At 44.1% G+C, this 120,989-nt stretch overlaps 1 protein-coding gene across 2 annotated transcripts; it reads right to left on the bottom strand.

Moving 5' to 3' along the window:
* Positions 1–2,739: 2,739 nt before the first annotated feature.
* LOC137307160 (arf-GAP with GTPase, ANK repeat and PH domain-containing protein 1-like) lies at positions 2,740–118,919 on the bottom strand. 2 transcript variants are annotated; one of them, XM_067976498.1, is made up of 18 exons: positions 118,496–118,919; positions 51,559–51,617; positions 49,802–49,889; positions 45,728–45,813; positions 43,886–44,027; positions 41,027–41,161; positions 38,729–38,853; positions 36,998–37,150; positions 33,037–33,123; positions 31,004–31,108; positions 28,601–28,748; positions 27,295–27,432; positions 22,923–23,063; positions 15,809–15,963; positions 15,122–15,212; positions 13,783–14,005; positions 12,151–12,406; positions 2,740–9,564 (listed from the first exon to the last, which is right to left on the bottom strand). In XM_067976498.1, the coding sequence occupies exons 1-18, from the start codon at positions 118,656–118,658 to the stop codon at positions 9,367–9,369; spliced, it is 2,493 nt and encodes an 830-aa protein (XP_067832599.1). In that variant the 5' UTR covers positions 118,659–118,919; the 3' UTR covers positions 2,740–9,366. The 2 variants fall into 2 exon arrangements, with proteins under 2 accessions (XP_067832599.1, XP_067832598.1); XM_067976497.1 differs by lacking the exon at positions 118,496–118,919 and adding an exon at positions 73,398–74,797.
* Between the last annotated feature and the right edge of the window lie 2,070 nt (positions 118,920–120,989).

The following is a 120,989-nucleotide window of genomic DNA, read 5'->3' as shown; positions in this document are numbered from 1 at the left end:
CCCTACAGCTCTTCCTGTAGAAGTGAAGGTTACCACAGCATGAAGCTTTCATGCAACCAGATCCTTCCAAACCACCCCAGGGCTTTATGCCTCAGCAGGCAGCCTGTAGAGCACGCTTGTACCACTATAGTAATTGCTATGTTTACACCTTCATCACTTTCCCTGTGGAAAGAAGGCCTCAGCTGGACACCGAATGGTGGGCTTCATTCCAATGCAAGGTTTCCAAGATTGCATTCATTTGGCCATTGGGGTTCCCTCATGTTAACCCCAGTGTCTACATGCAGGATTCGCACTCTGTTAATGGTTACAGAAAAATCATCATGTACGTGAATTGACATTCTGCAGGAAGTGGCCATGATGCCATCAGTGAGTGGCAGTCCACAGACGCCGCATTTTTGGAAGAAGAAACACTGGGGAATGGGGGAATGGCTTCTGAGAGGGGCATTCTCTGCATCCACAGCTGCTAACCCCACTGAGAAACCCCTAACAACAGAGGAGGGCTTTGGGCTGGAAATCAGAGGGTCTGATTGCTGTTCCACATCTGCTACCTCCACCTGCAAGAAAAGTGTACATCCAGCATAGGCACAATGAACTGTGTGCAAAAGGGCAATGGTTGCAGCAGTGGTTGAAATGGTGCCCCCCAGAGGGCGTGGGAGTTTCCAACTTGTGCCATGCTTATTGGGTCTCACAAGCAACGTATGTAAAAGTGAGCAGCACACTTACCTTTGCCTTCCTCCTGATACTAGCAACTCCTTCGTCAATTGCAACCAGGTGCAAGGGGCCTGGTGACTGCATGTACTTGGGTAACAGCCTCCCATGTAGCTGGCACCTGTGCTTTTACTGAAGCGGGGGGGGTCTTCAACCCCAAATAGGCCCACCTTCCCTTTGTGCCCCTTCTGCAGCAGGACCTCCAACTAATCATCAAAGGGAACGGGATTGCCCACATGCCTCCACTATGTCATTGTGAGAACTTAGTCCACTTTTCTGTCCCCACCACAACTTTCTCTTTAATGGCTAGCTGCAGCCCTTTAAAAGCTGCTGTCTAGCTGGATTTTCCAATCTCCAGCCATGTATGCTGCTCTCTGCAGCAAGCTTTTCCTGTGCCTGTAGCCTATTCAACTTCTGTGGGGATATTTGAAAAATTTGACCAGTCCTGCGCTCTCGTGCTGCAGGGGAGGGTGCTCCTGCATTGAGCCAGCTCAATCCCATTGTTCCCATTATTGGAAAATCAGGGCTTTATATTTAACCATCTGTATGTCCCTAAACAAACATTGCTGGACATTAAACACTGCAGGAGTTAGTGCGCCATTATGTGAGCAGGTAAGTCATTTAGATGAGGCTTGCTGCTGGAGTCAATGCATTAGCATTAAGTAGCGCAAATTGAGCTGACATTATTTTCAGTGACTTTTACTTTGGTTATTTGCAGTCAAATGCAATGAAAGGTTACAAAGGTTTCTTCTCAGTGATGGTCACTTGCAAATACAGTTAAGAATTATTTTCACAAAAGTGTGTGTGTGGGGGAGAGAAATGAATGCTCCTTTATATATAATAAATATTGTATCTGGCCAGATGTTAGTTATTTTAAGCATTGGGGGACAATGAGTAGAGGCACACTCTGTACTCTTGGTGAAAATAATTCTGAACTGTTGCTTCAAGTACAAGAGGGCATAGCCTCAAACTTTGAAGAGGGAGGACAAAAAGACAGTTTAGATCTAACTACTGTAGGTAGAGGGTGGTGACAGTATGGAACATACTGCCAAGGGAGGCAGTGGAGGCTGATTCTTGAATTTGCTGATACAGAGTGGTGAAAAATTGGAGTGTGGTATGAGAGGTATTGTGGGATGATATTTCCTAGATACTGAGTCCAACCAGATGAACCACTATGGCCTTTTCTAGTCTTGTATATTCCTGTGTAGGTAAATTGTGTTGTGGCAGCCTCAGTCGAACTCACACTGGATACAGTCAATTTCACAGAACATGGCAGTCTCAACTCTGGGAAGCAAGGGATTGGGAATCTGGAGTGTAAACTAGTGCCAATTCAAGAAGGATGTAATTAAAATGCATCTTGGACAGGAGGAGAATGCCAACATCATGGGCTACAAATGATGAAAATCACTGCATGTCTTTTGAAATATGACCCTTTGAAGAAGAAAAATACTTGCATTTATATAGCGCCTTGGCATTTATATAGCATCGTCACATTGTTGTTAGCGCTTCACACAATGAATTATGCCTGGAGTGCAGTGACAGTAATATAGGCAAAAACAGCAGCCATTCTGCGCCAGCACCATCTCACAAATCGCAATCGTTTTTTTGGTTGCTTAAAAACGTTGGCAAGGATACCAGGAGAAGGTCCTGCTCTTCTTCGAATAATGGCGTGGGATCTTTAATGTCCACTTGGCTAAGATAGACGGGATCTGATTTTAAGATTTCATTCAAAAGATGCCAGCCCAGATCATGAGCTAAAGTCGTGGTGCAGGATCAAATCCAAACCCAGAGGTGAGAGTGCTGTCAACTGAGCCAAATTGATTGAGGCATCTAAAAAATTGAATGACGGGTCCCAAAGCTTCAAATTGCGCAGAGATAATGCAAGTGAATAATCTTGGTGTGTGTCACTTAATATCCCTCAGAACACGATAGTTTCTAACTGGCGGTATTGTACTAAATTAGAATCGAACAGAAGCCTCACACTACAGCCCAGGCATTGGAATAAACCAGGATGTAAGTGGCTAGTGTGTTAAGTCAAATTTTAGTTTATACATACAGTTGAATTCACAACCCACTCTTCACAAGGGATAGAGATATTGTGGCATCGAACAATGTTTTACCAGAGCGGTGGTACATGTTTCATGGCGATGATTTCTCCCCATCTCCCATAATAGAGGGTTTAATGTTCCTCTTATTTCAAATGGCTTGATGACGGCATGAAAATAGCGCAGACAGAAATTTAATGCAAACTTGTTAACAAGTGTGCTGAAATTAGTCAGCAGTAGAACCTAAACCCTCAGGTCTCCATTTAAACGATGAACCAGATTTAACTGCAGTTTACCAGATTTAGACTCTGCCCCATAACTAGTCCAGATTAAAGAGAGAAAAATAATTAACTTCTCCTGTCCATCTATTGAACAATTTTGTACAAATACAGAAATACAACTTAAACTTTTGAAGTTAAATTCACTTCAATAGAATTGTAACACAATTCACAAGGGAAATCACATTTTAAGAAACAGTTTACAGACTCTGTATACAATCATTTTATGTAAAAACAAGTAAAATGGAAACTAGTTGCAAGCGTTATATCCAATAAAGAAGTCAAATGGATATAAAAGTGGCCAATACACAGAGAAAATGTTCACAAGAAGCATTTACATTCTAAACGTTGAAATTATTTAACACCTTTTAAAGTTTTTGTAAAAGTACTGAAACAGATACTTTCAATGAAATGTTTACCTCAGTTTTGCAAAGCCAGCTTGTGCCTACTATCCGAGACAGAAATATTCAAAAAAAACCTAGCTTTCTAAATGCTGAAAAAGAGGAAAATCTGACTTTCTAAAAACATATGTGCGGTGGGTGGGGAGGGACATTGGTGGAGGAACAAAAAAAGCCGAACTATTTACCTCATGAGTTGTAATGTGATGGTGGTGATGGAACAAGGTTTTCACCATTATTTGCACATTCACTTCTAAGCCAGTTATAGTACACATTCGGTGTCGTTGTGAAGCTGTTTTGATTCGTATCAACATAAAATATATGGTGTGAGACTGTGCAAAGTTGCCCAATTTGTCAGGCAAGTGGTGAAAACCACTTTGGCTTCTCACCATTTCCCGTCAGTTTAACATCAGTTGTGGGAAAGATATCTATCATCAGACACAGAGTGACTGAGCACTTGGACAAGTATGAGCTAATTAAAGAGAGTCAGGATGGATTTGTGAAGAGTAGGCCATGTGTGACGAATCTGGTTGAATTTTTTGAGGAGGTCACTAGCATGGTGGATAGTGGAATGTCTATGGATATTGTCTAGATGGACTTCCAGAAGGCATATGATAAGGTTCCGCACAACAGATTATTAGCAAAAATGAAAGTGCAAGGGAATGGAGGTAACCTTGTGACATGGGTTGATAATTGGTTGGAGGTCAGAGACAGAGAGTAGGGATAAATGGTTCATTCCTCGATTGGTGGGATGTTACAAGTGGTGTTCCCCAAGGATCTGTTCTGGGGCTTCAGCTTTTCACCATGTATTTTAATGACTTGGATGAAGGAATAGAGAGCTGTATATCCAAATTTGCAGATGACACTAAGTTAGGAGGCACAATAAGTTGTGTAGATGGGAGCAGGAAGTTACAAAGGGACATAGACAGACTAAGTGAGTGGGCAAAACTGTGGCAGATGGAGTTCAATGTGGGGAAGTGTGAAGTCATCCATTTTGGATCTGAGAAAGACAAATCAGAATATTTTCACCATAATGATACCAGGACTTAGAGTTAAATTATGAGGACAGGTTGCATAAACTTGGCTTGTATTCCCTCAGGTATAGAAGATTGAGGGGTGATCTAATCAAGGTCTTTAAAATGATAAAGTGATTCGATTGGGTGGATAGAGAGAAACTATTTCCTCTGGTGTGGGGGAATCCAGGACAAGGGGGCATAATCTTAAAATTAGAGCTCGGCCGTTCAGCAGTTAAATCAGGAAGCATTTTTTCACATAAAGGGTAGTGGAATTCTCTCCCCCAATAGGCTGTGGATGCTGGGGCTTAATTTTCAAGACTGAGATTGATAGATTTTTTTGGTTAAGGGTATTTTAAAGGATATGGAGCAAAGGCAGATAAGTGGAGTTAAAGTACTGATCAGCCATGTTCTCATTGAATTGTGGAACAGGCTCGAGGGGCTGAATGGCCCACTCCTGTTCCTATGTTCCAGTGGGGAAAGTGAGCCTTAAACAGCTAAATGGTCCAAATGACTGCCTGGGAACTTTTAAAATTCATTTTCAAACTTTGAGAGGTTAGTGGAGAGCTATCTGCCCTGTCAGCTCTTTTTTACCATTAAAATTTAAATCGGCAATTAGATGCACGCAGAGCTCAGTTTTCCGTGGCCAAATACCGCTGTGGAGCCAGCAGTATAACTCAGGTCTGCTGGCCCCATGTTATTCTAAGTGAGCAGTGGTCTCAAACAGGTGACTGTACTATAACAGTGTGCTCAGACTACAATATATTACCTGACGCAAATTTTATAATATGTGGATGTGCAGGGTGCATTCATAAGAACATAAGAAACAGGAGCAGGAGTAGGCCATAGGGCCCTCGAGCCTGCTCCGCCATTCAATAAGATCATGGTTGATCTTTGATCTCAACTCCACTTTCCTGCCCGATCCCCATATCCCTTGATTCCCTTAGATTCCAAAAGTCTATCAATCTCAGCCTTGAATATATTCAACGACTGAGCATCCACAGCCCTCTGGGGTAGAGAATTCAAATCATCAGTGTAATTGTGGCAGACAAAATGCACAAAATCCTTTTTGGGTCATTTTGGCTCTTATTGAACTGTAGAACAGTAATACTGGTTCGTTTTTGTATAGAGTGTTGCTGGTTTCCGATAAAATGCTTTTGTATATTTTAAATTGGTGACACGGAGCAGAAAATGCGATTAAAATTCTTGGGCACACAGTTTCATTTTAAATCAGTTATTCCATTTTTTAAGCGTCAAAAAAAGTCGTCTCTCCTAGGACCAATTCAATAATATGTGCTGTCTGCCAAAACCAGACATTTTTTAATAGAAGGAGAATTCATGTTTTAGAGGAAGAGGGACATATTTTAAATTGAACCCTAAAAGCAGCTTGCAAAACATTCTCAATTCGGGAGGGGGAGAAAGTTCTTCAATCACAAAGTTCTAACCTAATGTTTGAGATTCTCGTTTGGTTTGAGAACTCTCTGTGGGCCCGGGTCTGTGCTGCATTAGCTGATCTCAGTCAAGACAGGACTCAGCCTGTTACAATTGGCTTCAGTGCTCTTGGGCAAGGCAGGAGGAGAGAGGAAAGGAGTTAGGATTCCTGTTCCTGCTCGCTGTGCGGTGACCTCTGCTAGAAAGTGTGTGGGTGTGGGCATTGGGCGAGGACAGGAACGGGCTCAGCTTTGATGCCGTCACTGTCTAGACTAGGGCTGGTTGGGTGGGGTACTGGAGTATTGGAGCCTGTGGAACCTTCTCCTAGCAAAGGCCTTTGGGAAGGAAGGGAGAAAAATGGAAACTAAAAAGTGGTTCTGTGTTAATTGAAGTTGTGATGAGTTTTATTAGGCAGTAACTAGTTACAGATACAGACGGGACTGAAGGCTAAAAAGTTAAACTTGATTGAAACAGTGAGTGACTGAAACTGGTCAAAACAGTCGCCAAAGGCAATCTCCATCAAAAGATAGTCAAATTCTACACAATTTTCACACATATTGACAACTTGTACCATTAAGCCTAGAAGGAAATAGAACTTCTGTTTGGATTTCTTTTTCACTAAACTGTAAACAGCAGATTGTCTATTTATAATGAGCGATACAAGAGGTACTAAAAGCCAACAGGGGTGGGGGGGATTCCCCTCCGTATGTAGCAAAATTGTAAATGCGCTGTGTTTATGATTTTGCTAGACATGGCACATGGAGGAAATCATTCCCCAGAATGTTTTAAAGAAAAGTACTACCACAGTGTGTAGCGCTCTATATACATAGAATTCATTATCGTCGCACCCTGGCTTTTTGTGAAACTTTAAGGGTGTGAGTCAAGTGCTTACTGTCAGACAGCAAGGTACAGATTTGAAAAATTTGAAATCATAAGCATTAACCCGCTCCTTCTCCTCCCCCAAGCGTGCTGCCAACTGTGCATTAAAAAGAAAGACTTGCATTTATTTTGCGCCTTATCACATCTCTCAGAAACGTCCCAAAGCACTTCATATTCCAGGAACTGCTTTGAAATGCAGTGACTGTTGCTATGTAGGCAAATGCAGCAGCCATTTTGCGCACAGCACGATTGCAGAAGCAGCAATGAAATCAAAGGCCAGCTAATCTGTTTTTGGTGATGTTGGTTGAGGGAGGAATGTTGGCCAGGACACCGGGAGAATTCCCTACCCTTCTTCGAATAATGCCATGGGATCTTTTATGCCCACCTGAACCACCAGAACAGGTAGACTAGGCCTCAGTTTAAAGTCTCATCCGAAGATGGTACCTCTGACAATGCAGCACTCCCTCAGTACTGCACTGGGATGTTAGTCAGGAGTTGAGGTCTGAACCCACAACCTTCCTCTCAGAGGCAAGAGTGCTACCAAGTGAGCCAAGCTAACACACAGCTTACTTTTTACACACGTTTAAATTGTTTTTGGTTTCACCATATAAGCAGCCATTACAATGGTTTATTTTCAATTGTTGGGAACTAGGAGCTTGGATAGAATGGCTTGTCTCGTCTGTTTAAGTAGTCATTCACATAATCTATTGGAATATATTTTTTTCCATGAAAAACCCTGCAAGTGCTAATGCAGAAGATGTGATGGCCCAACTGTTGGATTGAGATACGAAAAGTATGGTGGGTGTCATGCTACCATGTAGCCACCACTGTAAATCGGATACTTGGCAGTGTATGTATTTCCTCCAACAATCTACAATTTTTAAAACCCAAGTTTGGAATCACCTTATCCTATCTCCTATCCTATTCTTTTCAATCCCGGTGGTGTCCCACACTGCGGGTCTTGGCTCTTCACCTAGGTTTCTGAATGAAAAACAAAACCTTGAGCTACACTGACTTAGGCCTCACAGATACGCTGACCTAAAGGATCTCCTGCCATTCGACCAGTGTATTACTTTTGAGTTACCATGGCCTGGCCTGGCTGCTAAAAGGTTCCTGCACTGACTGAGTGTAATGGAACTGAAGAGGCATTGCCATGATAATGAACAATAGCATATTGTGCTGAAGTTGCAGTACACTATACAGGCTAATTTTAAAAAATTTAAACCCTCCATTTTCTCTCCCCCTTCTAGTCTCACTTTGCCATGCCTACTAACTATGGCTAATGGGACATGCAGTCTACTCCGAGCCAATACCAGTCTGAATTTGGCCTTTAGGAGGTTTGAGAGAGTGCCTGGGAATGACTCTTGATATTGTTTTCCCTGTTGTGAAGTGTCTGGCCTTCACTCAGTGGCTGAAAGTGGCAACTTGGCAGAGCAAGGAGCATCCAACCCACGTCCTATGATTTTGTGGGACTCCATGTTCGTGTTCCAAAATCCTGTACCATTGTGACCAGTTCTTATAGACATTTTTTTTCCCCTTACGTTATATATTCGCCCCTTCCTTTTCTTTAATCTCCATTCACTGCCTTCCTGTCAGACAGTGCTCCTGCGACAGCAGGATAGTTTGAGCTGCGGACCTTTCTTTGGTTTGTATCAGTGCTGCTGATTTTTTTCTTTTTTGCCCAACAGCGCTTTGTACCAAAGTTAAAGGTGCAGCAACAAATACAACCTCAGACTGTCAGGTTCACACTGATACGACGGAATGCAGTGTGGGCATGTAGGGTTTAAGGGCTTTGTGCACAATACAGCACTAACGGTGCCTCATAGTGTTACAGTACTGCAACCTTTAAGATGGACAATTTAGACATCTGCCACTCAAATGACCCCTTTCATTTGCCCCAAAATAAGAATCATAGAAAACTACTTCTTGCTTGGAACTTCAGAGAATACCATGAAAGAACGTTCTGTAGGTCTTCACATTTCTCTAAATACTGTAATATCCAATATTACACACAAATGTCCTTTACAAATTTAAATACAAGTGCACATCTGAAAAAACTGCAATGGAACATTCGGTACTTATAGGACCACCGTTTAAACCATTAGAAAATAAAACTGACGACGTTAATTCTGTCAAATATAAAACATTTGGAAGAAAATTGGCCTCTATAACTTACTGCAGGCTCATGACTCCTACACGTCACCGTTTTGCTTTGTGTAGACAACTCTTTTTTTTAAAAAGAATTATAAAACTACTGGAGTAGCAGAAACCTTCATCAAACCCTCGCTCCCACAGCTAAACTGCTGTCCTACAACTCGTGACACTCTTGACATTGTGTTACCTTTAGGTATGACCTGGTAAGGACAGTCCAGGAAATAGGCCTTAAAACATAGAACAGCTCTTGCATTGAAGGACAGCAGTTTCAATCTCTCGGTCAGAAGGCTTTGGGACAATTGATATTGTTGCCTGATGTAAAATTAGCATCTTGTTTCCATGAATTGTGCCTCCTGTTCACCAAATTCTGCAACAAAATGAGGGTGGGGGATGGGGGAAAAGAGTCTGGAGGCTGCTGCAGCTGCCCTTTGAGAATGTAAAGGTGCTTCAAGGCTTCTCTTTAATGTGGAAGCCTGGACTCAGTCCTTCCCAGACTGGCGCTGATACTTTTCCTGCTGAGACTAGGCGTCATACTGCAGCCGTCACCGGGACACCCATGTTGCAACAGAACATCCATGCACTCCTGGCTACCTGCTCGCCTGGCGTGGTACAGGGCTGTGTTGCCATTCACATCTCTGGCCTTCACGTCAATGCCATACTGTAGAGCACATAAAACACGAGATTAGAGTGTTACTTTTACTCTAGAAAAGATTCCCCTTGTTCTCAAAATGTACCTTCTCGGTGGTTCATTACAAAAAAGCCAAGTTCCTGCAACAATCCCACACTTCCCCAAGGTGGCGGGCAGGCACGCCTCTACCAACAGTAACTATGCAACCAGCCGCATTATGCGCTTTTATGGGGTAAGGCAGCTGGGCTTGTTCGCACTTTGGCATATAGCTGATGGAGGAAGGCTGGACATCGTTCTACTAGCTGCACATAGTGTGAAAAGCACCTGGCGAGGTATTAGAGAAGGATAAGAGTTGTGTCTGTCTGTCTCTCTCTCTCTGGAAAAGGACCTTGCTTCCACTGGGCATTTCCCTCTTCTGTCTTAACTGAAATTAGAAACATGAGGGTAAATTTTTGTCTTCTGCTCTTGGTACACAGCGCTGTGCGCTGGGTGCACTTATTTGGGCACACGGCCCCCACAATATTCTGCCCGTTAAGATTAAATGACCTCTTGCTTGCCACGTGCAGAGTGGAAGATTCTAACCATTACTGTACATGTGGGGGTTTGTGGACGGAGAAGGGGTGGGAACAGTGAAAGTGGACGGGTTAAAAAAACTGCAAAACGTTTCTTTTTTAAATTTCCTCTACTGGAGCACTGTCCCTGAGGAGTTGCCCACATTTTAATCACTAAGAAAAATGATTCTAGAGTACTGTAGCTTTATCAGCAGAGTTCAATTTCCAATGTTGTCCACTCAAAATGTTTTGCTGGGTGTCCAATATAGTACAGGCATTTTAAAGTGCTCTTAAATTCCAGTTGAACAAAACGTAATTTGAAGTTATGCAGTTCATTCCAGCAAAGTGCACTGAGCAAATCACTCTGCAATCCTGTACTTTTGGCTGCAAGGAACTGAAGCGATTGTCAATTATACCCTGCAATAGCTTATCCCAGCAGCAAGTGTGGCGCAGTACAGATATCAGAAAGAAAATGAAAATGTTAAGATAGCTCATTAAATAGAACTAAAATTCTTCTGCCATAGATCTGATTACTGTCAGGTTAATCTATGATAACGTGGAGCACATGGGATGCAGCAAGCAAGAACGCAGGAGAAAATACCACAATCTGCTCCAAATGTCATAGGCCAAATCGCTTCTAATTTTACTTATTGTCTCCCTGTTACATTGTGGCTAATTCCCCACTGCTGTACCGAGGCAGTGCTATGCTGTCAAAGGTACCATTCTTCAGCTGAGATGTTAAACTGAGACCTCGTCAGTCAGTTCCAAGATGAACGTTGAAGATCCCATGACACTAGTTGGAGAAGAGCAAGGAGTTCTCCTCTTGAGCTGCCCAATATTCCTCTCTCCATTAAAACCACCAAAAACAGATTCAATGGCAGTTGTTCTCATTGCTGTTTGTGCGATCTGGCTGTGCGCAAAATGGCTGCTGCATTTGCCTACATAACAACAGTTGCTGCATTTCAAAGTAATTCATTGTATGAAGTGCTTTGGCTGTTTCTGCGATATGATGAGGCGCTATATAAATTCAGGTGACCAAAGAAGTATACAAAATCATTCATCATAAATGATTCATCAAAGCTATTAATATCCCTCTTCCAAAACCCATATGCAGCAGTAATGAATAGTGCAAGTTCTTACATTCTCTCTGTGAGGAAAATGTAACTGTTGCATAACTATGAGAAGTCTAGTGGTGAATGACAGAGTGTGTGTGTGGCGTGTGTTGAGAGGGATAAAAAGCAGGGCTGCGCAGTGGAAACAATGGAGGAGCCCCACGCCTAACATTGCCCAAAACCCTAAGGTCGGCACTGTGGAGTTCTGTGGTGACCAACATACCATCAACTAGTCACTGTTCTTTTAGTTTACACGACTGTGCAATGGCAAAGGATGGTTTAACAACTGCAATCAAGATGTGTAAATCTGAAAACCCAGTAAATGAGCTCGTCGTTAAAATAGACTGTTCTGTGTACAGTGTCCAACAAATCATAAAAACTGGAAATAGACACTAACCTAAATTCTCAAATTTTGTTCCTGGCAGATATCAATTAGAGTTTCTGTTCGTATGATGCTGACATCAAAAAATTCCAGGATTAGTTGATACACTAAGATTTCTCAGGTTTGAGTATATTCCATCTAATTGACTATATTAAGTTTGTGTCAGCATGATCTGCCGTCTTCCAGCTTTGCTCTTCTTATAGACTTTAAAGGCCATATATTCAGCAGCTTACTTGAGGTGTGGTTTTGGGGTGGGGGGGGTTTGGGGGTGACAGTCTGGTTGGAGACCTTTTCACAACCAATAGTTGGCCCACAGCAGCCTCATTTCAAGGAAGGACAAGAGAGTTACCATTTTTCCCATCTCCCCCCTTTCTTCAACTTGCAACCCAACTGAAAACTGTTAAAACTCAGCCGCTGAGGTAAATGAGCACAAGTGGCTAGCTTCTCAGTGACTTGAAAGTGTAATCTTCTAGTTGGGGAGGGGGAGGGAAGCACTGGTCGAGTTACCAGGCCATCCTAAAAAGAATAGAAAGCTAAGGAAAAAATCTGCGCCAGGCTGAATAAAACTTACCCAGACAAGGAGCTGCGTTATTACTACATCCTTCAGTTCACAGGCGAGATGCAGAGCTGTCCGCTTCTCTTTATCTTCAGTGCATTCATTGATGTGCTCCTTCTTGGCGTGAGCAAGTAGTAGCAAGATGCTGTGAAGGTCCTTCTCCATGACAGCTCGGAACAGCTGCTTTCCAATGGGAGCGTCACGGTATTTCAAGGGCGCGACAAAAAGCTTTTGCTCGTACTTTGCTCTGATCCAGTTCTCCCTTTCTTCCCTATAACAGGAAGGGGAGGGGGGGGGGAAAAGGGCAGGTCACAGTGGTGTCTTGATATTTATGACTAGAAGCAAGTTATTCTTTAAAACAGCAACAATTCAACAGTTCTTTGACAATTTTTTGGTTAAGCCTGGAAGAGCCTACTCATAATGTGACTGTAATGGAGACTGACAACAGCTATGTTATCTCATCCACATGGATGGAACTCTCTTAGATGAAAAGGAGGGTTGGGTGAACCTCTGTGGGGGTAACTTAAGGAGGATGAGCCGGAGAATCCCTACAGAAATTTGCCCCCCCCCCACCCAGTTGATAAAGTATTTTCTTAAAAATCATTTTAAGATTTAGTAATAGTTAGACATAATGATGACACCATGCGCTTTTATGAATTGCGAATGCTCTTCCCCTTTTCTCACTCCTGGAGGCGCTGACCAGCGCTGGAGTACAGTTCTACAGGTGCTGGCAGCCTTCTAGTACCCCACTCAGTGTTGGCCAACTATTCGACCATGGAGGTAAGGCATTGCAGCCAAAGTCGACACGACCAATTTCCCGAACGTAGGGACACTGAAGCCAATCGTAGGATCCTCACTACTGCCCTGGCTGAGGTCAGCTCATTCAGCACAGACCAGAGATCGAATCTGACCCCTTTGTGACCTGTATGGCACCAGCTGGAGCTTTTAATCAACTGAGCTATCAGAGAAATGGACGAAAAATTAAAATATTAAAGGTGGTGGTCACATGATATACTAGGCTGGGGGGTGTCCAAACACAGCCCACAGGCCAAATCTACCCATGCTACTTTTATCCAGCCTGCAAAGTCCCTGCTGGATTCTTTTATCTTTGTGTTCAAGGCTAATTTTGGCTCAGCATAAACTCTTTAAATGTTCCAGGCCTAGAGGATTGGAGAAGACTGCTCCCTGATCGATGGATTTAAATCAGACAGGAATCCACTAGTCCTCCAGTTCCAGGTAGTTTAAAGAGCTGAGATAGAAGCTTCCAAGTTTTCAAAATGAGGAAGAGAAGGAGCCTGGAATTTTTGTGTATTGGGGGGGTGGGGGGGTTCTCATATTTTTGTGTATCGAGGCTTGGTAAAGCACTAGACAATGTAGAATGATAGTGACGATTCCAAGCATCAAGGAGTGTATCTCAGTCTCTCTAGCTTTGAGCCAGACTGGAAGAGGTCTCCGAGAGATGCAAAGAATGAGGTGGTACATTTCTGTGCACATGTGCGCACACTTGCATGCACAAAGCAAATTTCCTAATGGGAATGAGAAGCAATCCATCAAATGTGCAGTACTTCGGAAGTATGACTCCTCTCCCCCATACCCAAACCTCTTACTGGTGACCGTAGCAATGGAGAACGCCATTCAGTCACTTGCCGTGTGGACTCTGGGGTGGGTTTGCTGCGCCCCTGAGTATTCCTCTCCCACACACTGTTTGCCATCTCATTTCCGATGGATGTCAATACGAGAGTTAGCTCCAAAGGCCAATCATCAAGGTCCAGAGATCGTACTCGCGAAAGATGGGTCCCAAGGTTACGGTGAATCCCTGAGCATTCAATACAGATGAGTGCTCCTAAGTTCAGACTTGCCCAGGTAGGATCTATAAAGGGGGGGCGGGGGAAGAAAATGTCACAGCTCAATTTTTTTTTAAAAAGAGGATAAAACATGAAAATACAGTGGTCACATATAAAAATTCATAAATGTGTGGGCAGATGTAGAAGATGTAGTGCAGTGTGTGATATCACACTGGTGACATGTGGTTCGAGCCTGCATCCCTCATTACCCACCTCAGCCATGCTACTGCAGGGAGGCATGGGTTGGAGGCCTGGAGGTTGAACTACCAGGCCCATCTTGTACACCACCTACCGGCCTGGGAGCAGGTTGCTCACGCTGTCACCACAGTTGGTGCATGGCCTGCGGAGGATCAGCGTGTAGAGCGACACCAGCAGAAATAAAAACCCTATTCCCACTGATTTGACATCATAACACATTTACCCAGCAGTTTTCTTGAGCCGTGGACACCTCGTTGTTTGGTTGTGCAGGAGGGTGCGAGTGATTGAGGCACGGGTGCCCATTTTTTCCTTTACATGTTGACTTATGGAATTGCCTCCTGGTACAAAGAGGGTGGTTTCATGAGCCGGCAAGAAAACTGCAGCAGATCTATCCGAATGCATCAGACGTGCAATGAAATGTGAAATAGGATAAAAGGCCTTGAAGTTGTTCCGAGCCTACTGTGGATTTTACAGTTAATTACTAATCAGAGTCCTCTTTTAGGCCTAATGTCTAAAGTACATTGGGGTAGAAATTGATATGCATTGCACCCGTTTTTCAGGAGTAAAACATACTCTATCTAGTTGTAAAAACACAGAGTTGCTCGGTTATAGTGCTGATGTGATACTGTAAGGAATCTTACAACACCAGGTTATAGTCCAACAGTTTTATTTGAAAATCACAAGCTTTCGGAGGCTTTCTCCTTCATCAGGTGAGTCACCTGGTGTTGTAAGATTCCTTACATTTGTCCACCCCAGTCCATCACCGGCATCTCCACATCGTGATACTGTAGACCAGTTAGAAGGAAGTTTGACAATTTAAAAATTCACACTAAGCCCAATTTACAAAAGACGATGAAATCTTGACAGGAAACAACAAGTTTAATTTGCCGACGGTGATCTTTGTTTTAAGGTTAAGGTTTCGTAAAGCAAATGTAGATTCTTACTTGCAGCAGCGCAATCAACACAGAATGAATTTCCTTTGGCGTTTCTTATCGCCTGAAGGGCAACAGCTTCACTCCGGCTGTCCATCCGAGCCTAAAGTATAAAGGTATTGCATTTAGGGAGCTCAACAGACATATAAAGGCAGTATGAAAAGGATTGCTCTCTCTCAATACACAGTAGACCTGAAATTCTGGTCTGGGCCAAAGTGCAACTGGGCCGGATGTCTGGTCAAGGAATCGGAAAATGGTCTGTGCCTGGAATCAGGCAACTGGTTTGATGCAGTTTGATCTAGCTATGACTGAAGGTAGATTTTGTTACTGAATAGAAAGTAGTTTCAAACCTGAATGAATTTATTTCTTTTTCATTCAATCTTGGATTACACAGAATCCCAAAACAAGTTTGAAACAAGAACGTTACTCTGGGGACAGTTGATACTGACAAAATTGGCACAAATGTGTGCCCCTACACTGCCATCCTTCACCTTGATGGGCACAAATTTTGTGAAAATCCACATCACAAATAGCGCATTAATTATTCACTTATATGCTTATAGAGCTTGTGTAAAAGTGCATCTTATCAACTGTATTTTGGCAATTAAGTTTGGAAGCAGGATTAACACCTGTTGGGGCACCTTTATGCTTACAGTACATTAACGGTAACCGTACTCTGGAGGTTGCTGACCGAGTTACCTTGTTCTTGCTACTTTCACAGGACTGTAGACTGGCCAGGATTTGACTCTCAATGGCTTGGACCCAGGCATCCCTCTCTTCAAAGTTCACTGCTTCAAAGTACCACATCTGGCCCGTGCTGGAGACAATGGTAAACTCAATGTTCTCCTCTTGCTCTGCGATAGGGGAAATTAGAAGGAAATTCAAAATGTAGTGTTCTCCAACAGAATCTGGAAACAGTCATTGCTGTAAAGGTCTGCGAATTTGGCTCTCCTACCCAGTGTTGGATATAGGTCAATAAGCAGTGAGTTCACAGTGTGCTGTGTATAGTCTAGCACTTGCTAAAAGGAACTACGTGTTCATGTGGAACAGATCAACTAGTCTCACAAAATATGATCAGGTTAAAGTTGCACATTAATAGAATATCCAAAAATCGTTTTTCATGAGACTGAAAAGGTATCCAATAAATCTGTTCAAGGGTTCTCCTCCCCCACTATTGGTTGAGTCAGTAAATTTGCTGCCCAGTGTGGGACTGAGCTGTACAAACCAGGATCCCTGGTCTGTGCTGAGTCAGGTGGGATATCAGTAGATGCACTACAATTGGTCTCAATGTCCCAGCCTAGGGAAGAGGGGGAGGAGGAGGAAGAGGGAGATTGGGGGGGGGTGAGGAGGAGGACGAGGAGGGGGGAGAGGGAGAAGGAGGAGGGAGATGGGGGCAGGGGGGAGATGGGGGGAGGGGGGAGATGGGGGGAGGGGAGGGAAGAATCAGCCAGGGTTACACCTACTAATTGCTATCCCTGATGGAAAGTGGGTGAGAGAGAGGCTAGGATTGGGCTCAGTTGTGACGCACCAAGCTTAACTGGCCTGTGGACACTCTATGTCCAAGCTCACATGTGAAGAGTGACCACAGTTCTTCACACTGTGCTTCCAATATTGCTGACACACAGAGACCAGAGGAAATCCTCCTCTTGATATTATGGGATAAAATAATCTATTTTAAAGGGTTCTATCACCTGGAGTCTTTCTTTTGCAAGAGCCACACTGTGCATCCACCAAAATGGATTTGCAGGCTAACATAGCCCCGTTTAATGTGCAGTTTAATTAAGGGGACAGATTTCTTTCAAATAAGCATAACAACGTTTGGCCTTTATTCAGTATATGCTACACATGAACATTAGCACAACTGTCCTTTCCATTTAGAGTCTCCTTTTGATATCCAGCAAATATACACTGGGCTCCCCTCTGTTTGCCCTCCCCCCCCCCTCCCATACACACACCCAAACCATAAGAACAATTAAACATGGGGTTCACAGTCCAGGCAGGCTCGGGAGTGAGGATTTAACATTCACGGACGCAAAGGGACAGGACAAACGCTTGTACACAGATATACTCCAGACAGAACACACACAACTAACAATGGTTCTAGCCACTGGATACAATTTAAAATGACGTTACCTGCTCTGTAAATATTTCTTAAACTACCAAAACGCTTTAATTTCCACACCCTGCGTTTGGCTGCACCCAGAATCCAGAAAAGCAAGAAGTAGAAGCAATTGGAGAAAGACATTGGAGAAAAGATTACTGCAGAGCACAGGAGCACATCAACAACAGCTGACCTAGACTACAGAGTTTGGGTAATGTCGATCCTGTGGGCAAGGGCCCACTGTACCAAACGCGTCTCATATTGGCCATGAATGGAACAATATAATTTAAAGACTCAAAACATGCATTTGATTTGTAAAGTGCGCCTCTCATGTCAAGTTCTTGATACCAATTCACGTTCATCATTTCACCTACACAGTGGGAACAAGCTCTAAAGTGGATGTTTGCCTTCACTGAGAGCAGCTATTAACTATGTTGAAGAGGGACTGAACAGCCTTTTGTCACAACACAATGTCAGGAGCCCATCTATTGTTATCTGAAAAACTAGTCTCTCTTCAAATTAGTTTACTCTCCCACCCACAGTGCAAGATGACTGTATATTATAATATATATACATCCACATACACTCTTTTCTGTTTAATCATTAGCAATTTTATTAATAATTATTAATAAAGCTTAATCAACTCTTTATTTCTAATTTTCCATATATTTTATCCAGCAAGAAGCAGCCTCTTGACAAATGGAGACAAAAGGCTTCTCCTAACAACATCTCCAACCCAGTTAATGGCTGCTCCTCTTCCAGGTTTAATTTCCCCATGTAGACGGAGTGAGCACTTGTCCCAGTTAGAGGAATGTGCAGTACATTAAATAGAATTATATAGAATGTACAGCATAGAAACAGGCCATTCAGCCCAACAGGTCTATGCTGGTCTTTATGCTCCACACGAGCCTTCTCCCTCCCAACTTCATCTAACCCTGATGTGGAGATGCCGGTGATGGACTGGGGTGGACAAATGTAAGGAATCTTACAACACCAGGTTATAGTCCAACAGTTTTATAAATAACTGTTGGACTATAACCTGGTGTTGTAAGATTCCTTACATTCATCTAACCCTATCAGCATTTCCTTCTATTCCTTTCTTCCTCATGTGTTTATCTAGCTTCCCCTTAAATGCATCTATGCTATTCGCCTCAACTACTCCTTGTGATAGCAAGTTCCACATTCTCACCACTCTGAGTGAAGAAGTTTCTCCTGAATTCCCTATTGGTTTTATTAGTGACTATCTTATATTTATGGCCCCGAGTTCTGGTCTCCCCCGCAAGTGGAAACATCTTCTCTACGTCTACCCTATCGAACCCCTTCATAATCTTAAAACAGAAATTGTTTGGAGCTTTCAGTTTTCAGCTTTCTGTGATGCTGTAGGGAGATACGAATACAGATGCCTGACTGGTGCAACAAGAGGTACTTTGCCGAGGGTAGGATCCCAGGTAGCAAATTTGGGAAAGCCAGGGATTTCTGCTTTGAATCTGACCGGAGTTGCACAATAACTGACCGGGAAAGGGGAGAGAATGAGTGAACAAAAGTTCCATTCCCCAGCACATGTCACAAGGATGGCTAAAAGAAAGACTTGCACACCACTGAGAAACGCCTCACAGACAATGAGCTACTTTGAAGTGCAGTGACTGTCATTATGTAGGCAAATGCAGAAGCCATTGCACGCACAGCAAGATCCCACAAACAGCACTGTTGAGTGATTGGTCGGTCTGTTTCTTTTTGGTGGTGTTGGTTGAGGGAGGAATGTTGGCCAGAAGGGGGAGAACTCCTCGCTGGTCTTCCAAGAGTGCCATGGATCTTTGATCTTAGACAGGCAGATGCAATGTCGTCTCATTTGAAGGATGGATGGGTTAAAGCCTCATTGGCACAGTGACAGACAGCACAATGCACAGCACAATATGCTGGCTGTGACAGCACAGGTGCTAATCCCAGTTGTTTGAGGCAGCCAGTTTAAAGTTGCACTTCCTAGTCAGATGGGTAGGAAGGGAATATGTTCAATAATAAATGAAAACAAAGAGCCTCTGGCAATGAATTACCTTTTGCTGTGCTATGGAAAGACACAGTAGTAAACCTTCCCTCTCCCCCACCCCATGTGTTTGTTAGGCTTAATTAAACAGAATTTAAGGACATCTGTTTGATGAACACAAATGAATGCATGTTTACATGGCACTGACATTTTTGCCAGTGATGTTACCAGTGTTTGTATGTTGTTCAGAAAAACTATTTCGTTACACAATAGGATAAGGTATATAGATATATAGGTATATAGATATATGAAATAAAAACTGGAAACGCACAGCAAGTCAATCAACAAATAAAAGAGAATGGCAGGTTGACATTTTGAGTAGGACGTTTCATTAGAACTCACGGCCAACAAACCATTAACCTTTCCTCCTCTTTCAGATGCTGACTGACGTACTGCACATTTCCCTGATAAGTAGGCCCTGCACTTTGAACTCGACTAACTTCATACAAAGACAGGCGGAAGGGAAAACCTATTTAATAGTTGCTATAGTAACAAACCAATTATTGCCAAAATGAGTATTAAGGAATCTAACAATCTGACAATAAAGGTCCAATCGTTTTCCAATGAGAGTCACTACTGACCTCTAACCTCCCGACCACCACAGAGTTGATTCCTGACAAACATATACTTAACTGTCACCAAGAAATGTTTTGCGGCTTCTCCGATTAGCTCAAGGAGTTTATCCAGTGAGGAGCTGCTCCTGATCATTTTTTGTTATTTGTTCTTTGGATGTGGGCAACTCTGGCAAGCCCAGGATTTATTGCCCATCCCCAGTTGCCCCGAGGGTATTTAGAGCCAATCACATAGTGTGGTACTGCAATCACACGTAGGCTACCAGGGACAAAGAGGAGACGAGGAAGAGGAGGAATGTTTGGCCCATGTCTGAATTTCTATAAACTGCAGATAAAATTGGGTAAATCTCTGTAACGCAGCCCATTTTTCTAATGTAGTTTTAGTTTAGTAATCAGCTTGACTTGAAGACTGGACTTGTGCTCAAGCTGAGCTTGTTTTCACCTATTGAAAAAGGTATACGATAAGTGGTTCACGTTGGTCAAGATTTCTACAAATGAAGACATACAGAAGGAAAAATCCAACTTCTTCCTGTGTTGTATTGCAGCATAAACCCCTCACATTAACCAGGGAACTCTGATCCCGAACAGAAACAAATTCTACAGCACTCTCTGGAGCAACATGGTTTTCAGGTCCACTTCACAAAACAGCTAGCACAATTCACTGTAATACACAAACTGTGTGGTTCCCAGTGTATTATAGGAAAGGTGCAATGTAATCTTTAGCAGTAAATTTCTCCTCTTCTTGTAGGCCCCACCGTGCCTCTCATAGTCCAGACTGAGAGGGTAGCCTGGTGAGCTGCTTTCAGCTCATTGCCGATGCTGGTGCGTGATCAGCTGCTGGAAGGTGCGTAAGGGCGTTTGTACCATGTTACCATTTCTTACCCCTCGGCTTCCCGCGTGGGCCCTGCTCCCGCTCCTTTGGCAAAAACATTCCCTTTGCTTGGCCCTTCCTAACTGTTCAGCTGAGATCAGGAGTTTATTACATAGGGACCAACTGTGCAGAACAAATGTTTTACTGTTACATTACATCACCAGGATCCATTATTTATGTATCCCAAATGCATATTCAAGATAAAGTTGCTTATGAGTGGATCACATGGCATTGCTCATGGTAAATTGGATAATAACATGTAATGTACAATATTATTCTGTCACTAAAGTTGTGTTTAATCTAATCACAAAATCTAATTGCTGTGAATAGGCACATCCAGATTAAATTAGAAGCTAATTGCTGTTAATCACACATCCTGAGGTCATTTGTAAGTTAGTTGCTATCTTTCTCTTTTGAACTTTTTTTTGTTAAGTTTACCTGTGCGATACCTGAATTTTGGCTTGACCTATATTGGATTTCCCGTTGCATTGCTCACAGGTAGTCTGGGGTCTGGGGCATGGTTGCGATGTTTAGTTAATAACCTGGCCTGTGCAGTTTTTTTTATTTGTTCATGGGGTGTGGGCGTCACTGGCAAGGCCAGCATTTATTGCCCATCCCTAATTGCCCTTGAGAAGGTGGTGGTGACAACTGAGTGGCTTGCTAGGCCATTTCAGAGGGCGATTAAGAATCAACCACATTGCTGTGGGTCTGCAGTCACATATAGGCCAGACCGGGTATGGACGGCAGGTTTCCTTCCCTAAAGGACATTAGCGAACCAGATGGACCTCTGCACTAAGTAGGTAAATCCAGGTATTTGTAGCTACTTATAAACTATTGAGTTCAATTCAGAGGGCCGTTGTAATTACTTATAATTTTCAGGCTCCTGGTTAATGACTGGCTTTCTTTTCTTTTTTGTATCTGTGACAAAGTGTTTAATATGAAGTGTGACAGACATGTGCTAGACATAAGCCTTTTTAAAAAAAATACTGGCAGATTGCCTGTGGCACTGCTCTTGGTAACTCTGGATGATACGTTGTTTAATAAGGACAGGAATTTTGTAGTGTACAATATATTATTCTGCTAAGGTGCAGCTGTCCCTTTAAGGCAACAAAATCTAATTGTTATTAAGTAGCAGAAGCTCAGGTCACTCAAAGTTGAATTGGTCCATGGTCAGGAAACTTTGTAAATATACACAATGTATTATTCTTCTAATGTGTGCCCCTTTAAGGCTACAAAGTCTAATTGCTGTTAAATAAACCCCAAGTGAGTTCATACAGGGGTCAACTGAGAGGATGCATTCTGGTGCTGGTATTCTGTACTCCTGGAGAGCTCCTTTGCTTATAGTTTTTTTTTTAAAAAGTGTGACACTGAAATTTGAGTGTGACACTTTAAGCGTGACAGAGGAATGTGTTGGTCAGGAAATGTGAGCTTGATGAACTATGTTTTCGATATTATTAAAAACAGTACATTGAGCTTACATTTCCTGTCCGTCACAATCCCCTGTCACATACTCCTGGGTAGTTTTAGGAACCTGCACTTTTAGACCCTCATAAGCCTAAAATTAGACATAAAGCTACTCATTACAGCAAAATTGAACTGAGATCCTACTGGCGGTTACAAGCTCTAGGACCACAAGAGCGCAGGATGGCTTTTACTGAATAATATGCATCAAATTAATTTACAGCTGCTGAAACACTGGGAGAATATGTACACCATTGGATGTGGGGATGGTGCAATAACATTGACCCATAGCTCAATGGTTGTTTCACGTAGCGAGAATGAAGAACAAAAGGGAGGTAATGAAATGGTCAAGGGCTCTGTCTCTTACTATCGGGAATGTCTGAGGTTCAAAACTGCTCATTGCTAAAAGTCCTCTGACTCCATCAGGTGAGTTTCACCAGTTTTCTGCTAGGTCACTTGACGAACTGCTGCAGGGAAATGAAGGAGGGAAAAAACAGCATTCTCCAGCCCAAAAGACCAGCACAATCATTTCACTACTGAATTTTTAAAAAGATAGAAGCCAGTTGGTGATCAGATTGTACTGACTTTAGGATTTATAGTGATGAAGAGCAAGATTCAGGCAGCAGAAAGACCCTGAAAAGTTAGCAGCCTTACTGGCTACCAAAGAAGTGACTTTTCTATTCCTCCAGGCAAGTACTCAAAATATCTCTCAATCAAAAGAGCAGTTAGACCTTCACAAACATACTCCATCCTGCCAACGAGCTCACCTTCTGCCAGTCCCATCATGCCATCTGCCTTGCTCACACTCTTCTTCCTGCGATGCTTCTTTCGGTTTAACTGGGGTGAGGGTGGGGAGTCCAGCTTGCTGCTCGAGGGACTGGAGATGCCTTCCCCTGTGACAGTTACTTCTTCAAAAAGAAAAACACACCTATTAAATAATTCAAGCTGCCATACATTTTTGTTCCTTTTTCAAAATACCGTGTGTGTTACTGGAAGCCGTTTTATCCTCCCCTCCAAATTTTTCTCCTCTTTTTGTGATTCATGTTGAGGTACAGTTCTGCAGGCACTGCCCTTTAGCATCACTAATAATGACCAGGATTGGAAACCCTGGCCGACCCTGGGATCATGGAGCCAACTGTGGTATCTCCACTGCTGTCTTGCTTAAGATGATCCAATTCTGCACAGGTTAGAAATCGAATCTGGGATCTTCTTACTCTTTATGGGTCAGTCTCACATCATGCATTATGTTTATTCCAGTTGCTGTCTTCTTTCAACATTATAAGAAATATTTTTTTTCTCTCTGTGGGATACTGAAATAAATTTTTTTTGAGGATAAGTTCTAAATCCTATAGGATTTTCTTCTTAGTTTATTAATAGTGAGGAGAATTGAGTCCCACAATCATTCTGTACCCACATTTATAACATTCACATTTCAATGTTTATAATTGACTTGTAACGGTGAAGTGCAGCCTTGTAAATGACAGTGTGGAAAGCAATTTCTCCATAGTGTCTCTTTATGGCAGTGTCTTCGGCTGCATTAACCTGTTGGATTAAACTCCTCGTAATTTGACACGTAGCATTTAGATTCTGGTAGCTTCAGATCAGAGGTAATCAAAATGAAAGCAGTTGCTCCAGACTGGTAAAACTGCAGGAGAGCTATAGTCAGTGCTGAAACTGGACCTGATTATCAAGACAAGCATCAACAGACTTTAAGAGATGATAAATTTGTACTTCAGGGTGGAAGGTTTCATTATTCAGGTTTTCTGAATCAGATTTTTACACTAAGTAAGAAGGTTGGTGGACGAGATCCTTTTGATAGATCCCAATGTGTTTTTTTCTTTTTCTTTTAGTCTGCATTATACAATGGTCAGCTTGACTCAGTTGGTAGCACTCTCACCTCCGAGTCAGAAGGCTGTGGGTTCTCATGAGCGTATGATTTGGACTGACACTCCAGTACTGAGGATGAGCTGCATTGTCAGAGGTGTCGTCCTTTAGACAAACCCATTAAGGTTCTATCCAGCAAAAGCCTGCTATATAATCCTCCTCTGTGGCTGTGGGTATTTTGAATCATTGTGACATTGCACTGCACTTCTGAGTGTTTTCCAGAAGGGGTCACTGTTAACAAATTTGTATCTCTAACCCAATACCTGCTCTCTTGACGGACTGGAAATAACAGACAGCACATAGCAAAATAGATTTTACACTGCAACTACCTGTGCACATAGTAAAAGGAACTTTGCTGCACATTGTGAGTCAATATTATATGGTTTAAAAGGTCAAACTAATGGTCAAAGACCTTGATATTGTTTCCCATAGTTATAATGAATGTGTGAATATAATGAATATTATTCAACCTGCAATCTGGGAACAGATTGCACACATGCATATTATTAGTATTTCACATTGACGGTCAGTGTTTTGAGTGTTTGGTCCATGTATCAGCATTTGTTGATGAAAATCAGCGCAGACTGGGCCCCTCCCCTCAGTGCAATTCCTGATGCTATATGAAGTGATTTTTAGCCACTGTATACGGTGGGTAGGTATTCTAGTGAGAACTTACAGTAAGTTTCTGCTTACTGAGTCCAGCAGCTGGAATCACTTCCATTAGCAACAGGACTCAGACAGGAGCTGCAATGAGGGGAGAGGGAAGTGGGGGGAATGGATGGCAATGAAGGAGGAAATCCATAAATTGTGAAGTATAAAACTGTTTAAAATTAAACAGAATGCATCAGTTTTAAAATAAAAGTTCTAAATTTTCTGGGGGAACATGGCCCTGGACCCCCCCTAAAAATGGACCATCAATTTAGTGCCTTTGACATTTGTATTTTCCCCCTTCAACCTGTTGTGTACTTTTGTGTTTCTCCCCCCCAATACTAGTGAGGGAATGTTGTGTATACTTAGAGCTTATGGTACAAGCCAGTGTAACTACTTGTTCTCACATGTCATGGGTTTACAGTCGAGGCTGTTCTTGAGTTGTCAGCTTTTTGAGGGCTTTGGCTGCTTTGCAGATGTTGATATACTATTGCAAGTTTTCTAGGTTGGCCTGTATGAGATTGAAATACAAGGTATAGCTGAGTGTTTTTAATGTCCTCTCGCTCTGCTATTCCAGCATTAAATCACTCTGGGTTTTCCTGTTAGTGGGCATGACCACTTCCAAATTACATTTTTTCAGGCTCCAGGTATTTGAATTCTGAATGTGATCCAAATGGGATTTTATGTGGTTCATTGTCATTGGGCAATGCAGTTGAATAGTACTAGATTTGATGGCACAATTACATGGATAGGATGAATGGCACGATATTTTATTTTATATTTTTACCCAGAGCACTGACCGACAGCAGCTGTTATCTTCACCTTCTCCTAGGATTCAGGATGATTTTTTAAAAATTGCATTTATATAGCAGATTTCAACTCACCAGGATATCCCAAAGTGCTTCACAGTCACTTTTGAAGTGTAGTCACTGTTGTAATGAAGACAAATGCTGCAGCCAATTTGCGCACAACATGATCCCACAAAAGACAATGACCAGATAATCTGTTTTAGTGGTGTTGGTTAATGGATAAATATTGGCCAGGATATCGGGAGAACTTTCTGCTCTTCTTCAAATAGTGCCATGGGATCTTTTACATACACCCGAGAGGGCAGACGGGACCTTAGTTTAACGTCTCTTCTGAAATACGGCACCTCCAACGACACAGCACCTCCTCTGTACTGCACTGAAGCGACAGATCAGATTATAAGCTCAAGTCTCTGGAGTGGGATTTGAACCCACAAACTTCTGACTCAGAGGTGAGTGTGCTACCCACTGAGCCAAACTGTGAAATCCATCATCCTGACTACCTCCAAAATCAAACCATATTTACCACTAGATCAGAATAGTCAGGTCCATCCTGATGACTCAGAAGTAAAGTCACCATCTCTGAGCCATAAACACCAGAAAGGTCCCACATTCAAACCCCAGTCTGTGCAGAGTCAGCTGATTTCAGAGGGGCAGTGTCCCTGGGTTAGGGAAGGTGAGGAATTCCACTGGTGATCTCTATCCAATGTGTAGATATCTGAGCAAAACACTCTCTCTGGGACATGGGAAACTGGGATGAAATACAGAAGCCAAAAATATCTAGAGTTGAAAAAAAGTAGAGTTTTTTAAAAATTCGTTCATGGGATGTGGGCATCGCTGGCGAGGCCGGCATTTATTGCCCATCCCTAATTGCCCTTGAGAAGGTGGGGTGAGCCGCCTTCTTGAACCTCTGCAGTCCGTGTGGTGAAGGTTCTCCCACAGTGCTGTTAGGAAGGGAGTTCCAGGATTTTGACCCAGTGACGATGAAGGAACGGCGATATATTTCCAAGTCGGGATGGTGTGTGATTTGGAGGGGAACGTGCAGGTGGTGTTGTTCCCATGTACCTACTGCTCTTGTCCTTCTAGGTGGTAGAGGTCACGGGTTTGGGAGGTGCTGTTGAAGAAGCCTTGGCGAGTTGCTGCAGTGCATCCTGTGGATGGTACACACTGCAGCCACAGTGCGCTGGTGGTGAAGGGAGTGAATGTTTGGGGTGGTGGATGGGGTGCCAATCAAGCGGGCTGCTTTGTCCTGGATGGCGTTGAGCTTCTTGAGTGTTGTTGGAGCTGCACTCATCCAGGCAAGTGGAGAGTATTCCATCACACTGCTGACTTGTGCCTTGTAGATGGTGGAAAGGCTTTGGGGAGTCAGGAGGTGAGTCACTATTGACACCACTGTGCCAGCCAATGAGTTTGTGTAGCAACGGGTAATCTCACTTTTAAGACATATACAATGAGTTATGGGAGTAGATATTACAAATTAGCACTTCCATGAGCACATAATCAGGGGCTGGGGCACAATTTTCTGTCTATTAGTTTTAATGTATGGAAAATGATGGTGGGCGCCCTGACCTTTGCCCCCAAATTTCCAATATGGGTTCCCATCACGCAAAGCTCCATGCTGGGAAGGCTCAATCAGAAAATCTACCTCATGGAGTCTTTCTTACTTAAAGAATAAATTGTCTCTGCTGTTCACCGTGTACCTTCTGTGTATTTGCCAGCCGTGCTATGCTGCTCCTCAGATGGTTAACCACTGCACTGCGCAGCTGCTCGCCACACAAATAAGCTGATGTGTTTTCCTTACCAGTGGTCCTTGAGCTATTTTCACTCCATTGGTCACTGCTGGAAATGGAGGAGCAGTTTGGGAGTTTTCCTTTGGTCTTGGTATCACTGCTGACTGCTTGTTCAACAACAGGGTCTAAACCACCAGAGTGCAGAGAATCTGTGGGAGAGATAACCCATGGGGTATTCAATCTTTCACTCCCTAAATGAAATTCTCATGCCAACTACAGTGAAGATCAGCACAGTTATTACCAGTGATTACTACAATTACTACGTGATTCTTCCTTTTGGTGACTTGTGAAATAAAATATTACATCTGTCTTCTTGACAAAATTAATCCCATTCTAGGTCTTGGGAATGAGAAGCAAAGTCTGAATCCTGAACTGCACTTTGTATGAGACCAGAACATTCCTCAATTACACAAAACACGACTGTAATTTAAATGCGCATTCTTCGTCCCTGCATCGTCACTGTGTTGAGAACAAGACCCGTCACACTGTCTCCTACTCGAACATATTCTTTCCCACTCCTTACCTCCATCACGTGTTCCCTTCCTCTGACAACCTTTTAAAAGCTTGACGTCACCTAACCATTATTTGTTAAGCTCTCTTTTTAATCTTGGTCTCCTGCACAAAGAGTCTCGGCCCTTCACTTGCGTTTCTCAATTTAAAAAAAAACCTGGCCTAGATATCACAAGACTGATGTTGAAAATAAGCTGACTCACAGTCTGATGCACACAGGTCCTGACTTATATCCTGCACAGCAGGGGGAGGGATCGTCTGCAGAAATTCACCCCCTATATCTTTTATGCTTCTTAATCATGTTGTATAAATCATTTACATAATTCATACTTATCAAACCTCACGCCCTGGTTTACCCAGTTACTGTGTTGCTGGCAATGATAAAATGATGGTGGTCTGGGTTAATTGCTCAAAATATATTGCAAAAAATGCAGATTACATACCGAAAAATGAAAGCTGTGATGAGGTATCTAACCTTTCAATTGTTTAGCCCTTGGGTGCAGATAATAACCAACGTGGAAGGAACATACAAGCAGTTTGAAGTTAAGTGGAAACCAAGGGCTAGATTCCATTCTATTCCAATGTCTTAAAGTAACATTATCTCCCTAAGGCCAAAGGAAGATTTACCAAATTTAAAGGGAAACTCCAGCTTCCCAATCACTTTTAATACACACAACACCCCTCCCGACTGTTCAGTACCTCAGCATTAATTCATTTCTAATATTTCATCTACCCAAAAAACAAGAAGTTTCACAGTGGAGGAGGTCCATTGGATGTTGTGCAGAGTTTGTGTCACATTGTACTTACCAACACTTTCTTGCCCGCTGCTCACAAGTCCATTCAGGCTGGTGGAGGCGCCACTGGCTGAAACAGCACGAGGTGGCCGCTTGCCAGGAACTTTAACTGTGGTCCTGAGAAGATCAATCTCTTTTCCATGGATGTTCTGCATATAATCCTGCAGCAAAAAAGATAGTAGAATTCACCAGGTCTTGAAAGTACCGTATTCCGAGATACTGAGGGTAATTTTCTAACTTCACCGTCTGGGTAGCAACCTGGCAGAGCGCATCACCCGCCCGTTGTAGAACCACCCCGATTTTCATCCCAGGTTACTGCCCAGGCGGCAAAGTTGAAAATGACCCCTGTTGAGTAACATGACAATTTAAAATATCTGCATTAAAAATAGATCCTTGAGGCCAATGAATCAGGGAAATCTCAATCCTATTCATGGTGGATATGAATTGAAAGCCTGGCAGCAATTTAACACTATTTTGGGAGTCTTGATTAGACAGGCAATAAGGATAAATGGTGTAGGATATAGAAACTTCATACTGCAGGAAAAGGAGGTGCTTTTACTAATGTTGGGGGCACATAGAGGGGGGTTTTATTGTCCTGCACTCCCTGTGGCTGGAAATAAAAAGGGCTTGGCATTCCACCAGTGTTGTCACCTCTTAGCTTTATCAGCCATAACAACAGCAACAACAGTAGTGTGGATTTATACAGAGCCCCTCATGTAGCACAAAGCCTCTCAGCAACACAAGTGTGGCTATCACAGTGACCCTGTGATACACAACGTCTGTCAGATTCAAAGATTCAAGACCAGAGGGCAGAGATCACAGCTGTACCCGAGGGCACGGTCTCTCACCTGATGATAACTTTTTAATAATACACACACTGGGACATGGGGCATCTTGGTAATCAACTGAAAATTATTTCTGGATAAACTAACATTAATGATAGAAACATTGCAAGTTCTGTCGTGTGGAGACCATCGCACTGAGAGTTGCCATCTGTTCTGACGGCCCTGTCGGCATAGAATCAGAACCAAATTGGATAAGTCTACATCATAAAAAGTAAGAGAACCCAGGGGAAGATCTCCTCTGTGAGCTATTTGTAGGGAAATAGTAAATTTGTTAATAAAGAACCTATTTACGATTTCACTACAAATTGCACACAGAGGAGATCTCCACCATCCCCTCTCCCAGTAATTTCAGAACTCATTTTTTTCTGCTGAAATGCTGATTACAAACTGCTCCACTTTCACTTTGGTGGATTACGACCATTACTAGAACCCATCTACTGGATTTCTACCTTGTAACTCTTCTCAGGCAGCCTTCATGCTCATTGTTAATGCCATTCCGACGTTTTCCAACAGGAAGGCTGTGTATGGCCTGTGTTATTACTGATCTGAGTGCTTAATGTCGACACTGAATGGCAAAAGCAGAAAAATAGTTCCTTTCACAGTGCCGAGATCCCTCACCTTGATTTGTTTGTTTGTCAGAAAATATAAGTTAACAAATGATTGGAATGCACGCTGGAGAATATTTTGATGGCAGAAAATTGTGCGTTTGACATGAGGATCCTACGTGTGGGGAAATCACAGGTGTGAACTGACATCCACTCTATGGGGCAACTTGTTGAATCACAAATGTAATAATCCACTGTGGCATCCTGGTAGAGCTGAATATCTCTCTATAAGCCCACACAAGGTGATTTGAGATGCAATTATCAAACTTGCACAATGCACTTGGTGTCACATTAACACACATCTAAAGTCCTGCATCATACATTGGAAAGAGAGGAGAAAGCAAACCAAATATTTCCAATGCATGGAAAAATCTCCTTAGCAACAGAGAATATGGGCTGCAATTCAACTGTAATTCTGGCGGGAGGCCGGCGGTAACGGAGGGAGGCCGGCGGTAACGGAGGGAGGCCGGCGGTAACGGAGGGAGGCCGGCGGTAACGGAGGGAGGCCGGCGGTAACGGAGGGAGGCCGGCGGTAACGGAGGGAGGCCATGAATCCCCCGTGGAATTTCAGCCCCGTTGTTTCTAATTCGGAAAGTTTGAAAGAAAAAGAGAAAGAAAGTCTGACTTCTAATTGAGGCGAGGATCTGCTCGGAGCCCCTAATTGACCCAGGAAGATGCAAACATTTCATCTTGGGCCCTTAAAAGGGACAGACCAAGTCGCACCCACCTGCACTTTAGCAGCAGAATAATACATTGTGCATTACAGAGTATCATGCTTCTGACCTCTCAAAAAACAGCAAATCCGCCAACCTACCATGAGTAGTGCTACGGGAGTTCCACTAGTTTAATAAAATCGCCATATTTCTCAAGCACAAGATAAAGTAGGTTTGACTTTTATCAGCATGTCTGTTTTGATGGCAAATCCAAAACCCCTTTGAGGAACCAAAACTTACTAAGTACACTTACGTGTAAACTGGGATGATAGGACAAGATACCATTGTTGCACAGCGTAACATACTTCTTCTTCCACTCTTTGTTTAGTGAGTTTCCACTTCTCTTCAACAACACCCCCTGCAATAAAACACACTTGTGAAATCCAGGAACAAAGGAGAAAGCAACACTCTCCCCGTGCACGGCTGCCATGCGAGAGCTAGTCAGCTCAACTCAGCCGCTCAGCTCAAGACAGACTTGAAAAGTTGGGTCTTTTCTCGTCAGAACGACGCAGTTTACGGGACGACATAATAAAAGTTTTTAAAATGATAAAAGGCTGGGACTGGGTAAACAGAATCAGAGTGTTTCCAGTAGTTGAGGGGTCAAGAATGAGGGAACAAAGATACAAGATTAAATGCAAGAGATTTAGCACAGAGGGCAAGAGAAACTTCTTCACACAAAGAATTGTGAGGCTGTGGAATTCATTTCCAGGGTTAGTAGTCGAGGCAGAAACTGTGTCAACATTCAAGATTAGATTGGAGAGGTGGATGAAGGGATATGGAAACAGGGCAGGTAAATGTGATTAGAACTAGTTGCTCGCATGGAGGGTAAACGCCAACATAAATTGTTTGGGCTGAATGGCCTGTTTCCTTGTTGTAACTTCTATGGATGTCTATGTTAATAAACACGGCCCCTTGTCTGAGCTACAGGAGGCTGCCTGGTCTTCATGGAACCACACTCAGGAGCTGTTAACACCTTTAGGGGAGGAGACAACTGGAAGTAGAATAGTTGGAACAATAAAAGGCCGATCAAGCCATTAAACCCACATTCAAAAGGCCACCCGACTTATTTGACCTCTTGATGGAAGGGAAATAAACTCCATGCAGTGTTTGAGAATATTGAAAGCAGTAGCGGGCGAGTCCACAGCCAGGGCGCCCTCCTTCCCCCCCCCTCGCTGGAGGAAGGCTTTAGTGATACCTGCCTAGTGTGGGAACAGAAAACAGGACATTGGCCAAAAAATAAAGAACCTGCATATAGAGATAATAAGCCTGCAGTAATTTTATTTTAAAAAACTTACAGTCATAAAATGCCTTTAATGTAACAAAGGTAATGGACACGGAGCAGGAAGTGGGAGAAGCAGGTATGGGGAGGTGGTTTTTTGAGGGTGGGGAGAGATGTAGCAAGAGCGAGGAGGCTAGGAAGAGAGTCCCAGAGTGTGGAGACACGGCCACTGATGGTGGAGCACAGAAATCCAAAGTCAGAACAGCGGAGGTTGGGAACCAGGAAGTTTGGCCGGAGGAGGCCGAGTCCCATGGAGGGGATTTGTAAATGAGGGCGAGGATTTTGAAATCAATGCATTCAATGGTGAGCCAGTGGAGGTCAGCGAGGCTTGGGGTGACAGATAAGCGGGACTTAATATGGAATAGGGCAGCAGAGATGGAATGTGTTTAACATTCAAGGTGTTCAGGATTTTAGCCGTATGAATTTATAAGTTTAATAATGAACATTTTTTTTAAAGTGTTTGCAACTAGTTCTTAATTATGATGGAGGTGGTATTATGAACGGTCTGACAGAACATTCAGGGGTGACAGCCACCCCTCCAAAGTATCACCCCAATTTCCTCCTCGCCCTTCCTGAAGGTCCTGACTATTGCTGAGTCACAACTGCACAGATGCCAACAGCATCTCTGGTACCTCACCCGAGTGGCCATTCTCCATGTGAGAGCCTGGATAGTGGATTTTGACCGGCTATTCAACTGTAACGGCATCACAGCTGGAGCATCAGGAGCAGGAAAACTGCCGGAATTTTATTTTCCTTTCCCAAACACAGGGGCACCTGTTTCAACTGTAGAACTCCTAACTACCACTCTCCACCAAGATCAGCTGACACAAATAAGGATGAATGGTCCAGTTCTCCACTTGGCCGTGCATTTACCAACACATCCAGAAGTTAAGAAGATTATAGTTCAGCAACTACGATGTGGGGACAGAGGCAAAGAGGAGCTCAATTTATATTTGTTACGCACCCTTCAGTCTTGTGTATTCGGCCACAGTATTGCTGAAACCTACCTGTTTAATCGGGATTGCACGGCCACTTCCGATGTTATCTGCTTTACTGTCCAAACTCCTCCTCTCTGTATCGCTTCCCCGCCGACCCTGTGGAGGGAACACGAGCACTGTGTCAAATCGAAGCTGGACAGCTAAGGGGCTGAAGGACCTACTCTTATTAAAAGTAGCACCTTACGCTCCCTCCGCCTAGAAATAAACACCTCTGAGTCGTTCACAATGTGGTGGAGGTTATTAGAATAAATGTACTGCTGTGGACTCACTATGAAGGCAGAGTGAGCAACTGGATCAGGGCCAGACCATAGTGAGGGCAAATATAAACAGACGACCACCGCTATCTGCCAGCAAGTCTGAAAAGCCACTGTGCTGCTGCATACAATGGTTCCACTATTGTAATATTGCACTACTGTGACCATTTCACTGACATCCTTCAAATGCACTGTGGTGTTCTGCCCTCCTGGTGAGATCTGACTTGTCTCTCAAAGCGGGTGAAGGTTTCACAATATATTCGGTTTTCCAGCTACCGGGTTGAAAGTTCGAGACCAATAGCTCATTTGCCAGTGTCCCACTAATACAACCACATCTGTCCCATTTTTCACAGGAGATTAAACTCATCAGTGGCCTCCCAGAACCTGAATGAATAAACTTCAGCACGGTGTGGGAAAGGTTGAAGGTTAACAGGGAGGAAGAGAAGCAGAGGGAAATAAAAAGCTTTATCCAAATTAAAAATGTACACGTGGCTTATTCTGAACCATGTATCAGTAGGTACAGGAGATCTTGTTTTGCCTTTCTGCCATCAAGGAGTAGTGAGAGGCTGGAATTCCAAACAGCACTGTCTTATTTACATCATCAGTGCTTGGGGCTCAGGCACTGATCCCTGCGCTTGTCCACGAGACCAGCCTCTTGCTCCCTCGATCCCCTCTCCACTCAACTCCCCTTTCTGGCCCCCATGCTAGCTGACATAGTCAATGGTTCCTTTTCCTCAGGCATCATCCCTCTCTCCTTCAAATCCACCATCACCCGCTCCCACCTCAAAATACCCGCCCCCACCCATCTGTTCTCTCCAACTAGCACTCCATCTCCAATTTCCCTTTCCTTTCTAAGGTCCTTGAATGTGTTGTGGCTTCCCAGTTCCGTACATATCTCTCCTAAAACTCTCTGTTCAATTCCCTGCAGTCCAGCCTCTGTTCATCTCAGCACTGGAACAGCTCTAGCCAAAGTCAGTAAAATAAAGCAGCTTAATGATTTTATCTGGCCCTGTCCCACTAAAGTGTTTTGAATCTGGCTACTGAAAGACTGGAGAAGTGCACATAAGGGCATGTGTGAAAGACACAACATCCACTTCATATCACACAAGGGTCCTACTGTTCTGCCCCCTGTCCGGGTTACATTATCACATGATTAGATTTTGAACAGTACTGGCGCACTCCTCAAAGTAAGATGTGGGGATCACTTATGGGAGTAACCTGCACTGCTGCACCCAGGAGAATAACCAGGGCAGACGCAAAATTTGTAACATTCTTTGTTAGCTCCAGACTCGACTATTCCAATGCTCTCCTTACTGGCCTCCCAATTCTTCATAAGCTCCAACTTGTTCAAAACTCTACCACATGTATCCTGTCCTGCACTAAGTCCCACTCATCTATCATCCCTGTCCTGGTTGATCAACATTAGCTCCCCATGCACCAACAAATTGAATTTAAAATCCTCATTCTGATCTTCACTTCACCATATCTCTCCTTCAGCCCTATATCCCCACCAGAATGATCCATATCGCTGACATCTTCTGTGCATCCCCCTCCCTTTGCCCATCATTGGTGGCAGAGATTTCACTTATCTTGGTCCCACTCTCTGGGGCTCCCTCCTTAAACTTCTCAATATCTTTTTAAAAAAAATTCCTAAAACCCGTTTCTTTGACCAAGTTTTCAGTCTCCTTCCTGGCTCAGTGTCCCTTTTCCTTACACCTATTTATGAAGCAACGGAAAGAGAGAGCACGACACACAACGGAAAGAGAGAGAGAGAGACAGAAACACAGACAGAAAGAAAGAGAGACACACACAAGAGAGAGGCAGACAGAGAGGGACGAACAGCCAGAAAGAGAGAGATAAAGAGAGGGATGGGAAGAGAGAGAAAGCAGCATATTCTAGAATTGTAAATACTCCTCTTTGACTGAGTGGACTGCAGTACAAAGATCTGAAAATTGGTTGTACTAATCCACAGGTTCTGGAAATTCTGATTCACACATGATCTGAACCGAAGCATAAAATCTCTTGGCTCCGTGGCTAAAGCACTTGTCAGGATTCAACTGGATTAGTTAATGCACTCTGATATTTTGGCATCATAATACAGTAAAATGCTTTTAATAGGGAGACTCCCCAAGGAGAGCAAAATGCTTGCATTAAACAAGCCATATAAAACCAGGTGTACTGATCCCTATTGGCAGTATGATGTCCTGTATAAGAGCCGAAGAAATAAGCAGATAAAGCATTCTTCCATTCATTGGTAATGGAAAGTACAACTGGTCCATTGAACTCCACAAGACAGGGTCAATTGAATGGCACCAACATGGAAATTATCCAAAATCTTAACCATATTGGGTACACTTTGTGTTTTTTTTTAAATATTAAAAAAATGACTTTGCCCAGGTAACTCATTAACTATGTATTAATCAAACTCCTTTCCTTTGATGGCCCACTAGATCAGGCTGTGAGACTAGTGGTATCCCACAAGGGTCTGTGCTGGGGCCTCAGCTATTCACTATATTTATTAATGATTTAGATGATACAATAGAGAGCCATATATCAAGTTGCTGATGACACAAAGATTAGTGGCATAGTAAGTAGTGTAGATGGGAGCATAACATTACAAAGAGACTTTGATAGATTAAATGAGTGGGCAAAACTGTGGCAGATGGATTTCAACGAAGGCAAGTGTGAAGTCATCCATTTTGGATCAAAAAAGAATCGATCCAAGTATTTTTTAAATGTCGAAAAGCTCAGAACAGGGGAGGTCCAAAGAGATTTAGGAGTCCATGTACACAGATCACTAAAATGTAGTAGTCAGGTACAAAAAATAATCAAAAAGGCTAATGGAGTGTTAGCCTTTATAAGTAGAGGGCCAGAATATAAAGGGGAGGAAGTTTGCTTCCCTGTGTTGGCTGGCATAGCTTGAGATTAATTTACCACATGGGGGATTCACGGCCCCAAACTGTAGCCTATCATGTGGATCATGGGCCAAGAACCAGTGAACTAATTAATAGATTAGCATAACGAGCTCCAGCTATTCTCCTCGCTCCCTATTCATTGTTCATCGAACACCGTTGCATCAACTAGCCTCAATGTCAAGAGAAAGCTGCACTCAACACATTCTAGAAACATCCAGAATGGTCAATCACTAAAGACCAGCATTATCCAGCAGGGGGTTATCAGAGAGCTGTCAGGAATGGGAACCCCGGTCGATCAGCTAACTCATGCTGGGGCAGTGACTTGAATCCTTGTAACAATGAGATCATAGTGTATACGACCTGCACTGTGTTACTTTGAACTGCTGTGCTGCATTTTGTGTCCTTTATTTGAACTGTGTGTATCTTTAAATTTTATGGAATAAAGTATATTTTGAAATAAAAAAGGGATTTGAATTCTTCCTAATCTGTAAAGCCCAACACCACATCACACGGTGCATTTAATCACCGAGCCCTCAAGCTGCAAGGATTTTCATTGGTCTCTACTCCATTGGGAGCACACTGAAACATTTCTCACAAATACAACACTTCACAGCATCAAATCCCAAGTGCAGGTAGCACCTCGAACCAACTGTCACTCAGGCACGTCACATCAAGTCAGCACTCAAAGAAGTACTAACACACACCTGTGGGAAATACCGGGAACGTTCTCCAACATATTGTGAGCTGCTTCCCAAACGTTCCTCGACAATGGTCACTGAATCCAACAGACAAAGTACTTACAGTGAACAGGCTTGAGCGTCTTTTCGAGTGTTTGCGGACAGAACCCGGGGTGCCGGAGACTTGGGAAACATCAGATCGCAGATCCCGGTGACTGATGTTTGGAGTGGACGGAAGAGAAGAGGAATAATCACTCATGTTGCCACCATTGCTTGCCTGCGAAAGATACGGGTGGGGAAGGGGAGGAAAAGATTTAAATGGAGTCAACTTCAAAATTTTAAGGATTAAACAGTAAAATTCTTCCAGAACGTTCTTCCAAATGACATTGAAGATACAGTAAAACCCTCGTTACAATGCAAATTCTATTAATGAGGTGGTTCTGTACTATAGGCCTGGTGGTGGTGCTGATGGATCGCCTCCTTTATATCTTCCACTTGCACAGTAGTTTGCTCCTTTATTCACCATTTGAACAGAATGATCTTTGTCTGTCTTCGATCTATTTTTAGAAATAATGGACAGCCCATTTGTGCCTGAAAGGAACTCAGTATGGGTCACACATTGGGACCAGAGTTTGTTTTGCTGTTTGTTAAATTGAGAGGTGTGTAACCCACTGACCCTTCTGGCAAGTCGGATACACTGCGCCGACATTTCAGAATTTTTGTATATCCTTCTACTAGTGGTTATTATTTGGCTGGTAGATTGAAGAAGACGGCAGGAAGAGGCAATGGTTTTCTTCATGTGAGGGGTGTGGCAGTGCTCTGTGCAGGTAAGCTGCACGGGTTTAGCTGGTTGAAGTCCACCAGTACCCCTGCACACACTTGAATGTTCCTAAGCCTGGACTCTGTCAATCTGTAAAAGCTCCTGGAATTCGGTAAGGGAGGTGTACCGACTGGGAGAGTCTGTGCGCTCCATATCGGGGAAAGAGAAACTCCACCTGTGTGGATTTCTCAGTAGTTTGGTTTGGAGACTCTTAAACATGACAATGGGCTTATATGTGTGTTAGACGTCCAACTAACCAAAGAAAAAACATTTTGCAAGCACTGCTTCAAATCAATCACAAGGCAATGACATGGACTGATTTGCCAGGGCTTACACTGATCATTACTTGATTGAAGTACATACTGTACAACATATTGATCCATAGCAGCAAACTGCTACACAGGCTATTATTAATGCTTAATGGCAGGTCTAGTTGCAGCTCTTGAGCACGTCAAACAGAACAGCTGCTCGGTTTGCTGGGAGTTGTGTTATACTTTAATTACACGCTTAAAGCAAAGGTGCTAATTGTGAATTTGCCCAAAGACTAAGAGACACAAAACACGTCCAATATCATGATCATTGAATCGAGCCTGTGGCTTTTCCTTAGCTAAATACAAAGCTGAGCCAACACAGCAGTAGGACTAAGAATTGTCTTTGGACAATAGGTTCCGACTTGACTTTGAAAAGGGTGGTGCCACACATTAGAGTACTATGGAGTGGTGGGACGTGGGTCCCTGACTCCTCTCCCACACACTGAATTGCCAGTCACCACTTTACTGTCGCCCAGTAGAGGCTAGGGGTTTCCCAACACAGAGAGAGAGAATCATCCCCAGGTACTTTTACACACCACCTAGCGGACAATTTCATGGGGGTACCGGCGGAGGCCTGGAAGTGAGCCACTTTCCCACCCTCTCAATCATGGGCTCAGCATTTTCTACACTGGATTTTTTCAATGTTTGGAAAGGAGGATGCAGTAGCCATTGCCTCTGCTCATTGTTCTCTGTTCTCTGTGCTCGCTCTCTCTCTCTCTCTCACCTGGCTGCTGTGAATGGTAGAGACCGGGGTAGAACCCGCAGAATGGCTCGGAGAGCTCGGCAGCGACTTGCACGAAGTGACAAAAAGGTGCTGCTGTTTCTTCAACGCTGAGATCTTCTGCGAGACTGCAGGAAAAATAAAAGTGAGGTCTCTTGTAAAATTGTTGGACGAGAGGCTGTATTTTGTAACCAGGTATCATGACACAGAGCGGGTCCCGATGGCTTCTGAAACTAAATGATAAAAATAAATTCGCCAAAAAGTGTTGAGAAACAACAGGAAGCCCGTTACCCCAAGAGTCGGATGCTAATTTCTGTTAACAAAAATAGAGAGGCCATTGTCACGGGCCACTTCACACTCAAGTATAAAGTCTTAGAGGATCCCAATGGCTGTCGCTGAGATGGAAGAGCAGTCAGAACAAGCGGCATGTATTTTTCACCAAAATTACCTCGGGCATGTGACACAATTTAAAAGAAATAAACTGTAAAGTGTATTGATGCAAATTGCATAGTAGTTGGTAATTTTTTTTTGTTTGCCAAACATTTTTCTATGACGACTGTGCCCCTTTAATAACTGACTTTGTTAATCCAGTTGTTCAAATCAGCAGAGTTGTGGGTCAATATCCCGTTCTTTTGCAGGTGCATTAGGTATACGCTGAAAGTTGCAACTTATTATGAATCACTTCCAGCTGACTGCAAGGCAAGAAAAGTTAAAATAAAATAAGTCTTTTGCAGCTTGTTCTGAAACGGTTTTTATAATTTGGGGGGAAAAAAAAGAAAATCTGCAGATAAAAATTGTACAATTTAAAGACATTTGTTTTTCAAAACTTCTATTTAAAGATTTTCAAGCAGCCAAAATAAAGTTGAGATCATGCAAAACAGAATAAGATGGGGGAAAATAGTTCCCAAATAGTGAGGACAGCGGTGGTTACAGAACACCCGGTATTGGCATGAGAAAATCCAGAGGGAGATAAGGCCATTCGGCCCATCAGTCCCATTCCATCCAGAGTCCACATCTGATTATTCTGTCATGGACTCCCTCCCACACCACTTGCAGATCCTTTATTTTAAGAAACACTTATGTCCTAAAGTTACCCCATGGGATACTAGTGATGAACAGTTAACACATTCCTCTGAAATTCCTACTTTAGTGGAGGCGTTAATCCATTTACTTTAAACAGGTTAACACGATATTGAGGAAGAAAATCCTCCAAACGGGGAGAGGAGTGAATTTTATGATTCTGCAATCCTGGTGCAAAGTTTCGCCCGATGGGAGCACATATTGGGATTTTGGGGGTGGCTGTTAGTGTGCCCGATTTGTGGCAATCTTCCATTGCACCCAACTCCCTGATACGCGCTCCTGTTACGCAAAGGGCAAAGATCTGCGTTGGCAGCACTAAATATAAAAATGTGCTCCAGGATTTCTAAGCAGATTGCTCATAACACAGATATATCTGGGAGGGGAAATAAAAGATGCCAATTGATGCTGAGCTGCGACCTCACGTTGTCCAGAGATTTGAAAGAGCTTACCAGCAATCACGCCTGATCTGGCTTAATATCCCAATATACTGACATTTCTGGATTAGCTACTTCGCACACTCAGCTGGTTGCACTGTTTCTGGAGCAGTCACAGCGCATGCTGTATTTAGCCTTCCTCTTCTAAGCCGTTCAGTTTCCTCCTTTCTCTCAGACTTAAGATTTCCTGTGACAGCCGCTCAACTACCCAAGATTCAGTTAATTATTATTAGCACTCATCCACATACTGCAGATCGTCAAGTACAAGAACCCCATATCGGAGCCCAGCAGTTGCTCAGCTCAAAAATGAATAGTAAAAGCTGAACTGTAGGCGTTCATTTACATTTCAGTTAACAAATGGTCATGTTCCACACCAGAACAATCGTGGCCAACTGCCTGTCTGAGCACTGAATCCACACACCCCTGAAATAAAGATTTATTGGGCAAATAGATATTCCACTGTCTCAGCTTTTCCTACATTACAACAGTGACTACACTTCAAAAGTTCTTCAATGGCTATAAAGTGCTTTGGGATGTCCTGAGGTCATGAAAGGCCAATTAGCTTGCAGACAGACGGTGTCATAAGCTCACGTGTGAAGAATGGCCACTTATAGAATCATTAGAATTTTACAGCACAGAAGACCATTCGGCCCATCGTGCCTGTGCCGGCTCTCTGAAAGAGCTACCCACTTAGTCCCATTCCTCTGCCCTTTCCCCATACCCTTTAGGTGAGGTTCCAGAGGGCGAACGCCGTATTCAATACTGGTGCCAGGCACAAAGCCGTTACCTTCATTAAACACTCGATCAATGTTGAGTCCGTATGTCGCGCATGTCTCATAATACATGCAGCGCTTCAGATCAGCGCAGAGTTTTCGTGCTCGAGCATCGTCAATGACTCGCGGATTGGAGGCACTGATTGCATCTGTAGGGGAGAGAAAGAAATCTTTTAGACTGCAAGTGCTGTATAGCGGACATGCACCTGTGAGAACTGCCCCATTATTAACCTCTGTTGATGCAATATACTGCATTATTTTCACATTCCTTACCACTGATGTTAACAGACAGACAAGAAGATTTCAACTCTGAATATTTCAAGTTTCGACAGGTCCAGCTAAATGACTAACTTTTCCTGGGCCAAATAGTTTTGCAGGTCACACAGACATGCTGAAACAATCACTAATATTACAGTAATAAAACTACTCCAGTGTCAGGAATAGAATGACTACTGGAATAGTAAATGAAGAAACAAATAATTAGAACATTTAAAAACATAAGAAACTGGTCTCCTTACAGCTTTAAGCAGTAACATATACATAATACAGAGCACTGTGCTGGTAGTGATGTGTCAATATGGAGTTGAAGTAAAGATCAGCCATGATCTAATTAAATGGCGGGACAGAATCAGGTGGCTGAGTGGCCTACTCCTGTTCCTATGATGGGCTGAATGGCCTCTCTCTCATCTGGACTTGTCTTTGTATCTTGCACTGTGGACTTTGGCCCTTTAGCTAGGTTTCTCAGTATAAGAAAAGGATAAAGCACACTATACTGACACTCCCTATGACTGCTGCTAATCACAGTTATGTTTTAGGGCTTTTGATATGCTGCCAACACACTGAAATACCACTTGACACTCAACATCCTTACAACATCAAGTAATTTGATGTTGATTAAAGATCATCTTTACAAGCTTCCAGCCTGCAGCTTCTCTCGAGACGATAATATCTTCCCTCATGAATTGTAAATTTAAAAAAAAATTATGAGCACAGGATATATTTAAAGCTTCAACGCCCCACGGCTTTCACGAGATTGTTTCTTCAGGGGTGCATAGAAAAATAGGGTATATAAAATAAATCCTAGTCTCAAGGGTTATGAAGATATTCACTGCTTTGTGACAGAGGTCGATTTTGGCAAAGTGAATTCATGCCTTATTTTACGCCCTGGGTCTTTGCCAATCACAGAGCCGGAATTAAAAGGCCTTTGGAGATGGGGGAAGGGAGAAAATTGGTGGAAGAAAAACAAAGAGAGAAGAATCCATTCGAGCCACGTGGCCAGCCTGTGCAGCCCGAGCGACAGACACAGTTTGCCGGTTTGGCCGTGTTTATGTTTATGGAGGGTGCAATGGCTCATCATTGTAAATCTCACACCTACCATTTGTCTGATGTTTACAGCTGAGTGTTCAAAGTACAACTCAGAAAAGGAGGGGGAAAAATATACAGGTTAACTAAAAAAAGTGTTGTTGGGGATTCACACTTCAGCTAGGACAGTACTTCATTGGCTGTAAAGCGCTTTGGGATGTCCTGAGGTCATAAAGGGCGCTATACAAATGCAAGCTCTTTACAGTGTTAGTCTGCTGTGCTGATTAATGTGGAGTGGAATTTCAGGGGGTGTTTTTATTCCAGGAACTGAACCTGGCTGGACTCTCTCTGAACAAGAGCTCCCACAAAAAGTGACACAAGCTTCCCCCCAGCGGCTCAGCGAGACTATCCAGTGAGTAACTGAAACATTTGGACCAGACAAGTTCGATTTCCAGGCTGCCCTCAAGGAGCTGATTTCAAGCAGAGTTGGACTCATCTTCCCCAGGTTGGAGAGCGGCAGACTGGCTAAAGATGTGTGTGTGTGTGTGTGTGTGTGTGTGTGTGTGTATGTGTGTGTGTGACTAATTATGCAGACTGGCATGTGACAAATGATCACTGTACAGCGTAGACCTGTGTCTGAAGGAGAGGGAGTGGCTGGCAGACAAAGGAGAGAAAAAAGGCTGAAACATTTGTTTCTTGTGTACGGCTCCATCTACAGACTTCTCTTGCTGGTGGGCTTGCATTACTGAACCACACAGGGGCATCTCAATTTAACAGGGAAGGGTCTGCACATTTGCTCAAAAAATAATTCTATTTATTGTCAGTTTGCCAGTATTTTTAGATTGCCTGAAAGTGATATAATAAATGAAAACCACAGGTGGGAAAAAACACTTAAGTCACGACACCTGGGCCCTGATTTTATCCCTGGACAGGTGGGTGTAGGGGTTAGTTAGAAATTCATTCACTGACTGCAGTGGAAAATAGGCCTGGGCTATTTGAAACTCATTAACATGTCACCGTTCCACCTCCTGCCCAGAATGGGTGGGAAGTCGTTGCCCACATGCGGATAATTGGGCAGCTCATGGCCGTCAGCCGGCCTGCAGGTAGGTGTGAGGAAGGGGGCTGTGGGAGGGAAGGGGAAGGGAGAATCCAGGGATGGAGAGGCCCAAGCCTTTCTTGTGGGGCCTGGAGGAGCATCTGAAATGGCCTCTTGTGGTCCTGGATCCTCCTCTCATTTGACTTTACCTGGTGGGAAAGCCTCAATGGCCTCCCCGCTCAGAACAACGTTAAAATAGCAGTCTGGGCCCAATGTCATCATCGGACTGCAATCTGCACGTCAGTGAGGACCCCACCAGCTTTGGGAGAGGGAGTGCAGGGCTTTAAAATGTACGACTGAGAGTGGGGGAAAAAGGCATTCTCTTGTTTCTCCCCCCCCCACATCAGAAGAGGAATTTCCCTTGCCACCCTAACTTCCTAGGCAGCGATAATCACCACAGAGACAGAGCAACCAGTCTTGTCAGTTTGAAGAGTTAAGTGGGGAGGTCCGGAGGAGCACTGATCATCACACTTACCCTGCGATCCTACCAGCATCACAGTAATCTCAGCCGTATTGCGGTAGCTCACGAGCCTGGTGTAGTAATTATAAATGGTCTGAAAGCTCTTTTCATTTTCCAGGCTAAAAACAAATATAACAGCATCCACCCACGTTGAAAACTGTAGGGGAAAAAATGGAACAATGTAAATATATCGGTGGATCTTCAAATCGAGGCAAATAGTTAACTCGACAACAGAGGATTCTTATAATGAGCACATTTCAATGGTTCTGTTAAAAAGGAAGAATATAAAAAGATACAAGAAAAGGGTGGGAAAATGGAGCTAGAGTTGTTTGCTCCAGTTGATGAGCTAGCACCAGCACAAGCACAATGGGCCGAATGTGCTGTCATTTCCAGCTCCTGATCACTAGCCAACGACAACTAATGGAAGTGTGTGTGTGTGTGTGTGTGTGTGCGCGCGCGCTTGGCCATGATGCCCTTCCTGGTCGAATGGCTGGTCTACTGACACATGAAAAATGTCCCTTTGGGTATCGAACTGCATCCCAGGAGGGAGGGGGGGGGGGAGGAGGGGAGGAAAAAAAGAAAAACATTTATGTCAAAATAGAGATGGCAGGGATGGGGGAACACAGGGACAAGAGGAATACTGACTCTGAACTTTAGTTGCTCTCCTGTTTGGTGCTCCAGATGAAGTAAGCACAGCAGTGTGTAAGTAGGCTGGATGCAGGAGGCAATTCCATTTACTATGCACATGAGGTCTCAGAACAGCCCATAATATAATAATTCAAATTGTCATACATAAATAATAACTTGAAATGACTGATTTTTAACTATTACACTGAGCTATGATTTTTTGTTGATCAATGTGTGAAAGACAGAGTGCTTTTATTGTAGAAAATATCGGATACTGGACACATTCTAAAAGTGGAGCAGAGCCCATCAATCAACACTATATTAATGTAACAGTTATTATGCCCGTGGGAATTCAAAGCCAGACAAGTTCAAATGTTCAATGGCATTTAACATTTTTAATACTTCCTCTATTCAAGCCGCTGGAGGAATAAAAGGTTTGAAATATTTTATAATAAAATCTTTTTTTCCCCCCAGAGATAAAGAAACAGAGTGGGAGGGAAATCCAGCATCGTACATCCGTTTATTCCACGTTAAATCATCATTGGGGTGGACGAAGTTTGGGCCTCGCCCGACAACCACAAAACCTGGAATTTCCAGCAGAGGTTATTGGATAACCCCCGCTGACCCAGAGGCCAATCGTGCCCAACTGCCTCCTGGTTGACCAGCAATAGATCAAGACTGTGTACCAGAACATTCTTTTTAGCTTTACATCTCAGAATTCATGACGCAAACTTAAAAGTCTGATAATCCACTTTGTTGGGGTTTTTTTTGCTGTTTGTCTCACGTTGTCATGGCAATGCAAATTAAGCTTTGCATCGAAGTGAAAATTGAAAAGAATTTCCTTTTGAGGTGGAATTCCTCAGACAGCCTCATAAGCTCTAGACAGCCCTAGTTATGTCAAGATTATGTATTTCTTCATGCAATGCTGATCATTATAATAGGGTTTGTCTGTGAACAAAGTAGCTGTCCTTAGCCATGGACACAGTCAACAGAGCAGTAAGTCCAGGTGACTGACCCACCAACTTCACAGATGCCATGGCCCAGTTATCCCTGGATGTGCTCCTACCTTGTATAATACAGGGCAGTATTTTTTTCATGAATTCTGTCCTCGTCAAGGTGAGGGATGTTAGCACTGGAAAATGGGCCACTTTCCAGTTTGAGCATCCGGTGTCAGCATCTGCCGCAGCCCCAAAACGTGCCTCAGCCCCAATAGTTTTGTAAAACATTTACCTGTGCGTCTGGAGGACCTCCTTCATCCCTGATCAGCAGCAAATGGCTCTGACCATTGACATTGATTTCCTTCTTATATCGACCACCTGGAAGAGACACAGTGGGGTACATTATAAATGCTCGAGACAAATGAACTGTTTTACTGTTTCAAGTTTTCTACTAATAAGCATGGAACAGTCACACTTGATCCAATGTTTTACAGTCTAAATCCGCTGATTATACTGCACAGAGGTTAGATGGCCCCTGAAACTGGCCACAGTGTAACCTCTGATGTGCTGTATAACCCCCTGACAAGTTTCACAGCCCTCTAATGGTGTCACAGCCTTGGCTCAGTGGGTAGCACTCTTGCCTCTGAGCCAGAAAGTGGTGGGTTCAACCCCCCCCTCCCCCCCCCCCGAGGGCTTGAGCACGTAATTTAGGCCGACACTCCAGTGCAGTACTGAGGGAGTGCTGCACTGTCGGGAGGCACTGTCTATCGGATGAGACTTTAAAGCGAGGCCCCGTCTGCCCTCTGAGTTGGACAAAAAATATCCCATTGTCACGATTCGAAAAAGAGCAGGGAATTCTCCTGGCCAACATTTATCCCTCAACTAACACTATTCGTTTATATCAATGCTGTTTGTGGGACCTTACTGTGAACAAATTGGCCGCAGTGTTTCTCTAGATTACAACAGTTATGAAGGACATTTACACTACTAAAATACTTCATTGGCTGTGAAGCACTTTGAGACATCCTGAGGTCATGAAAGGTGCTACGTAAAAGCAAGTTCTTCCTTTTTCTAATGTTCAACTGGTGAAATTCCAGCAGTACCCTTGACAGTCCCCAAGCCTTGACTCTGCCAACCTATGCCTAAACTCTCTGGAGTTAGGTAAGTGGAGTGCGCCCTTTTAGGGAGAGTGTGTGCACTCTATACTGGGCAGACAGAAACTCTGATTTCTCAGTAGTTTGGATTGCAGATTATTAAATACGGTGGTGGGTTTCCACATGTGTCAGACACCCAGCGGAGAAAAAAAACCCCATTCAGATCATGGACATGGAATTGGAATCTGTTTTTTTTAAAAAACGTTCTCCCCTCCTCTCTAAGGAGCTGACTCTTGCTCAGGTAGGGTTCCACAGGCCCCAACAACCCTCTGCTATTTTGCTTGAGTGGCCATCCTTCACATGTGAATGCAGACAGTGAGTATTGGGAAGCTATTTGACCATGGGGAGCATCACAGCCAAGCCCAATCCTGTCCTCATCTAATACGAGCATACGAACATTTTCCAGCTGTGGTCAGGGATCCCTGGCTAATTGTTTCCCTCTCCACTTCAGGGTGCTGACACTAATTGTACTGCACTATTAATGGCCCAGCTAACACAGCACAAACCAATGGACCCAGGTCCTTCCTGTTTGGTGTGGCTTAGTATCACACAAAATGGTGCATTTACCCACTGAGCCATGCCCTCGTCCCCACTCTGATTTACAATTTTATATGAATAGTTTCCATTCAATGGCTGTGAAAATAATCTGCGGTTTCAAAATGTTAATGAGGTCTATAAAAAGTTTGCTGAGTTTTACTTTTTGAAACGGTCACATTAATATTCTTTATCTCACAGCCAGAACCAATTAACAAACAATGTTCCCTTAAAATAGCAACTTGCCTTTACATGGCACCTTTACTGAAGGGAAACTTCCCCAAGTGCTTCACAGTGGCATAATCCAAAAAATGGACACCGAGCCAAAGAAGGAGGTGACGGGTCACAGAGGTGGGTTTTAGGGTCTTAAAGGATAAGAAAGAGGTGGAGGGGGTTCGGGAGGGAGTTCCAGAGTGTGGGACGTAGGCAGCTGAAGGCACAGCTGCCAAATATGGGGTTAAGTAATGGAGAGTTTGGGTGAGGGGATTGTATGGGCGGGAGGCAGTTACAGACATAGGGAGGGGGGAGGCCATGAAGGGATTTAAACATACAATGAGAATTTTTAAATTTGAGGCATTGGGGGACCAGGAGCCAATGTAGGTCATCAAGGACAAGGGTGATGGGTGAGCAGGACTTGGAGTGGGATAGGATACAACACAGTTTCAGATGTGCGGAAGTTTACGGAGGGTGGAGGATGGGAGGCCAGCCAGGAGAGAATTGGAATAGTCTGGAAGTGACAGAGGTATGGATGAGGGTTTCACTGGCAGATGGGCTGAGGTAGGGTTGGAGGCGGGTGATGTTATGGAGGTGGAAGTAGGTGGTCTATGTGATGGAGAGGATATGGGCTCAGAAGCTCAGCTTAGATTCGAATAGGTCGCAGACATTGCAAACAGTCTGGTTCAACCTGAGACAGTGACTGGGGAGGGGGATGGAGTTGTTGGCGAAGGTATGGAGTTTGTGGTGGGGGCCAAAGACAATGATTTCAGTCTTCCAAATGTTTAGCTGGAGGAAGTTGGAGCTCATGCAAGACTGGATGTCAGACAAGGAGTCTAACAACACAGAGGCAGTGGAGGGGTCGAGAGAAGTGGTGGGGAGGTACAGCTGGGTGTTGTCAGCGTACACGTGGAAGCTGACCCCATGTCTGCAGATGTCGCCAAGGGGCAGCATGTAGATGAGAAAGAAGAGGGGGCCAAAGATAGGTCCTTGGAGGACTCTGGAGGTAACGGTACAGAGGCGAGAAGAGAACCAACTGTAGCCAATGCAGAAAAGCTCATGAACAGGAGAACGGCGTATTGTGGCTAATTGATGGGAATCTAACAATTCAGTACCTTTTCCCTACTTGAAAAATTGAAATCCCCCATGAAAGAATGAAAATGATCAGAGATTCTTCTGATCCTTTCTTCAAAAAAGAAAATGGACTTCTTTGTCACACAACATGGTCACAGAGAGTCTCGAGTGTCTTATTTGCTTATTAAAACTCTTTTGTGGTAGTTACACAAGATGTTAAAACAGTCGCAGTTTGACGGAAAGGATCCGTGCAGGCCAAGCTAAAAATACAGCCCCAAAACAACTAGGTATGTATCAAAGAGCTGAGCTACAGACGACTGCTGCGATGGGACCACATCCTGTCAAGAGCACAGCACAGGCGTGAGTCTGTTTAACCGCATCCTGTGGAAGTGAAGCAGTCTTTCTGAAAAATCAATGTTCACTTTATAAGTGGGGAATATTTCACTCGGTCCTTCCAGGGAAAAAATTTTTTTTTTTAAAAGAAACACACTCACACATTATCTATGAACTCTCTACCTCCAACCCCATCTGGACTCCTTTGAAAATATCCTTTGATGGTCACATTTAATTGGGCCTTTATATTACTCCGAACCATGCAGTGTTTTTGTTAGCCCCGTTGAGTGTGGGACATAAGGTTGCCAATCCTCCAGGATTGTCCTGGAGTCTCCAGGAATTAAAGATTAATCCCCTGGACACTACTGTGAGCGACCCAGGGAGAAAAATCATGAGGGTACTGAAAGAAAAGTGTGTTTTTTTCCCATTTTCTTTGAACACTTTAGCTTATTAGTTATATGAAGATTGGAGATGCAAAAAACGGCTGTTTGGGTGGGGTGGTTGGAGGCGGGAGGTCGTATGATGAAAGCTCCAGGAATACATCCAACCAGAGTTGGCAACCCAAGAGGTGTTGAGCACACAGGCCAGGGAGGTTCCCAGGTTTCATTCATGGTCAGGAGGTGGTGTGTGATGCAGGGAGAACATTAATAAAAAAGGAGGTGCCTCAATTTTCTTTTCACTTCTTCTCTCCCTACAGGACAATCTCTAGTACCTCATCCAAAAATCCAATCTTCATGTACAAGTCTGGACAATGAGTGTTCGCAGGTTACTTAATCATGGAGACTATCATGGTGAGTCAGATTCTGTTCTCATATAACGGCCACACACACACACACTGAACAATCTGCTAATCACATTTTAAAATACAGATTTTTTTTCAAAATCAACCATTAAAACAATTACTTTTCATATCATTCACAATACAGACACACCTGCACACCTTAATATAGTAGAAGAGCCCAGTTATGGCCCGTATTGATAGTGTTGCCCAGAATCACACTGTTACCTCACATGAACACTAGAATTCATTAGGAACTCAGAGGAACTATGGTGCTCACCTTCCGGAGACTCATCCCGGACGTAGGTGCCAGTCAGATATCGATGTACGAGTGCGGACTTCCCACTACGCAAACTGCCGACCAATCCCTGCAAAGAAACCAAGACAATAGAGCTTCCAGTTCATCAAGGATGATACCAGAACTGAGAGGGTACAACTATCAGGAAAAACTGAACATGCTGGCACTCATTCCTCTAGAAAAGAGAAGACTGAGAGGTGACCTGACAGAGGTCTTTAAAATTATGAAAGGGTTTGATAGGGTAGATGTAGAGAAGATGTTTCCACTTGTGGGGCAGACCAAAACTAGGGACCATAAATCTAAGATAGTCACTAATAAATCCAGTAACAAATTCTGGAGAAACTTCTTTACTCAGAGAGTGGTGAGAATGTGGAACTCACTACCACATGGAGTGGTTGAAGCAAATAACACAGATACATTTAAGGGGAAGCTCGATAAACATGAGGGAGAAAGGATTAGAAGGATATGCTGATAGGGTGAGATGAAGTAGGGTGGGAGGAGGTCCGTGTGGAGCATAAACAGCGGCACGGACCAGATGGGCTGAAAGAATTTTACAGCACAGAAACAGGCCTATGTAACAACAGCATCTCATTTCTATCTTCCTTTTTAACCTCCTCCACCCACACTGCTTCTTCTACCCCCCAATGCAAATCTTGGTTTATAATGTTCACCGGTCATGAGGATGTGGTTAGGATCACAAATGTGCACCATAAACGCTGTATCTGACCACCAGAGGGGTCACGATTCAAGTGAGACCGATTCGGGATGTCAGCTTTCTCCCTCTTATCGCACACATCGCCATCTAGTGTTCTGACTGAGAATGAAGCAAACCCAGAGTGACCGTCCTATGGGATACATTGCTGGGCCACCTGAAGCTCCTTTTGGTGGTGCTTCCACCGGACAGAATTAACGCCATAAATGCTAATACAATACAGCAGCTCTACACTAGTTCAAGGTCGGCTAGCTCAGTCAGTTGAGCCCTGGATTCAAAAGCCAAAAGCTGTTGGGGTTCAAATTCTGGCAGGGTTCGTTCAGCCTTTCATTCTTCTGAGGTGGATACCATGCTTTAGGGCAGGGGGTGAAAACAGGAGACTGCAGGGAGCGTGCAGTGCTGGCAGTATCTCCTGATTGTTCCGCAACAGAGACAGGGATCAGCATCAGACCCAAAGAAATCCGTGAGTAATCTGTCTCTTTCTCAGGTCCTAGTGTGTACAACACAACAGTGCGTGAGTTCAGCAAAGAAACAGGATGTGACCGAGAGACAGCTATCTCTTTTTGTAACACTGGTGGGTAGATTTACTAGCATGTACATCTCCTTTCATCTACATACGAACATCCTGACTTACAGCCACATGGTCATATTGGCTGCAGTAAATGAACCATAGAGAGCAGTCACAGATGAGAAAAATCATGCACCACCAAAAAATACTGCTCGTTGGGGGAGTTAAGCAATGGACGTCTTGGGAGTATGTTCAAGGTTAGAATTCCTGGCAATTGGATGACTGTATAAACTGCCTTAGCTTTGCTCTCGTGCTTTATAGATGACGCATGAACTCAGAGCCATAAGGTGGTAATGCCCAATCAGCCATTGCTTACTCTGTATTTGTTACACTGTGTTTCACAACAGATATATTTCAGAAACAGGGGCACAAACCAGTTACCACAGTAACAGCCAAAATGGCGGCTGCCAGGCTTGTGAATGAAAAGCAACTATTCAGCATCAAATGAGGCAAACTTACCAATCGGAGCTCTGGGACTGAGCGGCTTAGCGTCCACTCCTGGCTGTTCACAAAGGCCTCTGAGAAGAAAAGAAAATAAAGGAGTATGTCAGCAGTGAAAATGGAGAAAGATTCTACATAAAATGCAGCCTGAAAAGTGAACCCAAGAGCTAGCTGCCCACACAGGCTGTTTCCCCAAGGTTAAAGGTCATTTACTTAGCAATGAAAATCAAGAATTATTCAAATAATGTTTTAAAAAAAACATATTTTGCATCAATGCTTTGTGCAGCAATAAGGAACCTGGTGTGCTGTGCACCTATGGTCTAAGTGGGGATATTAGCTGGAATTTGAATGTGGGCTCTTAGTCAATGGTACAGTGTGATAATGAGCTATGCCCCAAGGTTACACAAGGCATCTTGTTTAAACCAGTTAATTAGAAAATAAAGTTTGTTAATTAAACATTCATGTAAATTCACATTTTAACTCCTTCATTTTGATATTGCATCAGTTTTTTTTTTAAAAAGCCTAGAAAACCAATTTTGCTGAACTTTATAATATATCACAAGACACTAATGTATCGAGGGATTGAGACAATATCAAGAGCCATGAAAGTGAAACTCGTGGAGTTAGTCGCCATTCCAACTCTGAGACGCAGCACCTCTGGGTTAGGGAGGGGGACAAAATAAAACCAGGCAAGGTCTCCCCTCCTGTTTATTCTCTGACCAACAGCTGAGCCGTACAGAACAGGAAGAGCCCGAATTTGATCCCTGGTCTTTGCTGGGTTAGCTGATCTCAGCTGGGAGTGATGCTAAAATTGGCCTCAGTATCCCCTCGTTAAAGAGGAAGGGGAAGGGGGGGGGGGGTAAAATAAAATCAGCCAAGGCTCCTGCTCTTGTCGGGAGCTGCACTTAAAGGGATTAGCCCCATATCATGGAGTATGACTGCCTGCTCGGAGCATGGGATTGTTGGATTTATCCTTAAATCCTTCCCCGTTTATTTTTTTTAGAAATAGCCCGCTCTTTTCTTTCATTCTTCCCCTCGTCACTTTGCAACAAGGTCCTCTAAAAACATGAAAGCTTTATTCTGCAGATTAACTTCACAATCAGTTTGAAGATCAACTAACTCGCCAAAGACCAGGGATCAAATTCAGGCTCTTCCTGTTCTGTACGGCTAGAGAATAAACAGGAGGGGAGACCCTGCCTGGTTTTATTTTTCTCCCCTCCATCAGCATGAAAATCACATACTACATATTTTGGTCACATGCTCCCTGTGAGAGGTCAAGAGATATGCTGACCTGTTAAGATGTAAGGAGTCTTACAACACCAGGTTATAGTCCAACAGCTTTATTTGAAATCACAAGCTTTCGGAGGCTTCCTCCTTCGTCAGGTGACGAAGGAGGAAGCCTCCGAAAGCTTGTGATTTCAAATAAAGCTGTTGGACTATAACCTGGTGTTGTAAGACTCCTTACATTTGTCCACCCCAGTCCATCACCGGCATCCCCACATCATGACCTGTTAAGAATTCTAGAGCAGTTTCACCGACATGGGCAACCACCACTGCCACTTACAAGTGATGTTAGACTCCACACGCTTACTGATATGAGTCAGGTCGTAATAGTATTTGCTAGAGTGGTCATATCTGATGAGCTGGAGTGGGTTTCCTCTAAACTATTACTCAGGCAATAACTCAGCATCAAAAGCTGGATTTCAAGCAGCATCAGTGTAGAAGTCTGTACCCTGTTACATACGGGTGGAAAAAGGGATGAAGATGCCACTTAGAAGCTGAATTGTGCAGTGTTAGTAAGTTCAATCTCCAGTTGTGATATAAATGTCCCCTCCAGCCACCCAGCTGAAGCTCAGCACACACTGGGTACTGAGATCTTCAAACCATGCTATTGCCACAACTCAAACATGGTGAAGCAAATATTTTGACAGCAACCAGTATCCAGGCCATAAAACAAACCCCTTGGCAGAAGGTTTCCTCTGTGCTGTAGTAGCAAAATCCAACTTATTCATTATGATTTCTCTATACCAAGAGCGCAGAGGAAATTTCCCCCAGTCTGTGTTTACTTACAAGCAGAACAACATCATTGGGTGCTAACAGCAGCTGAAACCTATCTTCAGTGACTGGTATTAGAATGCTAGCTACTAGCACAGTCTGACCTCAATCTTTCTAAGTATTTTTTTAATATAAATATATATTATTGCTGTTCTCTGTTGGTTTATCTGTCGTTACAAATTGTAAAAGCTTTGGTCTGCTTGACCCACTCTGATGCAGTGCTAACAGCTTCTCTCTTGTGCCCATTAGAGAGTGAATTACCTCCTCCTTCACATTCATTATTTCAAACCGAAAAGGACAGTATCCATCTAGTGTCAATCCAAAGACCAACACTGAATTCTGACATGCTGAGCGGTATTAAGTCACTGGCAAGCCTTTTAGCTTATTTTTGCTCTCCCCCTCCGTATCTAGAGGAAATAGGCACTTAGAATGATTAGAACCTAAATGCAGCATGAGAGCATCTGCCCTGTGTGTTGCCAAAAACGGCCAGTAAACTCAGCCTTTGATGCTTGACTGCACACTTTGGAACAGGCTTTCTGAGACGTTCCACTACATTTGTCTTTTCATTTCAATGCACTCCTAGAGATTCCCCCTTCCCCCCACCAAAGAGTAATTGCCACAAATAAAAACAAAAAGTTCACTGTCCAGTTCCCTCCTCCTGATCCCTAGCCAGCGACTTCTGCCAGAATGTGCATCTGCGTGTTTATGTCAGGTAAGCACGGGATCAGGCTCAGGAAGTGGAGTCACTGTTGTAATGTAGGAAACGTGGCAGCCAATTTGCACACAGCAAGATCCCAAAACCAGCAATGTGATAAATAACCAGGTCATCTGTTTTTTTAGTGATGTTGGTTGAGGGATAAATATCGGCCAGGACCTCCTGCTCTTCTCGAAATAGTGCCATGGAATCTTTTACGTCCACCTGAGAGGGCAGAAGGGGCCTCGGTTTAACGTTGCATCCGAAAGACGGCATCTCCCAACAGTGCAGTGTTCCCTCAGCACCGCAATGAAATGTCAGCATGGATTGTGGGGCTCAAGTCTCTGGTGTGGGGCTTGAACCCATAACCTTCTGACTCAGGGGCAACGGTGCTACCACTGAGCCACGGCTAACACAAAGAATGGCGAGCCCTGTACCTGTGGAACTTTATTCCAGCAGGGAGTCCACATCTGCAAGATATTTCCCTCCCACCAATGTAAGCTTAACCTGAAATTGATTATACCTTGAGAAACAGGATCACAATCCCAAGAGTGGTTCCTGTGCTCGAATTAGAATGAAGGAGTTTATCCCCCCCCCAAAGAAGAGCATAATTGTGAGATTTAGTCAGTAGTAAAATAGATTTATGCTGTTTCTAACTGGTAGTACTCCACTGATCAGAGAGATACACCCTGTAAGCTCCTTGGGTATCAGACAATAGGATGCAAGTGCTTGTGTTTTCATTGTAAGTGGGGAGCAACTTCATTATGAACAGAAACGAGAATTTCTTTTCAGTTGCATTCAATCGACATCTAAAAGCTTCCACCATAACTCGGGCATGCGATAAGTGATCTCAGTTACTGTATTTCGTAATCTTTAGGGACTGGAGTGTAGCAGTGCAGTTGAATGCTATTCTTTTAACTGGTACCTGGAGTCCTAGACTAGCCAAGACAGATGGGAGGAACGAGTCACCACGGCTTAGAAATCATCCACAGCACACAAAAAAACTCCCCAGAGTTTGGCAGAAACTGGCACTAAATTGGCAATCAATCCCTAGAAGGTTGACTCTTGCAGGAAAATGGAAATACTGCCCTAGTGCAGTAGAGGACACCCATCTGAAGTTGGGACAGACTATGAGGAGCAGTACGCTGCATCCAACTTATGCTATATCTGACTTTGGAGCATTTGATGCTGACAGCTCCCTCAAAATGGACAATACCTTCAGAATCCACACATTAAAAACAAATATAAATACATTCAGTGCATACGGTGCCTGATATTAATCGCCTACCAAGATGCTTCACTCTTTGATGGCCTGGGTTTTGTTCAACATACAGGGTTTCAGTGTTCTGTGCAATTGTTTCAATTGCAGAAGTCGTCAATCAATTTGAATGGATTTGACCCAGAAACAAACATTTGCTTTCTTTACGAGGAAGCGGGAACGGCAACATCCTCCCGGTGAAGAGAGCTTTGCCAGAGTGAGTGTGTGTGCTGGTTTGGGATTGCAGTTGACCTCGCAGAGTGGCAGTACAGTATTTGAGGATTGTGTTGGAATGCAAGGAAAGTGCCCCTCCACCCCATTGCTCAGAGGTAAAGTCACCGTCTCCGAGCCACATATTGGGAGAGGACAGGGTCAAGCTCTGCTGTGATTTCCCCTCCACAATCAAATAGCAGCAGCTCACTGTCCAGGTTCACACGTGAATCTGATGGGGAAAAAAAATCAGCCAGTGTTGTTGTGTGAGTGTGTGTCCATTGTCCCCAGAACAAGGTAGGTTGGATAATTTACACTGGAGAGCACAGTCAACTCATTGAGACTTGTGCGTTGGAAATCAACAGTACCACAGTAATATAAAAGCATCTTTGATTTTATTCCAGTAGCTACTCTCATTCAAAGATTACACCTTGGATACACAAGGCAAGACAAAAAAAATGTTCACATCATCACATTTTATAAATTCAAATATATTCTCTTTTTTGATGAAACACAGAAACAGCTTCACTTTGAAATTCGAATGAAGGTTCCAATCACACGGGTAATTATGGAGAGGAGTGTGCACTAGGCCTGCTTGTCTGTAACGCCGGACCTGAACTCATGTTATCCACCTCAAAACCTATAAAGTTAATGGGATCGTCCCAACTAATGAGATCTCAACATTGACAAGTCTAGCTACCTTGTTAAAAGGGGAAACATCCAACTACATAGAGAAAGAATCAGCAGGAGCTTCAGACACTCCTGCAGAAGTCAGTGGGATTTATTCAAATTTACAAACTACAATCCTTTTTTGGATTTGTTTCAACCCAGACCCCTGCCACAACTTCCTGCAGCTCATTCCCGAGGCTGGCAGGCAGAGATCCGCTATTACAATGGGGTCAGATGTACGTTTCTGGGTTAATGATCCAGCACTGCTCTTCATAGAGAATTACTAGTTACAACTTCAAACTTCACTGGCTCAGACTCTGTAATTGCAGGGAATCACAGAATACAGAAGGAGGCCATTTGGCCCATCGTGTCTTTGTCAGCTCTTTGAAAGAACACAGATGTTCTCATGGCTCCCCACACTCCTAATTTTGCATTTAAGCCTTTCATTTTCACTTTTCCCATTTTCTTCTTTCTCCAGCTCTCTCCTCTTACACCCACAACGTTCTGCTTCTTTAGAGAACTACCTGGTATGAGGCACCGATGAAGCACTTGAAATGATTTCAAGAAATATCTCAACTCCCTCCCCATCTGAATTTCACTCTGTGGATCCTTCAATCCATCAAATTTCTTCCCCCTCCCCTTAGCAAGTTTACTTTGTCAGCAGCTCCCAGCCCTGTGACCTCTACCGTCGAGAAGGACAACAGCATCAATATTGTGAGAACAGCATCCTCTCCAAGTTCCCCTCCAAGTCACACCCCATCCTGGCTTGGGCATATATCAGCGTTCCTTCATTGTCGCTGGGTCAAAATCCTGAAACCACCTACGTAACACCGTTGTGGGAGAACCTTCACCACACGGACTGCAGCGGTTCAAGAAGAAGGCCCACCACCACCTTCTCAAGGGCAGTTAGGGATGGGCAATAAATGCCGGCCTCGCCAGCATTGCCCATATCCTGAGAGAAAAAATCCTTCTCTTTTCTGAAAGTGGCGGCTCATGTAGGCTTACAATACCACGGGCATGGGCACTGCCCTGTACCTCAACCAAGTGCCCTGTATGAATCCAGACACCAAGTCTCAGCAGGCTATTTGAACTTAGGGGGCATCACAGCCACACCCTGTCTTCACCTGACATCCACACTTGAGCACTTGCCAGCAGGGGTCACTGGATCGTGGTCAAGAACCCTGGCTAATTCCTCATGGCCAGGCCCAGGGTGGCCTGTAACACACTTGTTCCTGAAACTTCTCCATCCAACTTGGAATAAGTGGAATTCAGGTTCAAAGTATCAGAACTGGAAAAAAAATCATACATAATCCAAGTTTTGTAAATAATAAAGGGAATCAATAGCGAGCACATAGATAACTATTTTGTGCAAAACCAGGAAAGGAGAGGCAAGGACACAATAACAAGGCAGCGGTAACTCCCACTTATATCGCACCTTTAATACAGTGGCATCTCCCAAGGAGCTTCACAAATGGGGAAGGGAATGGACACCCAGCAGGAATTAGAAGAGCTCAGGAAGATGACAAGGTGTGGTCAGAAAGAGGCTTTGAGGAGACGTTCAAAGGTGGGTCAAGTTGTATGAAGGGGTTTAGGGAGAGACTTCCATTGTCCAGGGCAGTGATGACCTAAGGTTTGAGGAACCTGCTTTTCCTACATTACAACAGCGAGTACATTTCAAAAGTACCTCATTGGTTGTAAAGCGCTTTGGGACGTCCTGAGGTAGTGAATGGCGCTTTATAAATGCATCTTCTTTCTTTACTGATGGTAGAGCAGGGGGTGGGGAATGCACAGTAGTTTTCAACTGGGAGGTTTGGCTGGAAGAGGCTGAAGAGGTTGGGTGGGGTGAGACCCATGGATGGATTTGTAAATGAGAATGAGCATTCTGAATGTTTTTTTTTAATACGTTCATGGGATGTGGGCGTCGCTGGCGAGGCCAGCATTTATTGCCCATCCCTAATTGCCCTTGAGAAGGTGGTGGTAAGCCGCCTTCTTGAACCTCTGCAGTCCGTGTGGTGAAGGTTCTCCCACAGAGAGGGGGGAAAGGGAGTATTGGAGGTTGGTGAGGACAGGGCCGATAGGGGAGTGGGACTTAAGCCGCTTTGATATTGTTCTTCAGCTGCTGGCTCGGGTAGCACAGGGTCTCCCACAGTCAGTGGCCACATCAAGGTCAACCTGACGGAATCTATTAGACTGATGGTGAGGAAGACCCATTTTTCACTGGGTCTTCCTGGCTGCTACCAGCTTTTAATTCCAATAGGAACTGAATCGAGACTGCCCGGGGTCATTCCATATAGGGCACTTACAGCCTGCAGAGAGAGGAGGCTTTTCTCCCATCAGTTTGGGCTGAGTTCAAATGCAGACCCCAGAGATAAAAGGACAGCATCTACAGAACTAGCTGCCCCTCTAGCCAAGCTGTTCCAGTACAGCTACAACACTGGCATCTACCCGACAATGTGGAAAATTGCCCAGGTATATCCTGTCCACAAAAAGCAGGACAAATCCTATCCAACCAATTACCGTCCCATCAGTCTACTCTCAATCATCAGCAAAGTGACGGAAGGTGTCGTCGACAGTGCTATCAAGCGGCACTTACTCACCAATAACCTGCTCACCAATGCTCCGTTTGGGTTCCACCAGGACCACTCGGCTCCAGACCTCATTACAGCCTTGGTCCAAACATGGACATAAGAGCTGAATTCCAGAGGTGAGGTGAGAGTGACTGCCCTTTACATTAAGGCAGCATTTGACCGAGTGTGGCACCAAGGAGCCCTAGTAAAATTGAAGTCAATGGGAATCAGGGGGAACACTCTCCAGTGGCTGGAGTCATACCTAGCACAAAGGAAGATGGTAGTGGTTGTTGGAGGCCAATCATCTCAGCCCCAGGACATTGCTGCAGGAGTTCCTCAGGGCAGTGTCCTTGGCCCAATCATCTTCAGCTGCTTCATCAATGACCTTCCCTCCATCATGAGGTCAGAAATGGGGATGTTCTCTGATGATTGCAGAGTGTTCAGTTCCATTCGCAACCCCTCAGATAATGAAGCAGTCTGTGCTCGCATGCAGCAAGACCTGGACAACATCCAGGCTTGGGCTGATAAGTGGCAAGTAACATTCGCGCCAGAAAAGTGCCAGGCAACGACTATCTCCAACAAGAGAGATAGTAATCACCTCCCCTTGATATTCAACGGCATTACCATCGCTAAATCCCCCACCATCAGCATCCTGGGGGTCACCATTGACCAGAAACTTAACTGGACCAGCCATATAAATACTGTGGCTACAAGAGCAGGTCAGAGGCTGGGTATTCTGTGGCGAGTGACTCACCTCCTGACTCCCCAAAGCCTTTCCTCCATCTACAAGGCACAGGAGTGTGATGGAATACTCTCCACTTGCCTGGATGAGTGCAGCTCCAACAACACTCAAGAAGCTCGACACCATCCAGGACAAAGCAGCCCGCTTGATTGGCACCCCATCCATCACCCTAAACATTCACTCCCTTCACGACTGGCGCACAGTGGCTGCAGTGTGTACCATCCACAGGATGCACTGCAGCAACTCGCCAAGGCTTCTTCGACAGCACCTCCCAAACCCGCAACCTCTACCACCTAGAAGGACAAGGGCAGCAGGCACATGGGAACAACACCACCTGCACGTTCCCCTCCAAGTCACACACCATCCCGACTTGGAAATATATCGCTGTTCCTTCATTGTCGCTGGGTCAAAATCCTGGAACTCCCTTCCTACCAGCACTGTGGGAGAACCTTCACCACACGGACTGCAGCGGTTCCAGAAGGCGGCTCACCACCACCTTCTCAAGGGCAATTAGGGATGGGCAATAAATGCTGGCCTCGCCAGCGATGCCCACATCCCATGAACAAATAAAAAAAAACATTCACCGCACCATACAGTTGCCCTGAATATATAGAAATTAAATAAAGATATCTACATAACAAGACATAGGCATTACCCTATGATCCATTGGAAAATGAGCAAACAATGATTCAGGGGATCTAGATAGTTCCAGGAGCCATTTTCATTGTTTAGAATTGCACTCTCCCTCCACCAATAGAATATGCGTTGCCAGCGGCAACTGCTCAGCACAGAAACACATTTACATTTTGATTGGCTCCACAACATTTGTGCCCTACTTGTATGGCCCGCCAGTTACAACCAGAGAGTCAGCAAACCACTAGCCTCTGCTTCGCAAACACTCAGTTTATTTTGTTATTCAGCAGCTGGGTTGCACAAAAAACAGTACGCTCTGTGACTTCAGAAATGAGATGGGCCAGAAAAAGTCTAAGAGAGTCCTTGAGGTTCACAACCGTCTTATGGGAGGAAACACTTCCCTGCAGCTGTGCCTTCTTGTTGTCTGGAATTGCCCTTGTGCTGTGGAAATTGGCCATGTTTATGTTGCAGGAACCAGAGGTGGATTAGCTCCCTGCAAAAGGGCACTGATAACACAGCGCAATAAAAAAAATGAAAGAACGTGCATTTAAATAGCGTCTTTCCTGACCTCAGAACATCCCGAAGCGCTTTACAACCAATGAAGTACTTTTGAAGTGTAGTCACTGTTATAATGCAGGAAACACGGCAGCCAATTTTCACACAGCAAGATCCCACAGTAAGGTGTGTGTGTATAATAGTGATAATAATACCAGACACTTTCAACCAGAGTGCAGAACAGAAAAAAGGTTATTTTTACATTGAGACTAAAGTTTAGTGTACATTTTAGTATAAAAAATTATATATCAATGATTTAGTTTGTGAGATATCTCCTCAAAATCCAAACGCATCTGTAATCCTCTTTTAAAAAGTTAAAAGGTTTCCCCTCCCCCTCCTACAACAAGTCACATCAAGGTTTCCAGATGTAAAATCATCATTTTCAGTTCCCTGCCGTGTGCTGTCCACCTTCCCACACTCTCATGAAAATTAATGAGCAACTGCTGCTGTGAAATTGTTGTGCTTGTACCGAGGAGCATCACAGAAAGAGATTGAGCGAGGAAAGCTGAAACTACGCTTCTCGAAAACAAAAGGATTAGATCTATTTTTAAAACTTATTTCTCTCTCACTGCAATGCCCCATTCTGTGACATAGGGCAGGCAAGTGATTCAATCCCAGGCTACAAGAACATGGGCAAGAACGAGTCAGGGCAACTTTCAGAAGAACATCAGAAAGCACACAATGTGAAAAGCCCATTTGGCTCCTTAATCCCATTCCTTCCACGGCCCATGTACACTCGACCCACTCATTTAATCTCCTCCCACTCCCATGTACACTCTACCCTATCATGGACTCTACCCATCCATTCGGCCTGTCGTGCCTGTGCTGGCTCTTTGAATGACCTATCCAATTAGTCCCACTCCCCCTGCTCTTTCCCCATACCCCTGCAAATTTGTCTGTTACAAGTATATATCTAATTCCCTTTTAAAGTTACGATTGACGATACTCAGTCGTTGAGTATATTCAAGACTGAGATCGATAGATTTTTGGACTCCAAGGAAATCAAGGGATATGGGGATCGGGCGGGAAAGTGGAGTTGTGGTTGAAGATCAGCCATGATCTTATTGAATGGCGGAGCAGGCTCGAGGGGCTGTATGGCCTACTCCTGCTCCTATTTCTTATGAATCTGCTTTCACCATCCTTTCAGGTAGTGCATTCCAGATCATAACAACTCACTGTGTAAAAAAAAAGTCATCTCCCCTCTGGTTTTTTTGTCAATTATCTTAAATCTGTGTCCTCTGGTTACCGACCCTCCTGCCACTGGAAACAGTTTCTCTCCATCTACTCTATCAAAACCCTCATAATGTTGAACACCTCTTTGAAATTTCCACTTAATCTTCTCTGCTCTGAGAACAATTCCAGCTTCTCTAGCCTCTCCACGTAACTGAAGTCCCTCAGCCTTGGTAAATCTTCTCTGCACCCTCTCTAAGACCTTGACATCCTTCCTGAAGTGTGGTGCCCAGAATTGGACACAATACTCCAGCAGAGGTCCAGTCAGTGATTTATAAAGGTTTAGCATAACTTCCTTGCTTTTGTACTCTCTGCCTCTATTTATAAAGCCAAGGATCCTATATGCTTTTTTAACAGTTTTATCAACCTGTCCTGCCACCTTCAAAGGTTTGTGTACATACACCCTCAGGTCTCTCTGTTCCTGCACCCCCTTTAAAATTGTACCATTTAGTTTATATTACCTCTCCTCATTCTTCCTCCCAAAATGCATCGCTTCACACTTCTCTGCATTAAATTTAATCTGCCATGTGTCTGCCCATTTCACCAGTCTATCAATGTCCCCCTGAAGTCTGTTACTATCCTCTTCACTGTTTAGTACTTGAAACCCATGTGATCAATGGATCTTCTGAAGTTAAAAAATTAAGACCAGCGCAGCTGAACATATTGATATCCAGCTCATGATACATTAAAACGGATATACTTCTCAATAAAGCCCGAGAAGGCCTCACCTGTGACCTGCGCTGATCAATCTGCATGTTGTTGACTTCTTTGGCCTAAATCTCTCAATGAAATTCAATAAAGGATCAAACCGATATAATAAAAAGCAAAGATGGTTTGAACTTCAGCAAGTTCTGAAATGAGGGTCTAATAGAACTAGTCCAATGTCTTTTTACACCCACCTCCTTTGAAGGAGCTGACTCTTGCTGAGATACAGTTCTATGGGCGTCAGTCACTGCAAAGTACCCCAACTAATGGGCCATTCTTCACTTGAGAGCCACAGGAGTTTTCCTGGCCTCCAGCCTTGACAAATCTGGTGTTGCCACTGGCTGCGCGAGCCCTGTGCGTCAGGAGCCCACAGCACCAATGCAACATAAAAGCCGCTTTAAAGATTTGAGTGTGGTGTCGGGCTGACGTTTGTGGAGTCAGTACCCTAAATGTCAGATCGGTTACATGAAAGACTGGTACCACACACTCTTGTAATGTAGAGCTGCTCAGGTAAGACAGCTAACACTAGGAGAAGCCTCATCCTCTGATTCTTATTATAATCTTCCATCAGATCATTACTTCAATCGTCAAAACAAATTAAAGAGATGGAACTGTTATCACATTGCTTGCTTAGCAATGCAGAGCGACCAATTTGTAGCATCACTGGCTTAGCAATAATGAAAGGCCTATAAACAGGGCAGAGGATAGGATGTGTTCCTCTGTTTTCACAATTAATGATGTAACCCATTTATCCCCACCAACAAAACATAAAGCACTTTTATGGTAGTAATAAAGGGAGGAGGAGGAGGAAGAAGAGAGCACCCATCTGTTAAAAGGAAAATTGTGGACTTCAGGGAAGTACTTTGAAAAGAGGGCACTTTCTCTTTTATCATTCCCCACTTAGAAAGGTTTTATAACCTCCTTACCATTCAGAAAATGGAGGACTAGAGACATATACATCCCCCCCTCCCAGGAGACCTGACAATTCACATTCAACTGATGTCAGTGACTATCTACATCAAGGAGGTCGGAGAATGCCACGTTTTGCCATGCTGGATGCCAATTCAGGACAGGTATTAATTCTCGAACCGTGGTACACAGCGATACTTCCCTCTATTGTACTGCTCTACTTTAAAAACAATGACATTTAAAAGTGAACCAGGAAAGCAGAACAGTCATTTTTAAAAAATTATTGAGAAACCCAGGTCAAGGCCTATACTACAGGACACCACAAAGATTGAAGAGAATAGGAAAGAAGAAAGTCATGTGACTCCACAAACACATTTGCTATGGCAGGTTGCTAGGTTCCTTCACGATTTTGGGAGACATCATAGCAGGGCCACTTTCGTGGTTCTAATATATTGTCATCAAAACAACAGCAATGTAAGATACAATCACACCGTTGACCAAGCAGGCATTCAGTGCTCGTTACATGTTGCCATGGAGCCCAGCCGATTTCAGTTTTAACATTCCGAACTGTTCCTGAATAGAAGAGGATTATTCGAAAACATTGAGAACAAAGCAAAATAACACAACAGGGATCAAAGGGTTTTCGTCAGATTCTTATTTCAGTAAGGTTGGGACGACCCTTATAAAACACACCGCAACACCCAGAAAGCCAATTAAAGCTCAGGGTGCAGCTGAATGCTTGGAATCCATTCCAGGACTACTGTCTCTTCATAAAACACATGGGAACAGTCATTCATTGCCTAACAGGACAAAACACAAGCCAATTTAGGCACTTCCATGACCTTGAACAGCTTTTGACCTCTAGCTTCATTCTAAAAATGAGACCTTTCAACGCTCACTAATAGCCAATCAGCCAACAGCCAACCAGATTACTTGTTCTGGGGAAATGTATTCATCTACTAATAAAGGTTACACCAAGCTTTCAAACTAAAAATGGCAAACAAAAGACGACAGATTTGGTTTAAAGGAGCTATGGGGAGGATTTTCAGTTAGATTCCATGAGGACTCATGGAACTGTACCCCAATATGAATCAGTGTAGTAAGGAGAGAAAGAAAAAAGCATTTTTGTTTAAGAAACTAATTGATAGGGACAATTATTCTTGTTTCCATTGTTTTCTTAATTAACCAGGGTGGTCTTCCTGCCAGATCTCTCCTTAAGATCAGAATCTCCAGGCGAAATGTGTTTCTATTTTGCTACATTAACCCTGGGTAGAGCAAGTGATCACTTGCAGTGCGTTTGTACTTTAATAAATTCCGTTAAGGTCACATCTACAAAAGGGGAGAGAGGCCTTCAAAAGGAAAAGATAGCAACGGCCAACAAACTACAATAGAGAGATAATCTCTGGTGTGAAATTACGAGCTGAAGCTCATTTAATCATTGATCATATTACCAAACCACCCCAGAGGAGGAGCTTGAACCTCGATGTATACACAACACAATCCCTTCTAATTTAACACCCGAGCAAAATTAAAATACTCAACCCCCTCCCCACCCCCCTGTCACAATCAATGTAAAATGGAGGGGGCTTCTGATTTTTAAGCTATGCACAAAAGGACTGACTGCTACAATGCCCCACTCAGTCTTACTATGGAGATGGATGACCAACATAATCTATTTCACATCACTCTGCTCTGAATGGGTTTTTAAGAAACACACACACACACCCGGTGAAGAAAAGGTCTATTCTTTCCCAGCTTCTTCTTCCTGGGTGATGACAGCTGCAAGATCTTGAATAAGTGGCACACAGTGCTCAATCCATTTACAATACGTGCCCACACGATGCCTGAACTGCTATTTTACATTAAAGAAACGTACTTAAATCTCACAGATCAGATTTTCTTGTAATATTGCACAGCACCCAGTAAAGCCCATCAGTTACAATGCTGGGTTGTTATAGAACCAAATTTTCCCTCTCAATAATTTCAAAGCAGTTCTCATATATAGGCTTTGTCTCTTGCAATCCAGAAGCTGTACCTTTTCAGTAAACTTCTCTCGTATTGTGCGACCCATTGGGTTAACAATGATTCAAAGGGGTACATTTTCCGAGTCCTTTCCCAACGCCAGCATTTATTGGAAAATTACGGGTGTGTCTAACCTTATTTCCTAATGGGTTCAAGTTTGCATTGGATTTTACACAGCACAGAAGGGACCTGAAGGAAGTGTTGGGTCTGGAGGTAGTGCAATATGTTATGGGATATGAAATGTGTTAACAAGCTGCTGGAAGACTGCAATTTGGCCCGTGTGGAGCAGCTTGCCTATGTCGGCATGGTCTTCTCCTGTCATGTCTAGAAACTGCTTGCACTGGCATTCTCTGGGAGGTTGTTGTCTCTATGATGGCATAGCAGAGAGACAGAGCGGACAGGCATCTTTAATGTGCTGCGGGTTTCCCTCTGGCTGGCCAGGGATCCTATTGGGTGTTGTTAGGCTTCTGCTGGCAACTAATATATTTATTTGCCAATTAAAGAGAAATATGAAGCACACAAAGTTGGCAAATACTAACAGTACAACATAAACAGAAATATACAGCAGTGCATCTTCTGCAGTGTTGTTCATGGGCTGAGGGATCGAAGAGAGGGTAGGGAGCAAGCAACAGGCCTGTAACAGAGTGAAAGGCGCAAAGAGCAAGCAGAAGGAGGCCTGGAGAGCAGACGGCAGATTACAGCCTAGGCAGTGCTGGAGATGGTGGGTTGGGAAGGTAGATGGGCTCCGAGGGAAAGTGCTGGCAGGTCAGTTGCGGAGGCAAGTTAAGGCCTAGCTCTTGGTTTTCCTAGACCTGCTGGGTTGCTATGGAGTTGGAAACTCTCATGGCGGTTGAAAGGGAGCTTTTCATAATTTTTCATAATACTCTAATTGACTGTTTGGATATGTGCCTACGGTCACTGCAGACAATATGAGGAGGTAAATTCCGTGACCCTCACTGAGCCTCATTCAAAGGGAGCACGAGTCGGAGAATCCACGCTACAGTGCTGTAACCATCTCTGGACAATGTTCCCTTCAAGCTTGGCTCCCCACTGGGAGCATACGATCACTGAATTTACGCACGCGTACACACATACTTTTTTTTCGAGAAAAGTCCATACTGGGTCAGTTACCCTTTGTAAGCACTTCTCCTGAAGTAATCCAATAGCCTTTTCCCATTTGAAATATATAAAGTCCTGCTTCCTGGCAAAGCAAATTCAGCAGTTTTGTCTCGTCATCTCATTTTCTGTAATGGTATAATATGATGAATTATCTCTCTCAACTAGGGAGATAAAAGTATGTGTTCAGGCAACAAAAAATCAGCAGAACTGCAATACTTTTTTAGTGTTCTATTTTTTAAACACTCAATTGTGGTTTTAACAACTTAATATCATAATTAATTAATATTAACTGCTACAGGCACAAATATATGCAAGTATAGCTCAACAGGACAGCAGAAAATACATTTCTGTCTGCACAGCTCCAACTCAAGTACATTCAGCGCCCTTTCTTTCTTTTTTTGCCATCTATTGCCAATTATTTTGTGAGCTTTAATTAAATTGGGGGAAGGGGAGAAGAGAACAACTGGCTTCGTGGCACGAAGGAGTTCCTGAGCCCTCTCTTCCCCGCGGGGCGAGAGCGCTGGACTGGAAGCAGAGCTATCATTAATCATCAACACAAGAATTGCTGCTTCAATTCCGTTTCCTCGCGCTGTCTGGCCCAGCGAGCCTCTCCCAACAATGTCACCAGCTCTCACTGTCTTCACTGTTAGCACATCTGCTGCTGCAAATCCTCTCCCAGCTGCTAACGCGGCAGCTCCAAAATAGGTTTTTTGGAACTGTCCATTCAGGAACTGAGGCCGCCCTTCAACTCCCTGCAATAGGGGTGCTTATGGGTCCAGACCCTCTTTGTAGCTGCAATTCAGATTTGACAGAAAAATGCAAGATGAGCAGAATTGTCTCTGTCTGTACACTGCCATCACTGATTGACACGGGCAACCGTTTGGTCTTTTCTTTGCCTCCTCTTTACACTCAGGATTCCAACTACACTAGTGACTGTATGAAAACCAGAACCCGGCCTCTCCCTCTCCATCCTGCTGTTTAAACTCCGGCCTGGCTCATCGCACATTAATAATGGTGGACTCTGCAATGCAGGTAACAGGAAAGGCGATCATCAGAACAAATTACACTTGGATATCCACACCAAGATCTTCTGTAATCAATGACATGTAAACAGCTAAGTCAGAGGAAATAGTTGAAAGACATTGGATTTATTGAAGCAGTTGAACAGAATGTCAAAATGCATATAAACAGCTGAATGTCCTTGTTTATATGGCTCAGTGATGATGAGCTCTTGGAGTTGGAGCAGCTTCTGTTGCTTTTTGACTTCTCTGCTCTCTTGCCCTTCACATAGGATACAGGCAGCATAAGTGGGATACTACTGAGTGGGCAGGTACTGAGGAGAGGTACCCCTTGACAATTCTGCTCTCTAAGACCGCACTCCTCCCCCTCCAAGATGAACATATGGTTAGTACAATCAGTCCTTATTCCAAAAGGGAAAGAAGAGTTAACATTGTATTTGTTTTTTTTTAATTGAAGGTGACATTTTTCTCACGGTATTTTCTTTCCTTCTCTCCATCTCAGGTACCCCTGGATTACACACCATCCCCTGTCAGAGAGGCCATCAACCTGCTCCCAGATCTCAGCCAATGTCACTCTGAAATAGGCCTCTGGGAAGCACACAGGAATGGTCTCGCATCCTATCGTTCCTTGGGACAGTAGCATGTTGTCCCACCACACTACGCAGGAATAGTGTGGATTCTAACAGGAGTAATGGCTCATAGTTTAGCCTCTGTCACAAGTAACAGGCCACAAAGAATTGTGGATTGACTTTGATCAACCATTTGCAGTTCCCCACATGAACTTGAATGAAAGTGACGCTCTCCTCTAAATCAAGCAACCCATTCCCATCTCCCCCTCTTATTCGGAGTGTCAGTCTGGCTCAGTTGGTAGCAATCTTGACACTTCAGTGCAGTACTGAGGGAGTGCTCCATTGTCGGAGGTGCTGTTTTTCATGAGACGTCAAACCAAGGCCCCGTCTGCCTGCTCAGGTGGGGTGTTAAAGATCCCAGGGAATTATTTGAAGAGGAGCAGGGAGTTCTCCCAGTGTCCTGGCCAAAATTCCTCCCTCAACCAAACAGATTGTCTGGTCATTCATTTATTTGCTCTTCGTGAGGCCTTGCTGTGCACAAATTAGCTGCCATCTTTGCCTACATAACAGTGACGACAATTCAAAAAAAGCCTGGGAGGGGAAGATAGTGTAGTAGGGGAGAGACTGGAGCCTGGGATAAAATCCATTGGCTGTGAAGCGCTTTGGGACGTCTTGAGGATGTGATAAGACACTATATAAATGCAAGTTCCTTCTTTCTTTTATTCCTCGTCTGTCTGAACCATTTTTGCTCCTAGTGCAGGTTGAGCTAAGTGAGAAAAGTACAACGTATCTGCCTGGTTTGGAAAGAATGAAGACCAATTCAGCAGAATGAGGTTTTATTTACATGTAGAACTTGCATTTGGATATTCACTGTACCAACTTCCTCTGACCCCGTTTACTATATCACTACACATAGCAACCCAAAGATTTCTTACCTTCTGGTTTGTCTCTCAATAATGGTACACAGATGTGCTGCTGAGCCCTCATTATCTCCATCTCAGTTCTCACTGTAGCCTCTGCACCTACAGACATAGCTTTATGTCCCTTTTCCTGACCCGTATCACTTGTCTCCCTCCCACAGTTGCTGATGTCAATCTACCTACCGATATTGCCCAATTATAGTTAGAAATTCTTGATTTTAAAAAAATAGAACTGTCCGTGACCTCTTTAAAAGCAGTATTGGCAGGTTGTTCACAATTCATGGGTTGCCTGGGAAGATCAAAGGAGAAAAGCAGAGCATTTATCCTGAAACAGGGGAGAGGGAAAGAAAGAGGGGCAGTTACAACATTTCAAATGGGATTTGACTGCATAGAAACACAAGGTTCAGGCGCTTGGCAAATGGTTTTGTTTGGAAGTAAACTGTTGGATTTTTTAAAAACTGGAGTAGTAGTATTTGTTCTTAAAGGGACATTGTCATCATGAGAAATGTTTAGACAGGGGGGGGGGTGGGATTCAGAAGAATCAGGTGTCATTTTCATCTAAATTACATCACATGGGAATAACGCTGCATTTTGATATAGCATTGTGTTTACAAAAAAATTACCAATCACTCTCATAAAAAGGCTGTCCCTTTAAATAGCAAAAAGATTCCATTTCCCACACAAGCCATCCTGTGGCCTTTCTGAGTGAGATCACCAATTAGGGGTCGTTCTGCGCTGTGGGCCCATGCCCACTAGGAACTGGGTCAAAACTCATTGCACATGGGACACTTACAACCAACAGCCAGAGATGTTCATCCATCAATCTAACTGCATTTTATTTCAGACACCATCCGCTCTTTTTTAAGAAACTGTACTCATTCCTACATGAAATAGACATTGTAAAAGTGATTACTATCAATTGCCATCAATAAAAGCAACACCCACCCCCACACACACATAGGAGAAGTGAAATTCACAGATGCACTGTTCCTTTTTGAAAAGTTAGTTTACAGATGTGGGGATTTTTTTCTATTTACTCTCTCCTTTGTCCACTTAGAATGGAAGCGTTTAGAAATCAGAAAAACGCCATTCAGCCCAACAATCCTGTCCCTTCTTGATAGGTCAGCCCCAGTTACCTACCTTCTCACCATGTCCATCAGTCCCTTCTCTCCGAAGCAACGTATTTAATTCTCTCTGTCTGCTTCATGCAATGTATTTAATTCTCTCTGTCTGCTTCATGCAATGTATTTAATTCTCTCTGTCTGCTTCATGCAATGTATTTAATTCTCTCTGTCTGCTTCATGCAATGTATTTAATTCTCTCTGTCTGCTTCATGCAATGTATTTAATTCTCTCTGTCTGCTTCATGCAATGTATTTAATTCTCTCTGTCTGCTTCATGCAATGTATTTAATTCTCTCTGTCTGCTTCATGCAATGTATTTAATTCTCTCTGTCTGCTTCATGCAATGTATTTAATTCTCTCTGTCTGCTTCATGCAATGTATTTAATTCTCTCTGTCTGCTTCATGCAATGTATTTAATTCTCTCTGTCTGCTTCATGCAATGTATTTAATTCTCTCTGTCTGCTTCATGCAATGTATTTAATTCTCTCTGTCTGCTTCATGCCTGTCCCTGGTAACTTATTGCATGATTCTTTTACCCTTTGGGTGACAAAAATTCCACCTGACTTCCCAACTATCTAATGTTTAACTTGTGCCCTCTGGTATTTGAATCTTACACCGTAGTGAACCAATTAACTGGGTCAACTTTGTCAATTCCCTTTATTACCTTAAAAACTTCAACTCCGTCACCTCAAACTCTTTTCCAAAGTAAACAAGTCCAACTTCCTTAACTTTTCCTCATAGGTGAAACTCCCGATACCTGGAATCATCTTTGTTGCCCCATGTCTCCTGACAAGGGCAGTAAAATCCTTCCTGTGATTAGGTGCCTAGAACTGCCCACAGTACCACAGTACCACCTCACATAGCAATGATACAAAAACAAATCTAAAGAAGTTGTGTTAGTCATGGCTCAGTGGGTAGCACTCTTCGCCTCTGAGTCAGAAGGTCGTCAGTTCAAGCCCCACTCCAGATTCTTCAGCCCATAATCTAGGCCGACATTCCCAGTGCGGTACTGAGGGAGTGCTGCACTGTCGGAGGTGCCGTCTTTCAAATGAGGCGTTAAACTGAGGCCCTGTCTGCCCTCACAGGAGGATGTAAAAGATCCCATGGCCACTATTTGAGGAAGAGCAGGGGAGTTCTCCCTGGTGTCCTGGCCAATATTTATCCCTCAACATTAAAACACACTATCTGGTCATTATCACATTGCTGTTTGTGGGACCTTGCTGTGCGCAATTGGGCTGCTGCATTTCCTATAATACAACAGTGACTACACTTCAAAAGTACTTCCTTGACTGTAAATCGCTTTGGGACGTCCTGAGGTCATGAAAGATGCTATAGAAATGCAAGTCTTTCTTTCTTTATTCTATCACTCTGCTAATGCAACACAGTCTATGTTTATGGTATCCAGGACAAGAGAAGCCCATCAGGCCGATATATGCTTGGCCCATTTAGTCAGTACTTTTCTTTTTTAGTGCCGCTAAGCATGGTGTTGACAGAGTCATAGATTTATCCACTGTACCCCCTATTCTCTTTCGTGATGAGCTATATGACTGTTCCATTTAACATATACTCTTTTAAATTGTCCCCACTTCACCCACCAAATGCAGGTTCCAGTTCTAATTGAGCACTAAAAAGGTGCACAGGAGCTTGGTCTTTGCAAACAAAGTGCCTTGTGCTTGCCACCCATTCCCAATGGCACAGCTGAGATCAAGAACTTGGTGCTTGAGCCCTACCAGCCTGGGACACAACAGGTTGGAACCCCGAGGTACTGCCCCATGCCACAATCTAAAAAAGATTATGCATTTACATAGAATGATGTAGACGTTACAACATGGAAACAGGCTGTTTGGCCCAACCAGTCCATGCTGGTGTTTATCCTCCGCACGAGCAGTAATCACAATCTCATCTGCCCGCCCTGTTCCCATATCCCTTTATCCCTTCTATCCTCCAACCATTCTTGTATGCTAACATAGTTCCTGCTTCAATCTCTAACTCCACAGCCTCACAACCCACCGTGTAAAAAAAGTTTCTCCTGCTCTCTGTCCTAAATCTCTTATATTTAATCTTCTACCTGTGCCCCCTTGTTCTAGGCTCCTCAATCATTGGAAACAGTCTATTTATATCCACTTAGTCCCATCCTTCATAATTTTAAACACTATCAAATCAACTCTTCAGTTCTAACGAAAGCAGCCCAATTTTTCAAGTTAAAAGTATGGTTTTCTTTTGTGGGCGACATGGGCAGGATTTATTGTCCTTTCCTAATGGCCCTGAGGGCATTAACAGTCAACCACATTGTGTGGGACTGGAGTCACATGTAGAACAGAGCAGGTAGGGGTGGCATTCTGAACCCCACTGACGGCTGCTTGAACAACACCTCTTTCTAAAAGGTGAATGTTTGGTGGTGAACTGAGTTCAGAACTGGTTTAATCCCTGGCTGTGTGGACTTAGCTGATGATCCCAGCTGGGGTGTTACAATAGGCCTCAGCTCCTCTGGATTAGGGTGGAGGAGGGAAAAAAAAGGAAAGACAGAGTTCCCATTCCTAACTTATCCAGTGACTCCAGCTAGAAAATGTGTGCGCTCGTACATGTCTGGTGAGGACAATATCAGGCTCATCTGTGCTGCCTCCTAGGGTTGAACCCACTCTCATTGTCTAGACTCATGCATGAAGAATGGTCACTTGACTGAAGTACTGGATGGTACCCAGAGTGCCCCATTAATAGTCAGCACCTTCAGTAGATGAGGGGAGAAAATTAGTTCAGGGACATTTTTCCTACAAAACAAGCACATAATCTTCTTTAAGCCTGGGACAAACATTAATAAACCAATTTACGAGAGTAAGTTGAGCTAATTTTGTGCTTACTTTGGATTGGAGACGGACCTTTGGCTCCAGCAGCAAATTCCTTTTGATTTAATCCACCACTTGCAGGTGACACAGACACAGAGCCCACGTTCTTTGTGAAAATTCCACTGATAAATTTTAACATCTTTCGATCCCGTGCAATGGACTTGGTTCTCTCTGGCGTCGGGATATCCCGGCCTCGCTCAAGGTCTTCAGAAAGGGTATGAATGTCACTGTTATCCAACGTTCTGCTCTTTCCTTTCCCTTGTTCAATCACTGCCTGGGTAACTCTTCTGTGGAGCATCTCCCCAGTGCTCCTCAGGCTTTCTATTCTTGAATACTTCCTGCTGCTTACTTGAATTTTCATCTTCATTTCACTCTCTTGCCAAGACAGGCGGTTGGTATGCCGGGGATTCTTCTCCTTTCTCCCGGAGGCTTTTATTGGTTCTGTTTTACCCTGGTTGCCACTGGAACTTCTCATTGTACCTGGGCTCTTCTCAGCGATCACAGGCAAGGACTGGGGCTTAAGTTTTACGTAGTCTTTCTCCACATATTGAGAAAGAGTTGCAGCTTTTTCTCGTGGCAGATCCCTTTCAACTCTAGCTTTCTTCCCGACTGGAATATCTAGACATTCTTTACTTTTCAATTTCTGTTCTGGTGGGATGCAGGGGCTCAAGGCTCTCTCGGTTTGATCTTTCAAGGCTCCTTCTGCCTCAGACCTTCTTGGATGTTTCCCTTCAATCTGTGTTTTGTCATGGCTTTTCTCCGAAACCAAAGGACTTGCAAGATTCTCCTCAATCTTGGCAATGGCACACAAGTGGCATGGTTGAATTTGACCATCGTGACTCTTCTCATTGGCACCAGTAAAATTAATATGTCTGCATTGGCCCGTGGACTTGACACGCTGTGTAGAAAAAGGCAACAATCCTATATTTTCAGATTTACTTACAGATTTCGGCGATGGTTCAACATGGGCTTTGCTTGGAAATTCTTCCTCTTCACCTCGAGCTGGTCTGACATCATCATCCAATTCTTCATTTCTAATACTGAAGTTGCCTCGATCGTCTATTGTTTGAGGTTTAATTGGCTCCACATTCTTGATAGTTTTTAACCTCAGATTTTGGGGACCTTCAAGTCTCTGGCCAGAAGCACCTTCTTTACCATGCAATAAAGAGATTTTCTCTGCAGCCTTGGTGCCAGGTTCCTCTTCAGATGAGGTGGCTTTGTCCCTCTGACAAGTCTCACTCCCACTGCCTCCATCGCTCAGAGGCTCTAATTTCACTAGTGTGAGAGAGATATGAAAAGTAGTCCTTCGTTGCAAGATTGCTCCTCTGTTCATGGGTTCACAGTACGAAGGTAGCACGGGGCTCTGAAAGGCTCATGGTCCCTTCCCATCACAGACCACCCATCCGGACAGCAATCCTATGTGCTAGGCTTCTTGGAATCCACGATGCAATACAAAAGGATACATGCTTTGCGGTACAGAACAGAGATCATCCTAGGCATCAAGCATCCTCATTACACAATGCAGAACCCCCCCTCCCCTCCCTTACCACAGCTGCAGCTCTCTTTCCAAGGTTTCCGGACATATTCCTATTTGCATATCAGGTGCCAAAAGCAAGTGGAGGAAATACTGAACGGGAAAAAAATGATACGAAAACATTTCAAAGCTGAAAAAATATGAAGCAAGCCCTAGTTCTCAGGAAGAAACCACTGAAATCCTTTCAACATTTCTTGGATCAAACAGCTTGATGAGATAATGAAGACACCAGAGTATACATTGAGAATTCACATTGATTCAGACCTGAAAAGCTCAGTGGGGGTCTTCTGGAAAATGTGGACTGGAGTCCCCATCCCCTTCCAGCTCTAAGGAAATGGTGTCTTGTGTTTAATGGTTGCCCCCTCCCATTTAACCACCCCTTCGCTAAAACATCTATAGTAAGTATTCAGTTATTACTTAAGAGTGGCAGAACTGCCGACTAACGCACAGAGAGGGGTTGGAGGGGGAGATAAGTTGCTCCGTGTTAATCGTTCGTGTAGAAATCCATCCCTCATTTGTCAGTAAGACAATTACTGCGGGTGAAGGGACATGGATGCAGGATGACACATCCCACAGCAAGCTGTTTGTGAGAGCTACAATTTACAAAAAAAACACTCAGAATTTCAGTAGGAAAATGGGTGGATACAATGTTGGTGGGTGGAGGAAAGAGAGACAGAGAGAAAGAAACCCTCCTAAAATCATAGCAAGACTATAACTGTCAATCTCAATAACAATGTAAGTAAATCACACAGCAGACAGGAATACAACGTCTTTAACATCAAATCTAACAAGTCAATCGGCTATATACGTCCATGTGATTTACAAAAATGAAGAGAAATTGTGTCTGTAATGCATCAAATAAAATAAAAAAATAAAAGTCAATTAAGTAGTGACCAGTGGGCTAAAAAAAAATCACCCACCTAAAGTCAGCCAACAGCAGCCAATATGTAGTTCAGGAGCTGTCTGGTACAGAAAATAAATAGATAACATGCTTTCTTAAAATAAAAAGAAAGATGAAGCTCCCTTGATGGTTCATTGGACAAATGTGTCACCAGTGTGTTACAGAGCCAGACAGACCAAGAAGGTCTTGGGTTGAATTCCTAGTCTGCGCTGAGTTGGCCGATCTCAGACAGGGCAGTAGTAGGGGTGCTGTAATTGATCTCGGGGGTGAAGAAGTCAGCCAGGGTTCCCAATTCTGATCACTACATAGCGATCATTGCTGCAAAGTGGGCGCAGGAGAGGACAGAATCAAGCACGACAGTAATGTTCCCCACGGTCGAATAGCCTAACAATCATCATCTAGATTCATGAATAGCTACTTGAGGGCGGTCACAAGATGATTACAAATAAGGAGGCCCATCTTAAATCATCCATTCAGAAGCACCCCCAGTCCCTTCAGTCCAGCATCCAATTGTTTCTTGGATTTCCGCCCCTACCACTCTACTGAGAAGTCCATTTCCAAGTGTTGATCACTCGGAGTGTAGAAGAACTTCTCGATATCAGTCCTAAATTTGCCTTTTACCAGTTTGTACCTGTGTCACTTATCTTATTCCCACAATTTAATTTAAAATAATATTCCAGATTAACCCTTTTCCATACCATTTACTATCTTATATACGTCTATAAAATCACCTCCCAGATGCCTCCTTTCCAGGTTGAAAAGCCCTTCCCCCCAAAAGAAAATTCCACAGGGATTCTCTGGCCTCCCTCCATATCTCCAGTGGGAAACCAGCAGAGCTCCCATGGAAACTGGCTGCACTGGAATTTCCTCTGTCTTGTAAGGGCGGAATTTCCACCCACCCCTTATAAGGCAAGTGATGGCCAAGGGGCCATAAGACCATAAGATCATAAGATATAGGAGCAGGAGTAGGCCATTCGGCCCCTCGAACCTGCTCCGCCATTCAATGAGATCATGGCTGATCTGATTTTTACCTCAACTCCTCTTTCCTGCTCTTTCCCCATATCCTTTGACTCCCTTGCTGATCAAAAATTTGTCCAACTCAGCCTTGAATGTATTCAATGACTCAGCCTCCACAGCTTTTTGGGGTAAAGAATTCCAAAGATTCACGACCCTCTGGGAGAAGAAATTCCTCCTCCTTTCTGTCTTAAACGGGTGACCCCTTATTCTGAGACTATGCCCCCTAGTTTTAGATTCCCCCATGAGGGGTAACATCCTCTCAGCATCTACCCTATCGAGTCCCCTCAGAATCTTGTATGTTTCAATAAGATCTCCTCTCATTCTTCTAAACTCCAATGAGTATAGACCCAACCTGTTCAATCTTTCCTCATAAGACAACCCTTCCATACCCGGAATCAACCTAGTGAACCTTCTCTGAACTGAACTGAATGGGGCAGAGTCAGGGGCTGGGGACTCCCCAAGCCGCTGCTCAGATTCCAGTGGGAAGTGAGTGAAGGCATAACCGGCCTGCACAAGGGTGTGTGTGGGCCCCATGGGTGGGCTTCAGGCCTGGCAAACAGCAAAGACCCCTCCCCCAAAGAATTTTAAACTATTGTTTCTTCTTAAAAAAGTGCAAATTGGCTCCCTTGCTCAGGGGGCTGATAGGACTGGTGGGAGGGGGGGGGGGTTCTGGGTAACTGCCCCTCCCCAGGGCAGGCAGGCGCCAGAAGTTTCCAGCAGTTATGGGCAGGCAGGTGCCAGTGATGTGCCCAGAGTGGCGCTTATACCCACCTGACCCGTGTAAAGGAGGTGCCCTCCCTCCTGCTGAACCCGCGAGCTCAAGTGATAGCATCACGAACAGAGGGATTTCGGGGACCCTGGTCTCTCCAGTCCTTCCTCATAACTCAGGCCCCAGGGATCTGCCTCGTGGCTCTTCTCTGCACTGCCTCCAAGTTCATGAATATTTCCCTCCCGTGTCTCGGTGACTTTATCTTGTCACAACATTCAAGCTGCGGTCTGACCAAAGCCGGTACTGTTTGAGCATGACCTCCTCCGACTTGTACCGTACAGTTTTGGTTCCGTGGTTCAGCATTGTTGATTGCTGCTCCGACTTGTCGAGTCCACTAACACTCCTAAATCCTGTTCTGTTTCATCTTCAGCTAGTTTCAACACCGGTCAGACTGGAAAAACTCCAGGTTCAATCCCGGTCTGTGCTGGCTTCAAATCGGGGCTACGGTAGAGACACTAGGGTTGATTGCAGGGTTAGGGAAGGGAGGGAAATTCGACCAGGGCTCCTGTTCCTGATCTGTATCCAGCAACCCCCTGCTGTAAAGAATGTGGACCCATACCCTAAACACGAGTCAGCACCTTCAGCAGTGAAAGAAGAAAGACTTGCATTTATATAGCACCTTCACGACCTCAGGACGTCCCAAAGTGCTTTACACCCAATTAAGTACTTTTGAAGTGTAGTCACTGTTGTAATGTAGGAAACGCGGCAGCCAATTTGCAAGCTTCCACATACAGCAAAGTGATAATGACCAGATAATCTGTTTCAGTGGTGTTGATTGAGGGCTAAATATTGTCCAAGTCACCGGAGAGAACTCCCCTGCTCTTCTTCGAATAGTGCTATGGGATCTTTTATGTCCACCTAAGCAGGCAGACGGGGTCTCCGTTCAACGGCTCATCCGAAAGACGGCACCTCCGGAGTGCAGCACTCCCTCAGTGTGGAGCAGCAGCGGAGGGACGAAAAAGAAAACATTGTTCACTTAAAACACAGTATAGCAAAACTGCAAAGTGACGACGTTCCAAACCCACTGCAGGTAGTGACACATTCTTGCGAGTGTTATTGAAACAAGTCTACTGTAATCACACTGAAAAGCTTTTACTAAGTAAGCTACATTAAAAATGTTTCCTTTGAGCAGCGTACAGTGCAATGTTTACCAGTGAGAGCGGTACTATAAAGAAGGGAAGATACGCTTAGCGAGTAACTTGTTATTCACAGTACATTACGCGTTACTGTTGTACTTTGCTATTTATCTGGAGTGCCATCCCTAATGGAACAAACGTGTTTGAACTCTGCTGCCACGTCCTTTTCTAAATCTAATATTCCACGTAGAAATTTGGAACCATTTATTAAATGACACTTTTGTCCCGCGATGCCTCGGAGGCCATACAGACTGGGAAGGCCCCAGGTTCGATCCTTGTCTGTGCTGGCTCAGTCGGGGCTGTGGTAAAGGCACTCCAAGTGGGCTGCAGGGTTAGGGAAAGGGGGGAAAGAATCGACCGGGTTGGCTGCTCCTGATCACTATCCAGCAGCCCCTTGTTTTAAACTGCATGTGCGTGGATGGTGGGGCGAGGACAGGGTTGAAACTCTGCCGTGATGCCTCCCCTAGTCGGGAAGTCTGAACGTGAAATCTGGCCATTCGGGTGAGATAGTGGAGGGTCACCGCTGTCTGTGGAGTGTAGCTGGCGGGGGAGTCGATGCTTTGGGGGCGTGGGGAGAAAATTGGAGAGAGAAAGGAATTAAGTTATTTTTGCAAACTGTACAGGACAGAAAAAATAAACTATACATTCAGCGCTTCGAGAGGCTGAAGGAGCCTGTGACGAGCAGATAGCAGTGCACATCCATCATGAATGGACAGACTGCATTACACATCACAAAGCTACTGGAAGCGAGCAGGAATCAGACAAGAGCTGATTCAGGCCACAGTTAAAGGGCACAGCAGGTGGCCCATCATAGAAGGGGGAAAATTCCAATTATATTGTGCATAAAAAATGAATTTTAAAAAGTGCAAACTCTCCCTTCCCCAAGTAATTATCAGGAAACACAGAACGTAAAAAGTCCTCCTTCACAACGTGCTGAAGGAGCAGGAGTGCTGCTTACTTTGGCTATGATATACAAGATGTGGAGATGCCGGTGATGGACTGGGGTTGACAATTGTAAACAATTTTACAACACCAAGTTATAGTCCAGCAATTTTATTTTAAATTCACAAGCTTTCGGAGGCTTCCTCCTTCGTCAGGTAAATGTTAAAATAAAATTGCTGGACTATAACTTGGTGTTGTAAAATTGTTTACAATTATGATATACAAGGACGGGGATTAAGTCATTGGGGCCTCTATTGTCTCTCTATGACATTTGCCATCTGGTCTTTGGATACAAATCACTGAAATTACTTTAATGCGACAAAGCACAAATACAAGGAGGTTTAACAAGTACAAATTTAGTGACATGAGCAGTTAATAAAAACTAAGTGTGTGTCAGTGTCGCTGCTCTGCACACAGCAGTAACAGTAAGCGAGGGCTGGAGCCCGATCATTCCAGAGATGTCAAAACAAAAAACAAAGGATGCCGGCATCAGAGCTGCGAATCACGGACTGAAACAGTACCCCGTCCCCGAGGCAGCGCCTTCAGGCGAGGTGGGGACACATTTGGGGCAAAGAAAGTGAAGAAATGGCACAGCCCACGTTCAAGACAGTTACGCACAAATGGGGGAATGGGTGAGCGTTTAGGGGGTTATTTAAATCTCTCCAGGTCATCGTATGCAGGGAGAGACAGGCGGGAGTGCCTGACAAAGCAGAAACTGATCAATAAAATATAGGAGGGTGAGGAAGGAGTCAGTCTTCAGGTTCAGCTGACAGTTAGATCCATCGGAACCCCCTTAACCGAATTATAGCCTCTTCCCAAATCTACGGTGTTCTAGATATGTTACAGGGTTGCTGTGTGTGGTGTTTGTTACAAACTCATTCAGGTGATTATGTAACCAGGCAGCGATCCGAAACTGCCCATCCGATCTGAAGGTAACTCCAGGTTGCCATTGCTCCTTCACTCCGTTACTCCCGCTCTCCCGAGAGACGGAATCAAACGAGCCGCTGAAGGCGCTCGACAGACATCAGCGTCCTGCGGCCCGCAGCTGACTCCACCGCTGCTAACCCGAGCTCACGACTCTTCTCCCTGCTGATATCTGGGGGCTGATTCCCGGCGAACGGGAACAAAGCCTCGTGTCTCTTATTAAGGAATCATGAATCGCAGTCACCACTTTGCGAGGATATGTTGCATGGAGTTGAATCGGATAGAATTCCTGAATTCAACTGAATCGGGAAATGCAAAGTTGTGATTTTAGGTGGGATGATTACAGTGTGTGACTGGATCATTCCATGCAATATCAGGAATCATGAGATGATTCTCTTGGTGGATCTGGGATCCAGCTGTCTCTGGGATGTATGCAGCACTATGCAGAATTTCAGTCATGATGAAACTGCTTCTGTTCAGCCTTAGGTATGAAGGGGCACATTACTGGGCTAATTGTGGTGTTAGGTGACCTGACCCAATTTCACTTTCCTGGTTCGATTCCCACCCCTCCCAATCATCACGTGACCTACTGTCGCCAACTCGGTCAACAGCCTTTCCCCCCCCCCCCCCATCTCCAATATTTTTCTAACTAACTAAAGATTAAAAAAATGTAAATGCCCCTATGATTTTTATCCTGAGTTTGCTCGCAGCAGTGTCCAGGAGATTAATCTTTAATTCGTGGAGACCTGGAGGGTTGGCAACCCTAATTCACAGACAAAAGTTTGATCCTGTTCTCGTCCAATATCCAGTTGCCAACAGGGGTCACTGGATAACAATCAGGAGTAGGAACCCTGGTTGATTTTTCCTCTCCCGAGCTCAGAGATACTGAAGCCAATTGTAGCTAACTTGGCACAGATAGCCGTCAAACCTCAGATATTCCTGATCTGGATGGCTGCACCGGTGTTCAATTTAATCAGATCGGTGCAGTCCCCAGCCACGCCATTAGGGACAGCCTAGAGAAAGCAAGCCAATCCATATCAGAATTGGAAGTGGCTGAAGTCCTTCGGAATAACACCGTCTAAATCATTCTGATCTTGGGATTCAACAATCAAAATAAAGAGAATCTGATCAGATTGAGATTCTCTGCACAGCTGTCCCGAATCCAAAGGCTCTATATTCGTTCCTATGGATGTGATCTTGCCTCCAGAGACCGTGTCTCGGGGCTTTTTTAGACTGCTTTACAGTGCTCAAGAGAAAGCCCGCGATTTGCTATCCCTGTGTTTCGCAGTGTGTTGGCGGTTCTTATTGGAGAGTCGATAGGATTTTCTGCACCTTTTCACAACAGCTCTTGGGGCCTGTAAAACGTTGGGCCCTGGACACCAGCAGAGCTTTGTTTATGTCTTTTATATTGGTAATTTGCCATCAGCAACATGAATACTGAACGCCCATCACCAACAGCACCAGTGTAAAAGTACCATCTACCTTCCTAATCTATAGCAGAGTACAGACGAAAACAGACACACAAAGTCAGGCATTTACAGTATCAGATTCAGATGCTGCTTGGCTACCTTAAACGGCACCGCTAGTTGGTCAATCACAGAGCAGCATTGGCTGTTGCCATGGAGCTGTCTGTTGGCTACAGTATCCTGGTCTCCTATCTGAAGCAGCAGATCTGATCCTGAGTAAATGCATTTCAAATTGTGCCATAACTCAAGAGACCAGTGTAAGAGGGCCGATTGGTTAACACTGTAGTCTTGGTAATATGCAAGACGCCTGGGTCATTCTCACAAGTTGGGCTCAAACCTCTACTCAGCAGTGTTATCGATGTGGGCAGAAGGACTGACAAATGCCACCTCCAGTGTAATGAAGCGACAACTGGAGCACGAGCTGCACATGGCAACTATTACAAAGTGCAAATCATTGGGAGGATTCCTAACAGGATGAACACTGCACCTGGCTGTGAGGCCGACATGACGTTCAGACACTGGCTGCAAGTGTCAGCTGATTGAACTATTCGATTTTTCCCCTTTTGTTAACATGATGGGGAAATTCATTCGACTTTGTTCATAACCCAACAAATCTAACATCATTCATTAACAAGCATGTGCATGAACTCTACTGGCTGTATATTTTGTATATACTGAAGTACGTTCTGGCCAACATTGATCCCTCAACCAACATCACTAAAACAGATTACTGATCATTTATCACATTGCTGTTTGTGGGGCCTTCCTGTGTGCAAATTGGCTGCCGCGTTTCCCTACATTACAACAGTGACTACACTTCAAAACTACTTCATTGGTTGTAAAGCGCTTTGGGACATCATGAGGTCACAAAAGGCACTATATAAAAGAAAGTTCTTTCTTTCTTTAAATATTTAAAACTGCAGTGCATTGCAGATTATTGCACGTGGACTCACCTGGTGGTGTAATTAATAACTGAACCATCCAGACCAGAAAGGGCCCACATTTTATTCCCTGACTACACAGAGTTAGTTGATCTTAGCTGGGGCAGTGGTAGGGATATTACAATCGGGTTCAGCACCCTGAGCTAGGGAAGGGAAAAAAAAAAATCAGCCAGGGCTCTTGATCTGGGTTGCTATCCAGTGGTTCCTACATTACAACACTTCAAAAAAAAAGTACTTCATTGACTGTGAAGTGCTGTGGGACGCCCTGAGGTGGTGAAGACACTATATAATTGCAATCTTTTCTTCTTTCTCTCATGCTACGAAGTTAGTGTTTGTGGATATCAGGTGAGGACAGGACTAGGCTCGATTACGATGCCCTTGACTCTATAGCCTACCTGCACTCAAGGTCAAGGCTCACATGAAGATTAGTCACTTGGGGGGAGTGGGGGAAGGGGGTAATGGTTGGCTGAGGATCAGCACTTTTAACACAAAAGTGGGGAAAATGGGGGTAGAGGGGAAATTGGAGTAACTAACTTAGGCCAAAATTATGTAATTGTACCTCCTTTCAGGAGAGTGCTGTTTTTGAAGTGGAGATGGGCACCATGGTTAAATAGCTTGTAAAATCCTTTACTAGTTAGATGTTTTGGAAATAGTGAAGCATTGTAGGTAGGTGTGGCTATGCTCCACCAGGTGCCTTGTTGATGACATTTTACTTATCTCCCCCCCGCCCCCCCACCCCGTACATTGCAGTGCTCTGACTCCCAGGAGGCTAATGATTTTTCTAATGTATGGTATCCAGATGCCATTTGATTTACACAGCTTTACTATGAATAGTGTGGCTCACTTTATGATTCAACTGTCTGAAAAGCCCAAACCACTTCCTGTCTGATTTACTGCACGCTTCCAATAAACTCCCCGTCAGGTCCAGCACACCAAACCAAGAGACTCTTGCATTTTCCTATCCTCCTTACCCCAGAATACCACTATCTACGACACACTGCTGATAAGAGGGAAACAGCAAGAGGCTGTACTGACAAGACACAATTAAAATGTCCCTATGATGGCTCCATTCTTGGTCTTCCTTCATCTACTCACATTTTTATCCTCATTATCTCCTCTGGCTTCAAGTCTATTTCATTGCTAAAGGCATCTCCGAGAAGCTAGTTTCCTCTTTCTTCCCAAACACTTCTTTCCTACTCAACAACTCCTGACTCTCTTTCTTGTCTCTCCAGTTCTCTTCTCCTGAAGGTGGGTTTAATTCCCTGGATGGCAATCACCCTCTGTCACAGCTCACATCTGAATAATGCTCACTTGTACGAGGTACTAGTGAGTGTTGGCAGCACACAACAGAGCCGAGCCCAATCCGGTCCACACCGGGGAAACACTTGGTGCCTTGCACTGACAATCCCTGGACCATGACCATACTTTATGAGGAAACATAGGCAGACATTCATGTTCCACCACACTGTAGGTTTTTGTATAACAGGAAGGTGCCGGAGGACATAGAACTGAAGAGAGGGAGAAAGTTGTCTAATGGAGTCAAAATCAACTAAAAGAAAAACATCTGCAAACAACGGTAAAATGACCAAAACGCAAAACAGACTAGTCCTGACTGGCAGCATTCATTATTTGACATGCTAACTGAGCGAGAGAGAGACACAAAGAGCAAGAACCTCATCTGTAAGACCATCATTTTAAACTTCAACTACTATCACCAAGGATCAAGGGTCAGACTGCCCTAACACTACTACAACAATAACAACCACTTGCAATTATATAGCACCTTTAACATTGAAAAATGCCCCAAGACGCTTCACAGAAGCGATCAGACAAAATTTGGCACTGAGCCAGAGAAGGAGATACTAGGAAACCTTCTCATTAAACTCTTGACTCATGGCTTGTAAGCGATTTAAAAAAAAAAGTACCATCTTTAAATATGATAAACAACTGAATACTGGCTTACAGATTAAATCTGGCTCAAGTTGCATCCCTGCATTGACATATGGAAAAACTTGCAGGACTCGAGAAACTTGAAAGCAAATCACACTTTTCAAATTCTGATAGTGAATTAAAAATTAATGATACTTCAACCTGGGAACTCTTGCAACCAGGCACTGGATCTGCACATTGGGATTGGGATTCAAATTCTAGCTACAGAAAACCGACCCAGATGCCCCCAATGAATACATTTTGGCAGTCTGGAATTGGTGGAGTGGAGTGGTTTGAAGATGTACCATTCCTGAGGGGCTTTGCTGGTGAAAGGCAGAGTTTTGGCTCCCCCCAGCAGCCCAGCCTGGGGAAAGGGTCTGAGGAGCCACAACTCCATGGCGCAAGTGGCCGTTCTTCCCGTCTGTGCATAGACTGCAAGTGTCGACAGGCTATTCAACTATGAAGGGAATCACATCCAAGCCCACTCCTGACTTTACCCAATGTCCACCAACTTTCTAGCAGGGGTCACTGGAGAGCAGGGGTTAAAGTAGGCCACGATGGTCCAGTATGTTTTACTGGTTCTCCTCTGACTGGCTGCTGATAGTAGGCATTTTCTCACAAGATTCCCAGTTGCCAAATTTTCCAATCAGCTGTTGAATCGCACAGGAATATGAAAATACATTTTGGTGCCTGGACTTTTCCTTTTTGCTCCTAACAAGTGTAGGTATGGGTATTTTCATCTCAGCAGCCAACTTTCTTTCCCATCGCCCTTACTGACGCTGCTCTCAGCAGCTTTCATTCCTCCCACCCTCTCCGTTTCCTCCTCACTACTGTCGACAGCCTCGGCCCTCCCTCCTCCTCACGTTGGGTTGGTTGAATCCAATTGAACTGAATTGCAAAGTGAAGTTTTGTTACAAAGTCATGGCTATCTGTGCTAACTAATGCAATTCACAATGAGTCAACCTCTAAGAGCCACAAACAGTTGCAAATGGCTTTCAGAAGTGCAACCTGATCATCCTTTATGAATTATGCTGAAGTGATACTCATGAAATATTCTAAACAAGTTTTAAAAAAAGGGAAATGTATTCGTAATTGTATTCGTAATTGTATGTGTCAGTTTTCTCAGATTATATCAGACTATTCCTGTAAATTACACAATAACTAGAACATGTTCCTGCTGGTAGGTCAAGGAGCAAATTCTAAAGGTTAAAGGCGATGGAGGTTAAGGGGGCGGGGGGAAGAGGTCAAAAGTACACAGTAGGGTTGGGGGAGTACTCCTTTTTAATAAATTCCACTTTAATCATTGCTGGACAGTGATCACGAGCACGAGCTCCTAGCTGATATTCTCCTCCCTAGCTCAGGCGTGCAGAAGCCAACTATAACCCCTGACCACCCCCCCAAACTGCTGCCCCGGCTGAAATTAACTCATAACCCTCTTGCCTCATGTCAGATGGTTGCAAATTTGAGCCCCATCCCAGGGTTTGAGTCTATACTCTAGGCCAAGACTTCATTGCAGTACCGAAGGAGTGTTATATTGTCAGAGTTGTTGTCTTCAGTCAGGATGATTGTCAGTGTCTTTCTGGTTTTATCATAGTCAATGTTATCTGTGGCTCAGTGGGTAGCACTCTTGCCTCTGGGTCAGAGGGTTGTGGGTTCAAGCCCCGCTCCAGAGACTTGAGCACATAATCCAGGCTGACACTCCAGTGCAGCGTTGCCTGAGGTGCCTTCTTTTGGATGAGACGTTAAACCGAGGCCCTGCCTGCCCTCTCAGGTGGTGCAAAAGATCCCACAGCCGCTATTTCGAAGAAGAGCAGGGGAGTTCTCCCCAGTATCCTAGCTAATATTTATCCCTCAATCAACACCCAAGAACAGATTATCTGGCCATTTATTTCATTGCTGTTTGTGGGAGCTTGCTGTGCGCAAATAGGCTGCTGTGTTTCCTACATTACAACAGTGACTACACTTCAAAAGTATTTAATTGGCTGTAAAATGCTTTGGGGCATCCTGAGGTCGTGAAAGACGCTATATAAATGCAAATCTTTCTTTTCCCGAATGAAAACAAGGAGGGAGTTCTCCCATTACCCTGGCCAAAATTCCTCCCTCAAACCAACATCATCAAAAAAACAGATTAACTGGTCATTCATTTCATTGCTGTTTATGCAATGTTGCTGATGCAAAATGGCTGCCGTACATGCCTCCATAACAGTCACAGTACTTCAAAGTGATTTCATTTTGTGAAGTAGTTTGAGACGTTTTGATGCAATGAAGGCATGATACAGATGGAAGTGTTAATAAACCTCTGCTTGGGATGGAACATGGCATGGATTTTTCTTTTTAAAATCAGCCTACAGCTGCATCAGGTTTCCAATTAACTACAGGGAAACTTGCTGCTTCTACAGTCCAGATTGCTGACCCCCAGATTATCTCAATGACACAGTGAACAATTCAGCTGTTTGAGACAGCACATAGCTGGTGTGTTTTTAGTGGAATGCAATGTCTTCTCCTTGGTCTTTCATTTGCGGCCTTATAGGTCAGAGTATTGCTGGTGTTCTCTCATTTCTACTCTTTTATCTGTAGGAGTATTTGCTAGCAAGCCAGAGGCCTCCCAGCAAATCCCATTTTAATCAGTGTTCCTTGATCAGCCAGGGACTGCATCTTATTTATTTCCTTGTGCGGGGGGAGGGAAAATGTTTCTGGTTATTTTTCGTCCAGAATGGGTTAACTCTTCCACAGTCAAAGAATAGGCTTTAAATGATAGTCAGTAATTAAAAAAGGGTGTTGGTGCCCTGGGAAAGTATCTCAAAAGGCAGTGTTTGTAAGTAGGAGAGCAAGGCAACAAAATCATTGCAATGCCAAATCACATCTTTCACTGCAATTTCTGTCCGCTATGCACCTAGGGTCACCAACAATCCAAGATTGTCCTGAAGTTGCCCGGAATTAAAGATCAATCTCCTGGACGCTGCTGTGAGCAACTCAGGAGAAAAATCATAGGGACGTTTTCCTCTCTGGTTTCACTCCTGCCAGACTCACAACAAACAGCAGGGCTGCAACTTGCCCAGGATGCAATGTAGCCCTGGCGCACACGCGCTCCAGTGAAACTATGCAATAGATAGAGGTTTCTAGAGTGCAGAGCATTGTGGGTACTGCAGCCGCCATTATTAACTGACGGACGCATCGGGCAACCAACGGCGGGCGGTTTGTGGCAGGAGGTCAAGTGATGAAACTTCCTGGAAGACGGTCTTAACCAGAATTGGCAACCCAACGTGCAATTGAGCTACTCAGAACAGGAAGGCTCCAGGGCCCAATCCCTGGTCTTTGCTGAGCTAACTGATCTCAACCAGGGTTAAAGCTCTGATCACTGAGACACAAGGGAAACATGTGAACCCTGATCCCAATGGATGATGTCACCAAGGGGAAGCATGTAGATGAGGAATAGGAGGGGGGCAAGGATGGATCCTTGATTACTCCGGAGGTAACTGTGCAGGAGTAGGAAGAAAAGCCATTTCTGGAGATGCTCTGGCTACGATTGGATAGGTAAGAGTTGATCTAATTGAGGGCAGTCCCAAGAAGCTGGACAACGGAGGAGAGGTGTTGGAGGAGGATGGTGTGGTCGACTGTGTCAAAGGCTGAAAAGCAGTCGAGGAGAGATAATGCAGCATGGTCACAGTCACAGAGAATGTCAGTGGTGACTTTGGTTAGGGCCGTTTCAGTACTGTGACAGGGGCAGAAACCTGATTGGAGAGATTCAAACAGGAAGCTGCGGGAAATACAAGCATGGATTTGGGAGGTTCCTATTGATACAAAAAGGTAAATTCACCAATCCCACACGCGGGCTTTCTCACACCAGCAAATCCCGAAAACTTCACTTTCAGGTTCCAGACCTGAACGAGACCTGTGCGTCAATATAAAAGTAGAGTCAGTGAGGTCTGAAGAATAGGACTTGCTGCTGAAGTGCTCCTGTCTGTAATTTAAACATGACAACAGATACAATACGAGCACATCCCAGGTTCAGACACTTCCTTACCTAACAGTGTTGTTTCATATGAAGCAAAACCAAAAGTACGGAGAGGCAAAAAAAGTAAAGGATTACGGTTGTTTGACTTTGTTGACTCTGGGACATCTCATTAACCCACAAGTACCATCTCTGCTGCAGGCCCCAATGATTGCAAATGACCAGCTCTGGCTCCTGGTTACACCCTTGGGGAGGATGTAGAGATCCTGTCTGTTCAGTTTCACATGAGCCAAGACTTCATAGACTTTCTGTCACACTCGTGGACTGGCTTCCCTGAAAGAGTCCGGGATTCTCACAGAAAAGGGTTTTCCCATATGGCCAGTCTGTTTTCCCATATGGCCAGTCCACCTGATACCACACACCATTCGTCATTGAGATGATGACCAGCTGACCTGCACCGAGGCCTCTATCAGTGCTGCTCTGAAGCCAACTGATCAGCTTTGGGATGTCTCCCGTCTGCCCCCTCAGGTGAATGTGAAAGATCCTATGGCACTATTCAAAGAACAGGGGAGTTCTCCCCGGTGTCCTGGCCAATATTTATCCCTCAACTAACATCACTGAAACAGATTATCTGGTCATTATCTCATTGCTGTTTGTGGGACCTTGCTGTGAGCAAATTGGTTGCCGCGTTTCCTACATTACAACAGGGACTACACTTTAAAAGTACTTCATTGGCTGTAAAGCACTTTGGGATGTCCTGAAAGTCTTTTTTTCTTTCTCTGAGCTTTCCCCACACCAACACGGCAGAGATTGGCAACTCATGACTGCGAACCCACCTCCAACCAATCTGTGCCGCTGAACTCCAACCCAGAACCTACTTTTACCACCACTGTGCCAGCAGAAACATAGTGCACGATGTACACAAAGCTCACAGGATGCTCACCGGAATAACATTACAAGATGGCAGCGGGTGGAACAGAGCTGAACTGTCGCACACACCAGGGAATCGGAAAAAGAAAACTAAGTAACTATTTCTAAAGCTCTGTCACTCAGATGGCTGTTTATAAGCAAAGTTCAGAAAAGCTTGGACTCTTCAGCCTTAAAAGGAGGTGGATGAGTGGGGTATATAAGATAGTAAGTGGAATAAAACGGTTAATCCTGAGCACTATTTTAAGTTAAACCCTGACGTGGGTACAAACTGGTAAAAGTCAAGTCCAGGACTGATGTCAGGAAGCACTTCTTCACACAGAGTGATCAATGGAATGGACTCCAGGTAGGTTGAATGGAGGCAAAAACTCCAGAGGCTGTTGGATGTAGTGATGGGCGATCAGAGATTCCTGTGGAAGGACGAGCTAAACTGGCCGAACAGTCTCCCTCACCTGTACTTAGCTTTGTGACTATAAGATGGATCACAAGTGTTGCTGATGGCTCAGTTGGTAAGTACATTGTTAGGTGTAGTACTGAGTCATAGAGACGAGGAAGATCTCTGGATCAATTCCTACACTGGAGTAACTAATATAAAGGATTTTACAGTATGCATGTAATATATACACAGAGAGTACATTTAAGATTTATTTGAGTACAAAAACCAAAACAGACGTTCACTGGAATAAATAAGGGTTTAATAAAGTTACAATACCATGAGCTTCCTTGATGGCTCAATTGGTTCATGAACTGCCTAGTGTTATACTGAGTTATACAAACCAGGAGATCCCAGGTTCAATAGTCTGAGCTGAGTTAGCTTATCTCAACTAGGGTGGCAACCAGGTCATTGCTACTGGCCTCAGTACCACTAGGCTAGGCAGAAGAGAAACAGAACAGCTGTGGTCCCTAATCCAGATTACTATTCAGTATTCCTTACTGGGAACTCTGTCCATGGTCACAGGAGGACAACAGGGCAGGGGCATTACAACCAACCCGAGTGTGGCAGTAATGCCCCACAACCATATCCCAAGCAAGAGGGGAGAAAAATGGGGAAAATAAGTGAATTGCAAATATTATTAATCTGACTGATCATGTTCACAAGGCAATATTATTCCTTGCGTCTAATAATACTGCACTGTTCATCAGCAAAAAGCAAACTCATCCCCTCTCCTCCCTCCGACCCAATGGAACACCTGTTGCTAGGAACATCTGTTACTAGGAAACAAATGTAGAATCTCCATGGCCTTAATGAATATTCAGACATGGTTGAACAAGATAAGAGGACTACACAAAATATCCTTTTTGATTGTTTTGACCTGTACTGTTTTGAGTCACACATTAAGGCTTGCAAAGATGTCTGTAATATGCTGGAAAGATTAAAACTCACCAATTCCTGGGCCATAACTGGTTTGGTTAACTCTGGCTCTCCAAACATTCTGGGGACCAGCTTGGATTTGTGGGTCTACTGTTGTCAAAACAATTTTTAAAAAAACACCAATTTTATTATTGTTCAACAATTTCCATTGCTCCACCATTGGCAGCCGTGCCTTCAGCTGCCTAAGCCCCAAGGTCTGGAATTCCCTCCCTAAACCTCTCTGCCTCTCTCTCCTCCTTTAAAACGCTCCTTAAAACCTATCTCTTTGACCAACCTGTCCTAATATCTCCTTATGTGGCTCGGTGTCAATCTCTGACTGATTTACGTTCCTGTGAAGCGCCTTGGGACGTTTTACTACGTTAAAGGCGCTATATAAACGCAAGTTGTTGTCGTTACTTGCTGCAAGTAAAAACGTGACCAGTTTGAACCTGAGCAAAACGTTTTCCTGTTTTTCGGTAATTTTATCCCCTCGTTCTTTGTCTGTCTGGTCTGATGTCACTGCAGCCAGGCCACAACAACTGCTACTGAGAGGAGTTAAGGACTGTTCAGGGATAATTATCCCCTCCTGTTGATTTTCCCTTTTTAGTTTAAACCTGGGTATGGTACGGACAATATTGGGAAATCTTTACGAGAGGAGATACTAACCTAGATTATCGTACGAATGCTTAATGCCTTTATATCAAAGTGCTCTATTTGCTATTTTAATGGAGGTGATAATGCCTCTGTTAAAAAAGCAGAAAGCAATTCAATACAAATGCATTAAAGTTTTTGTGCAATAACAGTAATTTTGAGCCTATGGAGGCAGACGGTGTGAGGTAGCTGAATTAAGGGGCATTCTCTTCACAAGTATTGCTTAGCAAACCTGTTTTGTATAGGGAGGATGAACAGCCAAACATCATTTATCATGCAAGTCATTGCATTGTCAGGTATTATACATTCGCAAGCAAAATAAAAAGCCTGTTAATCGTTTTTTCTTCTGAAGGCAGTGCTCCTTTTAAGGCATAAAATTTAAATCAGAGGGGAATTCAGAGAAAACTGACTGACTCCCTGGCCTGACCACAAACCTTCGCCCAGAGTGTGCAAACTCTAGATGGGAGACACATGGTATAAATAAAGACACAAGTATCGAGTACAAGACTGAGGCCATCGTGCTGAAGTGGTATTGGCCTCTGGTCAGTCTACACCTTGAACACTGTGTCCACTTCTGGTCACCAAGGTATGACCTTGAAGGTGGTGCAGAGAAGGGTGAAGAGGCCAATCCCTAGTGTCAGGGAACTGTTATGAGGAAAGGTTAAAAAAAATGCACTCTTCAGCCTTGAAAAGAGTACGAGGGGAGATCTTGCTTTTGTGGAGAGCTGGACCCTATGCCAGCAACTGCATTTAAACAATGAAATTGGTCCAACTGAGAACGAACATCATTTAAACTCCACATCCAGTCCATCAAGACTGCCTATTTCTACCTCCAAAATGTTGCCTGCCTTTATCCCTCCCTCATCCCCACTATTGCTGAAACCCTCCATCTATGCCTTTGTCATCTCCAGATTCATCCTACACATCTCATCCAGAATCTGCTGCCCACATACTATCCCAAACTAAGTCCATCACCCCAGGTTTTGTCAATCTTCATTGGCTCCACTTCATCCAGAGCATGGATTTCAACATCCTTGCCCTCACAATTAACTCCACAATCTCCTCCAGCCCGACACCCTTAGTCAAGCTGTTGAGTCTGGACTACGAGGCATCTGCCCGTCCGACCCCACTGTTAGGTCACCACGCCCCAGCACTCTGAAATTCTCTTCTTAAATCCTTTGGCCCTGCGGCATTTCTCCGCACATTCAAAAAGGCTCTTCAAAACCTACCTCTTCAACCGTGCCTTCAGTCACCTCCCCAAATCTTCTTGCAGTTTCTGCTGAGTGTCTGATCCATCTTTTTCTGAGGTGCTTTGAGACTTTTCACTACATTAAAAAAGGTGCGATACAAAAGTGTATCCTGTTACCCATATTTTTTTAGACCCTGGAGGCCTAAATGAGAGAGAGCAAATGGGTCTGATCAGAGGGCTAAGAAACAACAGATTAAAAAAATAATTAGATTGGGACTGGCAGGATGGGGTAGGAAAGAGAGTAAAAGCAAGTAAAGCACATGAAAGGAGTGAATGTGTCAATTGGGATTCATTCTCCCTTTAATAATCTTTGCAGTTGCTATTCCCAGCACACAAATCAAAATGTTACTGACAGGTGATGTTGCTAATTTGCTCTTTGTTCCTTCAGTCACAACACTTGGATGATTTCAGCTACTGGACTCCCTTTCCTGGAAACAGCTGTAGTGGAAGGGGGGGGGGTGGAAAGAGGTGAAATGGTTTAGATCATGCAAGCAGCCTGCCACCTGCAGTTAGAAGGCTAATTTTTATGGTTACAAGCCAAGTAACCCATTAGAGCGCCGCCTTCAGCAAGAAGCCTGTGGCCTACAAATCAAACATTATCCTTCTTGCTAATCCAGGGCAGATTCAGATTTCTTTTTAGCCCTATCAGCTCTGCTCCTTTCTCAGTCTATTTGAAGCCTGCATTAAAGGGCAGTGTCATATTAAAGCGCAATAGCTTTAATAGAGGGCTTTCACCACCGCTAAGAATGTTGGGAAAGCCCTGCGTCCATAGCATTCAGCCATCAAATCAAAAGAAAACTGCAAAGTCCAGAGAGTGAAGATGTGGAATTGTGGTCCTCAGAGTGTGGGAGCACTGTATCACAGGAGACTTCAGCTGAATGTAGGAGCATTAGTAATCTTGGATCCCAACAGGCAGGTACAATATGCTGTTATATTGTGAATCTAACACACTTTTGAAGTGTAGAAAACGTGGCAGCCAATTTGCACACAGCAAGGTCCCACAGACAGCAACGTGATAATGACCAGATAATCTGTTTAGTGCCGTTGGTTGAGGGATCAATATTGGCCAGGACACCGGGGAGAACGCCCTGCTCTTCTTTGAATAGCGGCATGGGATTTTGTATGTCCACCTGAAGGGGCAGACGGAGGCCTCTGTGTAGTATCTCATCCGAAAGACAGCACCTGACAGTGCAGCACTCCCTCAGTACTGCATGGAGAGTGTCAGCCTAGATTACATGCTCAAGTCTCTGGAGTGGGACTTGAAGCCACGACCTTCTGACTCAGAGGCGAGAGTGCTGCCCACTGAGCCACGGCTGACACAAAGGGGTCATCACAAACTTCATTTATTCTGTTTGATTTAAAAACAACTATATCAGAAAACTAAGTAATGGATAAATGTATTACAAAGTGTGAGTGATTGTTCAGCAACGAGGCCCATAACATCAGTAGAGGTCGTGATGTGTCCAGTGGTGCTTCAGTTGACGGTGTACGTTCATTCAGCTCCCTTGCACTGTTGGGCTCAATAATTCTTTCAAGCTGGTTGCCTCAAAAAGATTGTTGGCAGCAATTGTTCAAACAGAAGTCAATAGAAACACAGAAGTGGACAAAAGGTATTTTTACACTGGTGCCAGTTTGGTTGAGATTGTGGGAGAGTGGTGTTTGTGTGCTAGCACCCCACATTGATACTTAGAACCAGCTCCCTTGTCCCGATGGTAGAATTGTGGACCCAGTTTTTTGTGGATGTATGCGTGTTGGGATAAGGTTGCAGCGGCGTAAACTTTCAGATCCGGCGTACGGCTGCCATTTTCCCCACAACCCGAACAAAGTCAACGAGTGCCAGTGTAAAAACACCTTCAAAGGATGTCAGAGTACGAGGAAACGCCAACCTTGGAATAAACTGGCATGTTGACGTTGGCGCCATAGGTGGTTACTGCTATTAATACACCTTTCTGGCACAATGCAAATAACTATCACAAGACACAGGCATTCACCATGTTCAATCCCTTCATAATATCTCATTAGGAGTCGTGGGGGGGAGACTAATGAAAACTGGACAAGATGAGAAGTAAATGATCTTAAAAGTTTAAATCACCAACCATTCCAAAGCAAAAAAGGATCAGATTATAGCAGATAAACAAAATATCAAACAGATAACTCAAGTGATGGCCTGGTGTTGGAGCCTGTGCTGAAAATTCATTTTAAACTATTAATAATTCATGGTTAGTTTTAGAGGGGTGAAAGAGAAGAGAAATGGCTGTTTTCTAACACCTGCCTCCCCACGTGGGTACCCTGTGTGTGTGCAATTGTTACCTTGAGGGGTTTTGTAAATCTATTAGCATATGTGATTTGGATGCTTTAATTGCATTTACCACAAGGGTTTTAGACACAAAAGAATTTGACAGAGACCGGTCAAATTATAATTTTTAATAGCTAGCTAAATTATAGAAAATGGGACAAGAAATTACTTGGGGAGAGAGTCAAGATTTCTGATAAATAGACTTTAAACTAACACCAGAGGGCCACATTGTATGATAATGTGGGACGGAGGGTAAATTACAGACCTTTCTAGAAGCCCTGTAACCAGGTTATAATCCAAGGTACATTACGTCAAGATTTGTAGTTCAGCTGCATGTTTTGAAAGGGGCTTTTTTAAAAAAAATTGTTGCTTTTAAAACCACTTTGAGGTGACTTGACCATGTAGTAATTTTCCTGGCAGCTTTTCGTTTGCTGAAAAACAATGGGAGCGCAAAGGGCAACAGAAAGCAAACAGCGTGGCAATACATTGCAATGGAGACCGCCAGTGGGCGTGTTCCATTTAACACACCCCAATGTACAAATTGCAGATTCCGTGCTCCACAATGCAAATCTCTGGCCCCAGGCAGACAGAGTAAAGCCAGTTTTCCCCCTGCTGGGACTGGTAGGCCTTCCAATCAGCCGACTACCTTCTTTGCACTTCTATTAGATACAATGTTTGCTTCCCGATTTGTTAATAAGAAGGGTATTATTGGATGTCACTTTGATTAAGTCTTTTTGTAGGGTTGTTAACACTGGGCTGCCTGCTGTCCAGCTTTCGACTGGATATTCCACTTTTTGAGAGGGCTGTCTGAAAAATGTCCAAACTGTAAACCTGGAATCAAATTCTTTTTGTGAATGCCTGTGTCTCATGCTGTGGAAATATTAATTACTAAGATTTGCAATGAATTCTCACCAGCAGCAAAATAAACGTAGGAACTGAAATCATGGTGCTACCCTGTAGCCCGTCCGCCTTCAGATTTGGCAAAGGGTGGCAACCCTACCGAGTGCAGGAAATTAGTTAAGTGAGCAGAAAAATTCTCAAGGCACTTCATAAACATGCCAAGATAAATTGGCGATACTTCTACAGGCTTCCAGCTCACCCCTTATTTGTGAACCATCACCCCCAGTTTTCAACACCCAAACACTTACCTCACTACTTCGTTTACTGGGATATTTTGTATTAACTAATGAATGAAGTGCTTGCGATAACCCAAAGCTCTGGGGGCATAAAATAGCACACAAACCGCAGCAACTTTGACCTGTGCTCGAGTCTTTGCCCTCATAACATTCTCCTCAGGTTGGACTATCTGCATCTAGAGCAGCAAGGAAAAAGGACAGAAAAGTTTGAACTGCAGCTGATGGTAAATTGACTGCAGTGCGACTCTTCCCCAGAACGGTGGATCTTCATCCTCAGCTGTTCTGGGAACCCACAAGCCACCAGAACCAAGAGGCGACCCTCCCTTTAAGGCTTTCTGCAGTGGGCGCCTTTATTACTTTAGCTTTGCCATCTGTGTAGAGTGATTATATAGCAGCATTCAATGCCAGTGCAACTCGGTTGGTCTGCATTACTAATGACCATAATACCAGGGCAGTGTCTGCTGTGATGTCTGAGACCCTGCAGTCAATGAAGCTTTATTAAAGGGGCACCAACTACATGTAAAGGTTTGGTAGACCTTTTTTCCTCTTTGCATCATTTTTAATCACAATGACATCAAGCAAAAGTAATGTGAAGCATGTCAAATTGCATCACTGAACCATGTGTTTGTAATCCCTCCAATAAAAGGCTTGCAAAACATCAGTGCCCCTTTAAATATCTGGGGACATTTCTTTTTCTGTCAAAGCTTTTTTTTTAAATGCATCAATGAGACAGGAAGACAATGACAGTTGCCTCACTTTTGGTTTGGTTCAGTTTCAAGCCAAGATTGCCTCATGTCAGTTTATGATATAATATCTTGAAGTTCACAAGGTTTCCTTCTTCCCCAGGATATGGGGGACATTTCCTCAGGCTTCAGCAATTGGTGGTATGGTAGTATTTCGTCCCTATTCCCCATCCCAGACCTTCCAACTCACCATCGTTGAGGGCGATACTCTCATTTCTGAATCACACACTTTTATTTTTAAAAAACATACTAAATCTATAAACAAACTGAGGTAAATTTATGTATCAAACGAAATAAATAAGAATTCAAAGCTTCTAGGTGCCTAAAGTAGCCACTTTAGGGGGGGCCAAAGTTAGCCCACCTCAGGCCTTCAGCATATGACTAAATCTTCATTCTTGATATGCAAATGGACAGGATGGTAGATGAAATTTAACACAGACAATTGTATAGCACTGCATATCGGAAGTTAAAATGGGTGCTACACATACTCCACAAATGGTGCTGAAATAGCTACGGATGAAGTTGAAAAAGACCTAGGAGTCTTGGACTCAAAACTTAATATGTCTAACCAATGTAGAGCTGCAAATGCCGACACTCCCGGGGACCCCCTGCATATGCTGACACACTCCCGGGGACCCCCTACAAATGCCGACACACTCCCGGGGATTATTCAACAAAATTAGGGAAAATTATTTGACAATAAAAAGCCTACAATAAGAGTATAATTGAACCTTTCAATCAGATATTTCCATTTAATTGAAACCAGATGAAGACATTTTCAATTAAATTGTCTATGTGCTTAGGCTATGAGGAATACTTCTCCTTCTTAATATGGCTGTGGTTTTATGAGGGCCTGTATTTTTTTTATGGTTATAGTTCTCAAGGCTGTCATTTCCCTTGTTAAGTGGCAAGTGCACAGATAGAAATTTTATTGTTATAGCTGGTCCCCTGGGACACATGTCCACTCCCCTCCTTCGCTAGTCAGTCTTTAAAAGGACAGATCAAAACCCATAAATCAAGTTCCATCCATTACGGCAAATACCTGACAGGAGAGTCCGATCGCTGTGTACAAAGGGAGAGTTATATTAAAAGGCCGAGGGCAATGTGGGACACACAGAAGGTTCTGATGATACCATGGACCACAACATTGTGTGCGTGTTACAGGAATTCCAAGGCTGTGTTTGATCCTTTAACGCACAGCCATCTTTTTATCCCGCCCCTCTTTCCCTCCAATTTCCTCCCCGCTCCTGAAATGGCTGACTCACGCTGAAGTGTGGCTCTGTGAGCCAGCAGCCCTCTGGTTCCTTGCCCAAAGTGCAGAAAACATGCAACAAGAGCCCAGGCCAACAGCAGCAACACTCAGTCACCATCTTGTAGAACAGATGTTACTGCAAACATTCTGATGATTTTTGGTTCAATTTGCCAGCCCGATTCTCTGCCACCAAGAACAGTAAAAAAATCAATTCTAATGATCAAATATGTCCTAACTCCCCCCCCCCCCCCCCAATCCCAGAAGGAGGGAGTTTAAAAGAAAACATTAACCGTCGTGTTCATTATATTCAGCTACATCAGGCTTTTTACGTCAATAAACAGACATAGAGGTCTGCCAGTTCTAAAGGAAGTCAATAGATGCCATGAAGACAGAACCAGAAGGCCATGGTGTTATCAGTACCACAAATCATGCGATGCCCTACACAGCTAAACCTCAACTGTGCATCAGTCAACAATGAGGGAGATTCAACAGCTCTGACTGATCTGTAGATACACCTCCCAACAACCACCAGTCCTTGCTATTTTCTGGCTCACAGCAAAACAGCCACACATTTGACAAACAAAGCACCACAATACTCTTGCTGAGTCGAATGTCATGGCATCATTCACAGTGCAGACACATTCCAGCTTTCTTTAAAATGCAGAGAGGCACAGATGATGTTGATGCAAGCGGTTACTTTGATTTAGGCTGCGAGCATAGAATTGAAGGACCCCCATTTAAAAAGTTAGTGACTGGAAGAAAAATATCTCCTAACCCCACCGCCCCCCCCCTTCAGTGGATGCATGGAAGAGACTCCCAATAAAAGCAGTTGAGACTGCAGAGTTCATGAGCCTCCGAGCAACTCCAAGGAAATTCCCGGCCATTAAAATATTTTCAGGAATATTTTGAAACATGCTACTCCAAAAATTAAAAACAAAAAGGGAAAATGCTGGAAGCACGCAGCAAGTTCTGAAGAAGGGTCTGCACTCAAGACATTAACCCATTTGTTTTCCCCACAGATGCTGACTGACCCGCTGAGTGTTTCCAGCAGTTTCTGGATCAGATTTCCAGCACCTGCAATTTAAAAATTACTACTTTTTTTTTTATTTGTTATCCCAGAAATGAAGTCAGCCTGAAATTTTCCAAGTATGGTGATCTGACCTCTTCAGGGACTTCGTCTGTTCAGTCAGGAGGAGGCCACAGAATAATAAAAGAAGCAGGAGTTGTACAGATCAGCAAAAACACAGGAGAGAGGCAGCATGAGTATTTGAGAACACAGAACCGCACACATGCGCATGTAGGGTCAGAGTGAGTCACTTGTGAAAATGTGATTTGGCCTTTGCTAGGGGTCCTGCAGGCACTTGTTAGGCCAACAGCACACTGTTGCATATTGGGTAGGGGTGTTGGGAGGGTCCAAGAGAGTCAGCCTGAGGCCCACCATTAAAAAGTTTCATAAAAACACATTATATTCAGTCAAGTACTGAAAATAAAAAGGAGCAACATGAGTTTTACTGTGCTCGAAGTAAACAAAAAAAAGTGTCAAATTAAGCCAAAACTTGTAAAACAAACTCCAATATAGAAAATAGTGGGATTTCTCTGTTTTCTCACCTTCACCAGCTATATATCATTTTGTCTCTTCCAGTGAGACTAGGCTAAAGACTTTGCCAAGAAATACCACCCTACAATCAACTTGCTTCTGTGTAGGGCTCCAACAAACAGCCTGGCTGGGCAATCGCCCAACTGAGACAAGGAGGCTGGAGCGATGGGCTGCACCCAGGATCCGAACCAACGACCTTCTGGGTGGAAGTCAACAAATCTTCTGAGGTTTCCACCATCTTGAATTTCCTCGAGTTCAGGGCTCGAGATTAGATGATGGGTTTTGGTGTGAAGTGCACTACTTAACGTGGTACTGAGCCACAGAGTCCAGGAAGGCCTCACATTCAATCACTGGCCTGTGCTGAGGTAGCTCACATCAGCCAGGGTGTCCCATTAGCCTCTGGGCACCCCTGGGCTATGAAAGGAATCACCAGCATTCCTTCTCACTGTGTAGTGATACCTGCTGAAAAGTGTAATTTTTGTTGGGTAAGGGTATCAAGGGATATGGGACAAGAGCAGGTAAATAGAGTTGAGCTAAAGATCAGCCATGATCTAGTTGAATGGTGGAATAGGTTCAAGTGGTTGAATGGCCTCCTCCTGTTCCTATCTGTACATGACAGAACTGCACTCAGTTATAATGGCCCACATGGTTGAATAGCTTGACTCATTATATAGACTCACATATAAAGAACTGGGCAAGATCCTGTGGAACCCATACTCCAGTAAGAGTCACTGCCTTCAGAAGGAGGGGGCAGAAAATTGGAGGTGGGGTGGGGGGGGGGGTGGGTAAAGCTTCACACAGAACATGCTGGTGTTTCATTTTGAAGTTTTCAAAATTCTACACTTAAAAGGGAGGACGTTAAAAATCAGTCAAACCCTTGACTGCGACTTAGCACCAGTCGAGGGACTTGTGCCACTTCAAAAAAATTAGTTACGCCAGTGGCCGTTGCCATGGTAACCATTTCACCCTCATTAATCCAACATGTTGAGGTTGTTCTGACCGTCTGTTTCGTGAGTTGCTCTCCCACAATATCAAATCATTAGAACAATTTTTACAGCTATTAAGGATTTTCTTTTCTAATTACCAGCTCATGGAAAACAGTGACAGTTAGAAGTACCCACACCAACATTTATAACCTTTAAGTTTTTCAATAACAGTCTCAATCACATTTTTGAAACTGTTCAAAAAAAGATTGTAACCCTCCAATCCCCCCCCACGCCAAAAAATTGCATCATATTCATAGATCCATTGCCATCTTTGATTTCCACATTGTGTGATACAGTAATTTCTTGCATGCAAGCTCAAAATTCCTGACAGTGTTCCTTTCAAATATAAAACCTATGCTTGTGTAATGAAATCCTGATGGATTCTTGATGCCACTTTAAGAACCTGAGCCTCGATGACTCTTCTTTGAACACACTGAGGTTTAACAATCTAAGCAAATGTCACCGGTGCTTGACAGAATAACACAACTGCCTCTCGTAGTCCTGTACAGGATACTGGTCACCTGATCCTTCTCTCACCTACAGCCTCCAACTTGTCTCTCTATTTTATCGCTACTACTAGTCATTGCTTCTCTGAACTTCCCTCTCGTTCTTTTTAAGCTCCAAATACACCATGCTCCTCTTCCGCCCTGCATCCATGGTGTTGAGATCAAGAACTATTGCACCATCCACTTCGCTTAACTTATCACTCCCTTCATCCCACCATTGGCGGAAGTGCCTTCAGCCATCTAGGCCCGACGCTCTGGAATTCCCTAAACTTCTCCGCCTCCCTCTCTTCATGATCCTTAAAACCCACCCCTTTCGACCAAGCTTTTAATCACACCTCCCATTATCTTCTTCTTTGGCACTGTTTGATTAGACTTCTGTGAAACACCTTGCGATGTTTTTCTACATTAAAAGGTGCTATATAAATGCAAGTAGTTGTTGTATTTTTTCCCCTAAACTGTGGAACTCCTCACCTCCCTCAGTCCTGCCTTCCTCCTATGATCTTCAGGATTCTAAAACCCAAGCTTGGCATCACTTTAGCACCATTTCCTGGTTTACCTCATCCCTTTCTTCTCCCCTTTCTCTTTCATGCAATTTTCTTCCCTCCTCTCCTCAATTCCTTGCTGGGGTACGTTCCACAAATCATTGGTCACCCAAGTTGCTATTTTTCAAGTGTACTTTGCAAATACTTCACAAAAACCCCAGCTCCAGCCATTTTTCCAGAGCGTTCTTGTCACATGCCTCGTCCCTCGCTATCTCTGTAACCTCCTCCAGCCCTACAACCCTCCGAGATCTCTGTGCTCCTCCAATTCTGGCCTCTTGTGCATCTCTGATTTTAATTGCTCCACCATTGGCGGCCATGCCTTCAACTGCCTAGGCCCCAAGTTCTGGAATTCCCTCCCTAAACCCCTCTCTCCTTCTTTAAGATACTCCTTAAGATACTTCTTTGACCAAGCTTTTGGTCACTTGCCCTAATACCTCCTTACGTGGCTCAGTATCATACTCTGTCTGATTACGCTCATGTGAAGCGCCTTGGGACGTTTTACTACGTTAAAGGCGCTATATAAATGCAAGATGTTGTTGTTCTTAGCTTTTCCAGGTATTGAGTCTACCCTAAACAAAAAAACCACAGAAAATGGCAATGCCATTTTAACAAGGGAAATGTTAACCAGTTCCCAATCCCTTACCTTTGGTATTGCTGTACTGGGACCAGATGTTTTGTAATCTGGTAACTGCTGTCCCAGAGCTTTCGATGGCACGGCCATTTGACCTGCTAACCGCTGAAGACATCTCAACTGAGGCACAGAACTTCCAGTACTCAGCGTTTTTAAATTACGTGAGATTAACAATGAATTCAGGAAGTCTACAGAGCAGCTGGTTGTCCTTTGTGGTGAGAATAGGATAATCTTGGTGACTGCACTCCCTCCAGCTCCAGTCAGACAGAAACCGAGCTTCCTGAGCAAAAAGGAATCCCACAACGACATGTAAAAGCCTCAGCTCATCCAGTCATATGAAACTATGAGTCAGACACAAGCTATCGGTTAACCCAATGCAATTTCCATCCATCTTTCTGCAAGTCCATTAGGCGAATGGCCCTTCAGCAGTCACTGCCATCCCTCCCAACCTAGCTCTATCAGTTCTCAGTCTGGTTGAATTCCTTTCTTTCATCCCAGGATCTATGGAGCTTCCTCATTCCCTTCGAGGCACTATATAAATGCAAGTCGTTGCTGTTATCTGCCCAGTGTCCAGGTCAGAAACAGCTTTAGAATTCTTTTAACCATCAAGGTTGTCTGTTTCATGTCAGATTCGGGGGAAATGAACATCAAATAAGGAGTAGGGAACCTTGAAAAAGGTGGGGGTGCATTGGGGGGGGGGCTGGGGTTTCCAGTAGAAACACTGCACACAATTGAAGGTGCTACAAGTAACAAGGCATCAACACAGTAAACCACTAACGAGGCAGAGGCAAGTGGATCAGAACAAGAAGCTTTATGTAAACATAGGGGCTCTCAATTGAGATTGTTTTGTAGCAATTTAAACAAAAACTAGCGACCCAGTTAACAGACAAGTAACAAAGACATAAGAACGTTATATCCAAAGAGGTCAACGGCTCTGGAGAAAAAAAGGTAAACTGGCCCAGTTTATGCCATTGATACCATCAACATGTTGGGAAAAGTCTCTTTCATGGTTTTTCTTCAAATTATTTTTTGGTGTGGGTGTTCTGTTCTGTGAAGCTAGAGATACCAGACAGCGTTGTGGTTTACTGTCCAACCTTACGGAGAATCAAGGGGAGGTGTGAAATGTGCCATCAGCTGCTCTTCCTGACAACGCTCCAAAACCAGTAACTGACACACCGTGGAAATACCTCACGTTCCTTTGTAACATACTGTGACTGTCACACGCACACACACAACCAAAACCACACAGTATTAGAGTTTCTTTATACTTTATAAAGAAACAAGATAGATCACGTTAATTAGGGCGTTCTGGGCATGCTTTTGGAGTCTTCTCTCTTCCCATCAACCCCTCCCCCCCACCAAGCCAATTTTCTCACCCCCTGAAGGTGATGACTCCTACAGCTCCACAGACACTCACAGCCCTCTGTTACCTCATGCGAGTGGCCATTCTTCAAGTGTGAACTCCAGTGACAGTTCAAAGGCTATTTGTTTACTGGGAGTGCGGCAGTGAGATGCCCAGCCTCATTCAACGTGTATATACATGCACACACTTTCCAACAGTGGGTGATGACCAGGAGCATCCTGCAGTTCATCTGAGGCAATCAGACCACAACGATCCCAGGTTTGATCACCCGGTTTATTTGGAGTTAGCTAATCTCAGCCAGGGCAGCAGTAGTCGGTCACAGTGACCCCTTGCTGGAAGCGTGAGTGTGTGGGGACTCTGGGTGAAGTCGGGTGAATGGCTTGACTGCGATGGCCTCTGTGGTTGAATAGCCGGCTGACAGTTATGGCCAAGTCTCACACACGAATAATGGCCACGTGGGCGAGGTCCTGGAGGGTGACTGCCAGCCATGGAGCCGTACCCCAGTAGGAGGAGAGGACGGTGGGGAGAAACCCAGCATGGACTCAGACATTGGCAGAAGCTCAGCATTGGTACCATAGATTGCACCAGGATTAGGAACTTGGACCAAGCAAAAGCCCATTTGCACTGGTTTCAGATCACTTGCTCAGTGCTATTTAACATTAATATAACAACAGGAGAACAGCTTCCTACAGAATTCAATGAGCTATTGATCAAATGAACAGATACAATCACACCTGAGGGCAGGTTAACCCAGAAAGACATAAATCTGATGTCAAATTTGATTTGTTCGAAGAATATTTTCACAGTTTAATTTTGTTTAGCAGAATTATCTTTCTCTCCCCTCTCTTTCAATTCCCACTCTCTCTCCTTTTTGGCCTCTCACGCTCCAATGGAGACAGAACACAAGTGTCCTGCTCCCTCTCAGGGTCCCTCTTGATTTGGAGAATACAGCACCGAGTGGGGCAAGGACCTCAGCACAGAGGTGTCCAAATGATGGCCTGCAGGGCCAAATACAGACCACAAGCCCTGGCTATCCCTTCTGCAGAACTGAAGTCCTAAATGTACCAGTGAAGGAGCAGCAAGAGAACACACCCCACTGAACCATCACTCCCACCAAATTCAAACAAACAGTTAGTTTGTAATTTAGCTTGGGGGGGGGGGATGCTTTTGTGTTTACCCAAAATTAATTTTTAATTTATCAGGAGGTGGTCAGTCAGTCAGTCAGTCAGTAGCAATGGCTTTGCTACAGGCAAAACACAGCTGAACTGACAATTTTGCATTTTTAAAGAAAGCAAGCAAAGAACTTGCATTTATATAGCGCCTTTCAGGACCACAGAAGGTCCCAAAATGCTTCACATCTAATGAAATACTTTTGAAGTGTAGTCACTGTTGTAATGTAGGAAAGGCAGCAGCCAATTTGCGCACAGCAAGATCCCACAAACAACAAAGTGAGAATGACCAGATAATCTGTTTTAGTGATGTTGGTTGAGGGATAAATATTGGCCCAGACACCAGGAAGAACTCCCCTGCTCTTCTTCAAAATAGCGGCCGTGGGATCTTTTACGTCCACCCGAGAGGGCAGATAGGGCCTCGGTTTAACGGTTCATCCAAAAGACGGCACCTCAGACATTGCAGTGCTCCCTCAATGCTGCACTGGAGTGTCAGCCTAGAGTATGTGCTCCAGTCTCTGGAGTAGGGCTTGAACCCACAACCTTCTGACTCAGAGCCGAGAATGATACCTATTGACGTCTGGGTTTAATGTGGTTGCAGGATTCTGTCAGACCCAAGTGGCAAGATGTTTGGACTCCCCAGCCTGGCAGACTTGCTCCACATTTAACTTTTCCCTGTCCTGGCATGGCTAATAATTGACAACTCAGCGTGCAGTGAATGGTGGGTGTACGCCAGGTTGGGGCAACAGCGTGCGTGGTGGCACAGCATGTTTCTGTCTGCCCAGCCAGGTATCTGACATACACGGGAACCCATCCCGTATTTAAGAGTCTCCTCTTGGTTCCGAGGCTCTGGAATACGGTGGTGGATTTCCACACGCGTCAGTGAAACATGCTGTGCCTCTCCACTATCCTTTGTGAAGATGATTCTCTATGACGTTCGACTGCTGAGTACCAGCAGTACAGCTGCCTGCCTCCTGCACTGCTCCATTTAAACACTGTGCAGGACCATCTGTCCTCGTCTCAGTTTCTAGGAGACGCTGTTTATTGTCCAAATCCACCACGGTATTCAAAGGTAAATTCTGGGAATGTTCTAAAGTGATTATTCTGGACACCAGTCTATGTTGGAAATATCAGAGGGAATTTTAACTGGGAGCAGCATTCAGGCTGGCAGAGTAAGCTCCAAACGCACCTGACATCAGCAGCGTGAGGCCCGGGCAATTTTAACTCCCAGACCTCATCTGCATGCCGCCAGTCAGCTGCCCGCCCAAAACGGGCAGAAAGCTGGCAGGAACGGAAGCTCCGGCGGCAGGAGACACCAAGGGAAGGCTCGCCGGCAAGGTAAGGAGCGGGGATTCGGGAAGATCTTGTGCGAGGACCCCGATCTGCATATTTGAAGAAGGATCCGGCCGGCGCCTTTGCCACATGCTTACGTGTAGGTGGCAAAGGCAGTTAAGTCACCCGTGACATTTTATCTGCCGGGCGGGTAGGGTTAAAATCGGTCCCATGTAAGCTCGGTGCGGTACTGAATCACATAGCTCAGAAAGGTGCCAGGCTCAGTCCCTGCTGGTCACATCAGCACTATAATTGCCACTAGCATCCGAGAAATCAGGAGGAGGCAAAATAAAGTCAAGGTCCCTACTCTTGCAACCCAGTGACCTCTGTTGTAAATTATACTTCTGCGGAGGCCAACAACGGGGCAGGATCGGGCTAATCAGTGACGTCTCCCACAGTTGAACAGCCAGCTACGACATTAGCCCAGATTTTTTTTCCGGCTGGTGATATCCTGTTTATGGTAAGTGGTTTATTGCCGGTGTTTAAATAATGCTGACTGGAAAAGTGTTAGCTTCCCCGTCTAGGCTCACACAGGAAGAATTGGCAGTTTAGGAGGGTACTGAAGGGCTGCTGGCACTCCTGGAACACTACTCCAGTGGGACTCAGCACCTTCTGCGAGGGTGGGGGGAATATTTAGATAGGTCCGTGTTTTGCTTCTGAAAAAAAAGTCATTGGCTACAGTCCGATATTACTGAAAAGGTACTAAGTCAGCCAGAAGATCCTGGTTGAAATGAACAAGTCCTGTTGGCCAACACTACTGCACACAAGGTCTCGGCTGTGATATAGAAACTCCTGCAGCACAATAATTAATGTTCTTACTGCTAATACAGCAGCAGGCTATGTCTGAGTGAAAATGGCAGCAGACAGCTCAAACTTTTGAGTGGTTCAAAAGCTGCAACTTCTCAAGATTTTTCATCAATGCTGCCCTTATCTCACTGATTTTCTCCCCTTGCCGAGGTATGGTTCAACAGATACCCAGCACCCTGCAGTACTTCGCCCAAGTGGGCAATCTTCACACATGAACCCAGACAGGATCGTCGAAGTCTATTTAACCATGGCAGGAACTGGGACCAATTCTAACCTGTCTATTACCAACCAGCTGAGATCAGCTAACGCAGCTCAGATCAGGGATCGAGTCTAGGACCTTCCTAGTCTGTGTGGCACAGCTACTCACTGGGCCATTGGGGGAGCCTCGCTAATGGGCTTTGAAGTGGCATTTACTGTCATAGTGGATGCGATCCCATCCTCTTCTCCCATTTTAGAAAATGTGCAGCCAGAGCAGCATCCCTGACTGTACAAATACCAGTCTTGGCTACTTTTATTAAGAATCACTTCATCTCTCTAGAGCAACACCTGTCTAGTGTTTTTTATTCAGTCAGTATAGAATAAATTAATTAAGGAACAGGAGTTTAAATTCAGATGAAAAATGTTCACCACCCATAGCTAACTTCCAACAACCATCCACACAGATTATTAGAGGCAACTACAATGCAAATGTAACCTTGCTTCACAAACATAAGGCTTCATGAGATGTTCCCAAAACACCTAAACTGGGGTCACCGGGCCTGAGGGAATCCATGAAGGCATCTGGGAGGGGGAGTTTGTAAAGACGTCAGATTTCTGCATTTCACTGTTAATAACATAACATCCAATAGTAATTGACACTGTCTTTTGCAAGTTAGAACAGCTGACCCAGGGACTGTATGGGGCGCGCACGCACACACGTTTGAAAACCACCGAGGGGGGAACATTTTAAACTTAACCCACCTGGTGGGAAGGGAGTGGGTTCGGGTCAGGGTCAGACGCCCAATTTAACGTTCCATAAGTAAATAAAACATATATTATATGCATATCTGCACCAGTTTATGTACAGCTCCTTGCAACAAAGTCCACAGTGACAGAGGCAGGGAGAAAGTCACCAGCCCGTTTTCATTTGCTAATTGTATGTGATGGGAGGGGTGGGGAGGAAGAGGGACAAAAATATAAAATGGGAGACACATTCAAACGCCTGGACTGACATTCAAAACTGCGCTTGAAGTTTGGGTCTTCTGCGAGGGACTCCAGCTCAGATATCTACAAGTTACAGGCCGCCCTTCCCAAGTACTGCAGATAACCTGGGTTGTGACAGCTACTGACTGTATTGTATACAGTGCTGTTGTCATAACAACATTTCTCCTTTTTCAAACAGTAACAGCCCATATAGTAGCGAGAGCTTTTTTAAAAAAAAATTTAAAAAACATTTCTTTGTTTTTGTCAAAGGGGTGGTGTCTCTGGATTAGGTATTCTTTGGATAGGTTCAGTTCCCAGGGCAATCGAGATCCTGTTAGTGTAGAATTTGAGTTTCCATTTGTACGCACTCATGGTATTAATGCACACACGAGCCAACCAGTGACATGACCTGGGTTATAGGCTTTCGTCCTTCATGAAAAGTACGATTTAAAAAATATCTGCCATCACAACCACAGGTGATCCTGGACTGGTATACTCCAATTTTACACTCCTACCCTAACACAGTACTAGAGTTTAAGGTGCCTGTTAGAACATGTACAGGAACAGGTAGGTTTCTCATACCTTTTGATTGGCACGTGTGGAAACATCACCAAAGTTGACGGGGTCCTCATTGACATATGCAGATCAGGGTCTGATGATGTCATTGGGCTCCGACTGCTATTTTAACGTTGTTCTGAGCGGGGAGGCCACTGAGGCTTTCCCATCAGGTAAAGTCAAGTGAGCGGAGGATCCAGGACTACAAGAGGTCGTTTCAGGTAAGTGCCCCTCAGGTAAGGGCCTCACAAGTTTAGGCTGCCTCTGCACTGGGATCCGCCTGCTTCCCTCCTGTGAGACGGTCCCGGAACTTCCTTCCCCAAAGCTACCTGCATGTTGACGGGCGCCCAAAATCCACCTGATTTTCCGCAGGCTGGCAGCCGCTTTCCGCACGCTTCCTGCCTGTTCCATCCCATCCCGGCAACATGTTAATTAGGCCCAGGAGTTAAAGTATGCCAGGCCTGTTTTCGGCTGCAAGCTGGTAAGATTCTAACTCATCCCCCCACCCGCCCAGAGTTAAAATCAGGGCCATGGAAACTACAGCACAGAAGATGCCATTCGGCCCATCACACATGTGCTGATGCTAGCTCTTCAACTGAAGCTGCCAACTCTAATCTCATTTCCCTTCCCTTTCCTCGTAAACTTTTATATTCTTCCTTTTCAAATACCGATCCAATTCCCTTTGAAATTATGTTACAGTCTCTGCCTCAATAGTTCCCAATAGTAAAGCATTCCACGTTCTAACAATCCTCTGTGTGAAACATTTCTAAGGCAATGCTTCAACTGTGTGTGTGTGTCATTGTAATGAAAGTGGTACTTGGCTCTTTTCTCTCCTAAAAGACACAAAAAGGCCATTTTTTTCACAAAGGAGAATATACTAGGATGTTTACATTTATAGTTTCCAACTAAACAGGGCAGCAAAGTGGCAAGGTTCAGACAGTGAGATAAAGTACATTTTCTCAAGTTGACAAATTTCAACTGTTCAAATGGAATTCTCCTACTCTTCCCCCCCCCCCCCACACGCTCACACCCCCTCAGCGAGGATTGTTTTGACTGGTTTTATAAAATGGAGTTGCGAGGTGGACAATACAGCTGTGATCAAGCTGAAGGGTGTGAGTTGGAGATCTGTTTCCACTGAGAGTGGGAGGAGACTTGGAGCGCTGCCCGTTTGCTATCTATCTGCAGCAGGTACACTTGCTGGAGAAGGGAGACTCAGAGGAAAACCCAGTTGCAAATGTTGAAGGGAAGGGGTTGGAAATAGAATCCTTTTGGAATAGGTGGGAATTGAGTTGAGATTATCGGCACGGATGGTGGAACAAGAAACCCTAATGAGTTTCAAGAAGGAACTAGACAGGTTCTTCTCAACAAATGGGATTCAGGGTTCTTAGAAATGCACCATGGGGATACTGTGGATAGTGGCACTGCCCGAGGCCTAGGAGACTGTTGCTTACTTGATGCCTTTTAGCAATTTTTACTAAAACAGTCAAGACCCACATTGCAAGAAGCACTCATCTACTTACCTCAATGGAGGCAATAGGAGGTAGTATAAGGGCTTCAGCAGTGACTGGCCTCAGACAATGGATGCAGACTCTGATTCCAGACATAGCAAGTCAGATTTTCAATTACATCAATCAACACTTAAGCGACTTAGCTGATCTGTGCTATAAAAACACAAATGTACCCTGATGAGAGCTTCCAAAATGCCACATTCCTTCAAACTATTACCTGTAAGCAGTCAACGGAGGGGACACCATTTTAACTGTTTACCATGTCATTTTGTTAACTACGTAGAGTTAATCAATGCCTGGCTTCCTACACCAGTCCATTACCTTATTAAGTCCACCCGTTAACATTGCCCCTGCTAAATAAACAGGATGTGATATGACTGCTGCCATAAAGCACTTTCGGAATGAGTTCCCCTTTGCAGATTTAAAAACCTGCACATTTATTCAGCAAAGATCTTACCTGCTGTAAGGTTGTCAAGTGGAACTGAAGAAGTGGGTTTCACATTTCTGAATTCGCAGAAGGCATGGTGCCAATGGAGCAACAGAATACGGTTTTGTGCCCATGACTTGGCACACAGCCGGTTACTGATCCGAGCGAGCCATGACACAGAGGTACCAAGCAGAGGTAGAAGTCATTTTGAATGTCTTCATTCTCTACCTTTGGAACACAGCATATAGGGGCCATGTTGTGCAGGCGGGGAAGATCAACATAATGTAATAGATATTTCCAGGAACACCATCTCTCATTTAGGATCTCACCCATCTCTACCACAAGAGATGGGTGAGATCCTAAATGAATATTTCACATCGGTATTTACGGTTGAGAACGGCATGGATGTTAGGGAACTTGGGGAAATAAATGTTGATGTCTTGAGGAGTGTACATATTACAGAGAGGGAGGTGCTGGAAGTCTTAACGCGCATCAAGGTAGATAAATCTCCGGGACCTGATGAAATGTATCCCAGGATGTTATGGGAGGTTAGGGAGGAAATTGCGGGTCCCCTAGCAGAGATATTTGAATCATCGACAGCTACAGGTGAGGTGCCTGAAGATTGGAGGGTAGCAAATGTTGTGCCTTTGTTTAAGAAGGGCGGCAGGGAAAAGCCTGGGAACTACAGACCAGTGAGCCTGACATCTGTAGTGGGTAAGTTGTTAGAGGGTATTCTGAGGGACAGGATCTACAGGCATTTGGAGAGGCAGGGACTGATTAGGAACAGTCAGCATGGTTTTGTGAGAGGAAAATCATGTCTCACGAATTTGATTGAGTTTTTTGAAGGGGTAACCAAGAAGATAGATGAGGGCTGTGCAGTAGACGTGGTCTACATGGACTTTAGCAAAGCCTTTGACAAGGTACCGCATGGTAGGTTGTTACATAAGGTTAAATCTCACGGGATCCAAGGTGAGGTAGCCAATTGGATACAAAATTGGATTGACGACAGAAGACAGAGGGTGGTTGTAGAGGGTTGTTTTTCAAACTGGAGGCCTGTGACCAGCGGTGTGCCTCAGGGATTGGTGCTGGGTCCGCTGTTATTTGTTATTTATATTAATGATTTGGATGAGAATTTAGGAGGCATGGTTAGTAAGTTTGCAGATGACACCAAGATTGGTGGCATTGTGGACAGTGAAGAAGGTTATCTAGGATTGCAACGGGATCTTGATAAATTGGGCCAGTGGGCCGATGAATGGCAGATGGAGTTTAATTTAGATAAATGTGAGGTGATGCATTTTGGTAGATCGAATCGGGCCAGGACCTACTCCGTTAATGGTAGGGCATTGGGGAGAGTTATAGAACAAAGAGATCTAGGAGTACAGGTTCATAGCTCCTTGAAAGTGGAGTCACAGGTAGATAGGGTGGTGAAGAAGGCATTCAGCATGCTTGGTTTCATTGGTCAGAACATTGAACACAGGAGTTGGGATGTCTTATTGAAGTTGTACAAGACGTTAGTAAGGCCACACTTGGAATACTGTGTACAGTTCTGGTCACCCTATTATAGAAAGGATAATATTAAACTAGAAAGAGTGCAGAAAAGATTTACTAGGATGCTACCGGGACTTGATGGTTTGACTTATAGGGAGAGGTTGGATAGACTGAGACTTTTTTCCCTGGAGAGTAGGAGGTTTCGGGGTGATCTTATAGAAGTCTATAAAATAATGAGGGGCATAGATAAAGTAGATAGTCAAAATCTTTTCCCAAAGGTAGGGGAGTCTATAACGAGGGGGCATAGATTTAAGGTGAGAGGGGAGAGATACAAAAGGGTCCAGAGGGGCAGTTTTTTCACTCAAAGGGTGGTGAGTGTCTGGAACGAGCTGCCAGAGGCAGTAGTGGAGGCGGGTACAATTTTGTCTTTTAAAAAGCATTTGGACAGTTACATGGGTAAGATGGGTATAGAGGGATATGGGCCAAGTGCAGGCAACTGGGACTAGCTTAGTGGTATAAACTGGGCAACATGGACATGTTGGGCCGAAGGGCCTGTTTCCATGTTGTAAACTTCTATGATTCTATTCTATAAGGGATACCTGCTAACGAACTGCACAGATCAGTGAAAATACAAGGTTAGATTTCACCGAATTCCACCACCCCCCCACCCAAACAACATATTGCATTATACAACAACGTTTGCTTTTGGTTTTAATTAAATTGCTAAATGATTTAATTCTGTTGGCTCAAGAGGTAGGTTTTAAGGAGCGTCTTAAAAGGAGGAGAGAGAGGCTGAGAGGCAGAGGGAGGGAATTCCAGAGCTTAGGGCCCAGGCAGCTGAAGGCACGGCCACCAATGGTGGAGCGATGGAAATCAGGGATGCGCAAGAGGCAAGAATTGGAGGAACACAGAGATCTCAGAGGGTTGTAGGGCTGGAGGAGGTTACAGAGATAGGGAAGGGCGAGGCCATGGAGGGATTTGAAAACAAGGATGAGAATTTTTAAATTGAGACGTTCCTGGACCAGGAGCCAATGTAGGTCAGCGAGCACAGGGGCGATGGGAGAACAGGACTTGGTGCAAGTTAGGATATGGGCAGCAGAATTTTGGATGAGCTCAAGTTTATGGAGGCGATGGAGCAGTGTGACAGCACTGAACAGAGCAATAAAACCCTCATGTATGTCACTGATAACATCAACACTCAGTACAAGATACAAGTTGTCCAGCAAAACACGTAGTGGATGGGTACTATTGAACACTACATGCATATATAACCACCCTACATTGGATAGATGCCAGAATTAACATGTGGATTAAATATTTACAGGATATGGGTTTCTCAGAAAGAACATGATTCACATCTGGTGGCATAAGCTGGCAAAATGCTTACTGTTCTGGTCTCCTTTAGTGATAAATCCAAGACATTATCCTGTTCAGCCTTTTTGAAAATATTTTTTTTTTCTTTCTCCCTTCTGTTCAAACCTTTCAAGAAAGAGCCCAAGAACCACAAAACCATGCAGTTTGAAATTCAACATACTGTTGTTTCCTGCCCCCACCCACCTCCCACATCCGCAGTTTGCCATATTCGTAACAATTCGCAAGTCTGCATCTTAACTGTGTCTTCCTTGTTCAGTGCACCTACAGACAGCATTACTTTTATTCGGAAGTACCATAAAAACCGGTGTATACGTCACAGCAGTGTGAAAACTGCAACTTTGATATTTACACTGATCAGCAAGATATCGCCAAAACCCAGATTAAGAATTCTTGAGGCCCTGGGCACCAAGAACATTCGGGGCTCCTCTGCACCCCACATTTGTACAGGGTCCCTGGGCACGAGCCCCTGCCAAAAGCCTTGCAGAAAGACCTATAAAGATGTGAGTTACACAGCCACTAATAACAGTACATTTCACATCGACTACTTGTCCCCTCCTTCTCTGGTGAAGGTGTTGTACCTCAGCAAGAAGTCAGTTCCACAGGTGCCTTACCCAAGTCACCGTCCTTCACGCGTTGGCCAGAGAAAGTGTGTCGGCAGGCTATTCAACAATGGCAGGCATCAGAGCTGAGCCCACTCTTGTCCTTATCTCTCACACACACACACACACACACACTTACACTTTCCAGCAGGAGTCACTGAATATTGATCAAAAGAAAGAATACTGGCTGATTATTTTTCTCCTCTTTAGCCCAGAGACACTGAGGCTGATTTTAACAGCCCTAAGCCTGTCCAGGGATAAAAGCTAGAACCCTACTAGTCGATATGGGCAAGTCTCACATTTACTAATGGATCAATCAGGGGAGCTTTTTTTCCTTGTTAACATCCACACCATACAGGCACACCATTATTCTCCTTTTTCCAGTTTCTCACCAGGAAATGAAAAGGAGACCCCACCTTTCATCAACCCAAGAATTTAAAGCACAAGCTAAAAAAAAAATCACAGCTCAGGATAAAGCTACAACTGGGAACTACTCTGATTTTTTGTTCAATGTAGAAGGTTGGTTTGTGCTAATCAAAGTGGAGGATGTCAGAGCTAGAGAATGGAGCACATCAAGTTTGGTGATCCAGTGTCAACAGCGCCCCAGCGAGCAGAGAAGGGAGCTTTGGCCTCGGAGTACTGGGTTGACATCCAGCAGGATACTCACGCCATATGGGAGTGAAGTGTCCCCCTATCCCACCCCCCATCATAGCACCAGTGAGCAGATCAAGGCTCTGGCCTCTGGGTTGATATCCAGTGGGGCGATCGTGTCCAATGGGAGTGGAGTTGGATTCCCCCCCCCATCCATCATATCTAGCTGGACCTCCTGGTAGGGAGTTGGGAGTCAGGCTAGTGACCTGTCCATATGAAAAGGGTCTTCATTTTGGGAACAACCATCTGCTGGATGTAAAGCAGTGGAAGGAATGGGTCATCTAAAAAGTGTCAAAAGCAAGCACTCCCAAGTATAACATGGACCAGTTGCAGAGTAAAGCTGCCTCCACTTTTCATAAGAAATAGGAGCAGAAGTAGGCCATACGACCCCTCAAGCCTGCTCCGCAAATTGGAGGAATTTCACCCGTGACCTTTTGAGGGGTGCTTGGTCCTGCCAGTTTATTCCCCTCCCCTCCCCCTTGACATGTTTTAATGTGATCTTTCGTTGCCAGTTCCTAAATTCAATCTCAATCTTCCAATTTCCCAGAGCAGGCCTCATGGTAGAGCAATGGTCTTCCATTGACAGTTCCTAAAAATCCCTTGGGCCATTATTCTTTTGTGAACATGGCTGGTGTGTACCAGCAGACTATCTGACAATAGAGGACATTACAAACAAGCCGAATCCTGTCCTCACCCAGTGTCCACACATACCTGCACTTCCAGTTGGGTCACTGGACGGTGATCAGGAGCAGGAACCCTGGCAGACTCTTTATTTTCTAACACAGGGTAATTGTGGCTAAATACTGGCATCCCTCAGAAGGGCAGCGGTAGATCAGTTAAGTCAGCACAGGCCATGGATTGAAGATGGGACCTGGGACCTGGGACCTTCCTGGTCTGTATTACTCAGAGACTTTAAGCATTGCCTCATTGGCACAGAACTGTAGCAGGTTTCAGAACTGGTGTCAGCAGCAGCAGCAATGCAAGGTAAATACAGCATTAGACTGTTCTATTTCCCCATTTGGGGCATGTAGTGGGACAATGGCAATGGGGCACAACTGAAGTCACATATAAGCAAGGAAAGGTTTGCAGGATGTTATTTATGTCAAGTGATACATGTAAGGAAAGAGTGTGTAGGGATTGCACAGAGACAGGCCTCAATGTAGTCATTTACACAATCAGTATCAGTTTGTTTGGTGACAGTTTTGAATTTGGTGATTTAATAGAGATAACTATTTCTCAGTCAGTGTTTTGGTGACAAGTTTTGAATTGAGAATTCAAGATTTATGACAGATACTGTTTTTAGTGGTGTAAGCAGGTAGTGCCATGTTACACTCCTCCCATTCTTGTTCTGCCACATCTCTCCCCGCCCCTAAAGGAGTTAACCCCTTGCTGTGGGCTGAAGCTGTGTGAGACCACTTCCTCCCTCAGTGATTTTACACTCGATTCTAAATGTCAAATGGCATAATGTAAATTAACAAATTGCAAAATTTCCCACTATCTGGTCTATGCATGAATGCAGAAAATATAACTGATATTTGCAACAAATAAGATTGGTCATTTAACAAGTAGGATCCTTCACACTGTATAAATAGAAGCAGCTATTTTTCCAGTCAAGAAATTTTCCTGACCTGGAATTTGTTGAACTTCCTGATCTTAATTACTTGGCAAATGAAAGAGACCCTGCCCCTATTACATAAAGGAAACAAAGGAACATTTAGGAACAAGCCATGTGGGATCGAGCCTGGCCCTTTTTTGGTTGTGACACATTCAGAAAAGAGTGGGGAGTTCTCCCAGTGTCCTGACCAACATTCCTCCCTCAACCAATGCCATCAAAAACAGATTAACTGGTCATTCAACTCCTCGCTGTTTGTGGGAACCTTGCTGTGGGCAAAATGGCTGTCACGATTGGGGACATAACAGTGACTATACTTCAAAAGTAAATTATATTTGGGAGACAGTATTTGAGAGATGTGATAAGGCACTCTGCAAAACATTTCTGATGTAAGGTCATTAACTTGAAACAGTAACGGTTTCTCTCTCCACAGATATTGCCTGATCTGCTGAGTATTTCCAGCATTTTCTCCAAAACCAAATGGGTATGAATTTCTTCAGAGCTTCTCCAGCGGCGCGGCCGTAAATTTGGCGGAGACCCCATCTTATGGGGTTTCCGTTGACATTATGGTAGCGGAGCAGGAAAAGCCCCCTCCCGTCTCATCCCATCTTCTCACCATACCCAATCTTTTTTTTCCAAAAATCCATCTGGTTGTCACTTAGACCGACACACACTACAACATTTGCTTCACTGGTCTGCCTTTCCTCATATCTTATTCCCTATGTCTATTACTCTGTGTGAAATTATTTTGCCGGTGAATTTTTAAAAAAATGTTAACATGAAATGAGTGCGTTCAGGACTTCAGGTGAATCCTCTCAGCGGAGATCTGGCACAAGTCCAGTAACCTCCTGGCCAATTACACAAGTAAACAAAAAGGCCCGTGTTCCTCCAACTTAAGGAGCAGAACTGCCAACACATGATCGAGTTCAATGAAAGAGCACAACATTCAATTTTAAACATATATTAAAACACGTTCAAACACAAAATCTAATTTTTAATTAAAATTAAGGGCAGTGGAGCTTAATTATGTGGTCGGATTCACGTGGGGGGGATAAACGCAAAACACTCCTGGAGAGACACTCAGACGTATGCAAATAAAACATCGCACAAACAAGCAGAAACAACACGTGGACACCCTATAACCAGCTCCTAGATTTTTTTGTTTTTTGAAACAGAAACTACAGTGTCGGGAAATTTAACAATTACATAGCGTTCCTGCTGATATGCAACCCAAAGAAAATTGGCGAAAGACAGCCTTATAGCAACAAATGGCACCTGTCCGACAAACCATTTTGACATATAGAGGGGCTGTTCGCGAAGTTACAGTGCCGTATGCAGAAATCGACATTGCAACGCTTAATCGCCATCGTCACCGACTGCCTGTAATACAATTAAAAATGTCCCCAGGATGAAATTTACACGTCAGATTACAAGATTCCATTAGGTCGGTGAAACCCACAGGAACAGCTGTTAAAATGGGGGGGGGGGGTAAAGAGATTTAAAAGAAACTTTGCAAGTTAACTGTGCATTCGTGATACAGCTCGAACCTTTCAAAAGGTGGGGAATTCCGTTAAACGCGGTGTGTTACAAAGTAAGAGGTTTTTCAAGACTTGGAGCTCACAGTGTGTGTGTTCTCAGAAAGAATCCCGGGGTGATGCACCTGCTTACCTTCAATGCGTGTAACAAGTTCCTGAATGGTGTTCCGCAGCGAGGGATCGGGAACGCGATGTAGTAACTTGTAGACGTTGTAAACAGCGGGCTGGACGCTCTCAAACCTCTGGATTTCGCCACGAATGGCCATGGAATTGGTCAACTGCTTTTGAGAATTCATCTTCTCCTCCTGTAGAGTGCCACCCTGTGCGTTGTACTTGTCCCTGCAGGGGCGCAGATCTCCCCCATACTGTTTTTGCAAACCGCTTCCCCCCACCCTCTTCTTTAAAAAAAATAAAAGTTTGAACGCGAGCGACTTTTTAAATCCTTTTTACTTCTTACCGATGCTGCAATTTTGTGCTCGGCTCACGCCTCGTGCACACAGCACTTCCGCAACTCACAACCTGTGTCAGTTTCGCTACCTGATACTGACATTCGCTCCACTGACGTCAGGGTGTTGGTTCGGTACAAAGTTTGGGAGTGTATCAATTAAAGAAAGTTTGATTGCCCTCCAACGGTTAAAGCCTCATAAAATATGAATTACTTGTACACATTTGAAACAGTTCACTCAAAAAGCCGAGCTGACAGCTGCTACAGTCCCATACTGGTTCTATATCGGGGCATTAGTGCGGTCGGGGATGTATTTTATTTACAAATTATGTGCATACGACTCCACCTATTATCCACAATGTTGACTTGGACTGTGTGCTGTGTTGGGTGCTTGATGGTGTTTACACATCATCCATTTAGTACTTGAAGTTAAGTCAAAGTCTTCAGGCACCTACCACACAACAATAAATAAATAAAATATATAGAAAACGATCAGGATGGAATCACCGAAGGACCAAATTAAATGGTAGGGTCTCCATGATCATGAAAAGGCGTTGGACAATTTTATTTTGCATTTCTTTACATCATCCCATCACTAGTGCACAGTGTCACCATGATGAAAATAACCCCTCAACCCCCTCCTTAAAGCTTTCAAGCACCTTTCTTAAAGACAGTGGCTCCTTTAAAATTCCCATTGTTCTGTTTCTTTCTTCCTCCTTCTCATACATAGAATTACATACATAGAATGTACAGCACAGAAACGGGCCATTCGGTTCAACTGGTCTATGCTGGTGTTTATGCTCCACACAAGCCTCCTAGCTTCATCTAACCCTATCAGCATATCCTTCTATTCCTTTCTCCCTCATGGGTTTATCCAGCTTCCCCTTAAATCCATCTACGTTATTCACCTCAACTACTCCTTGTGGTAGTGAGTTCCACATTCTCACCACTCTCTGGGTAAAGAAGTTTCTCCTGAATTCCCTATTGGATTTATTAGTGATGATCTTATATTTATGGCCCCTAGTTCTGGTCTCCCCCACAAGTGGAAACATCTTCTCTACGTCTACCCTATCAAACCCCTTCATAATCTTAAAGGCCTCTATCAGGTCACCCCTCTCTTTTCTAGAGAAAAGAGCCCCAGCCTGCTCAATCTTTCCTGACAGAAATAACCTTTCAGTTCTGGTATCATCTTTGTAAATCTTTTTTGCACCTTCTCCAGTGCCTCTACATCCCTTTTATAATATGGAGGTCAGGACTGTACACAGTACTTCAAGTGTGATCTATCCAAGCTTCCATACAACTTCAACACTCTCCTATTCTTATGAAGATGGTAACTTATCCTGGGGTGTGGTTCTATAGGTCATAGGGGGTCCTAGATGGTAAACAAGGGTCTGGGGAAGCTTGAGGTTATCAGATTTCTGTCCCTCTTACGTCTAACACATGTCCATCACACTCCAATTTCATGTAATGTGTAATCACACTGCAAAGCAGAGCTGGAAATGGAAGGCAGAGAATTAGTAAGTGAGTTTGGAAGGCAGAGGAAACAAAGGTTAGAAACTAGACAACAAAGGAGTTTGGCAGTGCTTAATGGTATAAACCTCAATGCAAGGAGTATGGTGAATAAGGCAGATGAGCTGAGAGCACAGATAGACACGTGGAAGTACAATATTATAGCTATTACTGAAACAAGGCTTAAACGGGCAGGAATGGCAGCTCAACATTCCTGATTACAGGATTTTCAGACGAGATAGAGAGGGGGATAAAAAAGGAGGGGGTGGCAATTTTGGTTAAAGAAACAATTACAGTTGTGAGGAGGGATGATATTTTAGAAGGATCATCGAATGAGGCCATATGGGTTGAGCTAAAGAACAAAAAAGGGGCAGTCACACTTCTGGGAGTGTACTATAGACCCCCCAAACAGTCAGAGGGAGATAGAAGAGCAAATATGTAGGTAAATTTCTGAAGTGCAAAAACAATAGGGCAGTAACAGTAGGGGATTTCCTATTACTGCCCTATTGTTAACTGGGATACAATCAGTGCAAAAGGTATAGAGGGCACAGAATTCTTAAATTGCATTCAGGAGAACTTTTTTAGCCAGTTCGTAGCAAGCCCAACAAGAGGGGGGCAGTTCTGGATTTAGTTTTACGGAATGAAGCTGGGCAGGTGGAAGGAGTATCAGTGG

The sequence above is a fragment of the Heptranchias perlo genome, chromosome X, assembly GCF_035084215.1.
Source record: "Heptranchias perlo isolate sHepPer1 chromosome X, sHepPer1.hap1, whole genome shotgun sequence".
Lineage (NCBI taxonomy): Eukaryota > Metazoa > Chordata > Chondrichthyes > Hexanchiformes > Hexanchidae > Heptranchias > Heptranchias perlo.
The sequence above is the reverse complement of the archived record's forward strand: the minus strand, read 5'-3'. Positions and strand labels throughout refer to the sequence as shown.

Excerpts from the sequence above, each read along its gene's own strand:
- LOC137307160 (XM_067976497.1), bottom strand. The coding sequence starts at position 74,715 with ATGAACAGAGGAGCAATCTTGCAACGAAGGACTACTTTTCATATCTCT. Across the intron at positions 12,407-13,782 it reads CCCACCCCAGAGTCCACACG|GGAAGAAAGGGAGAACTGGA; the intron begins GCAAGTGACTGA and ends TTCCTGTTATAG. Across the intron at positions 9,565-12,150 it reads TAACGCAGCTCCTTGTCTGG|TATGGCATTGACGTGAAGGC; the intron begins GTAAGTTTTATT and ends TGTGCTCTACAG.